This window comes from Ceratotherium simum, chromosome 27 (assembly GCF_057802395.1).
Source record: "Ceratotherium simum simum isolate JZ-2026a chromosome 27, ASM5780239v1, whole genome shotgun sequence".
In the NCBI taxonomy this organism is placed as follows: Eukaryota; Metazoa; Chordata; class Mammalia; order Perissodactyla; family Rhinocerotidae; genus Ceratotherium; species Ceratotherium simum.
In genome coordinates, this window is record NC_141926.1 from 29,358,884 (window position 1) to 29,480,779 (window position 121,896).

The 121,896-nt window shown below is 37.6% G+C and overlaps 1 protein-coding gene across 1 annotated transcript; it reads left to right on the forward strand.

Moving 5' to 3' along the window:
* The first annotated feature begins 62,699 nt into the window (after positions 1–62,699).
* LOC101398566 (uncharacterized) lies at positions 62,700–116,726 on the forward strand. Its single transcript, XM_087418196.1, has 7 exons — positions 62,700–63,311; positions 88,442–88,479; positions 91,200–91,237; positions 93,536–93,622; positions 99,974–100,056; positions 115,035–115,161; positions 116,362–116,726. Exons 1-7 carry the CDS (start codon positions 63,195–63,197, stop codon positions 116,724–116,726), a joined length of 855 nt encoding a protein of 284 aa, XP_087274322.1. The 5' UTR covers positions 62,700–63,194.
* The last annotated feature ends 5,170 nt before the right edge of the window (positions 116,727–121,896 follow it).

Consider the following 121,896-nt stretch of genomic DNA (forward strand, 5'->3'; position numbering starts at 1 on the left):
TGCCTATGTTTTCTTCTAGATGTTTCATAGTTTCAGGTCTTACCTTCAAGTCTTTAATCCATTTGGAGTTAAGTTTTGTGTATGGTGTAAGGTAAGGGTCTACTTTCATTTTTTTGCATGTGGCTATCCAGTTTTCCCAACACCATTTGTTGAAGAGACTTTCTTTTCTCCATTGTATGTTCTTGGCTCCTTTGTCAAAGATTAACTGTCCATAGAAGTGTGGGTTTATTTCTGGGCTTTCGATTCTATTCCATTGATCTGTGTGTCTGTTTTTGTGCCAGTACCATGCTGTTTTGGTTACTATAGCTTTGTAGTATATTTTGAAATCAGGGAGTGTGATACCTCCAGCTTTGTTCTTTTTTCTCAGGATTCCTTTACCTATTCGGGGTCTTTTGTTGTTCCGTATAAATTTTAGGATTCTTTGTTCTATATCTGTGAAAAATGTTGTTGGAACTTTGATAGGGATTGCATTGAATCTATAGATGGCTTTAGGAAGGATGGACATCTTAACTATGTTAATTTTTACAATCCAATAGCACGGAATATCTTTCCATTTCTTTGTGTCTTCTTCAATTTCTTTCAGCAATGTTTTATAATTTTCCATGGACAGCTCTTTCACCTCTTTGGTTAAGTTTATTCCTAGGTATTTTATTAGTTTTGTTGCAGTTGTAAATGGGATGGTATTCTTAATTTCTCTTTCTGCTACTTCGTTGTTAGTGTATAGAAATGCAACTAATTTTTGTATGTTGATTTTGTATCCTGCAACTTTACCATATTCGTTTATTACTTCTAAAAGTTTTCTGGTGGATTCTTTAGGGTTTTCTATATATAAAATCATGTCATCTGCAAATAGTGACAGTTTCACTTCTTCCTTTCCAATTTGGATCCCTTTTATTCTTTCTCTTGCCTGATTGCTCTGGCTAGGACTTCCAGTACTACATTAAATAGGAGTGGTGAGAGTGGGCATCCTTGTCTGGTTCCCGTTCTTAGAGGGATAGCTTTCAGTTTTTCACCATTGAGGATGATATTAGCTGTGGGTTTCTCATATAGGGTCTTTATTATGTTGAGCTACTTTCCTTCTATACCCATTTTATTCAGAGTTTTTATCATAAATGGATGCTGTATCTTGTCAAATACTTTCTCTGCATCTATTGAGATGATCATGTGATTTTTATTCTTCATTTTATTAATGTGGTGTATCACGTTGATTGATTTGCTAATGTTAAACCATCCCTGCATACCTGGAATAAATTCCACTGGATCATGGTGTATAATCTTTTTAACGTATTGTTGTATGCGATTTGCTAGTATTTTGTTGAGGATTTTTGCATTGATGTTCATCAGTGATATTGGCCTGTAATTTTCTTTTTTTGTGTTGTCCTAGTCTGGTTTTGGTATCAGGGTAATGTTGGCTTCATAGAGTGAGTTAGGGAGCTTCCCCCCCTCCTCAATTTGTTGGAAGAGTTTGAGAAGGATAGGTATTAAGTCTTCTTTGAATGTTTGGTAGAATTCACCAGGGAAGCCGTCTGGTCCTGGACTTTTATTTTTGGGGAGGTTTTTGATTACTGTTTCGATCTCCTTACTGGGGATTGGTCTATTCAAATTTTCTACTTCTTCTTGATCCAGTTTTGCAAGGTTGTGTGATTCTAAGAATTTATCCATTTCTTCCAGATTGTCGAATTGGTTGGCATATAGCTTTTCATAGTATTCTCTTATAATCTTTTGTATTTCTGAGGTGTCTGTTGTAACCTCTCCTCTTTCATTTCTGATTTTACTTATTTGTACCTTCTCTCTTTTTTTCTTGGTGAGTCTAGCTAAAGGTTTGTCAATTTTGTTTATCTTTTCAAAGAACCAGCTCTTTGTTTTATTAATTTTTCTATTTTTTTGGTCTCTGTTTCATTTATTTCTCTTCTGATTTTTATTATTTCCCTTCTTCTTCTGATTTGGGGCTTTGTTTGTTCTTCTTTTTCCAGTTCCTTTAGGTGCATTGTTAGATTATTTATTTGAGATTTTTCTTGTTTGTTGATATAGGCCTGTATTGCTATAAACTTCCCTCTTAGAACCTCTTTTGCTGTATCCCATAAATTCTGGCATGTCGTATTTTCATTTTCATTTGTCTCCAGGTATTTTTTGATTTTTCTTTGATTTCTTCATTGACCCAGTCATTGTTCAGTAGCATTTTGTTTAATCTCCATGTATTTGTGGCTTTTCTGATTTTCTTCCTATAGTTGATTTCTAGTTTCATACCATTGTGGTCAGAAAAGATGCTTGGTATTATTTCAATGTTCTTAAATTTATGGAGACTTGTTTTGTGGCCTAATATGTGATCAATCCTGGAGAATCTTCCATGTGCATTTGAAAAGAACATGTATTCTTCGGTTTTTGGATGGAATGCTCTGTATATATCTACTAGGTCCATCTGTTCTAGTGTGTCATTTAAGGCCAATGTTTCCTTATTGATCTTCTGTTTGGATGATCTGTCTGTTGGTGTAAGTGGAGTGTGAAAGTCACCTACTATTTTTGTGTTACTGACTATTTCTGTTTTTATGTCTGTTAATAATTGCTTTACATATTTAGGTGCACCTACATTGGGTGCGTAGATATTTACAAGTGTTATATCCTCTTTTTGGATTGTCCCCTTGATCATTATGTAATGCCCTTCTTTGTCTCTTTTTACAGTTTTTGTTTTAAAGTCTATTTTGTCTGATATGAGTACTGCTACCCCAGCTTTCTTTTCATTGCCATTTGCGTGGAGTATCTTTTTTCCATCCCTTCACTTTCAGTTTGTGAATGTCTTTAGGTCTGAAGTGTGTCTCTTGTATGCAGCATATATATGGGTCTTGTTTTTTTATCCATTCAGCCACCCTATGCCTTTTAATTGGAGCATTTAGTCCATTGACGTTTCAAGTAGCTATTGATAAGTATGTACTTACTGCCATTTTTTAACTTTTTTTTTTCTCAGTGTTTTAGTAGTCCTTCTCTGTTCCTTTCTTCTTCTATACAGAATGGTTGGTCTCTTTAGTTTGACCTCTCTCTGAAAGCTCTACACTTTAACTCCTCTCCTCCCTCCTTTTATGTTTTTGATATCATATCTAACCTCTTTTTTGTGCATTTGTATCCATTACCCTCTTATCATGGAAATTTTTTCTATTTGTGGTCTTCTCTTTTCCCCTTAAATCAGTCCTTTTAACATTTCTTGTAGCACTGGTTTCTTGGTGACAAACTCCTTTATTTTTGCTTGTCTGGGAAATTTTTGATCTCTCCTTCCATTTTGAATGATAACCTTGCTGGGTAGAGTATTCTTGGCTGTAAGTTTTTTCCTTTTAGCACTTTAAATATATCATACCACTCTCTTCTAGCCTGTAAGGTTTCTGCTGAGAAGTCAGCTGATAGCCTTATGGGGTTTCCTTTGTATGTAACTTGACTTTCTTTTGCGGCTTTTAGGATTCTCTCTTTATCTTTAATTCTGGACATTTTGATTATGATGTGTCTTGGTGTGGGCCTCTTTGGGTTTATCTTGTTTGGGGCTCTCTCTGCTTTCTGTACCTGGATGTCTGTTTCCTTCCTTAGGTTAGGGAAGCTTTCATCTATTATTTCTTGAAATAGATTCTCTGCCCCTTTGTCTCGCTCTTCTCCTTCCGGGACACCTATAACACGGATGTTAGTGCGCTTGATGTTGTCCCAGAGGTCCCTTAGACTGTCCTCACTCTTTTTAATTCTTTTCTCTTTTACCTGTTCAGCTTGGGTAATTTCTTCTAGTCTTTCATCCAGCTCGCAGATCCGTTCTTCTGTATCCTCTACTCTGCTTTTGAGTCCCTCTAGTGAATTTTTCATTTCCAGTATTGAATTCTTCATTTCTGATTGGTTCTTTTTTATATCTTCTATTTCTTTGTTGACATTCTCACTGAGTTCATCTATTCTTCTCCCCAGATCAGTGAGCATCCTTAACACTCTTTGTTTGAACTCTCTGTCAGGTAGGTTGCTCATTTCTGTTTCACTTAGTTACTTTTCTGGGGTTTTGTCCTGTTTCCTTACTTGGAATGTATTCCTTTGCCTCCTCATTTTGCCTCTTTCCCTGTGCTTGTGTCTACGTATTAGTTAGGTCAGCCACGTCTTCTGCACTTGGATAGGTGACCTCATGTAAGTGATGGCTTAGGAGGCCTGCAGTGTGCTTCCCTCAGTTCTCAATGTTTCAGGGGTGACACCTATGTGGGCTACGTGTGTCCTTCTGTTGTGGCCTGTTTGCTCTCCCTGTAGGCACCCAGGGAGGCTGAGTTATGCTCCTGGCCAGCTGTTGTAATGCTTAGCTGCTTGTAGTTGTTGTGGGCCCTTCAGCTCTTTATCAGGTGTGGGGAGCCCCAGCACAGTTGGCTGCAAGTTCTAATACCACATTCGTCTTGCAGTATTTCTTTTAAGTGAGTAGGCCCCCAGTGTGTCAGGTTGTTAGGCTCAGGGCCTTACAATTGCTATAAGCCTCCAGCCTTTAGGTCTCTTGTCAGCTCTCTGAGGATTGCAGCTGGGTGGGGCCGGCCTCAGGCACAGGAGCACCCAATTGTTTCAGGCTTTGGAAGGTGGGCCAGACCCCCAATGTGGGTCTTTGGGAAGCACAAATCTTCTGCAGCTGACAAGCCCTGCCGCCCACAGGTCCACACACACAGTCAACACAGTCCTGCCCCGTGTGCTCGCCCCGACCTCCCGAAGCGGATGCAGTCTCTCCACGGCGGGAGCCCCACACACTCCACCTCTGCCCCACACTCTCCACCTGCTCCTTGTGCACGCCTTGTCCCACTGAAGTCTGCTCAGTTGCCAGGCTGCAGAGAGTCCAGTCACCAATCTGTGCAGGCCCACAAGTTGCCTGAGGGCTTGTTGTTGGGTGGGGCCAGTCTCTAGGGTGGGCTGCCTTCCCTGGCTGAGCTGGATTAAATCGTAGCTCTAGCGGGCGGGGCAGACCTGGGTTAGCAGGCCCCAGGGGGAATTCTAATGGCGTCTGTGTCAGCTCGCCTACACCAGGCCACAACAATGGCCGCCGCCAATGTCCCAGTCCCTGGAAAGGTCTCATCTCTCACCGAGATGCACACATGGCCTATTAAGTGAGTCTCTTTTCACCAAAGCACCGTGAACCTTTCTTTTCTGGTGATCTTAGGTTGCTTTCCGAAATGGGTGAGTTTGCGCGTGGGCCCTTTAAGAGCTGGTTTTAATTTCTTTGTGAACCAGCTTTTCTGGGGGTACTCCCCAATGTTTTAGTTGCAGGCAAAGTCAGATATTATGCCACTCGTCTCGATTGGGCTAGGTCCACAAAATGCCCCCAGCGGGGGCGCTCCCCAGCTCTGGGCCCCACTCCTCCAGTGAAGCTGCGTACCTGTGGGCTGCTCCCGGGAGGCCGTGAGGCGCTGTGGCTTGTGAAGGCAGCGTTTTTCCTCTCCAGAAGGGAGTTTCTGCCTCTTCTACCTCAGTTAGGATTGTCCGTTGTTGCAGGAGTTCCTCTTATCCAGTTTTCAGTTCTGTCTCAGGGGTAATTTTTCCACGAGTAGTTGTAAATTGGCTGTGTCCGCGGGAGGAGGTGAGTTCAGAGTCTGCCTTTCACCGCCATCTTGACTTCCTCTCCTCTGGATGATGTATCCATTGGTGTAAGTGGAGTGTTAAAGTCCCCTACTATTATTGTGTTACTGTCTATTTCTCCTTTTATGTCTGTTAATAATTGCTTTATATATTTAGGTTCTCCTATGTTGGGTGCATAGATATTTACAAGTGTTATATTTTCTTGTTGGATTGTTCTCTTGATCATTATGTACTGCTCGTCTTTGTCTCTTGTTACATTTTTTGTTTTAGTCTATTTTGTCTAATATAAGTAGTGCTAGCCCAGCTTTCTTTTCATTGCTATTTGCATGGAGTATCTTTTTCCATCCCTTTACTTTCAGTTTGTGAGGGTCTTTAGGTCTAAAGTGTGTCTCTTGTATGCAGCATATATATGGGTCTTGTTTTTTTGTCCAGTCAGCCACCCTATGCCTTTCTGTTGGAGCATTTAGTCCATTGACATTTAAAGTAGCTATTGATAAGTATCTATTTATTGCCATTTTTTTTACTTTTTGTTACTTATTGCCATTTTCTTACTTTTCTGGGTGTTTTAGTAGTTCTTCTCTGTTCCTTTCTTCTTCTCTTGCTCACTCCCCTTGTGGTTTGGTGGCATTCTTTAGTATTATGTTTGGGCTCCTTTTTCTTAATTTTTTTGTGTATTTATTATAGGTTTCTGGTTTTTGATTACCATGAGGTTCATATCTAATAACCTATGTGTATAGCAATCTATATTAAGTTGATGGTCTCTTTAGTTCTACCTCTTTCTAGAAGCTCTACTCTTTTCCTCCTTCCTCCCACATTTTATGTTTTTAATATCATATATAACCTCTTTTTGTGTGTGTGTATATCCATTACCCTCTTATCATGAAAATAGTAATTCTAATACTTTTGTCTTTTGACCTTCATATTATCTTCATAGGTGGTTGATCTGCTACCTTTACTGTATTTTTGCCTTTACTTGTTATTACTTTTTTTCCTGACAATTTTCTTATTCCTATTTGTGGTCTTCTCTTTCCACTTATATAAGTCCATTTAGCATTTCTTGTAAGACTGGTTTCTTGGTGATAAACTCCTTTAATGTTTGCTTGTCTGGGAAACTCTTTATCTCTCCTTCCATTCTGAATGATAACCTTGCTGGGTAGAGTATTCTTGGCTGTACGTTTTTTCCTTTCAGCACTTTAAATATATCATGCTACTCCCTCCCAGCCTGTAAGGTGTCTGCTGAAAGTCAGCTGATAGCCTTGTGGGGTTTCATTTGTAGGTAACTTGTTGCCTTTCTCTTGGGGCTTTTAGGATTCTCTCTTTATCTTTAATACTTGACATTTTACTTATAGTGTGTCTTGGTATGGGCCTCTATCTTGTTTGGTGCTTTCTGTGCTTCCTGTACATGGATGTCTGTTTCCTTCCTTAGGTTAGGAAAGTTGACTGCTGTCATTTCTTCAAATAGATTCTCTGCCCCTTTGTCTCTCTCTTCTCCTTCTTGGACACCTATAATATGAACGTTAGTGCACTTGATGTTGTCCCAGAGGTCCCTTAGACCGTTCTCATTCTTTTTTGTTGTTGTTGAGGAAGATCAGCCCTGAGCTAACATCCCTTGCCAATCTTCCTCTTTTTTGCTGAGGAAGATTAGCCCTGAGCTAATATCTGTGCCTATCTATTTTGTGTATGGGATGCCACCACATCATGGCTTGATGAGCAGTGCATAGGTCCGCACCCAGGATTCAAACCTGCGAACCCTGGCCCACCAAATCAGAGCACACAAACTTAACCAATACGCCACCAGGCCGGCCCCTGTTCTCATTCTTTTTAATTCTTTTTTCCTTTATCTGTTCAGCTTGGGTGATTTCCTCTAGTCTTTCGTCAAGCTCATTCATCTGTTCTTCTGTATCATCTAATCTGGTATTGAGTCCCTCTAGTGAATTTTTCATTTCCAGTATTGTATTCTTCATTTCTGATTGGCTCTTTTTTATATTTTCCAATTCTTTGTTGAAGTTCTTACTGAGTTCGTCCATTCTTCTCCCAAGATTGGTGAGCATCCTTATGACTTTTTGTTTGAACTCTTTGTGAGGTAGATCTTTTATTTCTGTTTTGTTTAGTTCTTTTTCTGCTGTTTTTTCCTGTTCCTTCTTTGGAATGTATTCCTTTGTCTCCTCATTTTGCCTTTTTCTCTTTGTTTATATCTATGTATTAAGTAGGTCAACTACGTCTCCTGATCTTGGAGAGGTGGCCTTATGTAAGAGATGCCTTATGAGGTCCAGCAGTGTGCTTCCCTCTCATCACCAGTTCCAAACACTCCAGGAGTGTCACTTGTGTGGGCTATATGTGTCGTCCTGCTGTGGCAGGGTTGCTGTTGCTGCAGGTGCTCAGGGAGCTCAGCTGTTCCCCTGGCTGGCTGGTTGTAATGCTCAGCTGCATGTGGCTGCTGTGGACCCTTCAGTCACTTTATTAGGCATGAGGAGCCCCAGCACAGTTGGCTACAAGGTCTAATAGCACATTCCTATTGCAGTTTTTCTGTTAAGTGAGTAGGCCCCCAATGTGGCTGGTTGCTAGTCTCAGGGGCTTACAATTGCTATAGGCCTCTGGCCTACCAGGCTCTTATCAGCTCTCTCAGGATTGCAGCTGAGTAGGGCTGGCCCTAGGCACGGGAGCAACCAGTTTTTCAGGCTTTGGAATGTGGGGCCAATCCCCTATGTGGCTGTTTGAGAAGCACAAGTCTTCTGCAGCTGACAAGGCCCACTGCCGCAGGGCCACACACATTGTCAACACAGTCCTGCCCCATGTGCGTGCCCCAACCCCCTGAAGAGGACCCAGTGGCCCCACGGCAGAGGCCCCACACACTCCACCTGCTCATCGTGCATGCCCTGCCCCGCAGAGGTAGACCCACTTGCCCAGCTGCCGAGGATCCAGGCACCCAGCCTATGCATGTGCAAAAGTTACCTGAGGGCTTACTGTTGGGTGGGGCCAGCCCCTAGGGTGGCTGGCTGCCCTGGCTGAGCTGGATTAAATAGATGTTCTAGTGGGTGGGGCAGACCCTGGGATAACAGGCCAGGGGAAGAACTCCAATGGCGTCTGCCAGTGTCTGTGTCACCACACCTGTACTAGGTCACAACAGGGGGTGCCACCAATGTCTCAGTCCCTGGAGAGGTCTCCCTCTCACTGAGATGCACCCAGAGCCTAACAGATGAGTCTGTTTTAGCCAAAGGACTGTGCACCTCTCTTTCAGGTGATTTTAGGTTGCTTTCCAAAATGGGTGAATTTGTGCATGGACCGTTTAAGAGCCAGCTTTAATTTCCTTACGTCCCAGCTTTTCTGGGGGTATTCCCCATTGTAGTTAATAGCCAGCAAAGCCAGATATTATGACACTCGTCTCTCGATTGTGCTGAGTCCAAAGGATGTTTATAGTGGTAATGCTTCCCCGCTCAGGTTCCCTACTCCTCCACGGAATGCTTCGTACCTTAGGATTGTGCCCGACCAGCCGTGAAGCACCGTGGCTCGTGAAGGTGGCTTTTTTTCTGTCCACAAAGGGATTTCTGCCTCTTCCACCTCAGTTAGGACTATCCCTTGTTGTGGGGGTTCTTTTTATACAATTTTCAGTTGTGTCTCAGGGGTAATTGTTCCAAGAGTAGTTGTAAATTTGTTGTGTCCATGGGAGGAGGTGAGTTTAGAATCTGCCTATCCTGCCATCTTGACACTAACCTCTACTTGACTATCTTTAAGGATACTATTTTGATTTATTTTTAATGTTTTTGAGCATGTGTCTTTATATAGTTTTCTTAGTGGTTGCTCTAGATATTATAATATACATATATAACTTACCATAGTATACTAGTTTTGATGTTTACCACTTCCAGTGAAGTGTAGAAACCTTACTTACATTTAGGTCTCTTTATCCTCCTACTGTGAAAATATAATTATCTTGAATATTTTCTCTACATGTATTGAACATATAGTCTTACAATTTTGCTTCAATATTAAAATGTGATTTTTAAAAAATCATGAGAAGAATAGTCTACTTACCGTTATTTTTGCCCATTGCATTGTTTGTCTTTTTTTATGGAATTCCAAGTCTTATCTTGCTGTCATTTTCTTTCTGTTTGGAGAACTCTCCTCAACCATTCTTTTAGAGTAAGTCTGCTGGTGACAAATTCTCTTACATTTCCTTTGTCTGAAAATGTCTTTATTTTCCCCTTCATTCCTGAAGGATAATTGGGGTTGACAATTATCAGTACTTGAAAAATGTCATACCACTTCTTTCTGGTCTCCATGATTTGAGATGAGAAGTATATCATTTGTTGTTACCCTATAGGTAATATGTTGTTTGGCTGCTTTCTCTTCGGCTGCTTTCAAAATTTTGTCCTTGCTTTTAAAACTTTAATTTTAACGTGTCTTGGTGTGGATTCCTTTGAGTTTATTGTATTTGAGATTTGCTCAACTTTTTGAATCTGTTATGTGCATGTCTTTCACCAGATTTAGGAAATTTTCAGCCCTTATTTCTTCAAATATTTTTTTTCATTTCTTGTACTGGGACTGATGACATGAACATTGGATCTTTTATCATTGTCCCACAGATTTCTGAGGCTCTGTGTATGTTTGTGTGTGTGTTTAGTCTGTTTTCTCTTTGTTGTTCAGATTGAGTAATTTGTATTCTATCTTCAAGTTTACTGATCATTTCCTCTGTCATATTCATTCTTCTGTTGAGCCCCTCCACTGAATATTTTAATTTCAGTTATTGTAATTTTTAGTTTTATACTTCCATTTGGTCTCTTTTATTTTTGGTGAGACTTTCTATTTTTTTCAAAGGTATTCATAATTTCTTGTTGAAGCATTTTTATGATAGCTATGATAAAATCCTTGTCAGACAATTCCAATATCCTGTTTATCCTAGTGTTGGGATCTGTTGTCTTTTCTCATTCAAGTTGTGATTTTCCTGTTTCTTCTTATGGCAAGTGATTTTCAATTGTATCCTGGAAATTTTGATTATTATTTTGGGATACTCTGGATCCTATTTAAGTTTTCTGCTTTATCAGACCTTCTTCATGTCTTCTATATCTTCTTTCTTACGTTCATGTCTAACATGTAGGTCCTGGCCTACATTTTGTGGACTACAGTTGCACTGACAGTTTAGCTTTCTGAGCCTTTGTAATCTATTTTGGTCTCTTTGGTTTGCCTGATGCCACTTGATCTCCTGATGATTCTTTTTGGTCCCAGCCACTAAGCCAGGCTACCTAGAGTCTTTGGGTGAGAGAAAGGAGACTCTTGCTCATGGAGTTGAGATAGTTCCATGGGCCTTCTATTTTTGCAGAGCTCCCACTCAGTCCCTGCCTGAGAAGGCTGCCTCGTGTCTCTGAGTTTAAGAGTTAGGAAGAGTCTTTGCCATGGTGGCAGAGAACAATTCCCCAGACTAATTGTTGTTGTTGGTACTCTTATTCAATCTGGGAGAGTAACCTACTTACCTGGACCACATTCTGCCATTAGATTGGGGATCAGAAGATGTTGGGCCTGGTTCTTCTTCTGCTGGTGCAATTGGAGTCAGGGGGAGGTCAGAAGATGTCAAGCCACTGTGTCATTTCTCCATTCCTTGGGTCTCTAGCCAGTCTACTTTCCTCTTTTCAGCTTTCAGTGTTGCCTCTTGGGTTGTTTTCAGAATTTATAGCTGTACTTAGTAGAGGAGGAACAGAGAAAGATGAGTCTGCACCATCTTGTTTCGCTGCTGCATTTTTAAGTGTTCTTGAATGCATATTTGGTAAATTAAAAGTCATCTTCTATGTTTTCATTATAAATCCCTGTGTTTTTATGTACTTAGTAACTTTGAATTAAATATTAAGAATGAACTTGTTAGAAAAATGAATGAGAAAAAAACTCATCGAAAATTTTTAGTGATTTTCTTTTGAGTGGTGAGATTATAAGTGATTCTTATTTGATGCTTTATTATTTTCTGTATGTTCTAATTTTTTAAAATCAATGAGCAGTATTACTTATCTTACTAGGCAAAATGTTATTTATCAAAGAGAAAAAGAATCGTTGGAAAGAAACATATATCAAGCATAGCTAGACTATAAAGCACTGAGAACTAGTAGAAATAATAGCATCGGTGTTTTTTATTTCCAGGATCTGGGTTCGTGGCTTTCTGTGCGTCAGTACTTACCAGATAACATCTTCAGAACTCTAGTTAGCCAGCTAAAAGAGAAAAAAAGAAAACACCTTCAAAATCACAACAAAGGAAGCACTAGAAAACATTGGGGAGAGGATGGTCATTTTAATAAAATGGTGCTGGGTCAACTGGATAGCCATAGGGGAAAAAATATATCTCTCTCAACCTATATCTCTCAGTACACACAAAAGTCAATTCTAGATGAAGTACAGATCTGCATGTAAAAGGTAAAAAAAAATTCTTTTAGAAACAGCATAGAAGAATATCTTTAAGATCTTAGAGTAGAGAAATATTTTTTTAAATATGACCTCAGAATGAATAACCATAAAAGAAAAATTGGTAAATTTGACTCTTTTAAGAATGTCTGTTCATCAAACAGCACCATTTAGAGAATGAACATAAACCCACAGATTGGGAGAAAATATTTGAAAACCAATGAAAAAAAAGACTGACAATCCAAACAAAAAAATGAGCAGGTATCCCAAAAAGAGGACATAAAAATGACCAGTAAACATATGATAAGGTGTTCAACTTTGTTAGTCATTAGAGAAATGCAAATTAAAACCACAATTTGACATAACTGCATGCCCACAAGAATGACTAAAATGAAAAACAGACAATACCAAATATCAGTGAGGCTATAGAGCAACTAAACTCTCATAAATTGCTGAAAGGAATGTACATTAGTACAGCTACTCTTGAAAATATTTGGCAGTACTTACTAAAAATTGAACATAGGTATATCCTATACAACGGTTTCAATCTTAGTTATATATTCAAGAGAAGTGTATTTAAATATATTCAGCAAAAGATATATACAAAAATATTCACAGCAGCACTACACATAATAGCCCCAATTGGAAACTACCCAAATATCTATCAATTGTAGAACTGATAAATACGTTATGGTATAATCACACAGTGGAATCCTATACTGCAATACAAATGAGCAAACTACAACTACAGCCACAATATGGATGTATGGGCATTACGTGAAAGAAGCCAGACACAAAAAAGTACACACTACATGGTTATTTCACAGAATATCTGGAAACAGATAAAACTTATATACAGTGTTAAAGACAGCAGATAGTTGGATTTTTTTTTTTTATCCATCTGCCAGTCTACTTTTTGATTGGAGTGCTTAATCCATCTAAATTTAGTGTAATTACATGTAAGGTAGCATTTACATCTTACCTTTTGATATTGGTTTTCTATGTCTTAAGTCTTTTTTGCTTCTCTATTCTTCCATTACTGCTTCTTTTTTGTTAAATAAATATTTTCTAGTGTACCATTTTAATTCCCTTGACATTTCTTTTACTATATATTTTTGAATTATTTTCTTAGTGGTTGCCCTAGGGATTGAAATGAACAACTTAGTTTATAACACTTTGGTTCAGATTATATTAATTTCAGTAGTATAAAAAACTTTGCTCCTATATAGCTTTGTTCCCTAACCTTACTTTGTGATATTATTGTCATATAACTTACGTCTTTGTACGTTATAAGCCCATCAACACAGTATAATATTATTGTTTTATGCAGTTGTCTTCTAAATCAGATAGGAAAAGAAAAGAGTTAAAACCAAAAATACATGCTTTTATATTTATCTATATAGTTACCTTAACCAGTGCTCTTTACTTCTTCATGTGGATTCAAGTTATTGTTCAGCGTCCTTTCATTGCAATCTGAAAGACTCCCTTTAGTATTTATTGTAGTAGCAGTGATGAATTATCTGTTTTTATTTATCTGGGAATGTCTTAATCTCTTCCTTATTTTTTGAGGGGTAGTTTTGTTGGATATAGAATTCTTGATTGACAGGCCTTTTCTTTTGCACTTTGAATATGTCATCTCACTGCCTTCTGGCCTCAATGGTTTCTGATAAGAAGTCAGTTATTAATCTTAATCAGGATCTCTTGTACATAGTGAGTTATTTCTGTTGTTGCTTTCAAGATTCCCTTTGTGTTTCAACAATTTGATTGTAATATGTCTGGGTGTGGATGTCTAACATTGCCAATGATACTTGTGTTGACTTTACTGATTTTACTGTGGAGGTGAAGTCTGCTACCATCAAAGTCCCATCTCTTTTCATTAAGTTTTCCAAAGGGTAGCCTTACATTCCCTTAAGCCTAATATACATCTGTATCTTCCCATAATGGCATCTAAATAGTATCTTCTGATCTGACCATACCTGTTGCCCCAGGATGAAGGCCAATCCCTTTGGTTTTTCACCTACCACCTGGATTACTCTCCTCATAGGGTTAGGAGTACTTTTATCTCCTCTATTTTTTGAGTTTTCAGTAAGATGTTCTCCAAAATGTTCTTTACCATTCTTCTAAGGAGAATCAACTGTCCTTGGGGATAAAACTGATGGTGTCATATAAACGTTATGGAGGTAGGCCTGATGACTTGACTTTCCTTCCTCTCACTGACCACCTTTCTTCTAGTTCCTCCTTACTTGGAGGAAGATGGTAACTTCAAGAACTAAAGGTACTATTGAAGTGATTGAGATTACTGTGCCTCAGTAGCATATAATTACTCTGGGAAGAGATGAAAATGTATCACAGTAGTAAAGAGACATGAATTGGGGAGAAGAATAGGGTCATCTGTTATTGGTCTTCATTGACTGGATTCCTTTCCTCTCTTCTTACCAATGGCAAAGTTCAGTGATATTCAGAGGTCATATTTTGATGAACTATTTTTCAAAAATAACTGTGCTAAGTGATACATCTGACTTTGAAATTAACTCTCCCATTTGGAAAGAGATCGATTGTAAAGGATAATGGCATGGGACTTCGAGCATAACTGATTCTCAAAAATGGAAAAATAAACAGATTTTGATGAATTTCACACTAAGCCCTGATGTTAGGCATTGGTTTACAGAGCATATAATTCTTTTTCACTTTCCTTAGGAAGACAGGATATGTTCAGATGACTAGTATTCCCTCTCTTTCAAGAAATTGCTAGTACAAGGGAGAGCAAACAACAACCAGGCAACTGAATGAGGAAGTGTATCATGATATTTCTCTCTTGCATTTGATCCTTTTGTATTTTGCTTAAGTTTGTTTTAACTGCAATAATGGCTATTTCCAGGAACACTAATTGGCCAAATTATTGACAAACTTAATAAAAATGGGAGAGTAAGAAGTACCAAGCAGACGATACCACACTAACACTGAGGAATAAATCATGGGGCCAGCGCGGTGGTGCAAGCAGTTAAGTGTGCGCGCTCTACTTCAGTGGCCCAGGGTTCGTGGGTTCGGATCCCAGGCACACACCGACGCACTGCTTGTCACGCCATGCTGTGGCAGCATCCAATATAAAGCAGAGGAAGATGGGCACAGATGTTAGCTCAGGGCCAATCTTCCTCAGCAAAAAAGAAGAGGATCGGCATTGGATGTTAGCTCAGGGCTGATCTTCCTCACACACACATACACAAAACACATGTAAAAAATAAAATGTAAGACCCATAGTTTAAAAAAAAAGACTTAAAAAAGAAAAAGAATAAATCACAGCGATTTGTGTTCTTTTATTAGATTCAAGATTCTCCCACAGATACATGCGATTACTGATGGAGAAGCCTGATATGGCTGGACACACATAGTTGTTCTCAGACCTGGAAGACTTGTATTTATGTTTTTATAGTAGGTCATCTAATATTACTGCATGAATCTCCTTACCTTCCTTTGACTAGCAAAATGCTTTTTTGTCAAAATTATTATCTTTAAACAGAGCCTGGTTCATAAGCTTGGTACATAAACCAGAGATGTTTTAGGTACTATTGTAACTGGCTAGAATGTCTACCCATGATTGCAATCGGTTATTACAAAAGCTACGGATCTGCCATTCATAAAGTCGGTGTTTGTCATGAGATTAAGGTAATATTTAAAAATATAGGCAAGAAGGGGCACTTCTTACAATATATTCTAGTCCTTCATCAGATTAATATTATGGGTCATGACATTGATAAAGATGTAGATAAACTGAAGAGAACATTGAAAAGAGCAGTGAAGGCAAAGGGATGAAAACATGAAAACAGATCTTATGTGTAACGATCAAACGAATAGGGAATATTTCGTTTAGAGGTGAGAAACCCAAGGAAAGTCTTGATCACTGCTTTAAAATTTATTAAAGATTTTTCTGAGGAGCACACCTAGCAGTTATTCTTTCTGTCCATAGAGGACAGAATGAGAAAACAGATTTAACTCCTTATTTTTTTATTATTATTATTTTACTTGCTGATTAACTACTTAGCTAGATATTAATGGAATTTATTTCCTGTTACCTAAATCACTCCCTGGCAGTAATTTGGACCCTTAGGATTATACATTAATTTTTTCAGAGCCCAGGGGCACCATTTAGTACTCTTGAGCAATAGTACAATGTACTAAATAGTACAGGGCGACTGGAAGCTGGCTCACTGATCATTTAGTTATAGATCAAAAAATGACTTTAAGAGATCATCTGGCAGACTCCTGAGGGGAATAGTGCATCATACAAAACATAGGTTTTATTCATTTCTTGAAGCTCTCCAGGGATGGACATTCTATACCCTTTATCAATAATGGGAAGGAAACACACACATACACTAACACACACACACAAATTCATTACTGAACATATGAAAGCAGTGTGTTAGATGCCGATGGTGAGACAATGGGGAGTGGAAGGAGTTGAGTAAAAGAAGACTCCATTGCTTCTTTTACAGAATGGACACATTAATAAATAGGGAATGCAGAGAAAATGATTTATGAAGCTCATAAGTCTAATTTTTAGTTCTTTTCACATGATCCAAATTTAGGTAAATGCTTTAAGAAACTTTAATTCATAATTAGTTAAAAATCAAAGTAACATGCTATGCCTATATATCTCCTCAGACTGGTTAAAAGGGCAGATTAAAGCTCAAATAGCAAAAATAATTAGTGTTATTAATATTAGTAGTAGAGCTTTAAAGAAACTGGTAGATCCTCCTTCTGAAGAGAGTTGAGCCACTATGTTTCATTTTATAAATCATTAATATTTCTGTTTTTTCCAGTAAGACAAATGTAACATTAATTTACAGTGCAAGAGGGAAATGAGTCCTCATGAATTTTGATATCTTCAGTCATAAATCAATTTTTCTAAATTAAAATACTATTTAGAATCTTTTGCACCATGACTTGAAAATCACTGTTCTGTACTATCATTATTTCTTCTATTTATGAATGAATGTAGGTGGTATCTATAATTCCAGCTTTCTGCTTTGGGAGTTACACCTCCAGGCTGATACGCCATCTCAGTATGTCAGAGAACTAGTTCCCATCTTGCTGCACTCAATTTCTTTCTGACAGCTAAGAAATTTGATTTTTATAATGAGATGTAAATCATAGAAATGGGTTGTCTATAAAAGACTCCCATAGATAGAAGAGCAAGACTATAACAGTTTATGTCAATGGTGCTGTAGGTTAAAAAAGAACGCCAGAATTAAGGACTTCATGGGAGATAAAGGGGACTTTAGCCTACATGTGCATTCTGGATCTGTGTTGAATATACAGTGAAGGTGAAAATTAGCAGTGGTATATTTCATGTTTTGATCAATTTTTCCTGTGATGGTAGTCAAGTGAGCTAATGGATAGAGGCATGGCATAATACATGTGATAATCTTGGACATCCTCTGTGACTTCCCACAGGCAAAGAGAAGGCAATGGGGGAATATCCACCCTTCCTACTCACCCACACTTGAGCTTAATCATAGTGTGACATCACTGTAAAGACCCCAGGCATGTAGATTGAAAAAGCAGAATTTCGGATTGTGGCATAAAGAGAGTAATCTTCTTTATATAGTGAAAATGTTGCTTGTATCCTAACAGGTAGAGAAAGGTTTTATTTCAGAATTTAAATGTGGTATTGGTACATTTGGTATTTAGTCAGCTTCTTCTATTATTATCCTTGCATACTTTTTTTATTCGTAAAAATAAATGTGACATGGTCATGGGTATCTAACGTTATAGCTCTGTAATCCCAGAAAGCCAGATAAAATATTGGTCTAAAATACATATTCAAGTATTGTATACAGACTATAAAACACTCAACATAAGAACAATAAACTCTAGTTAACTATCTGGATATATTACCTCTAAAACATAAACATCTGGATATTTAAGATATATCCAGCTAACTGATTGGATGTTTCTATATTCAACGCAGATATTTGGCCTTTTTTGGATATATTTGCTCATGTAACAATTACATGGAAATATGCAATTCTTTATCGTCTGAGATAAGTTTGGTTAGCAAGAGGGACATAGATCGTAGGAAATTACATGCATTTTCTCTTTCCATGAGATGTCTCACATGTTTCCAGTTATTCTTCTACCATGGTCAAGTTTTCAGATTAATGTTCTATAGTCAAGACTAAGTCTAGGTGCAGGAAGTGGAGGTGGATCATGGTTATAAAAGCATCTTCTATCTTATATCAGGCTTATATCACCACCTGCATGAATTTCAAGCCCATTGGCTCAGATGCTCTATCTATAGATTTATTTGACTCTTAAATAACAGTTTAAGAAACTCTAATGGTGCTGAGAAGGCTTACAATGATGATTCACAAGAAAAACCTATTTGTTTCTCTATATTTGCTTGTTTGCACATCATTCCTCCTATTGGATTAGTGAGCAGAAGGAATTGTAAAACCACAGGGGAACGGTTTAAATGGGATAATGCAGACATTAGAGAATGATTAACAGTAATTTCACAAAGGTGGAAGGTAAGCTGCTCATTTTTATGGAATGGAACAAATGTGTTTGGAATGATTAACAAAATAAGACATGAAAAAACAGAAAAAGGTAGCCACGCAATTCTATTTGGGTAACAAACCATATGAGATATAAATGCAAATTCTCCCCCAAATTCACATAATTAACATTATTTAATGTTAAACTTCAGCTAGACTGTGGCAGACAACCAGCACGGAACATAAAAACCACAGTGCTTAAATGCCAGCCATCCCACTCAGTTAAAAGGCAGTTTATGTGATGTGTACTTTTCTTGAATTTTTTTATCCTATGTAAGCTAGCATAACTCAGTGTTTAACAATAGCATTTCAATAAAGCCTTTAGGTTTACCATCTTCCATAACTAATAGGTCAGACAAGTCACTTAAATGCTGAAAGCTTCCAATTATCTTGTAAAATAAAGAACATTCATTCATTCATTCGTTCATTCCACGTATATTTAACCTCTATTCTATGCAGAGCACTGTCTTGATGTTGTAAGGAATGCAAAGGAATTTATATCAAGTTTCGTCCTACAAGAAGCTGAGCAAGGACATGTCTATTTAAAATAAGCGCATTACTAGGGGCTAGCCCGGTGACACAAGCGGTTAAGTGCGTGCGCTCCGCTGTGGCGGCCCTGGGTTCGCCAGTTTGGATCCCGGGCGTGCACTGACGCACCGCTTGTCAAGCCATGCTGTGGCGGTGTCCCATATAAAGTAGAGGAAGATGGGCATGCATGTTAGCTCAGGGCCAGTCTTCCTCAGCAAAAAGAGAGGAGGGTTGGCAGATGTTAGCTCAGGGCCGATCTTCCTCACTAAAAAGTGAAAAATAAAAATAAAATAAAATAAGTGTGTTACTGTTCAGGGGTACCTGGTTCTCCATCACTTAAGCTAGTTTGGGACCAGCCTTAATTTCGAGAGAGCTGCTACTGCAACTTTCTGAAACAACTTCCAATATCATCCAGCTATCTTTTCCTCTTTAGTTACTTGCCCCTGTTCAGGGGTAGATGGGCCCTAAGAACTTCTTTGAAAACACTGTCTCTAGACCTCCCTGGCATAGCACCCCACATGGTTAGCTTTGTTCCATCTTTACCCCACTCTGATCCATGGATCTGAAGAACATGATGAGGGTGCTCTGGAGCTTTGGTAATATGAGGGAGGTTCATTCCTAGGAAGGTTCAGGATTGTTCTTGAACCATAAACCCTTGCTAAAAAAATGTGGCCGTGGACCAATAGTGTGGGCATCACTTGAGAGCTTCTTAGAAAAGCAGGATGTCAGGTTGCACATCAGACCTAATGAATCATAATCTGCATTCATATGCACACTGAGATTTGAGAAGCACCATAATGAACTACTGAAAGATGAATGAATTGGAGGAGCCCTCCTGTATATTCTTAATTTGAGTTTAGATTAATTAAGGCCATTGTTCAGAGTATAGTTTAATGAAGTCTTGTGTTCAATACCATGCAGACAATTTAAGGTAGGGATTATATCTCTCAGTGATGTTTCCCAAACGCCCAGAACAGTGCTGACATGCACTAAATAGAGACATGTTGAATGAGTTATATGTCCTGTCCAGCATCTCTGTGCACAGTATATGCTTGTTGACTACAGATTTGCAGATAGAAATTTGGAATTTCAACCCTCATTTTCCAGGGCCTAAAAATCCATTACTTTCAATCTGATGAATTCTTATATAAATGTATCCCATTCAGTCAATCTGTAATATTTACTGAGCTCTACAACTATTCCCTTAGCCAGGAGGTTGGAATTAAAGAATGAAAGGAGATTTTCCTTGCCCTCAGGGTGTTTGTATTCTAGTTCATTGGCAGTTATAAAAAATATATGCTATAATATAGAAATATATAAAGTACAATAGAAATGAAGGAAGATAATTTAATTTTCCTGGAGTACACCAAGAATGGCTCCACAGAAGCAATGTTTGAATTGAGACTTGATGGTTGATTAGTATTTAAAGTCAGAAAAGTTTGAGAGCATTTTAGGCAAAGGAATTGAGGTAAAAGAAAGCTTATAAAGTGACTTATTTCTGGTGTTTATGCAGAAAGGGTCAAGAAGGAGACATAAGACTGTACAGAAAGGCAATGGCCTGACCAAGCAAACCCTTGCATGGCTACCGATGGGTCTGTATATCATTGAGATGACAGTATGGGAGCCATTGAAAATTTTTGAACAGAATGTGACATGGTCAGACATATATTTTAGAAAGTGTGGGGAGTGAAGAGCAAGGATTGCAACCAGAGTCAGAGAGACTAATTAGGAGACTATTGCAATAGTCTACATTAGAAATTATAGGAACTCAGACGATGACAGTGACAATGGGAATAGAGAGGAGGGAAAGAGAGGAAATATTCTCAGGAGCTATAAGGATGAAGAGGACCGCAGAGTTGCGTATATTCATTTACCTTGGGCAAAGTGAGAGTGAATTGCTGTTGGCAGAAGTATTTTCACTGCTGTAATGATTAATTAATTGTCATTTTCATAAAGTAAAAAGAACCAATGGCCTTCTGAGGATCAAAGTTATGTTTGGTCTAAGAACCTAGAAGATAATTCTATCAAGATTTCAGAATCAACACCAAATGGAGAGATCCAGGCTACTCTTCATAAAAATCTAGGCAGAGAAATTATCTTCAAATGTGCTGTTGAGACTAGCCTATAAGATAAGAGAATTGGCTATGAGTTATGATTGACTGATTTCCTTTAGAAGGAAAGTAAATATGAACAATACTTTCCTAGCATGCTGATAGGTTCGATTATTGTTTACATGCCGTGATTTAAAGAACAGCTTAAAAAGCCTTCCCTGCCCCAGTCCTTTACTGGTGTCCAAAATTCTCATCATTGTAGAAGAGCTGTGCATTAGAGGTGAGAAGTTGTCCATGTCAGGTGAAGACACTGAAAATATTCCTGGGCTCTTGAGACACAATAGAGAGTCAAGAAAGGTGAGGTCAGATCTCATGTGGGATTACAGAATTGCACATGAGTATGAGGAGGCTTCTCTGTATTTCCAATTAGAGTGTGGTTTAATGAGAGGATAGCTAGTCAGATTATGGCTTAATGAGGTCTAACTCAGAGCTTCTCAAATGTTAATGTCCTTACGAAAGTCTGAGGATCTTACTAAAATGCCGATTCTGATTCAGTAGGTTTGAGATGGGACCCATTCAACAAGAGATGTGTTTCTAACAAGTTCCAGGTGATGTTACGCTGCAAACACTGATTTAAAATAAAATATCAGGGAGTGGGGAGTAAGGTGACCGGAAGTTAACAATTGAATTATCTCCCAGGGCTCTGAAGGAATGAGACACAGAGCAGATAATTTGGGGCGGGGTTGGGGGTGGTATACATAGAAAGATTTATTTGCCTTGATATTTCTTTCACATAAAGGATGCCTCTGAATGCCATTCATTTGTATGGCAAAGAGAAGCTGGTTCTTTGAGCAATGCTTTATTTCTGTGAATATTGCCAACATTACCAACAGGTTATGTAGGGCATATTTGTCACCAAGCACTCATAGAAATCTTTACTTTTCTGAGAGTAGAATCTAAAGGCACAGATAACCTAGCCATGAATGAATAGTTTGTAAACAAAATGCCTGAAGATGATTAAAAAGGATCTGCACCGAGATTCACAAATCCACATATTATAAGAAAATAAAAATGAAGAGAAACTATTTACAAAAGTAAGAGAACTGGAGGTGAACTTAATAGGATTCCCATCTCAAAAATACGTCATTCTACATGACTTACTTGCGTATTTTCAGCTGAACTTGCTTTTATTTTTTTGAACAATCTAAATAATTGCTCACATTTTCCACTTCATATAGACACATCCTGATTGTAATTAGAAGAAGAAATGCACCTGGTTGAATATAATCCAAAGCATAACGCTCAAATGAAGACATTAGATATAGGTGACAGAGCACTTTTAGGTACAGTTAAAAGATTGGCACTGGCTATTTTTATCATTGTCCCTTCTTGCATAAAAAATAGTGGTTTACTTTTAATGAAAGATTAAAATTTTACTAAACCTTGACACTTTCGACAGCAACAATGCTAACAAATGGAAATTTCATCTGGCCCGAATTCAGCCTACAAAAACTTTTATTCATTTTTTAACAGTTACTTTATCTAGGTCAGTTATTTATTTATTTTATATTTTAAATAGATTAAAAATATGTGACCACATACTATTACCTGGCTTTGAAAATTAAGCCTGTAGCTCTACTCCTTCTGTATAGCAGTTCTCTGAACTTGTTCCACAGACAGACAGGCATAGTATAAAAAGAGGATTAAAACTGCTTTCCAGGGCCGGCCCTGTGGCTTACTGGTTAAGTGCTTGCTCTCTGATGCTGGCGGCCCGGGTTCGGATCCCGGGCGCACACCGACGCACCGCTTCTCTGGCTACGCTGAGGCCGCGTCCCACATACGGCAACTAGAAAGCTGTGCAACTATGACATACAACTATCTACTGGGGCTTTGGGGTGAAAATAAATAAATAAATCTTTAAAAAAAAAAAAAACTGCTTTCCATATCCTCAACTTTATCAGGAATAACACAGAAATCTCCATCATTCATACAGCGTAGAGAGTTCTAAAGCATTAACAATTTATCTGGCTTATACGATATAAAAGCTAGAAAGTATATGTTTTTAAACCAATCTCCAAATCCAACCATAATGCAAAAAGTTGTATTTCAAGTTTGGTTGGTACAGTTCCTGCAGAATGAATGAAATAGGGCATGCTCCTGGAAAAGCTGGTGTCCAATAAACTTGACAATAAAAATCTCATCCAAAGGGGTTAAAAAAGGTATTTGGGGAAACGTGCTGCTTTGCAAGAAGGGAACTATCTTTGATGTGTAAATATTTTCTCTTTTTTTTTGAATGTGTCAGGATGAACAACATAAGGCATTGGCTTTTGCAAGAAAAAAGTTGTTAACAGCTGCTTTAGTCATATGTATAAGACTTTGATTGTGATGTTCCTGGAGTTATTTCACCATCCCTTATCATCTGTCCAGAAGAACTGCTTTTAAGAGCTGAGTTCAAACAGAGCTCGCAGGGCTTCCCTGAGGCAAACTGGCAAGAAAGAAAGTTTGTTGTTCAGTAACCTGCAATCCCTCCCCACCTTTTTCCTTCTCTTCACTCTCTTTCTAGCCCTCAGTTGTATGTCTGGGGTAGGGAATTTATTTTTTTTTTTATTTTTTATGCAAAGTCAAAGGTTCATTATGGGAAAGGAAAAGCTATTTCTGACAACAAGCACATAATAAGATAGTTAACAGAAAGCATCTCCTAAAATCAAATTAATACTTGACAAGTACTACTATATTTTCTTCAAGGATCATTATGCATATTGCATAACAAATGATTATAATTCATGTTTTATGTATTATCAGTAAATTAATATTGCTAGAAATACTATATTTTTAAGGAAGTGTCTCCCAAAAGCCTGGTTAAAACATGTTTTCAATACAAATACAAAAAGTCAATATATAAGATGAAAATAAATCATCAGTTGTAAAATACATAAAATGTAGTAACAGAAAAATAAAATTAGGTAAGATGAATCTCTCTCTCTCTCTCCCCCTCCCTCCCTCCGTTCTTTTTGAAATCCTTAAAGTATCAAAAAGATGAAAAAGAAAAGGACAACCAAATGAATAAAAAAATAGTCAAAAGGAAGTTGAAATTTAGATGAAATGGGTTTTGAGGGAATTGACCTGTGGTAGAAGTGGTTTTAGGTGACTAGACTTTAGATACTGTCCTGGATTCTAAGAGTATGGTCAGAGATCCTCTTGCCTTAGAATCACTTGCCAACTTATTTGATATGTAGATACCCGAGCCCTGCCTCAGACCTCTGAATCAGCGTCTCCAGAAGCTGGCCCTTTATCAGCCTTTTAAACAAGCTCCTCTGAAATTCTTACATACATCATTGTTTGAAATGTCTACATGATTGGACTCTAAAATCAACTGGCCTTGTGTACTTGACAGTGACACTGTCTAACGCTAATGATTTTCTTTTCCTTGCATCGTAGGTGTGCAAAAATGTCATGTTGCTTTACAAAGTACTAGTCAGTTATTCACCTGTTCTCAAGTTATCTGTCCCTAAAAATTCTTCAAGAACTGGGAAAGTGCACCTAAGCTCTCACCAAAGGGTTCTCAATTTCACGAATTTGTTCCTCATTTTTTGTGCTATTTCTTACATCAGCTATCAACTCTAAAAAACCAACACAAAATATGTTGACAAAAAAAGCTAAGTTTATTAACCTACTAGAGTAAGAGAGAACACTACCTTATTGAGTCTTAGTAGCATCTCAAGAAGGCAAATGTCAGGAGAGGATATTTATAGGGTTTGGAGTCTGGGTTTAAGTGGGTCTTAGGGTGAGTGGTTCAAGGTGGGGAACTGGTTGGACCTGGGCAACATTTATGACATAAAATTTTAGTATTGGTGGACTTAAGAGGGCAGGGTCTTGAAGGGAATCTTGATAAGTAAATTGAAGTTTTATAAGTGAGTTGTTTGCCCAGTGAGCAATCTCTTGTCCTGATAGGAGAGCAAATTATTTGCCTAGACAAGTTGGTTTGCAGGAATTTTTCTAAAGCAAACAGCAAAGTTATTTTTTGATTTATAGCCTTATCTTCTTGGCTTGTTGCAGCATTTTCTGCAACAGATAGTTAAGTCATGTTAATGCAGATGGCTTCAGTTATTACTAACAATTGCTAGGCTCTGTAGACAGAGGTGGTCTTACTTCTCAAACCAAGGAGGATCAAAGAGGCCTTTCTTGGGACCTCTTCATTCTAAATTCTTGGAGAACTTCATTCAACAAATATTAATTGAATATGCACTAAAAGATGGAGAGTGCCAGGCACAGATACTGTTATTGTCCCCTCTACATACTGTCGGGGGAAGAGGTGGAATCTCCCTCTGCCCTTTTCCTTAAGGTTCTTATGGCTGGCCAAATAATTAACAAGACAGGTTAGCAGGAGAAAATAATACCAAGTTTAATAACATATATACATGGGAGAAAGCAGGGACACTGCGTTTCTCAACACAATAGCAGAAATTCTCTTCTTAAATACCATGTTCAACCAAAGACAAGGAGGATGTTGGGGGTGGGGGTGTCAGTTACAGGAGATTATCACTAAAGCACAGTAAACAAGAGTAAGGTTATTATGCAGATTTAAGGCCTCACCTTTTATATTTATAAGCCTCTAGAAATGAGGCCATCCCCCCCCTTCCCAAAACAGAGACGGAGATACCTTTACAAATGGAGATTTCCCTTATAAATGTAAATTATTGTCTGGCAACTCCTCGCAGGGCCATCCAGAGAATGTGGCCAGAGAGACAGAACTTTCGATAAGATGGGCTTGTTGGTGCCTTTTCTATTGTAACCTCTATCTTACATTATCTTTACAGCCATCATGATAGATCTGTTCCAGGAAGGAGCCACTATGTCAAATTTTTTAGGCAGTTAGTGGGGGAGGTCAAATGTCCTCAGAGAAAACAACCAAGGTAAAGAGATAGATTTCAGGGTGGCCAAATCTTGATCTCCCACAATACACACTGCCCACGACAGACATTAATAATCAATGACAACATTTCCTTCCCACTCATCCTGAACTTGGCCTCATGGTCTTTTCCAAAGTAGCATTTAAGGTGGTCATTTTCAGTTCATCAGAGTAGTCACTCAAATTGCAACCTAAGTGACTAGGTTAAGCATTTGGGGACTATGAAGGTGAATCAGACATACACTGTGTTCTCAAGGAGTCTGGGATTAAGAAATCATAGGGAGTACCCTGGGAACATTGCTGTGTGTTTGGTTAGAGCAAAGTATACATGAATGTGAGTAGTATAAAGTAAGTGCAGATAGAGAGCTGGTGGCCATTATAAGTGACCTTTAAGGTGGGAACAAAGTGTGTGACACTTACATGATAGGGATTGGGGAATGACTGAATCAGGAAAAGCTGGGAATGAAAGAATCACAACTGTGTTTCAAGAAGAGTGTTAATCTGAAAGTAGACGAGATTCTGTAAATGCAGAAAACATACAGGAGGCTATGGCAGGAATTTTGGAAGAACATAATTTAAAAACAGATTAGGTCAGTTATCGGTAGATGGAAAAGAAGAGATGGATGGGAAAAATGTATTACAGACATAGAATTGACAAGTTTTGATCACAGTGGTTAGTTGTAAGGAAGCAATCAGAGGAGAAGAAAGAAATGACTTTTAAAAATACAAATTTTGTATTTTGAACAACAAAAATTGTTAAGTTTTGAGCAACAACAAATAGAAAGTCAATACTCATGAGTATTGAATACTTCAATCAAAATCCAATACTCAGGAGGAGAAAGAGGTTTGAGAGAGCTTTGATCGTTGTAGTGGATGTCTCTTGTTTCTCTCTGCTTAGTTTCTCTTCCTTTGGGAAATTACTTGTTCTCTTCTCCATATGACTTTTCTGGAATATAAAACTCCAGAGCCTGTCCCTCTCAACCACAGGCCGGGCACATATCCCACACTAGACCAATTATTGGCACTCTATTGGGAATTTGATGCTTAAGGTGAAACACTCAAGAATGAAAGGTGGTAGGAGCTGAGTCTCCAGATGACAATGCCCTAAAAAGACTTTTTGTGTGTTAATACCATTGAGTTCCCTAAGATGGTCTAGTTCTTATCTTTCTGGAGATCTGGTTGTTCAGTTCTTCTTTGAGTCTATGAACTATTCAATGAGAGCTGAAGTCAGCATAATTCCCTGTCCCTGTGTTAGGCAATACTGAGATCCAACAAGCATTGCTTAGCTACCTGCTCCAGGATATACTTGTTCCCATAATATAAGATTGTGAACCAATTAAAATCAAGGCTAACAGCTTGCTCATCAAGACTCATTTCAAGGCCCTTGCCTCACTATGCTCACGTCATCTAAAACTATTGTATTATAAATTCTGCCCAAATAGTTCCATGCCTTGCTGACTTGCTTTAACAACCACTATAGCCGGGCCCTAAAACCCTATAAATGTTGACCTTCTTTAGTGCAATAGGTCTAATAAACTCAGCGTTGCTTGATCAACAAGTTTTTCTGATGGTCTCTTGGAGAGCCAAAAGTCAACACTAGTAAACAACCAATAAATCCTTTTTTATTTTCTGGATAAATTAGATTAAATTCTGTTACCTGCAAGCAAAAGTTGCTAGTTATAGTGTGGATTGTCATACATGCTCACAGAATCTCATTTTGTGTGCAACTTATCCTGTAAAATTAGACTACCAATTTCTGAAAGGCAAAAATTTTGTCATATTGGGGGCTAGCATTACATAATGTAGAATACAAAGAAATAGACAAACTTACTACTTAGTGTCATCCCTTGTCTCTCAGTTACTAGCATATTGCCTTAATAAAAGTAGATTTCCAATGTTTGTTGTTTGACAATAGCTATATCTATTGTGCTGATTATGTAAGGCCCATAACTTTTAGATAAAACACTGCAGTAGACAATGTTGGAGTGTCACCCATTTCCTCTTGGATCCTCTTTTCATTTCAGTAGAAGACAGCCTATGATTCCTAAATAACACCATTAACATCCTTTTTTGCAAGGCTGCCCTTGTGAATTTGTCGTAAAGGCGGCCCTTAACTAATAACTGATGAGCATGTAGGGATTGGCCAGGGTAACTCTCAGGTTCTCAGGGGGTTAAATTTCAGTCATCCAATGTGGTAACTGGCTTAATAACGCACCCTTTATTGTTGCCTTCTCTCTATCGCCTTTCCACTCCCCACTTGCATGGGGCAAGTTTTACACAGAAATGATGTTCCTCAAGCATGCACAGTAACTACTATGATTTAGTTACAACCTTTTGTTTGCAGATAATAGAAATTAATTTTGCCTAAGGTATCTAAATAAGAGGGATTTAGTGGTGGGTTACTGGTATTGACTCTCCATATTGCCAGCAGAGATACCTGTTTATCAAGCACAGCTAAATTTGCACATAACCCTTGCCTCAGGGTCTGCTTCTGGAGAGAATTCAATTAAAACATAGACTTCTTAGGAAAGCATGTTATCTTCATCCTTTCATGGTAAAAAAGTTTCTAGAATTGCACCAGGGATAACTTTTGGTGAAGAATCAGCTAGACTGTACACTCCTTGGAAAGATTGGTGTCTGATTTCTCTTTGTCTATTGAGTACCTAGGACAGCACATATCACAGAGTAGGTAATCAACAAACATCTGCTGAAGGCATCACCATGGTCTAAGCAGCCTGGCTGCAGGCCTGATAATTCCAGGGATATGACAATCACAGCAGACTAGAGTTGAACTATGCTAAGGGATGAAAGAGGCATTCATTCAATAAGCGTTTTAGCCAGTCCATACCTCACAACTAGGACTGATGCTCAGGCAACATGCATCAGGGTGGCTGGACCAGTTGTCCATAGTTGTTGTCCATTCTAATGCTTGCTTTGGCTTTCTCATTGGTACATGCCCATGCTCTCCTACTTATTAAATATTTTCATATTATCCCTGTTCATAACCATTTTTATCAGCTGCTTTATTTCAGATGTGCTTGAATCTTGCTTTTGAAATCTGAAGAGAATGCTCTCATATCTTGCATGTTCCTTATCTTAATGTCTCTTCTCACCAGTTCTTTAGCATTTCAAAGAGGGACAGTGTCTTGGCCAAAGTCATTGCTTATTTCTAAACCATATGTACCTGACCATGCATCTGTGCAAGTATTTGCTTTCCTTCTCAGGAATTATATTTCTTATCATCACTGATTGCACTGTCCTAGTGGCAGTCTACTTTGCCCTGTTAGACAGCATCTAATGTTAGTTTTGGTTGATGCTGTAGAACGTTACTTATGATAACCTGGACAGTTTTAAGTCAGTGCTTAAAACAAATCAATCAGAAAATAATGTTTTAGTATCTAATGTAAGTAAAGCACCATAAAAGTGGCCAAGGGTATATACAAAAATTTCAACAATGATCTTTGCTTTCTAAATATATGAGATTCCAGTCCAGGTCCGTATTATACACCGTATTATACACGTATAAATACACCGTATTTATATAGTCCCAGGCAAGTAATTTAACCCTTGTGCCTCATTTACTCATATGTATAATGAGGGTAATAACTAATGTGTGGGTTTGATGTAAAATTTTAAACATATAAATGCTCCTTATCACCTAATAGGCACTCCAAGATGGCAACTGTGATAATCATCAGTCTAATTGTGAAGTTGAGGTGTAAAACACATGCAACAGTATAAAATTTCACCTGATAGATATCAAAGGCAGGGTAAATTTTTCACATGCTCAGAATCTATAGTACTGTGAATTCAGCAGAGGCAGCCATTCTGGGCTGGAGAAATCTGGGGAAGCTTTTTGGAGTAAGCGGAATTAGAATTGGGTCTTGAAGATGGGCTAGACTTTGAACAAGCGTGCTCACTGACTTAAGATGAGACAGTGCAAATATGCTAGGGTGCCTGGGATGGGTTCCCCAACCACACTGTATTAGGCTTTGGGGCTGAGGGAGTGGGATCAAGGGCAAAAAAGAGCCTATAACTCCTGCCCCTGACCATGAAAAGATCAGATTGAGGAGGTTAAAATTTGGTTGTAATAATAGTGTAATGAAGGTGAAAAATGAGATTGTAATTTTGAGAGGCTAAATTTGAGAGGAAACAGGCAGGGTAAGGGCAAAGACTAGGAAGTTTGCTGATGAGGTCATGGCTGATTCAAAGATGAGATGAGTAGGTCAACATTGACTTTTTGAGAATCAACATTTTTCTCATTCTACTCATTCTCCCTGGGATGAGCATATAGAGAGTGGTCAAAATGAATGTTAAAAATCACTTGCTTCCTTATTATTAAATTTATTTTAAAACAAGGTATTATATCGCACCTATTATACAGATGAAGAATGATTTTCCAACTCTTTTGCCCCTTTCATGCTGGACTTGCTTTTTTTTTTTTTGTGAGGAATCAGCCCAAAGCTAACATCCATGCTAATCCTCCTCTTTTGGCTGAGGAAGACTGGCTCTGAGCTAACATCTATTGCCAATCCTCCTCCTTTTTTTCCCCCAAAGCCCCAGTAGATAGTTGTATGTCATAGTTGCACATCCTGCTAGTTGCTGTATGTGGGACGCGGCCTCAGCATGGCTGGAGAAGCGGTGCGTCGGTGCGCGCCCGGGATCCGAACCCGGGCCGCCAGCAGCGGAGCGCGCACACTTAACCGCTAAGCCATGGGGCCGGCCCTGGACTTGCATTTTTTCCTGCCTTGATGGAATTTATTAGTAAGAGTGGTATTATAAGTTATTCCTTAATGGAATAGAGAAAATATTTCATATTTTTTATTTTTCGTTTGTCTTAAAATTGGCCATATTTTAAAGAAAATATGTGGAGTCTACTCCTTAAAAGAAAATTTTAGAAATGAGGGTAATGTAAAAGAATAAATATGTTCTAGAGTTATTCTTAAAATCATCATGTGCTGTGTAGAGATGAAGGTGTTAACTTCAGTCCTCAGATCCATTTTTATGTTACCAGGCAAAACCGATGCCTCCACTGAATTATAGGTATGAGAGCCATTATCTCCCAGGAGCACCTTGAAAAAGAGATGTCTAATCTCAATAATGTGACTTTCCACATTAAATAAATCCCCCATGTTCAGTAGTTCTTCGTTCTTAAGGAGAAAATGTCTTATCCCTCCCCCGTTCACCTCCACTAATCTTAAAAAGAAAAAAATCTCAAAGAAATTTGAATTTTGCTAACCAAAATTGATTTCGTTTCTTTCTACTTAATATTCTTCATCACACTGTGTGTGTGTGTGTGTGTGTGTGTGTGTTATGTAATGGATGAATAAACCCAGGAGAATCAGTTTGCTTGCCAAATATTTACCATAGAAACTATTTTTCTTCATACTGACTTCATTCTCCATTTTTTTACTAAAGTATATGCTTATAAAAAAAGGCAATTAGCCTAATAAGCCTAGTTTAATCAACACACGTCTGAGGCAGTACTTGGACAATGCCTGAGAAAGTATTTAACTAGGATTTTGAAAGACTCACGGACACTGTTCCACTTCTGCTTTGCAGATGAGACATACCAGAGGAGCCTCCTGCAGAGGCTTTATTCTCTTTCTAAAAAATCTGCTCTACATACTTTCAACTAATTCTACGCTAGTAACAATGTGTGGCTTGGCATTTGCGGGAAAGTTTCTGACCAAAGTCTGTTCAATTTTGGCATCAATGAGGCCTCTTCTCCCTTATAAATGCATGAGATATGATTAGTGGATTATATAGAATGATCATTTGAGCAATAGAAAGTAAAGAGAGAATTCTTTTTTCTGTAAATTTGACTTTAGGTGACTTCTTTCTCTCTCTTCACCCAACCCAGTGTGTCCAACCCTCCCCAGCCCCAAGTACACAGCCGCTTCTATGAAGCAAATAAATATTGCTTAAAAAAAAGAAGAAAGGTAAAATTATATGTTCACGTTAGTGCCCCCCAAAAATGTCTTGGTTTACTGAGGGACAATAAGTTTTTGTTTTTATTTTACTTATTCTTATCTTTACTGTTATGGACAGGCAAACGGTTCACACATGTATACATATAGCAGTAATGCAAAAAGTTAAATATTACTAAATATCTAAAATTCAGGGTTTTTTAGACACAAGTCTTGTATGAATGGCATATACTTTATTTCAAATTTATTTTAGATATGAAATTATTCAGTTTGAGAAATCCAGAGACAGGTTCTCTGGAGTCAGAATTTTAGAGCTAGAAGTGATCTGTATTATTTAGTCCGACTCTCTGTATCGGAACAAAGAACTACAGAGATAACTAGCACTTGCCTCTAATTACAGGTAGAAATAAGACTAAGAAGTCTAGAATCCATATCCTCAGTAAACTATAAAGTGATCATTCTTTCTCTTTAACCAGTATCAAAATAATATCCTCCTGTAACATTAACTGTTCTCGTAAACACAGCATTACAAAATCTTAAATATTTGGCACTGAAGGGCCTTGACCAGTTGGCATGATTGCTTTTGCCTCTATGCCACTCTGGTGCTTACTAGCTAAATATCAGCTCTGCTTGGTGACTATTAATGAAGATTCTTCATGTTTCCTGACACGCTGTTCTTCTATTAATACAGCTAAGAACTGTGCTTCTCTTAGTTACAGGGCCACGTTATTATGCCAGATTTCAAGTGGGGTCAGCTCTGACCTCAAATGCCTCGTCAGTCTAGCTCTCTCTGGATATTTTCTTTTTTTTTTTTTTTTACCTAATTGACATGAGCTGCACCTGGCACTATATTATTACTTCATCCTATTTAGACCCACAGGCTATTTCAGCTTATAAAGGTCATGTCTTATTTTAGCTGGTTTCAGCTAATTCATAGCCATCAGAAAATGAATTAGAGAGCAGATTCACTGAAGACCGTATCTATACTATGACCAAATTTCCAGTTGATTCGGTCAAATTGGTGAAAAATTAGTCTAGTCAGTTGTTTGGCTTTTTTGATTTAAACAACTGATTAATTTATTGTGTCACTATTCAATAATTGTGCTAGATTTTTAATGAAAAAATTAATATTGTATAAAGGTCTAACATAGATGGAATGCCACCAAAATTTTGACTGCTAGGATCTGAAATACCCATTAGTAAAACTCCTCCTTGGGAATGACCCCTAGCAGTTTTACAGTCACCTGCTGGTAATTTGATTTAAATCACATTTCCTCAATCTGTTGGTGAGTACCATATGCCATTTAGGCTGGGATGAAGAGATGTATTTTGGTGAGACATCTTGTGTCTATTTCCTCCTCCAACCTAGTAAGTTTGTCAGCTTAATAGAAAAAGAATATTTTTATAGCATTTAGAACTTGGTGTTTGAAAGCTTTTCTTAATTGGGTTCAATCATTTTTAATAGAAGCCCCATGGTCGACAGAAAACTGTGGTGACTTACTTGAGCATGATAGACAGTAACGTTCCTGTAAATAATTAATAGCTGCTGAAAGGTCCCATGCATTATGGAGGGGAGAGGGAGAAGACCAGATTTAATCAGAGGATTCAGGAAGGAGGGTTGATGAAAGAGATTAATCAAACTAGAGCATGGTCATATAAGGGACAGGATCAGAGGATTCACTCACAAAAATGAGTAAGAGCAAAGGAAGCAGAGATGGGGGGAGGGTGACATGGTGGAGAAAGTCACATATGCGGTGGCAGTCAGATGTCAAAGCTCATTAAAGAAGTTGTCCAAAACACCTCTAATGAGCTGGAAACCATGTGCGACTCACCTGCTTAGAGGCTTTTTTGCACAAATTCAAACTCAGGCCAGGTTGCTCAATGGGTCTTCAGAGAAATTACATACACTGGAGTGAATCCTAGCCAAGGAGAGCTGTGTTAGACTTTCCCCAAACACATAACTTTGGCAATTGAGACAAAGATAAAAATCGCTCACCTCGTTGAGGTAATATTGAATTGGCTTCACCTATATATTGCTGCTAATAATTGCTACAGAAGATAGCAGGATTAGAGAAACCAAAATAAGAACAACAAACCAAGCAACACAGTTTTTCTAAAGTGTCAGGATCAGGCAAGGCTGGGGGCCAGATATCAGTGAGCAGGGGAAGGATTTGATGGAAATCTGTGTTCCTCTGCCAAAAGAGTTAACTGCACTGAGCCACCTAAGCCATCTGTATATGCAGAATGACCTTGGCAGGAGTGGAACACATTATCTGTTTCCATGCAAGAAGGGTTTTTTTTTTTTTTTTCCTTTTTTTAAATCAGGCAACATGGTCTAGTGCAGAGGTGTCCTGACTTTTCCTGCCAAGAACTCCTGGGCATCTGGTGAAATGTTGTGAACTTCTTTCAAGTTTTTGATCTAAGTTTGTCCTCCATGTATGCTTTAAAATTAATGGATTAAAAAAGTCATCAGACCTCAACTCGTTTCTTTTCCTTTTCTTTCTCCAATTATAAGTACTAGAAGGAATGATCTTCTGCAATCATCCTTCTGATTATGTCACTCTCTTTAAATAACTTGAAAAGAACTCCTAGTTTTAATTTACATCAAAATAAAATGTTCTGAGTCTCTTCCTTTGTCCGTCCTGTACCTGACTGTTCTTATTTTATTGTGCATGCTGCTTTCTCCTCCGTTCTGCAGCTGGACGTCAACTCTTTGCCATCCTGCTTCCCTCATTTTCCTCCTTTAAGATCTGCTATTGTCCTCACTTAAAACATCACCTATATCCCTTTCTGTTAAACTGGGTCACTTATTTCTGTCCAAACTTTAATTTTTAGAACTTTATTGCAACTGTCTTCTGTTGTGTGTGTATTCCTGTTTCTGATACTGTTTTTAATTCGTATGCGTTTATGTTGTTCTCTTCTCCACCAACAGTTTTTAAGTTCCTTAAGGACAGGAGCACTATACTCTTCTTTTTTGTCATTATCTTAATGCAAGGCTTGTCAATCTCAGTTGATAATCGGTCCCATTCTATCAGTAAATACCATGCTCCTTTGCTCTCCACTGAAGCTTGGGCAGACTGTATTGCTTTCTTTTCTCAGATTAATCTTTTCCCTTTTCTATTTTTTCAGGTTTCTGTCTCAAGTTTTAACAAGTTTTCCTTGAAATAACGAGTGGTCTCTCTGAGCACCCAGTGGATGGATTCAAGTATTGGGTCATGCTTTGGAAAGCCTAGAGAGTGTAAGATAAGTAGCAACCCGACACTCTCTTGTCTTCCATCCACCCAGTAGTTACTTGACACTGTGTTTATGTACGTAATGTTAGGTTCTTATGTATTCACAAACCTGTCAGTAGCCAGTGTGTCTGTTATTTTGTTTATTGTATGAGCTTCCAGAAGTATCATTTTCTTTTGATTAATTTATATTGTATAATTTGGTGCTATGTTCCCAGTCTCTCTTAATTACTTATTGATGATAATTAAACCACCAAACACATTTTCTTTAATAAATATTTCCAAAGAAAAAACAAAACAAAAAACCACAGTGTAAATGATGGCAGTTTCCACATAAGCCTCACTTGAGTCTCAGCCATGATCTCGTTACTTGCTGTGAGAGCCAGATCTGCTGGCAAAAAAGCCTGTGAGCAGTGCACTGGGACCATGTAGACCTTTAAATGTGAAGAATTTAGGCCTAAACCTGTATTTGTGGGCATGTGCGATATCCACTTCTTTTCAGAAGGTCTCAGACTGACCCCAAGCAACCTTTTTGTGGAAGCCTGCCCTCAAGGCTGGGATTAGTCATGCAATTGCTCTGCTATCACCCTATCTCTCAGGGTGTGAGCCCAACTCTGAGATCATTGTACTAATTTAAAATATTTGGAAACCAGCAAAAAGACAGACTTGAGGATATATTAACTAAGTTCCTATTTCAGGAGGCCAAAAATTTTCCATTGTGCTGAAAATGTCAAATTTAGCCCTTCAACATTTCTTTAAACAACTCTCTCCAGTCAAGTCTCAATAGTAAAAATAAGCAATAATTGAGAGAGAGAGTTAAGATGGCATGATGAGAATACTGCTTTTAAGTTTTATTACAGTTCTGGCTAGGAACAAAAATATAGTGCTGATGAGAGCTCTGTGGCTTGTGAATTAGAGAGCACCTGTAAGAGAGCTTTGTGAGGTATGCATAGCTAGGGGAAAGTTTGGGCAAAATAATGAAGAAGGGTGACAAATTGATCTGGACTATTATTTATAGCTTTAATTTGAACCTTATGTAAGGCTGCCTCCCGCAGAATCAGGAGGAGCTTGTTACAAATGCCTCACAGGCCTGCTGGGTCAACCTCCTCTGGGGGTTGTCTTCAGGGAACCCACCTTCTTAACAAGCCAACCTAAGTGATGCTCATGTTCAGTAAAGTTTAATGGCCACTGATGTACACTCAAATGCTAAATAAAAAATATTCACTGAGTGCTGTGTGCTGTGCTGGATGCTGAAATACAAGAGTAAATAAAACAGACCTGCTTCAAGAATTCCCAGAGGCAAATTGTAACACCAAAGGAAGTGAACAAGTTTTGTATTCCTGTAGCGTTTCTTCAAGCTGGAAAACTTGAGGACTGACTTTTTAAGTAGGTTACTTTTAGCTTCTTGAAACGGAAATGAATTTTCTTATCAGTTAAATTAATCTAAATAATTTAATTTATTTAAAAGGTTCTTAAAATGTTCTAGCTGGTGCGATCAGCAAGTTTTGAAGTTATTTCCCTGAGCCAATCTAGGATATTTCAGCAGCACTGGTGGGCAAAATCGTGTCTTTGGGGCTCCAGCTTCTCCTTTCTTTGTCTCTAGCATCTCCCTGATGTTTCTACGAGGTTCCCTGGCCTTGTGGCCCTTCCTCTACATTCCTGTCAAAACTGCTCTAATAATATGGATATAATGGAGAGTGCTAAGCTGGTAGTCAGGAGAAATGAATTTGCACCATGGCTCTAATACTAAATAAATTTTATGGCTTTGAGCAAGTTCCTCAAACTCTTTTTGAGTTTCCTTATCTGAAAAAGATAAAGGGCAAGGTTTTAGGACCTCTGATATTTTTTCCCATCCTCTTTGTGTGATTCATTGAGTTTTCTGTGCATTGCACTTCAAGATGGGAATTAAAGTCTTCATCTGGCAGAAAGAGAGACGGTATGAGGAGGAGTCTTGGGTGAGTTGCTCATGAATGTTGGAGTAGGGATCTGAGCAGGTCCCCTTGGAGCTAATGAGGAGTCAGAGCATCGGGTTTGAGTGAGCCCAGCTCTACCTCTGACTTGCTGTGTGAGATGTGAATACATCCTCTGGCTTCTCTGTGATTTATTTTCCTTATTTTTGGGGTGGAGACATTAATGGTAACTGTTCTCATAGTGTCATCGTTGACATTACCAGTGGGTACGAGCAGATGTGTTTAAGGCGCATGGTGGGCATTCCATAAATGTTTCTTTTATTCACTATGAAGGTGCAGTTTATTCAATTCCTTACTTTATCTTCCCAAAGTTGGGCTATTTATTTATTTATTTAACAAGCACATGCAGGGCTTGTGATGTTGCAGGAACTGATCTAAGAGCTTCACTTTAATAGTAACTCTGTTAATCTTTATAACAAGCCTGCAGGGAACTATCATTACCCCCATCAGACAGTTGAGGAACCTAAGGCACATAAACCTGCCCGTGGTTGCCCAGATAGCAAGCCAGGCAGTCTGGGTCCACAGTCTGTGCTCTCAGTCATTGTTCCAGTAGTCTATACGGAATATCAGAGGACAAGAAATGGAGTGGAATATGGGCAAGTCAACTATATTCTTTGTCAAAGACTGCATAAATTTGGTGTAGCAGAAATAGATCATTATAACTCAGAAAACATCTAAAATTATATATAATAACCTACAAAATGTCCAACCATTAGGTGCTACTTTTGAAGAGCTACTTTTAAAGAGACATTAGTTTGGTATCAGGAACATTTACAAAGCATTTTAAATCTATATGGCAGTCCCTCACAGAAAAACCAAAGGGTGAGAACATTCGGAATCTTGAAATAGGAGTTGCAACTCTTCTTAAACATCCTCTTTCCCACATGTCTCTCTTATCACACATCTCAGAGGAATGGTAACTCATGCAGAGGATCTCCCCTGCTCTACTTACAGCTCCTAAAACTCCCCAGCTCAGCAGAAACACATCCCATCTGCAGCCTCTGGATGCTAGCCATAACTTCTCTCTCTTCATTATTTAGATCATTATACATTACCTTTTTTTCTTTCTTTCTTAAATCTCTTTTACGTGGTCTAAGAGGGTACAAATATCACATGCAGGGATGGGTCTTGTTATAGAAATAATCACTAAGGCTTGTTGCTTACCTGGTTTCCCTCCTTTGGGCTCTAGAATCTTGGTTGTGATAGTGAGTTAGGTTTTCTTTAAGCTGGAGATTTTATAAAACAACAAAATGATTAGTTAAGAATAACTATTGATTAGGAACTACTGTATCTACTACTAAATATATAATAAAATCCACCACAATTATTTACAATAAACTGAATGATAGTATTTCTAATATTAATTTCCAATCTTGCCTTGTGAGTTAATGGTCATATTTAGCCAATGAGACTAAGAAAAGTATTTTGCTCAGGGTTGCTTTCCACTGTTAAATTTTTCGACTGCTCAAATTCTGCCAACCTTCTTAGGTAATATGAGATTCCATCTGGGATGCAACTTCCTTATTTCAAGTTCCTTTTGCTATAAGCAGACAGTTCTCAGCCTCTGCTTATGTAATTGATCAGAGCGTGCTTTAAGTAAAAACTTTGTATCATTCATATTTCTAAAGGAGTTCACTCCCAGCGACGTGCTCTGCCAAATGCCTGCTATTAATTACTCCTTGCCGGGAGGATGATTTCCCTTAACTGAAATATGGTCCTGAAGCTTTCTGTCTCCATCTGAGTTCTCTATCTTTTTGCTCAGCTGATTTCATGTTCTTTCACTCATCAAACTTTGACTGAGTACCTACTCATGCTAGATACTGCTGGGCACTGAGATGACCAACACAAGTAAAATACAACCCCTGTGTTCTGGAAGCTTACCCTTCAGAGTGGGACAGCTGCATAGACAGACATCTACAATATTATTTGATAAGTGCCATGATGGAGATTTGCCCAGGTACCTGCAACCTTAAAGAAAGATATCAATTGCACACTAGCAAGATGGGGGCAGAGAAGGCTTCACAGAAAAAGTGACCTCTAAGTCAAGTTTTGAAAAGCGAGTTGAAGTTAGGTAATGAATGATGTTGGAGAGGCCAGAGTACTGTAGAAGGAGAAGCAGCATGTGCAAAGACATGGAAAAGTTAGAGTTAGTGTATTCAGGAAACCAAAAGAAGTTTGTTATGACTGGGCATAAAGTGTGCAGGACAGATGGTGACCCTGGGATGCCAGAGGCCATCTGGGGCTAGGTCATGAAGGATCTTGGACTCCATGCTAAGGTCTTCAGCTTTGTCCTGAAGGTATTAACCTTGACTGGATTCCAGGCCTGTTTCAAAATCTGAAGGAAACAGAGCACCTCCTCCCAAGAAAAATGAACATTTACATAGAAAAACCCAAATTCATACAGATTTCAGAAAGCATTCAAGTCCCCAGATTAACATTCGTACTTTAGATGAAGAAGACTTAGGTAGGGAAGTGGTGTGTCCAGGTCTTTCAGCAAGGGAAGAGGTTTGCTGGTGCTGTAGAGAGTGGTGTGCACAAGGGTACCTGCACACAGCCTCTCAGTTAAGAGATGGTTGCAGGGAGCCTGGGGAACAGTTATGGAGGGATGCACTAAGACATTGATGATGGTGGCCTCAGATTTGAGGCTTATTATGGATGTTGTATTGCTGGGAAGTATTATTTAATTGGATATAGGGGAGAGTAAAGTGGCCCAGAAAAGAGAAAGGGTGGAATTAACTGACTTGAAGCGTCCACAAGAAGTCAGTTCAGTGTAGCCTAGGCTGAGGCCTCGGGTGGGTCAGAAGCGCAAAGCTCCGCTCGCTAGTCAGCATTTTGCCCTTTTGTGTTTTAATTGGATTTCTGCCCTTGCCGAATTTAAGGAATAGATTCCTTCCCCGCTTTGTTCCTTGGTTCCTTCCTTCGTTTGTTCCTTCGCTCCCTCCCTCCCTTCTATCTTTTTATTTTCTTCCTTCCTTCCTCCCTCCCTCCCTCTCTCTTTCTTTCGTCTTTCTGTCTTCGTCTGTTTGTCTGTCTATCTCTGTCTCTCTTTCTGCTTGTTTTTTCTTCTCTTTAACACGAGAAGTAACTTATAGGTTAGTTAGGCAGAAATTTTATCTCTGTCATTAGATGAAATTATGGACAGACAATTTAATTGGCTTAAAAAGTTTTAATAATAATTTTATACCCAGTATTAGTAATTCTCAGGATTCAGAGACACTCCAGTATTATATATTTACTATATTATTGTCTTGTCATATGTTTTTTTCCGTACTTGATCCACATTCCATAAGTTTCTACTTTCAGGGCAAATTCAAGGAACCAAGGATATTTGTGTCTGTTTTCCACAGAAAATTTCTATAGAAACTTTTTGTCTGAACTTCATTTCTTAATTCTGTGGTACAATTACATATTACTCTCTTTAAACTATCTATCCAATTTGGCCAATGATTCAATGGTATCTATATAACTGCTTTTAGGTATAGACACATTAGAAACACTGAGTGATCTAGATTATAAAACAAAAGGCTTTTTTAGGTTTTTCATTTATAATATGACACTTTTTTAAAATGGCAGAATTTTATCCTAGTTTTAAAGGCTTGGTAACAAGTAGACATGGTGGTGCACGATTACCCTTTTATCTAGCAATCTCTAATTTCCTGTGTCACTACACAGAATTCTGGCTTAGAGCTAACACAGCTGTGAAACAGGTGATGTTAAAATCATATAAACCCCACCTGTATTATGACAAAATAATTAATAGCGTGAAAGTTCTAAACTATCTTCTCCCATATCCTTTATGAGAAAATAGAATTTTCCATGTGCCACAAAATATGCATCCAACTTGCATATACCACGGTAGAGAGTTTTCAGAAAGGATGGGTGGAGAATTACTCCTGTGAAAATATGGGCAGAGAATCACAACTCATCAGGTCCGCATTAGACAATGGTACACAGGAATGTTCTTTGCAGAAGAACCAACCAGGCTTATCATCTGAAATAAGGGAACCAGGATGACCACAACCATCTTGCATTCTCAGACTAGTCCCTAGTTTGCTACTGACTAGGAGATTATTTTAATGGGAGATTCATTCTAAAAAGTATTAAATTATCTGTACTTTCCCCTGATTTAAAGAGTAAGACATACTGGTTCATTAAAAATTAGAAAATACAGCAATCATAAAGTAGAAAGTTAAATTCAGAATTCCATCATTCAGAGGGAGAAACATGGAAACATGTATATCTTCAAATATACATGCACACATAAACAATACTGTCTACAGAGTTGTACATACTATTCATAAAATAACAATGTATATTTTTAAGGAAGAAGCATAAAGAGACTGATTTTTGATACCTGCTGATTATCACTGTGAAATATAGTGGGTTGGTAGAAATGATTTTTTTAACACAGGGCTCGTTACTATTTCCCACTAAAGAAGGACCACTGAAAGTTAGTTTTCCAGCAAGACAATTTACTCTGGAATGACTGTTATGAAACTGACTCAAAGAATGCCATGAGATACATATGGTGATGGACTTAGTGGTTCTTGGTTTTCTAAGGCAGCAAAATCAATCATTTCTTCATTTCTAATTTAAAATAATATATAGATTTGTTTTCAAACAAATGTTAAAGCTCAGGAGCTAAATTATATAGTAAACAAGTACATGTAATATGAGAAAATAATTAAATTCAAAGTTGCCACTAATTTATGGTTTGGTGCCCAACTCTGAGCTTCTTGTTAACTAACGTCAATTGGGAAAAAAAATCAGTCACCGAATCTTTCATTGACCAATAGAAGTTAGTATAAGTAAGATGTTTCCTGGTCCTAAACCCTAAGAACAACTTTTTATTGACAAAGCGTTTTCTGTCTTTCTTTCTTTCTTTTGTTTTTTAAATTTTGCAGAAAGATTCTTTTTTTTTTTTCTTTCCATAAGCAGTAACCATTATCCTGATTTTTATAGGGCGCAATGATTTCATTTTTAATGGCCAGTCTGTGATCTGGGGGGCGGCAAGTGGCAGAGGGCGGTTCTCCTCTGGGAAGCTTCTCCTGCCATTGGGGGCCAGTTCCCTCCCTTGACACCACAACCCACTGCAGCTTGAGCAAGACCCGCCCAGGACCCTCGGACCCTTAGGTCCTGTGCAGAAAGATTCTTTATAAGAGCCAGTCTTTACTGAGTGCTACTATATGTGAGATACTACTGTACACTAGAGCTTTACATTGGTATCCTAGTTTTACCCTCCCAACAACCCAATGTGGTAAATACTACTATTACTTACATTTAAAGTTGAGGACACTGAAACTTGGAGAATTTAAGTGCATGCTCAACGTCAGGTCTCTAGTAAGTGGGCAAAGCTGGTTTGGAATCTCTGTCTGAATTCTAAATCCATGTACTTCAAAAAGAGCTTTCCCTTCCCTTTTCATTGGTGGTTCCTATACTGAACTTCAGTAAAAGCATAATGTTATGAGTAACATTTATGTGAAGTTATTTCTGTGGGAAGCTAGAGTCCAGGTTAAAAAAAATCTGCAGGGCGGGCCCCATGGCTTAGCGGTTAAGCGCGCGCGCTCCGCTGCTGGCGGCCTGGGTTCAGCTCCCGGGCACACACCGACGCACCGCTTCTCCGGCCATGCTGAGGCCATGTCCCACGTGCAGCAGCTAGAAGGATGTGCAGCTGTGACATACAACTATCTACTGGGGCTTTGGGGGGAAAAAATAAATAAAATCTTAAAAAAAAACATCTGCAGATCATGAATCATTAGAAATGAACGGTGGGGCCGGCCGGTGCCGTAGCGGTTAAGTGCACCGCTCCGTGGCGGTGGCCTGGTGCTTGGATCCCGGGCGCGCACGGATGCACCGTTTGTCAATCCATGCTGCGGCGGCGTCCCATATACAGTGAAGGAAGATGGGCACAGATGTTAACTCAGGGCCAGTCTTCCTCAGCAAAAAGAGGAGGATTAGCGATAGATGTTAGCTTATCTAACATCTTCCTCACAAAAAAAAAAAAAAAAGAAATGAATGGTAAGTCCAGTGGTCCTCAATTTTCAGCCTGCATTAGAATCATTTGGAGGGTCTGTTGAAACACAAATTTTTGGACTCAGCCCACAAAATTTCTCTTTTGTTAAGTCTGGGATGGTGTCTGAGAATTTGCATTTCTACTAAGTTCTCAATGATGCCAACATTGCTGGTCAATGGTTTTCAAACCCAGAGGCACATTGGAATCACCAAGAAGTTTTAAACTTCTTGGACTTTGTCTAATTAGTCTTGGATGGGTCCAGTATATCCTCAGGCTTTAAAATTTCCCCCAGTGATTTGAATGCACAGTAATGGTTGCGTAGCACTGCTTTATACTCTCCTTATTCAATATCAGTATTCTCCCTATTCAATATTCAATATTCAATTTGGTTGGGCTTGAGACAGGAGACTGATAAAAGACAACTTAAAATTAAGATCCTTGGCCAGTTCCTAAAACAGCAGGTATTATGCTCTCTGTTGAAAGGAGATGCCAGGCAAGTAGGTACCAAAGTTTTCTACTTCAAGTTTTGTGTGCTATTTTATCTTGAATGGCCTGAGACTCCATGAGATTAGCTCAAAATATGCCCTCCCAACACATAAATGAGGTAATTCAATGACAAAATTTGTTTCTACTTTATTGCCCAGTTTTTCTCAAATTGATGATTTTTATTTTGGCTTCAAGAGGTTATGTTGATCTATTTGCTCTGATAGTAATAAGTTGACAAGCTTATCACTTCCAGAGACTCCTCCTTAATATGATCCAAGTGCTCCTTGCTAGTGCAACATTCAATTTTCATACAACCTGCATTTTCATACATTTTACCAGGATGCCCCCAATCCATCTTTCATATGACAAATACAGACTGCTGCCATTGTCTAACTAAGGGATATTGCCAGGCCCTGTTAGGTGAAGCTACCTGAGTCATGAGTTCCTCTGGGGCTGCACTACCATTTTGATCTACTTAGTGTGGGTGTGTGTGGATGCAGATGGGGGCTGGCCAGTTATCTCAACATTTTCTATTGTTGCAGTTTTCTTATTATTTCATAAAAGTGAGTCTTTCCAAAAGGCAAGGCAGAATTAGAAATTTTAGGAAATGGTTTAACTCTTGGAATGGAACTCTTCTTATAATGTCCAAGCCTATCAGTTGATTTTCATACCTTTGAATTTTATGCACATATTCAGGAGTTTACTTTGTCCAACAAAGTAAAACTGTAGGGTAGGCAACATCATTACAAATAGTTATGGAAGTAAGTACTCACCTAAAATAAATCATTGTAGTTTACATTTATAGTTTTGTGACCTGAATTCATAGCTCTGGTTCAAACAGCTTATTTAGTAGTGTAGACGAACATATAACCTGCAGGGAAGTGTTCAATGTTGTAGGATTGAGAAGTGTACAGTCAGTGGGGATTTAAGAGAAGCATTGGTTAGTTGCTGTGGGAGTCTCAGGCCAGGCTTAGTGACAGGGGTAAGAATTGAGGTGGTTGTTAAACTATCAGGTGTCAGTTAGTAAGCAAAGAGGAGGCATTCTAGAGGAGCATAGACCAGAACAAGCAATACATCACACAAGATCAAAGTCTTTCTTGATAGTGTGAGCATTGCGTACAAGAAGAAGGTGAGGCAGGGTGCCACAAGAGATAAGGTAACAAATGTGCTATAAAGAATGCAAACTACATTTACAAGCCATTTGTAGCAGATGCTGTTAGAGTCTCACCCATATCCGTTGTACCTTAACCAGTTCACTGTGTTCCATGCTAACTTCAAGCTGTGCCTGAGGGCTCTGTGGAGTCCATAGAGGGTCATTCTGGTCACTCATTGCATGCCATAAGTCCCAAGGGAAGTGAGACCCCTCTCCCAGGAGCAGACGGACTAGAGCTGATGTGTATATACCCAGCAAACTTGTCCCTCCAGTGGGACAACTGTGGCACATGAGTCTAACAGCATTTCCCTGAGTATTCCAGCAGGGTTAAGCTCCAGTCACGTCACCTTCCTGTCCCTGTATCAGTTCCCCCCTCCCTTAGTGGTATTCCTTGTACTTCTATATAAACTATCGGCACGTGAACCCTCATGTCAGGATCTGCGTCTGGGGAAATTTAAGCTAAGGCAATGTGATAAGGAGTGCTAGGAAGGAGTTCAAAGGTTTTAGATAAAAGTAATTTTGAAAGATCACATTGACAGCAAGGGGATAGATGAAGTGGAGGTGGGAGAGAGTAGAGGCAGCAAGACCAGTGAGGAGAGAATTTCTAGAGTCTAAGGAAAGATTATAAAGACTGAGCTAGAGCACTAGGGAGTTGGAGGGTTGACGATGTTGTGGAAGCACTGGGCAGATGGTATGGCAGTAGATGGGGAGGTGGTAGGATTGAGCCTTAGGGAAGACTGAGAGGGAAGGTCAAAGGAATAGAGAAGACCGGGAGAAGGGGTTATCCATTCTGAGAGGGAAGGAGCAGTCAACTGTGCCAAGAGCTACAGAGAGATGACATCGCAATGACTATGGAATTGGGAAACTTGGAATCATTAATAACCTTTTGCAAATCATTTTTCATAGAATGATGGAGACAGAATTCTGATTATAGCAGGTTGAAGAATAAATGAGGTGACCAAGTGATTATAAACCAGTATTTGGAAGAACTTGGCTGTGAGAGGAGGGAGAAAGAGGGTGATGGTTAATGGAAGGAGGCTTATGGTCAGAGAGGGTGTTTTTAAAGGCAGGGATGGCTTGAGCCAATGTATAGACTGCAGTGAGAGAACAAGCACAGGTGAAAAGGCGGAAAATACATCAGTATTTGTTCTGGAAGAGATGGTGGGCAGGGGATGAAATCATAAACATATCAAGGAGTTGCACCTCATATTGTCAGCTAAAGAGAAATTGTTGACATGCCAGACACAGGAGGGGATGAAGGAAGTCAGGAACTGGGTCTAAGAGGGATGCCATGTTTGAAATCTCTTCTCTGTTTTGATAGGCATTCCTGAAAACTCATATTCAGGAAGAAAGTCAGAGTATTTGTTGCAGGTGCAACTCTGGGTCTTCAGCTGTGTGCTACAGAAATGGAAGGTGATAAATATAACCAAGGATTGGGAGTAGGGAAAGAAGGGAGCCAATTTGGGAAATGGGACTGTAAAGTTTATGGTGCTAATGATTTTCAAACATTTTCAGAAGCAATGGAAAAAAGAATGCCAAGAAAATGAGTTTATTTTCTAAAATTATTATTTTGTTTTGCAATTTCCCCTTGCTAACGTCATCTAAATTGTGTGGGTTTCTCTTTTGAAAATATAAAGATCTGCGTCATGTGTGTGGGTTACTACTCATCACTCCGGCAGTAAACAAGTCAATGCACGCTCTAGGTTTTCATGAAGCAGGTGACTACTTCTTCATACCAAATTACTTCTCTAAATTCTACCCAAGATATGGACACTGATCACTCTAACATCCTCCTCTTGCTGCAAAAAACCAAAAACAAAAAAACCCCAGAGCTCTCTATATTCATCCTAAATATACCTCTTCCTGACCTCTGTCTACTGTGTACAGACTTAGCAGGTTTCAGTTTCTCAGATCTTCTTTCTGATGTCTAATTTCCTAATGTACAGGAGACAGCTGTCTGGGGACCTGAGAGCTAAGACGATGAACACGCAGATATCAAGGAAATGGTTTTCTTACAGCAACAGCTCCATTTAGGTCTGAGCATTTCCTCATTCTGGCCTAAGTGTAGAGCTTCGTAAGTTGCGATTTGTGCTAAATTCAGACATGTTTTTTCTTACTGTTCGAGGTGGTTAGAGTTAACTTCTTTAGCCTGCTTTAAGCAAGGCAAAGTCTAATCAGAGTAACCGGATTCCATTAGTTTGACATTTCAGCTGTGTTTCCTGTAGAAAAACAACGCATACAGATATTTGTAGATGAAAACAATGGAAAATAAAAATCTCCCCCCCCCCTTTTTTTTAGCTTTCTAAGAAGACTTGCTTTTATTTCTGGGCAGTAACGCTTTCTGTCTTAGCCACTGTTGCTCATCAGTCTGAGAAAAGTAAAGCATTTTGTCTTCTCTTGCAGTTGGGGTTTCTAATAAGAGTATGCTGCTTCTCTGCATGTTAAAACAGGAAGCACGGTTGACCGGTTGACTGACTTCTTTCTCTTAGGATCTACCTTGCTAAAGTTTGGGCTTCATAAAATCAGTTGAATCTTTATGGTCCAAGTGAAATAGAACATGAAGCAATTAACCACTTAATTTGAGCTATGTTAACTGTCAATCCAAGTAATTCTAACATTGGGCACTTTCACACCCTGAATTATTGATGAAGACAACTCTGTAAAGTAGAGTATTGGGGATGAACCCGTGCCAAGCTGGGTCAGTTAGGACTTGAAGTGGACAGTTCAGTTTCTAACATGGAGTATTGTAATCCCTCAGAATGACTGACCTTAGTGTTGTCAAATGGCTTAACTAGCAATTTTCAGTTGTTTCCAACTTATAATACTATAATGTCATTTGATTTTATGACATCCTCTTTCACTTCTATATTCTATATAGCATTTTTACATTTAAATAAGTGACTTTATACTTAGCTAAGCAACTACATGCCACTTTGCTTATAGATTTTTTTTTTCTTCGAGTTACCTAAAAACCCTTTAATTTTCCATAAGGGCAGTTTTGGAAATCATTGCATTAGGAATAGAGAACTGTAAGGAATCATAGGGAGCATCTGGTCCTCTACCTTATTTTAGAGATAATGAAACTGTGGCCAAGAGAGGCAAAGTGAGCTGCCTTACATCGAGAGCAAGTTACTGGCTGTGGTAGACTGATTACAAAATGATTGTAATTGTTCTCACCACTTGTGTCCACATCCACTGCAAGGTGACTTTGCAGCTTCTTCCATTAAAAGGAGGCATCTACTTCCCCACACCTTGAATCTGGGGTTGCATTGTGACTTCCTTTGGCTGATAGAATGCAGAAGAAATAAGGGTGCCAGTTCTGCAGCAATAGATAACTAATACATAACTTATTTTATTTTACTTATTTTTTAACTCCCAGAATATTCTAGAAAATCAGCAGGACTCAGAGAGATTTTTTTTTCCCTCAACTCCTGCTTCCAGCTACTTGGAAAATTTTCAAATATTTGCTTTCCTTGCTTGTATATTGTGTAATTTATTTTACATCTTCTACCTCATCAAGCTTTCTAACTGTGTTCTTTCCTTTTCTGTTTTTGAGTTTTTAGGAACATCTTCGGCTGAGGTGGAATTTTTAACTATGCTGTTGGGCATTACTTGTGGCACAAAGTTTTAATCCACTTAACAGCTTCCAGCACGTTTATTTTTTTGGCAGGTAGGTGATGCTGTCATCTATGTCCATACTAGCAGGCAAATTGCAGCAAGTAACTCTTGGAATGAATGAAAAATATTTTTAACCAAGGGAGAGGTCAACTTGCTGTATTTGATAAATTTCAGTTCTTTGCCATCTGAAGCTGTGCACATTTGCATAAGACATTATCATATTTGTGGCCTGAATGGAATCATATTATCTGAAATCCTCTACTTATTTTGGATGATTTACTCAGTCTTATCTGAAGGGCAGTATGATGTAATAAAATGACCACTGAACTTGATGATTGGAAACCTGAGTTCGAATTCTAGATCATCCACCCATTAGCTGTGTCACTTTGGGCAAGTCACGTAACTTCTCTTAAATCCAATTTCTTTATTACATGTATTTAGTGTTTTTGGAGGATAAGATGAAGCTTGTAAGACATTTTGTTAAGTGGCGTACTCCAATCTCTTCTTCTCTCCTGAGCTCTACACATTTTCACTGGCCTACTGGACAGTCTCTGCTGGATGCCCCATATCCAAATCCATCTCGACATACACTACTCAAGCTTTCATTTTTCTCCTGACTTCCCTAATTCTATTAAATAATACTCACATTTAAAATCTCCAAATAGATTACTGGTGCTTTTTTCTCATTTATCCCTTTTAAAGCATTCATTTTATTTATTAATTTATGCATCCAGCAAAAGTTTATTAAATACCTTCTCTCTTTTCTGTTGCTGCACATCCTCCCTTTTCAGCCCTATCCCTATGTTTCAAACCAGACTTTGCTTCATTTTATCTCTCTATTTCAAGCTATGCTCTTCTGGACTTGGTGTTCATCTTGGATCTCTCAGCCTAGGCCTTGCCCAGACTTTATCTCTTCTCTCTTAGTCTTCTCTCCAGCCCCAGTGTCTCTTGTCTCTAGTAAGAACACCCTGTTCCTAGTCTGTGCCCTTTAAGACCCTTACCCCTCAATAGCCGGCTGTGCCACTAAGCCAATTTGTTCCCATCTCCATCTCCCTGATGGAAGAAGAGACTCAGACGCTATAAGTGACACTGAGGATGTCACCTAATTGTAGTAAACGTTATTTCCTCATTTATAAAATGAGAGAGATACTGACTACCTCCCAGGCGGGTACCATTTCACAGCACCTGTGCCATTAGATAACACACATGACCGGCACAGAGGAGGCTCTCACAACCTAAGAGTTCTTCCCAAAGACCTGGATGTGATCACATACCACTAAACACAATACTCCTCCTCTGACAATTCAGAATCAAAGCAGCTTAGAATCTAATTAGGGAGAGGAGAATGAGATGTTTAGTACAATTTGTGGATATAAATAAAATATGAAATGCAGTGCAGGTGGATGCATACAAAGTGAAAAGGTGGGAAGTATGAAGTAGGGTTATGCAAGAAGGACAGGCAGGTACTGACTTTTAAAGAAACTCGTAGGTATGAATTGGTGAAAAGAGAGCAAGAGAATATTTTTGATGTGGAGAATTACATAGGAAAATGCTCAAGAACAAAACAAAGTGTGACATTGCAGTGCTAGCCTGATACAGTGGAGAAGAGGGGTCTTAGAGGTGAGTGATGCTAGTTACTGCAGACTTAAATTCTTGTCCTCGTAACAGAGAAATATATCTGAGGCAATGTTTCTAATATTATCCAACATTCATTTCCAATAAAAGCTCTGCATTTTGTTGTGTCATTCTTAAAGAGGCAATTTAGGAACTTAATGAATTTGTAAGTACTTTGATATTATATTGAATAAGTGGTCTCTAAACCCACTTTTAAATGTGTTATTTTAAATGTGAAATAATATTTGTGGAGAGAAAATTTGACTGCATTTAAGCAATCATCCTTCCAAGAGAGATGTCGTATGTTTTATTTGTGAACAATAATTGCCTTCCCTTTCTGTGTGAATTGGGCTAGAAAAATCACAAATACAAAAGTCTTTGGGTTTGTCTAATCTAAGCCCTGCACGTTTCACGAATGGGGAAACAGAGAGGGAGGTTCAGCGTGTTCACATGGTCACAGCTCATCAGTGGCCAAGATGAAACTTAAACTTCTCTTTAGATTTTTAATCTAATGCTTAAAAAATATACTGAAGGACCTAGGATAGCCAAGCCAGTATTAAAGACAAAGAGCAAGGCTGGAGTCCATCCACTACCCGATAGCAAGACTTGCTCTGAAGCTATAGCAATTAAGAAAGTATAGATAGATCAGTGCACTGTGGTAAAGATTCTAGAAACATATCCACACTAATATGTTGCCTTGATATGATAAGGGTGCCACTGCACTTCAATAGAGAATCAATGGAGTTCTCAATAAATAATGCTACGTCAGATGGATATACCAATGAAAACCAAAAAAAGAACCTTGACACCTACCTCACACCAAACAGAAATTGATTTGACATGGATCGCAGACATTACATACGAAAGCTAAATCAATCAAGCTTCTAGAATAAAACATGGAGAATATCCTTATGACTTTGAAATAGGTAAAATTTCCTAAGACACAAAAGCCACTAACCAAAAAGAAAAAGATTAATAAATTGAATTATATTAAAATTAAAAACTACTGTTCATTAAGTGATAGCATTAAGAGGATGAAAAGTCAAGCCACAGGCTGGGAAAAGATTTATGTCATAGATACATGACACTGACACGTTAGACCGCCAGAGAGACAACTCTGGGATCTCTAGCCCCTCTAGGCCCTGCCTGGTGGCCTGGAGGCATATCAGTATTTTGGTTTGGCTAAGTCTATGAAAATATAGAGTGTTTTAGCATTATCAAACAAAGCATTAGCATAAAGGTAGATACAGTCTAAGGTTGTTCTGGATAACTTGTTACATAAAGGCTACATAAGCAAAAAGACAAGTTCAACAAGTAGACACTGATGGCCCTTTCATGGCACGTATATTCCTTGGTACTAAATTTGCACTGTGCCTAATGCAAAGAGATATTACAGTAAACAGTCACGTGTACTTCCTAGTGTCATGAGATCTTATCAGGGATAAGTATTTCAATTTAGGTGGGAAAATGCAGTATTCCAGAGTCATCAGTATTGTGAAGCTAATATGAAGTGCTTTCTGGCGCTAGTAATTAGACCTTCTCTTGAAATCTGTTGAGTAGAAGGCACCAGTTACGCTTGCTATTATCTCTCTGTATCTTTTCCATTAAATTAAAACTTTAAAGGACTATTAATGAAAAATGACAGTTTTATTTGTAGTCATGCAGAATTCTTTTAAATTAAATACTTTTTTTTGTTTAGTTTAGTTTTGTGAGATACTTTAAACATCTGATTTATTCCAGTTTGCTTACAAAGTTGAAAGCCATCTTTCATTCATTGCAGTTTTCTACAGGAATTTGGAAAAAGATGCGAGAACCTTGAGATTATCCAATCCCATGCCATATGCTATACAGATGAAATTGAGGCACAGAAGTATCATTTATGGACTCTTCCTCCACTGGAATACCCTTTAGAAAACATTTTTCTTCACTACCATATCGCAAATCACTACTTTCTAAAACAAATCTCTTAAACTTCCTGAAAGCTTATTCTTTGTCAAATTCTACTTTGGTTGCAAGAAACATTGAAAACCTTTACCAGATAAAGCTTGAAACTTCACCATTTCTAAAACAACACATTTCTGTAAACCTTTAATCTAACAAACATGGCTCTCCCTAGCTTTTCTTCAAAATCAGTCTCTGAAAAGTTAAGATACTTATTGTCTGTCATAAAAATGTACGTATTGTTAGAGTTCTCTCTCTCTCTCTCAGTCTCTTTGATACTGGAGGTTTAAAAGTTGGAAAAAAATGTTATCTGGGTTCACTAACTAATAGATATGATGATAATCCTTTCTATGAATTATTTCCAAAATGACAGGTATTTTCGTGTTTCAGTATTCTAATTATACTTCTTCAAAATTCATGACTTTACATCTGTTCTTTGTTTATGAAATTTCGGAAATGGACTTGAGACAATAAGTGATTTGTCATTAAGCTAAGATATTCCTTTGCCATGAAGAGAATTATATGATTTATAATTATTTCAATCTAATTTAAGGAAGTGCCACCTGGGGATATGGTGGGGTCTCAGAATTGTCTGTACTGTAATTTCATGCAGCAGTCCCTAAGATTTGAATATAAAGATTAGATTTACCTCTATCTAGCGTGAAAGGTTTTTCCTCTCCCTCACTCTGATTTTACCATTTTTCCTGCTCTGAAATTTCCATTACAAGTATCATGAGCTGGAGGGACTTTAGATCCTCCAGACCAGAGCTTCCTTAGTTCTAGGGCGACGTATAGAATCCAGATCTCGTGGGTTTTGCTCTGATGCACTTGGGCCATGACACACTTCCTTCCTTCTCTTTGAATGAGACAGTAAAATTTAGTGGCTGCTCTTGGTATGCACTTTAATTGGAAGAAGTGACCAAACTAATTCATAACAACAGTTTGCTGAATTCTTCTTTGAATTCACTTTACATACATTGATATGAATTTATATAAAAAAAACTTTAAGACAGATTCTATCATCACCTTTTTGTAGAAGTGGAAATTGGCATTCAGAGAAGTTAAATGACTGTCAAAGATTTCATAGTAAGTTATTGAATTCAAATGCAGGTCTGTCTGGCTCCAAAGCTTGTACTTTGCACAGTATCATGATAACTTTCTGTTGGAATGAAAAGTAATTGTCATCTTACACTGTACAGAAATTCTGTCTGCAGAGGAAATAAATAAAAGATAGTTCATTTTCACTATATGAGAAGAGAGGAATGAGGGAAGGCAATAGGGGCATGTGCTGTGCCTACCAGGACCTACTCTCCTCTTTGAATTAGCAATGACTTTTGGGGAGTGGGTATCCTGGTGTAATTTAAAACAACTCTGAAACCTTTTGCAAAAAGGATCTTAGGGTATTTTATTGTTTTTATTGCTTCTACCAGGCACAAGAGTCAGGAAAATTTCAAGTTGTAGAATAAGTACAGAGAGACAAATTTTTACAAAGATTTGAAAATTAAATACTACAGTATGATCTTTCTAGTCTCCCAGTAGCCACTTCCTCCTTAAAGACAGGAGTGCATGTAACAAAAGGATTACAAGGGATGATCTTTGACCCTAACTTGTACCAACAGTAGGTGGTTTCAGGAAATAAGTTTTCTAATCATTGCACATACACAGGGCTGGATATGTGGAAAATAACTGGTATCTTGAAACAAGTAAATGAGAATCAGAGAAATAAAAAAGAACAGAAAAATACCCTGGCACGTAGATTTGGGCTTTCAGAAACTATGAAAAGACTTTGGGCTTTCCTTGGATGAATGGCTAACTCTAGATCTGAGGAAGAAAATATTCAAAATGAGCCTGGGACATCCTGTTGTGCTAGAATGCAAAAAACTCAAAGAATAATAAGCTGTTCTTTGCTAGAACACATTTACTGAAAGGCTTTCAATGCCAAATATAGGACAAAACTGGGCATTAAGAAGAATACAGAAGTGTTAATTGAAGCAGATTGTATATATAAAAGTCCATAAGCTCATAATGTCGTGAGGAAGAGAGAGGAAGAAGAAGGGGGGAGGAGGGGAGAAAAATAATAAACAATTCATTGGATACTATTGAAAAGGTAACTAGAGTACTAATTCCTTACTCTGAAATTGTCAGGTGTCTTGCCTTTTCCTCTATGTACTATATTTTAGGTTTAACCATAGCACTAGTTGATGAAATTTACACTTTACAAAATTTTCCAGCTAACTAATGTGGGGTGACTTATATAATTTTTAAAAAACCCATTATTTTGTAGCTCCTAATGAAATAATATATTTAAGTTTGGGTAATCAATAGATGACACTAACACTATCTTAGTATCAGCAAAAGTGGGAAGTATTGAGTGCCTTCTGATATGCCACTATGTACAGCATCCAGCACCACCTATGAAATGTTCTTGCAAAAAGTTGATTCAGAATCTAACCAATTTCCATTTGTACGAAAGAGCTGATTTCCATTTATAGGAAATACCAGAGATAGAAGTATAAGTTAAGTGATACATAAAGAAACAAACAAAATTCTGAATGTGATACGTTTTACAGGACTAATTTCTGCACCAATTTAGTGGCAAGGAAGAGAGAGAGAGAGAGATTGAAAGAGAGAGAGAGAGAGAGAGAGAGATTGAAAGAGAGAGACAGAGAGAGAAAGAAGTTCTAGATTAAAGAGACTTGAGAGACATCATAATCAAATGTGACGTGGTCCTTTCTTGTTTGGATCTTGATTCAAATGGAACAAATGAAAAGATACTTTTTTGGTGGTTGTTAAGATCATTGAGGAATTTAATTATGGAAAGTCCTTTGGCTATCTTGTCACATAACAAACCACCCCAGAATAGAGTGGCTTAAAACAACAATAATTTATTTTCTCACAATTTTACTATTAGGTCAGGCCTCTTGGGGACAAGTCTCTGATCCATTGGCATAACTAGGGCGGCTCGTCTGAGACTTGAGGATTTACTTTCAAGATGGCCTCATTCACAGGGCTGGCATTCTGCTGCTGGTTGTCAACTTGGAGAGCCCCTGGGGCTGGCGCTGGAGCCCTTGATGTTACTTCATGTAGGTCTCTTCACGTGCTGCTCAGGCTTCCTCACAACAGGAGGTGGCAGTCCTCTTAAAGGGTAGGCTTAGATCTGGCACAATGATACATCTGCCACATTCCATTGATCAGTGTAGTCACAGCTTCAGCCCACATTCCAGGGACTGGAGAAATAGACCCCATCTCTCTGTGGGGAGAGTGATACAGGGAGATATTTGAACTTATCAAGGAATAATTTTTAAATGTAGCAATGGCACTCTGATTATTGAAAGAAATGTCAAAAAATTTTTAGGATACAAAGTGAAGTGTGTAGGAGTGTAAAATGACATGATGTCTGGGGTTTAAAATACATCAGCAGCAAAGAAAGAAGATAAGGATAGAGTGGAATAGATGAAGCAACTGTAGTAAGATCTTGATAATTTCTCAATATAGGTGATAGGAATGCAGAGGGATTACTGAACCTACTTTTGAGTGTGTGTGAAAATTTCATCATCAATTTTTTTAAAATATTGGGACTTGAAATAATATTATAGCTCCTAAAAGAGACTATAAGGAAGAGACTCAAAAGTTCTAGTTTCATCTGGTTTTGATTTTGATTAAATTTTAATATTATGTCTTCTCAAAATATGCCTTAAATAATACTCCCCAAAAGTACTAACTTGGGAAAGTATGCAGAAATAGAGAAACTTACAGGGGTGCTAAGGCTGTTGGGAGGAATAATAGAAAGGCAGCCAAACATGAGGGCTGCTTGACATTGGAGCAGATGATGTGTTTCTTTCCTCTGAAAGCAACTGTGTGAGCTCTTAATGCTCTGAGCTTCTGCATCTATCTTCAGAGCATGAAGGGAAGGGCAAGGGAACTGCAGACGGTGACCGTGACTCTGACCTCACTGACCTTCTGCATCGATGCCAACAATCATCAATCCACAGAACAATTCTTATGTGAGAAGCATAACTCTTCCTGAGTAAGCACTCTAAATCTTGTAGTCTGTTATTTGGAACTCAAAGGATTCTTAACTGATAAGACTTGAAAGCAGAAGGTGCCAATGCAACTCTTTAGGTATTCCTAATTAAAGAACAAGGGACCACTGTTGATGCCTTTTCCAAGGGTATTAGAAATAAATGTTATTTACAGGAAAAATAAGTCCAGGGCTAGCTGAAGAAGAAATGTATTTGCAAGATGTAAATTTAACTTTCCAGCAATTCCACTTCTGGGTATATATCCACAAGAACTGAAAGCAGGGACACAAATAGATATTTGTACACCCATGTTCATAGCAGCAGTATTCACAACAGCCAAAAGAAGGAAGCAGCCCAAGTGTCCATAAACATATGAATAGATAAACAAAATGTAGTATATACATACAATGAATATTATTCAGCCTTAAAAAAGGAGAATTCTGACACATAGTAACAATGTGGATGAGCCTTGAAGACATTATGCTAAGTGAAGTGAGCCAGTCACCAAAGGACAAATATTGTATGAGTCCACTTATATGAAGTATCTAGAGTAGTGAAATTCATGGAGACAGAGAGTAGAACGGTGGTTGTCAGGGGCTGGGGGGAGGAAGGAATGGGGAGTTAGTGTTTAGTGGGTGCAGAGTTTCAGTTCTGCAAGATGAAGAAGTTCTGGAGATGGATAGTGGTGATAGTTGCACAACGGTGTGAATATACTTAATGCCACAAAACTGTACACTTAAAATTGATTAAAATGGTAAATTTTATGTTCTGTATATTTTACCAGCATAAAAAAGTGCTTATCTCAGTAACTTGTTGTATTAGAGATCCAACATTTTTTTTTAATTAATGTAAGAGAAAAGAGAGATGTGGGATGTGGAGGCACATGGGACAGAGCCTTGACCTACAACCTTTGAAGAGAAAGGGTTACTTTTATATTGAAGGATGATATTTTCGTCAGGATTTGATACATATTTTCAATTTGGTTAGCTAGGCCTATGGTGGTTTTCACTGTGTTTTCCTCCAGATTTGAGAAATATTATTGCCACCTTTGAAATCGGTGTATACAGATCATGGTAAGTCTCATTCTCTCCTTTTATTAGTCAGAGTTCCTCATTAATTTAGAAAATTGTTTGTTCAGTAAAGACCTATCTCATTTGATAATGGTCTCTGAATCCCCTGGATTATGGCAGGGATTTTACTTTGTAATAATCTCCCATGAGAACTGTCTAAACAACTGTGAAGGCAAGAGAGAGCTGCGAGGGGCCATCATATTCTTTAAAGCATAGCAACAACGGACTGAAGCTGACCATAATGAATCTTTTCTGCTTTTCGCTGGTAAGTTTCTTTACATGCACCATTTATATCCTCATTTTTATTTTATTGTATCAACTAAAAGGAATGGAATTAGAGCATACCCTAAACTTCCTGTGTGGTGATATTAATACATTTAGAGTCTCATTGGAGAGTCCACATCAGAAAGAAGAGAAAGGATGTTTTCATTAAAGCACTTAAGCCAACTCTATTCAGAGGCAAGTAATTTACAAAAATATATATATCCATTTATCTACAACAATTGCTAGTTATTTAACAATTTGACGCTGAATTTCTAAGTATGCTATATAAATAGTATTTTTGAGGAATTGTTTTCTTCTATTTATTAGGAGTATGAGAAATATTTTTGCAAAGTGTGCTGCATCGAGGTTGCTTGCTTTGCTTTGAGACATCCTAGGAATCAAATTTTTTTCTTTATTGTTTGAGTAATGAATTCCGTTCAATGTTGGCTTGGTTAAACTACCATGGAAGCAGCTTTCTGAGTTACACAGCGCGATGAATGCAAGGTACAATAGATTAATCCAGTCTCCTGCAGATGTGCTCATTCAAGGGTATAAGCACCTCTCAAATTCTTCTTTCTTACATTATTACTTTTTTTTTTTCTGTAGTCTGAATTGGATCAGTGAAAGTTAGCAGGTAGTCGTAGATCTGGAAATACTTTATAATGCTAACCTGCAATTGTGACCATCTGCCAGTGCTAAAAATGGATTTCAAAAATAATTTTATTCATTTCTATCTGTCTTTGCAGCAGGGCATTCTTCCTATTTATTGGTTTTTCAAGATGTCGATGGGAGGTCCCTGTCATTTGGGGAAATAAAATGGTTTACTTTGATGTTTGTTTTCTTTCCAAATTGCAAATAAGATTAACATAAGTGCTAGAGATGGTGCTGACATAGGTTGTAATACCTAAACAGGAGACATTTTAAGCCAAGATAAGGGATTTAATCTTAGAGCATTTTGAAAAATAAAATGCAATTGTGAGTTGTGGCAGGCTGAATCATCGAGTTCGAGTTGCCTATGTAGTCCCAATTTACAAAATAACTGCCGGTGCTCAACTTTGTTTTGTGCCATAAAAATCTGACTGGAGAAATCCCATTTCAGGTGACTTAAATGGTATTGTGCATTCTTTTCTAGTTGATCTAAAAAAGCTATATGTGGTTTATATGAATATACTTCCCGTGGAAATAGGCAGTGTGGCAGTAGAGACGATAGCAATCTGAAATCACTCTGAACGGTACTATAATCAGTATGCTAATGGTTTTATAACATAGCATGGCTTGGCATAGTGTGGCATCCGTTTGTAATCTTGCTACTAAAGACCTATAACTGTATAATGAGCATGATTGTCTTTCTCTGTAATGTGAGGACAGGAGCACATACTCAAAAAGAATTGCTTCAAAGCCATGTCTCATGGACTCAATTTGACTGCAACTCTTTTCCATCTTTTAAAGTTGTCCTTAAAAAGTTACTTGCTCAGAAACATATTTAATTAGACTGAATCATCGTGAACACTTTCTTATTTTGTTCAAGCAGTGCAAAGTTTATATATATAGTTATCAAAATTAATTGCTTTAGTAAGAAAATGTCCACAAGGTACTTGGAAAAAAAATTAAAACTATTTTGGGTGTTTTATATTCTTTCTTCTGGAGTAAATAAATAAAATTATTTAGCGTGTGGGCGCTCAACCAGGGTGTTGTGACACCCTACTGTACTGTTATGAAATGTGAAAAAGGGGTGAGGTTACAGCTTTTGCCAGAAATTTGTGCATAATTCAAAACATGTTTTATCTGTGCCTGTAGAAATGTGAGCATATGGGACACTGCATTTAAAAAAGAGATTAAAAACCACTGATTTGGTGGAAAGAAAGATTGCAGAATTAAAAATCTCTAGGAAGGAGGTGATTTTAAATATTAAGCATCACATAGAGATTACCACTAAGCAAAGCCAGTGAAAGAGTTAAATGTTCTCTTGTTTAAGTGTAGGGAGAAATTGTAAATCTTTTAGTAAATGGGGTTTTTAGGAGAAATATAAAGGCAAACTTAATGAACTACCCATTCTGAACCAAGGATACTATAAATAATGCATTAAAGGTGATTGCTATTATTTTGGATCTATAAACTCGAAATGGGGTCTGTCTTTCAAAAGGGAGCCAGGAGTGTCCTTTTATGTATGCCACTCTGACTCCAGAATTTTTCTTAGTTTTACACTGTGATCAGGCTTTTAGAAAGCTTGCTCATTAGAAGCAAGATGATTTTCTTGTTGAGCTCATCATATAGTTATTGAGTTTAACATGACTTTGTAACCCAATAAGGTTACAAATCAGTTATCCTTGCACCATTTCTTCAGTGATTTGAAATGCTGCCTCTGTCTTTATTTGGACTCTATTCTATCCCACTGGTTTATCTCTATTCCTTTCTTTATACCTACTCCTTTACATACCTAGTGAGATAATTCTAATGCCAAGTGGATACCTTTCTCAGAAGAATACCCTCTCCTTGTCCTTCTTCAAAATTTGGACTTTGTGCGTCTATGTAAATTTAAGATCATCTTGTCAAGTTATGTGAAAATCTTTGATGGGATTTTGATTAAAATGGATTTGAATTTTACATCATTTTTAGGGGAAATTGGCTTCATTGTGGGATTGAGGCCTCCCAGTCACAAATGTGTATAGCTCTTCATTTATTCTAATCTTCTTTCCTGGCTTTTAATGATGTTTTATAATTTTCTTTATAAAATTCTTGCACATCTTTTGCTAAATTTATTGCTAAGGGTCTAAGAATTTGGTCTGCTATTGTGATTATTTTTTCCTAATTTGTTTTTGCTGATTTATAGATACATTATTTTTTTTTTTTTGGTGAGGAAGATCAGCACTGAGCTAACATCTGATGCCAATCGTCCTCTTTTTGCTGAGGAAGATTGGCCCTGAGCTAACATCCGTGCCCATCTTCCTCTACTTTATATGGGATGCCGCCACAGCATGGCTTGACGAGTGGTGCATCAGTGCGCACCCGGGATCCGAACCTGAGAACCCCGGGCTGCCAGCAGCAGAGTGCACACACTTAACCACTTGCGCCACCAGGCCGGCCCCTATAGATACATTATTGATTTTCAGATATTGATATTACAAATAAATAATTTTGCTGAGTTTTTAAAATTCTAGTAGTCTGTTTTTTCTCATATTTTTGTATACAGATAATCTGTAAGTTTTCCTCTTCTTTAGCAATTATACAGATCTCAACCTCTGTCTCTTCTATAACATTGAGAGGTAAGAATGCTATGACATCAGGCATACTAGTCTTGTTTCTAACATTCATGTGATTACTTCCAATTAAGTCTTCCCAAGATTTTTGGTAAATAATCCTAATGAGGTTAAGGAAAGTCCTCTCTTTTCCCAGTTTGCTAAGATTTTATACATGGATGAGTAATAAATTTTTCAAATGCCTTAGAATGTTTGTTGAAATAATAAACTTTCTTTTTAATATTTTTACGTATGTTTAAATGTTGAAACATCCTTATATTCCTATGTTAAATACTGATTGACCATGGTGTATTTTTATATACACTATTAAATTTAATTTTGTTAATATTACATTTAGGCTTTTTAAAAACTATGTTATAAGTAAAATTGGTCTATAGTTTTCTTGAATTGACAAGAAAATTCTGTCATTTTATCTTTCTGGAATTCCTATTAATCCTATGTGGTAGTATCTCAATATACCCTCCACATTTTTACCTGAATGATTCATGTGTTTTTTATTTATACTTCTATGCTGCACCCTGGGTGAACTCTTGAGCATTTTCTCATTCTTTTGAGAGATCTAGAGTTCATCTCAATTTTTGATTATTTAATATAAATTTCTATGATTATATTATTAATTTTCAAGACGTTTTAATTGTTTATTTTTTTTGCTATTGAATGGGGGTTGTTTCATTTCTTCCTATTTTGGTTTCATCATAGATGATTTTTAACTGGATATTACTTTTTCATTTAGCTCTATGAATATCATAAATATTCTTTCTTAAATTATTTCTTCATCCATTTTATGATTTTAATTTCATCTGGATTGAAATGGTTTTATTTTCAGATTGTCAATTCAGTTGGCTCTCTTTCTCAGCATTTGATCCCTCCATGTGTTTTGGCTAATGTTGAATGATAACTCTTTTTTTTTCTCTCTCTCTCTCTCTCTCTCCCCCTCCGTCTGTCTCTCTCTCTCTGTGTCTCTGTCTCTGTCTCTTCATCAGCCTCTCCTCCCCCAACTCCCATCCTCCTTGCTCTCTCTTTTTGTCTCCTTCCTGGCCTCTTCACCTCACATCTAGTTGTGAGGCGTACATCTCAAGTCTCTCTGAGGCCCCAGTTTAGAACCAAGGCTTACATTGCTGGTCCAGGGATCACATCCCACAGGGATATTTGGTGTTTTACTGATCCAGTCACTGAACCAGCTGGCGGCTTGTTTCAGATCCCACTTTGCTGGCTGTGTAGTTGAATTTTGCTTTCTGGCCTACAGTTTCCTAGAAGCAAGAGCCCTGGCAGCTGTTGAAAGGAGCTTTTTTCAGCCTCCTTTCATAGCTTTGAATGCTGCTGTAGCCCCTGGATTTCAGCATGGAGTTTGCTTTATGTAGAGGACGTCTATTGCACGTTACCCAACAAGGCCCAAAATCTGGTCAATGCTACCTGTTTGTAGATGGGTGCTTAACAGATCCAAAGCCTTCCGTTCACTCACCACTTAGTGTTTCTGTTACAAGGTTACAGTTTCTGTTACATGTTTGGTTTCCCTACATGTTTATGTATTTTAGAGCACACATGACTTAGGTCTTTTTAATTTTCCCAGTAATTTGCCATGTGTTTGGAGCAGAGGTTACTTAAAATATGAAACTGTAGAGCATATGGGTTGAAAGTTCTAAAGGTAGACAATGGGAATACAATTCAATCTTTATTTTGCTTATATCTTAATAAAATACATTAAAAGATGAGAACATTTTCAATGCAACACTATAGATTTTACTCATTGTTTCAAGCAAGAAACCTTTTTCATAATCCAACAGACCTTTATATTGATGACACCATTATCAGCAGCACCAGTTACTACACCTAGAAATTTTCAGTATACTGTTTACCTCTCTCCCTTAAGAATGTTTCCAGATGGTGCCATAACTAGGCCAGTTCTGTCTCAAAAGGAAAAAATATAACAAGTCAATTCAGTTAATAAGTTTGCTTCCCAAATACAAGGAAGATTTATAATAGAGTTCACAATGATTTTAAGTGCAAACTCATACACTTTAAAATTCATTCTTCCATAAAAGGATAAAAACAAATAAACAAGATTATTTATTAATATAAACACTGTAAACATTAATATTAATGCCTTTATTGTACCTGTGAAATACTTTTGCTGTTTCAAAGCATACACTGTGTTCATTTTATCCTGACAGTTCCTCTGTGAGGTGAATGAAATTGCTGCTTTACAGTTGAGGAAGCTGAAGTACAACAGGTTGTGTTTCTTATACAAGGACATAGTACCGATTAGAGGGATATGTATAGCTAAAACCTGTGACCTGACACCCAGCACAGTTTACTGGTGTCCAAATAGGCCTTTATTGAACACCTTGAACTTGATGTATTCATCATGCTTCTTGAGAAATTGCCCCTTTTGTGCATGGCTCCCCGACATTTAAGAGTCTGGTTTGAATTCTGGGCTCTGTAATAAGTGGTGAGAATTTCTTTCTTCACTGTCTTGTTCACTGTTGAAAACTGGCATACCGTAAACTCTTAATTCCAATGCCCAGGATCATTTAGATAAGGTACTGTATAATGGTGGGTAGATAGGTTAGAAGACTTTTCAAGGAAAATTGTTATTTTGTTATTCCTTGGCTCATAAATCTCTTTATTGCAGGAGGGCTCTATGGACAGCTTATATGAGCCAGTCCCAGAGCAACAAGCTACCCAGGAAAGCACCTCTGGTAGAACTGTTCTCTCACCCTTTGAGAGGAGTGGAAGAGCCCACAACAATCTCTTCATGGTGAGTGAAACCTTGAGTTGAGTGGATTGCTTCTCTGTTATGTATTTAGAATCACTTGCTTAATGATACTTGTTAATACAGCAAAAATCCACCATACTCAGTTCTTTCTTTACTTTTATTTTTGATTTTCTATTTATTCTTGTCTCTTTCATGATATTGGCTTATTAATGTGAACTACCATTTATAGAGTATGTTTTAGGTGATTACATAAGTTAACTCACTTAATCCTCAAAGCTACCTTATGACAAAGAAGTAATTATATGGTTTTCTAGATGAGGAAATTGCAGGAGAGAAAGACAAAATAACTTGCTAAAGGCTGTAAACCAATAAGTGTTCAAGTTGGCCATTAAATATATATGTCTGCATCAGTAGTTTATCAGTAGTTTACTGGTAAACTAGGTTTTCAGCGTGGGTGGGGGAACCCTGGATTTGTAGCATTTGCCAATTGCCATGGTGTAAATGCTCCTACCATGGTTAATTTCAAGCTACCAGTGGTTTAATAACAGGCTTACAATACCTGAATTTTTAATTATTCATTATCTCCATTGCTGACTCCAGCACACCACTGGCTGCTTTAAAGTCTGTGCTAACCACTTTACTAAGCTGCTTCGTAAATGTATGGACACACACCATCAACTTACAAAACATGAGTATTACTAGAATGCAGATAGTTTTTGTGAGTTATCTTTATAATTACCAGAGGCATAGAGTTCTCTGCACTGTGCAAAATTGGCCCTGTTCCTGTTTAACAACCCTGGCTGTTCTCTTAGTCAATTATGCTGTATTCAAGTTAATCCCATATTAATAAACTTATTTTGCTTCTGTTGTGACTTGGGACAATACAAAACATTCTATATCTGCTGCAAGTAAAGAACTTCCCTATGCTAATAGATTTAGATGTCACCTCCTACCCGTATAATTGCACTTTTCCCCAATAACAACACAAAAATTAATATTAACTATCATTTATTCAGTGCTTCCTTTTTGTAAGATACTGTGCGGGGTGATGTTTTATATGAAACTATTTGTGTTGATCCTCACAATAACTTTAGAGAGGTTTAGAAATTTTGAGAAAGGTAAAATAACTTTCCCAGTTAAAAAGGGGATGACCCAGGATTCAAACCCAGGTCTTTTTTGCTCTGAAGAAAGGATTACAGTAAAGTACCTTTGAATTTTATACCTACCTTCACACCTACCTGTTTTATTCACTGGGGACATTGAAAACTTCTTATTTACATAGCTTACGGAACGTTTCTGTTTCCCAGCAACTTAGATCAACTAAAAAGCTGTGTAATGTTAGTTAGTAAACAAGTTCAATAATAACTCTAAGTATGTAAAAATAATCCAAAAAAAATTTTAGTTCAGTGGAAACTGTTCCTTCAACTCTGTACCCTTTGCAGTATCCATAAGATGTTGATGTTGTCAGATATGCGTAAAAGGAAGCAACAATACATTTTACATATTAATGTGTGAGGGAGAGACATTGTTTATATGGAGATTGTCAGTTGACATTGCGAAATGTTTGTAAGCATTTTTACTCTAAAATTAAAAAGAAAAATTGAATAGGCTGAAGAGCCTGAAGATATTTCCTTAAATGTGTGAGTTTAATAAGTATGCATGAAAAAGAGAGGTTCAAGGCTACCCAGTCTACTAGAATTTTTATCAAACTTCACTTACACTGCAAAAGTAGATGAGAATAATAAAAATATGATTTAAATTTCTGCAGCTCTCTCTCTCCGTATATGTATACATATGCGTATATCATGTTGTTGGGGAAGAGGGAGAATGCCCCTCCGCCCTTTCCCTTAAGGTTCTTATGGCTGGCCAAATAATTCAAAGACAGGTTAGCAGCTGAAAATAATACCAAGTTTAATAACACGTATACACGGGAGAAACCAGGGAAACTGAGTTTCTCAACAAAATGGCAGAGATTCTCATCTTAAATACTATCTTCAGCTAAAGACAAAGGAGGATGCTTGGGGGGTAGTGGTTTGGGATTTCAGAGGAGAGGAAGACAATTCACATGGAGAGGGAAATGTAAATGTTTGTTAGACAATTCTTTGCAGGGCCACCTATAGAGAATGTGGCTGGAGGGACAGAAATTATAGTTATCAAGAGTACGTAGATTTAAGTCCTCTCCTTCCGTACTGGTAAGAGTTTCTATAGATAAGGCCATCCCCCCGTCTTCCCAGTACACAGAGGGAGATACCTTTACAAATGTAAATATTTGGTAACAGAACTTTGAAAAGAATGGGCTTAGCGAGGACCCTGCCAGTCTGTCACTTTTAGGCGTAAATTGGGGAAGGTTAAAGTTCCTTTCAGAGAAAATAATCAAGGTAAAGAGATATATTTCAGGGTGGCCAATTTTGATCTCCCGCAATGTATATGGAATGTATGTCTCAGTATTTAATTTAAAAATATATGCACATATGCAAACATAAATGTGTGTGTGTATATGTATATATATATACACACACTGAAAGGCAACTAGTTCAACCATTGATTCCACTATTTAATTGTTGAATTATGCAGATCCTATCAAATTATCATTGATACTTATTTTATTCCTAATGAAAGTGATTCCACAGCTTGGCTCAACTAAAGTTAGTCTTTTAATAATGAAATTTAGTGGTTTAGAACTTTCCTGACTTCCTCTAAGCCTCTGAAGAATGAATGCTTTTTCCCTCCTAGTAGTCTCACTTCCTTTTTTTAAAATTTTTTCCTAATTCAAGGAAAAAAATTTTTGGACCTGTCTTAACAGTATCAGAAAAAGATTAGTCTTTTTGGATTCATGTTCCATAAATCCTATAAAAATACCCCTAAAGTTAATGGAGTTATGCCTCAAGCTCTCAGTCCTCGATCCAAATGTATTTGTAACTTTCCCAGAGAGGAGAGGTTGCTCCCAAACTCAGACTCATTAGAACCAACCTGACAGCATCTCTAGTTGTTGCAGTGGTAATTATAGCCCATACTAAAAATAATGTCGTTTGCCACATGAATTGAAAAGAAAAATCAAAATGAGAGAAGAATCCTAGGCTTCTTGGTTTCCCTTAAAGATATTTTATTTATGCATATTTATTAGGATTTTTACTCTGTGGAAAACACTGTTTTAAGCGAGGTGAAGAGTTACATAGATGAACATAAGATGGTCCAGAGAACCCAAAGGAGATGATTCAGTGTAGACCAACTGCACAATTAAGGGTACAAGAGGTGTTGAAGGGAAAGAAATTTATTTTGGTATTTTAAATGAGGTTTAAATATTTTGGTATTTTAAATCAGAAATATCCAGCTTGCATTTTTTTTTTTTTTTTGGTGAGGAAGATTAGCCCTCAGCTAACATCTGTTGCCAGTCCTCCTCTTTTTACCAAGGAAGATTGGCCATGAGCTAACATCTGTGCCCATCTTCCTCCAGTTTATGTGGGACGCCGCCACAGCACGGCTCGACAAGCGGTGTGTAGGTCTGCGCCCGGAATCTGAACCTGCGAACCCCGGGCTGCCAAAGTGGTGCTCAAGTACTTAACCACTACACCACCGGGCACGCCCTCCAGCTTGCATTTTAATAGCAATTCCGATAGGGGTTGGTAATGGAGAGCTGGTCCAAAGAGAAATTGGTTTAAAGTATGAGACTTTATTAAGTTTTGTAAAAAAGGATCCACTTGTATTATATTAGCAAAGCCAGAGAGTTTTGGAGGGCTACTGCCAGAAAATAGTGGGTAAAAGTTTTACAGAGTGATTCATTATGTAACTAAGTAAATATGCAGAAAGAAAATGTACTAACATACTAGCTTAAGCAGTGACTACTTCCTTATTATATTAGCTAAAATGTAGGCTGTTACTGCTTGATTCTGTACCTATTTTAGTACCTCTTTATTATGTCTGAAGCTAATAAAAAATCTTGAATTAGAAATAGAGTGAGAACATAAAATGTTTGTACCTCTGCCAGTTTGGGGTTAACGGGATCAATCCTGAATGATCTGGTTTACCATCTATATTGATTAAAGTAAGCAAATAATTGTCAATTTTCCACTTCATTTTGTATCTCATAAATTAAATTGATAAGAAATTTGAGCTTTTCAAAAACGAGCTTAAATGTGGGGCAGGGGCAATGTTCCTATTATTTATAGTTTGCACATATTATTTATATGTTGTGCAAATATTGTCAATAAATATTTGTTAGCTAAATGAGTAGATCAGTGAAGATTCATTAAACAAGCTAAAAGAAGTCTTAATAATGTAGACTATATGATACAGTGTTTAAAAGCATGAGCTTTAGAGTTGGGCAGGTATGAATTCTCATTCTAGCTCCGCCACTTACCGGCTATTTGACCTGGGAAAGTTGCTCAGATTCTCTAGACCTCAGTGCTTCCTCTATAGAATGAGGAGAACAATCCTCTGTATAGGTTCAGGCGAATTCGACTGCAGAGAAGAGAATCTCCTCTTCCTACCACAGGCAGGAAGGATTTCGACAGAAGTTAGAGAACCATGAGAGGGCTAATGTGTCACACCAGAGCTGAGGTGGCAAACTACACCCTGTGGTGGCCTGTATTTGTATGGCCCATGAGCTGAGAACAACTTTTACATTTTAAAAAAAATTTGTTTAAAAACAAAAGCAAAAAATAAAGAAGACTATGCCACAGAAACTGTATGTGGCCCATAGATCCTAAAATATTTCTATCTAGCTTTTCACAGAGTAAGTTTGCTGACCCCCACCCTAGAGCTGCACCGTACAGACACAGGTGGCGATTGAGTGCTTGAGAAGTGGCTAGTCCGAATGCAGATGGCCATAAGGGTAAAATATATACCATATTTTAAAGACTGTGTGTGAAAAAAAGAGTATGAAACAGCTTATTAATAATTTTTATATTGATTAGTTGTTGAAATGGGTATATTTTAGATATATTAGGTTAACTGGAATTTCACTCATCTCTTTTAACGTGGCTACTAGATTGTGATTTCCCACATCCAACCTTTCAAATGTCATGTGGATGCTTACATTTTGCCAAACCTAAATTCTGTTATCTAGACTACAAGGAACTTGTGGAAAGTGGTTTTTAGCCTTCCGGCCTCTGATAGAGGAAGGCACACCAGAAGGAAGGTGAGGAGTTGTTAAGTGGTAATCTGCTATGTGCACCACCCTTCCCTCCCAGAGGCTTTTCATCCTTATTATAATTGGGATCACCATCCTCAAAAAAAAAAAAAAAGAAACACACAACACAACAAAAAAATTAAAAGCAGTGCCTTCTTATCTATGGATCTCTTCTGCAGTGGGCAGGCAGGATGGCTGGCTTTCTGAAGGTGGCTCTCTTATCTCTATAGAAAATAATTTGTATCATCCTTACTCTAGGCTCACAGTTTTAGGCTAACATTTTTTTTTTAATTTTTTATTTATTGCAGTAACATTGGTTTATAACATTGTATAAATTTCAGGTGTACATCGTTATACTTCTATTTCTGCATAGATTACATCATGTTCACCACCCAAATACTAATTACAACCCATCACCACACACATGTGCCGAATTATCCCTTTCGCCATTGGTAACCACCAATCCAATCTCTGTCTCTGTGTGTTTATTGTTGTTATTATCTACTACTTAATGAGGGAAATCATACGGTATTTGACCTTCTCCCTCTACTTATTTCGCTTTGCATAATACCCGAAATGTCCATCCATGTTGTCACAAATGGCTGGATTTCATCATTTCTTATGGCTGAGTAGTATTCCATTGTGTATATATACCACATCTTCTTTATCCATTCATCCCTTGATGGGCACTTAGGTTGCTTCCAAGTCTTGGCTATTGTGAATAACGCTGCAATGAACACAGGGGTGCATGTATCTTTATGCATTGGTGTTTTCACATTCTTTGGATAAATGCCCAGCAGTGGAATAGCTGGATCATATGGTAGTTCTATCCTTGATTTTTTGAGGAATCTCCATACTGTTTTCCATAGTGGCTGCACCAGTTTGCACTTCCACCAGCAGTGTATGAGAGTTCCCTTCTCTCCACATCCTCTCCAACACATGTTGTTTCCTGTCTTGTTAATTATAGCCATTCTGACGGGAGTGAGGTGATATCTCATTGTAGTTTTGATTTGCATTTCCCTGATAGTTAATAATTTTGAACATCTTTTCATGTGCCTGTTGGCCATCTGTATATCTTCTTTGGAGAAATGTCTGTTCAGATCTTTTGCCCGTTTTTAAATTGGGTTGGTAGTTTTTTTGTTGTTGAGATGCATCAGTTCTTTGTATAGTTTGGAGATTAAGCCCTTATCAGATGTATGGTTTGCAAATATCTTCTCCCAATTGTTAGGTTGTCTTTTCATTTTGTTGATGGTTTCCTTTGCTGTGCAGAAGCTTTTTAGTTTGATGTAGTCCCATTTGTTTATTTTTTCTATTGTTTCTCTTGTCTGGTCAGACATGGTGCTTGAAAATATGTTGCTAAGACCGATGTCGAAGAGTGTAATGCCTATGTTTTCTTCTAGAAGTTTCATAGTTTCAGTTCTTACATTCAAGTCTTTAATCCATTTGGAGTTAATTTTTGTGTATAGTGTAAGGTAAGGGTCTACCTTCATTTTTTTGCATGTGGCTGTCCAGTTTTCCCAACACCATTTGTTGAAGAGGCTTTCTTTTCTCCATTGTATGTTCTTGGCTCCTTTGTCAAAGATTAGCTGTCCATAGATGTGTGGGTTTGTTTCTGGGCTTTCATTCTATTCCATTGATCTGTGTGTCTGTTTTTGTGCCAGTACCATGCTGTTTTGGTTACTATAGCTTTGTAGTATATTTTGAAATCAGGGAGTGTGATACCTCCAGCTTTGTTCTTTTTTCTCAGGATTCCTTTAGCTATTCGGGGTCTTTTGTTGTTCCAGATAAATTTTAGGATTCTTTGTTCTATTTCTGTGAAAAATGTTGTTGGAACTTTGATAGGGATGGCATTGAATCTATAGATGGCTTTAGGAAGTATGGACATCTTAACTATGTTAATTCTTCCAATCCAAGAGCACAGAATATCTTTCCATTTCTTTGTGTCTTCTTCAATTTCTTTCAGAAATGTTTTACAGTTTTCGGTGTACAGCTCTTTCACCTCTTTGGTTAAGTTTACTCCTAAGTATTTTATTCGTTTTGTTGCAATTGTAAATGGGATGGTATTCTTAATTTCTCTTTCTGCTACTTCATTGTTAGTGTATAGAAATGCAACTGATTTTTGTATGTTGATTTTGTATCTTGCAACTTTACCATATTCATTTATTACTTCTAAAAGTTTTCTGGTGGATTCTTTAGGGTTTTCTGTATATATATATATATATATATATAAAATCATGTCATCTGCAAATAGTGACAGTTTCACTTCTTCCTGTCCAATTTGGATCCCTTTTATTTCTTTCTCTTGCCTGATTGCTCTGGCTAGGACTTCCAGTACTATGTTAAATAGGAGTGGTGACAGTGGGCATCCTTGTCTGGTTCCTGTTCTTAGAGGGATAGCTTTCAGTTTTTCACCATTGAGGATGATATTAGCTGTGGGTTTCTCATATATGGTGTTTATTATGTTGAAGTACTTTCCTTCTATACCCATTTTATTCAGAGTTTTTATCATAAATGGATGCTGTATCTTGTCAAATACTTTCTCTGCATCTATTGAGATGATCATGTGATTTTTATTCTTCATTTTATTAATGTGGTGTATCACGTTGATTGATTTGCGAATGTTAAACCATCCCTGCATACCTGGAATAAATCCCACTTGATCATGGTATATAATCTTTTTAATGTATTGTTGTTTGCGATTTGCTAGTATTTTGTTGAGGATTTTTGCATCGATGTTCATCAGTGATATTGGCCTGTAATTTTCTTTTTTTGTGTTGTCCTTGTCTGGTTTTGGTATCAGGGTAATGTTTGCTTCGTAGAATGAGTTAGGGAGCTTCCCCCCTCCTCAATTTTTTGGAAGAGTTTGAGAAGGATAGGTATTAAGTCTTCTTTGAATGTTTGGTAGAATTCACCAGGGAAGCCGTCTGGTCCTGGACTTTTATTTTTGGGGAGGTTTTTGATTACTGTTTTGATCTCCTTACAGGTGATTGGTCTATTCAAATTCTCTACTTCTTCTTGATCCAGTTTTGGAAGGTTGTATGATTCTAAGAATTTATCCATTTCTTCCACATTGTCAAATTGGTTGGCATATAGCTTTTCATAGTATTCTCTTATAATCTTTTGTATTTCTGAGGTGTCTGTTGTAATTTCTCCTCTTTCATCTGATTTTACTTATTTGTGCCTTCTCTCTTTTTTTCTTGGTGAGTCTAGCTAAAGTTTTGTCAATTTTGTTTATCTTTTCAAAGAACCAGCTCTTGGTTTTATTAATTTTTCTATTGTTTTTTTGGTCTCTATTTCATTTATTTCTGCTCTGATTTTTATGATTTCCCTTCTTCTACTGATTTGGGGCTTTGTTTGTTCTTCTTTTTCCAGTTCCTTTAGGTGCATTGTTAGATTGTTTATTTGAGATTTTTCTTGTTTGTTGAGATAGGCATGTATTGCTATAAACTTCCCTCTCAGAACCGCTTTTGCTGTATCCCATAAATTCTGGCATGTCGTATTTTCATTTTCATTTGTCTCCAGGTATTTTTTGATTTTTCTTTGATTTCTTCATTGACCCAGTCATTGTTCAGTAGCATTTTGTTTAATCTCCATGTATTTGTGGCTTTTCCGATTTTCTTCCTATAGTTGATTTCCAGTTTCATACCGTTGTGGTCAGAAAAGATGCTTGGTATTATTTCAATCTTCTGCAATTTATGGAGACTTGTTTTGTGGCCTAATATGTGATAAATCCTGGAGAATGTTCCATGTGCATTTGAAAAGAACGTGTATTCTTCAGTTTTTGGATGGAATGCTCTGTATATATCTACTAGGTCCATCTGTTCTAGTGTATCATTTAAGGCCAATGTTTCCTTATTGATCTTCTGTTTGGATGATCTATCTGTTGGTGTAAGTGGAGTGTTAAAGTCCCCTACTATTATTGTGTTACTGTCTATTTCTGTTGTTATGTCTGTTAATAATTGCTTGATATATTTAGGTGCACCTACAGTGGGTGCGTAGATATTTACAAGTGTTATATCCTCTTGTTGGATTGTTCCCTTGATCATTATGTAATGCCCTTCTTTGTCTCTTTTTACAGTTTTTGTTTTAAAGTCTATTTTGTCTGATATGAGTACTGCTACCCGAGCTTTCTTTTCATTGCCATTTGCGTGGAGTATCTTTTTCCATCCCTTCACTTTCAGTTTGTGAATGTCTTTAGGTCTGAAGTGTGTCTCTTGTATGCAGTATATATATGGGTCTTGTTTTTTTATCCATTCAGCCACCCTATGCCTTTTAATTGGAGCATTTAGTCCATTGATGTTTAAAGTAGCTATTGATAAGTATGTACTTACTGTCGTTTTTTAACTTTTTTTTTTTCTCAGTGTTTTAGTAGTCCTTCTCTGTTCCTTTCTTCTTCTATACAGAATTGATGGTCTCTTTAGTTTGACCTCTCTCTGAAAGCTCTACACTTTAACTCCCCTCCTCCCTCCTTTTATGTTTTTGATATCATATCTAACCTCTTTTTTGTGTATTTGTATCCATTACATTCTTATCATGGAAATAGATAATTTTTCCTATTTGTGGTCTTCTCTTTTTCCCTTAAATCAGTCCCTTTAACATTTCTTATAGCACTGGTTTCTTGTTGATGAACTCCTTTATTTTTTGCTTGTCTGGGAAATTTTTGATCTCTCCTTCCATTTTGAATGATAACCTTGCTGGGTAGAGTATTCTTGGCTGTAAGTTTTTTCCTTTTAGCACTTTAAATATATCATGCCACTCTCTTCTAGCCTGTAAGGTTTCTGCTGAGAAGTCAGCTGATAGCCTTATGGGGTTTCCTTTGTATGTAACTTGACTTTCTCTTGCGGCTTTTAGGATTCTCTCTTTAATTCTGGACATTTTGATTATGATGTGTCTTGGTGTGGGCCTCTTTGGGTTTATCTTGTTTGGGGCTCTCTGTGCTTCTTGTACCTGGATGTCTGTTTCCTTCTTTAGGTTAGGGAAGTTTTCATCTATTATTTCTTGAAATAGATTCTCTGCCCCTTTGTCTCGCTCTTCTCCTTCCGGGACACCTATAACACGGATGTTAGTGGACTTGATGTTGTCCCAGAGGTCCCTTAGACTGTCCTCACTCTTTTTAATTCTTTTCTCTTTTACCTGTTCAGCTTGGGTAATTTCTTCTAGTCTTTCATCCAGCTCACAGATCCGTTCTTCTGTATCCTCTACTCTGCTTTTGAGTCTCTCTAGTGAATTTTTCATTTCCAGTATTGTATTCTTCATTTCTGATTGTTTCTTTTTTCTATCTTCCATTTCTTTGTTGACATTCTCACTGAGTTCATCTATTCTTCTCCCCAGATCAGTGAGCATCCTTAACACTCCTTGTTTGAACTCTCTTTCAGGCAGGTTGCTCATTTCTGTTTCACTTAGTTACTTTTCTGGGGTTTTGTCCTGTTCCCTTACTTGGAATGTATTTCTTTGCCTCCTCATTTTGCCTCTTTCCCTGTGCTTGTGTCTATGTATTAGGTAGGTCAGGTACGTCTCCTGCTCTTGGATAGGTGACCTTATGCAAGTGATGGCTTAGGAGGCCTGCAGTGTGCTTCCCTCAGTTCTCAATGTTCCAGGGGTGACCCTTATGTGTGCTATGTGTGTCCTTCTGTTGTGGCCTGTTTGCTCTCCCTGTAGGCGCCCAGGGAGGCCGAGTTATGCTCCTGGCCAGCTGTTGTAATGCTCAGCTGCTTGTAGTTGTTGTGGGCCCTTCAGTCTCTTTATCAGGTGTGGGGAGCCCCAGCACAGTTGGCTGCAAGTTCTGATACCACATTTGTGTTGCAGTATTTCTTTTAAGTGAGTAGGACCCCATTGTGGCAGGTTGTTAGGCTCAGGGCCTTACAATTGCTATAAGCCTCCAGCTTTATGTCTCTTGTCAGCTCTCTGAGGATTGCAGCTGGGTGGGGCTGGCCTCAGGCACAGGAGCACCCAACTGTTTCAGGCTTTGGAAGGTGGGGCAAACCCCCTATGTGGGTCCTTGAGAAGCACAAGTCTTCTGCAGCTGACAAGCCCTGCCGCCCACAGGTCCACACACACAGTCAACACAGTCCTGCCCCATGTGCGTGCCCTGACCTCCCGAAGCGGATGCAGTCTCTCCACGGCGGGAGCCCCACACACTCCACCACCGCCCCACACTCTCCACCTGCTCCTTGTGCACGTCCTGCCCTGCTGAAGTGGGCTCAGTTGCCAGGCTGCAGAGAATCCAGTCACCAATCTATGCAGGCCCACAAGTTGCCTGAGGGCTTGTTGTTGGGTGGGGCCAGTCTCTAGGGTGGGCTGCCTTCCCTGGCTGAGCTGGATTAAATCGGTGCTCTAGCAGGTGGGGCAGATCCTGGGCTAGCAGGCCTCAGGGACAACTCCAATGACATCTGTGTCAGCACGCCCACACCGGGCCACAACAATGGCCGCTGCCAATGTCCCCGTCCCTGGAGAGGTCTCGCCTCTCACCGAGATGCACTCGGGGCCTATTAGGTGAGTCTCTTTTCACCCCAGCACTGTGCACCTTTCTTTCTGGTGATTTTAGGTTGCTTTCTGAAACGGGTGAGTTTGTGCGTGGGCCCTTTAAGAGCCTGTTTTAATTTCTTTGTGAACCGGGTTTTCTGGGGGTTCTCCCCATGTTTTAGTAGCAGGCACAGTCAGATGTTATGCCACTTGTCTGGATTGTGCTGGATCCACAAAATGCCCACAGCAGGGGCGCTCCCCGGCTCTGGGCCCCGGGCCTCCAGGGAGGCTGCGTACCTGTGGGCTGCTCCCGGCGGCCGTGAGGCGCTGAGGCTTGTGAAGGCGGCGTTTTTCCTCTCCAGAAGGGAGTCTCTGCCTCTTCTACCTCAGTTAGGATTGTCCGTTGTTGCAGGAGTTCCTCTCATCCACTTTTCAGTTCTGTCTCAGGGGTAATTTTTCCACGAGTAGTTGTAAATTGGCTGCGTCCGCGGGAGGAGGTGAGTTCAGAGTCTGCCTACGCCGCCATCTTGACCTCCTCCTCCTATGCTAACATTTAAAGCGAGTTAGATATAACAACTCTTCTGTAATATTTGGATCTTATAAAGTGATGATAAATTAAGACGATTTTTTCCAGTTGAGATGGAGAGAAATGACAAAAAAAAAAAAAAAAGCCCACAAATTGCAAGACTATCTAATATTATTATATTAGAAAATAAATCACAAGCTAGAGTTGCTGTAAAAAGACTTTGCTACAACTTCCAGCAGTCATTCTCAACAGCAACTGCACTCGAGATCACCTGAAAACACAGGTATCCAGTCTGGACCTATGACATCAGTAAGAAGGGGTTAGAGTAGCCCTGACCAGTAGAAATAGAAGGCAATCCACAGGTGTAATCTGAGATTTTCTAGTAGTCACAATAACATTATTTATTTATTTATTTATTTTTTTTTTGTGAGGAAGATCAGCCCTGAGCTAACATCCATGACAATCCTCCTCTTTTTTTTTTCCTTTGCTGTGGAAGACCGGCCCTGAGCTAACATCCGTGCTGATCTTCCTCCACTTTGTGTGGGACGCTGCCACAGCATGGCCTGACATGCAGTGCATCGGTGCGCGCCCGGGATGTGAACCCGGGCCGCCAGCAGCAGAGCACGCACACTTAACTGCTACGCCACGGGGCCAGCCCACAATAACAATTTTTAAAGAGAAACAGGTGAAATTAATTTTAATGATATATTGTATTTAAGCCAATGCATCCAAATATTATCATATCAACATATAGTTAATATAAAAAATGAGTTATATTATATTCTTTTTAAACTAAAACTTTGAAACTTTTTGGTGTGTATTTCAAACATCTCAATTCAGATGCTAAATTTTCAATGGTTAGGGTGAAATCCAGTCCTAGTGAAACAATAAAAATTGTGTATTTTTTACCCAGTTTTAAAATTAAATTTAATTTCAGTTTTTAAATTAAACTCAAGTAAAATTTAGTTCCTTAGTCACACTAGCCGTATATCAATTGCTCAATAGCCACATGAGGCTAGTAATGGCTTCCATATTGGACAGTATAGGATGAGAGGCTTGAAATTGCTGGTGGTATTGAGGCATGCAAGTAAGCAGATAATATCATACCCCACTTCACTCAGGGAAGTACAAACATTAAAGTACAAAAATACGTGATGATAAACACTTAGTTTTGTTCTTTTAGAAAGAGATGAGACCATAGGGAATAGGTGTGTTAACCAGTGTGGAAGCTGCGATGCGTGACTGGTCTGAAGAGACAGGTGGAATCAAGGCTAGAGTTCTGGCTTCTCAAATACTAATCTTATTTTTTGGCCTCTCTGCCGCAAGTGTGTGTGTGTGTGTGTGGTAGGCATGTGTGTGTGTACACAAGAGTTACAGAGAGGAGGAGAGGGGTGACTGGGAGAGTGTGCTTTGGGAGATGAGAAGCGAAGAGGAGGGGAAGATAGGAGGATAAAGAATCTAACCTCACAACTATATATGCTAAATATAATCTGATGTAGGGGACATAGCAGAGAGAACTTGAGGGGGGCAATACAGTTAATGGACTTGAGTTTTATTCCTGCTCCCCAGGCAGCTAAGAACTATGTGTCCTTGAGAATGTTCTTGAATGTCTCTGACCCTAAGTTTTCTGAGCAATAGAATACGGATAAAAATAGCTGTCTTCTGCTTTGTGGTGAGGATCAAATGTTATAACACACGTTAAGCACCTGGCATAATGCATGTTAATGTTCATTTTCCTTCCTTCTGCAACCCATCACACCAGAGCAGAATGATCCTTTAGTTTAATATCCTTGATGAAATGACTTTAAGTGAAACTCTCCCTCAAGCTTGGATGTCGTTTTAAAACTGCTCAAAATAATTTGTAATCAACACTTCTTACCTAAAAGTGTTGATTTTTACCAGGCTGGATAAGAAGAAGCAACAGGATTTATTGTTGATGTGCATTAGAAAACCCAACATTTTAATCTCCACAAATTGCCTCGAATCATGAACACCCAAGTTGAGTGCAATGTTTGACGATTCAGCCCTAGATTTCCCACCATGTGCAGACAGCAGTAAACAAGAAAATCTATCACAGGGGCTCTTGTTTGCCTCATTCATATTTCAGAGTGGGTTTTTTTGTCTATTGTAACAAATATTTTTTAAAATGCAAGTTTAATTTTTTTATACACTCACTTATCAACATTCTGCATTGATAAAAAGCACTGGAGAAATCAATTAAATTGTTCCCAGCTACCCAATGTTAATGAGAGAATAATATAGCAGATTCAAACATAGTTTTAAAGACAAGTGATACGATGCATGTCTAATGGTTGGTTAGAGCTCAGCACTAATGAGGCCAAGGGCAGGGGTTTAATCCCCTTATGGCCAGTTATTTTTTCTGTGTTCCATAGCCACTGGCAGCACCCATGACCCCAGCCTGCCGTCTTGGCTATGCGCACCATTGATCATTAAGGAATGTGGGTTGGAGGCTGAGGAGGCACCAGCACAAAATCATTACCCACCATAGGAAGAGCAACTCAGGAGAAGAGCAACCTTGCTGACCAGTAGGTCATTTGCCCATGAAGATTTTCCTTCACTATAGTCAGTCTTCAAGCCACCAGTGCGACTCTCACCTTTCAACTTAAGATCATTCAAGAGGCAATGGTAAGATTATTAAGAGAGAAAACCGAGTTCTTACCCTGGCTTTGTTCCTAAATAGTGCTAAGTCATTGCACTATCTGGATCTCAGTTTCCACTTCTGTAAGATAACAAGGTTAGACTAGATGGACTCTAAGGCCTCTTGCTGCTCTAAAATGGTTCCATGAATACGATTTAAGTTATTTTGGAATGAAGAGTGTTGTCTAACATAACACATTATTATTTTCCTTTTGGAACTGTAGAAGACAGACTTCCAAGATGGCCTCTAATGAACCCAGCTGTATTAGTTAGGGTTTCTCTAGAGAAACAGAACTAATAGGATGTGGATATATAGAGAGATAAATTTATTTTAAGGAATTGGCTCATGCGATTATGAAGGCTGGCAAGTCTGAAATTTGGAGGGCAGGCCAGCAGGCTGGAGACCCAGGGAAGAGTTGATGTTGTAGATAGGGTCCAAAGGTAGTCTAGAGACAGAATTCCCTCTTCTTTGGGGCTACAGTCTTTTTGTCTTAAGACCTTCAACTGATTAAAATAGGCCCACCCATATTGTGGAGGGTAATCTGCTTTACTGAAAGTCTACTGATTTAAACGTTAATCTCATCTAAAAAATACACTTCACGGTGACCTCTAAACTAGTGTTTGACCAAATATTTGGGTACTGTGACCTAGCCAAGTTGACACATAAAATTAACCATCACATTTGCCTTTTGGTATTTATGTCCTTGTGCAATCCTCACCTTTGTGTGTGACTTGATTACAATAGAATTTGGCAAAGGTGATGGGAAGTTAATTCCATGATTAGATTACAAAAGACTATGACTTCTGTCTTGCCAGCAGATTCTCTCCATTGCCTTCTTGGTTTGCATATTATGATGAAACAAGATCCCATCCAGAAGAGGCTCATGTGGCAAGGAACTAAGAGCTGCATTTAGCCTACAGCCAGCAAGGAACTGAGGCCTTCATTTCAATAGCCCTCAGAAAAACTGAATGCTGCCTTATTCACAATAGCCAAGACTAGGAAGCAACCTAAGTGCCCATCAACAGATGAATGGATAAAGAAGATGTGGTATAGATATTCAATGGAATACTACTCAGCCATAAAAAAGACAAAATCATGCTATTTGTGACAACATGGATGGACCTTGATGGTGTTATGCTAAATGAGCAAAGTTCAGATGGAGAAAAACAATTACAGCATGACTTCACTCATAAGTGGAAGATAAACAAAAAAACACATAGATACAGAGAATAGATTGCTGGTTACCAGAGGGGAAAGGGGCACGGGGAGGGTGAAACAGGTAAAGGGGCATATGTGTATGGCAACAGATGGAAACTAAACTTTTGGTGGTGAACACGATACAGTCCATACAGAAGTCAAAATATAATGATGTACACCTGAAATTTGTATAATGTTATAGACCAATGTGACCTCAAAAAAACCCACACAATACAGAAAGATAGACGCCAGAAACAAAAGAGGTATATACACTTAGTTGTATAAATATATTTAAAGGAAAAAAAACAACTGAATGCTGCCAGCAATCACTGAATGAGCTTGGAAAAGGATCCTTTCCCCAGCTAAGCCTTTGGATGAGACCTCAGAACTTTGGGCAACAACTTGACTGCAACCCTGTGAGAGACCATGAAACAGAGGACCCATCTAAGTCATGCCTGCATTCTTGACCCACAGAAACTGTGAGATAACAAATGTGTATTGTTTAAGCCATTACATTTAAATGGCTATTTATTTATGGTAATTTATCACACAACAGTAGATAACTAATATAGGAACTAAAATTTATCTTGCAAGCTATTAATCAGGGTTATTAGCAGATAACCAAATCCGTGCTAGCTAATTTCAGCAGAAAGGAATATATTACAGGTTAAAGAGAGCTCAGAATTGTTGGAAGGCTGAAGACTCCAGCTGAGTTTGCAGGAATTACTCTGAGAAGCACACTACAAAACTTGCCACCCAAGAGAGCTGCTGCCTCTGCCACAATCAGGAAGTGGCCAAATCAAGAAGCCATCATCACAGTGGCAGGCTCCAGAACCACACTGTCTCTGCTGAGATTTGTTGAATTAAAAATGGATGCCCACACCTTGTCTTCTCCCCCATGTAAGTCAGTTGTGTATCAATGTCTTAAGTTGGTGCATGTGATGGATAGGATAGAACCTAAACCACACATCCTATTCTAGTAACAAGGGATATCTCCTTTCTTTCCTCCCTCCCTCCCTCCCTTCTCTCCTTCCTTTCTCCTTCTCTTTCTCCCTTCTTCCTCTTCCTGCTTCTTCTACACATTGATTTTAGGGTCAGTGAATGACAGATGTCAACTACAGCAAGAACTATATATACCCAGAATATCAAGAGAGTCACATCGGTAACTATGGACTTAAATGCTGTATTTTAAGGATCAAGCCCAATTGCTATAAGAATTCTCAGAAATAATTTCAAAAAGTAATATAATCTAGTAGTTGGGAGCACAAAATTTGGGGGTCAAATAAACATCATAGAAATTCCAGCTTTGAGATTTACCAGCTCTGGGATCTTGGACAAGTTCCTTAAACTCTTCAAGCCCTGTTTCTTCTCCTATAAAATGAGGAAAATGTTTGTTATTCTTATTCATCATTTGAGAATAAGAAGTGACAATGTAATTAACATTATTAGCACAGTGGCTGGCACAAAGTGGATGATCAATAATAGGTGTTATCTCTAAGAGTATAACTGTGGTTTGTGGTTTAATGGTACAAGTTCCATGGAGAAGGTGAGATTTAAGCTGGGCTTGAAAAGGAAGAACTAGAGTTAAAAATGGTGAAAAGGGGGTGGTTAAGACATTGTCATTGCACCCTGTCCTAGAATCTTTCACAAAAGGCCTTAAAAAGCTGTTAGAGCCACGTGTCTTGTAAATGGATAAATGGACACATTGAAACGTGACATGTCATCTTAGAATAGGTGAGTAATGGAAAAGTCAAGGTAGGTGACTCCCGGGTTGGTATTCTAACCACTCAACTGCATTTCTTACTTGCCTCCAAACTCGTAAAATTGGGAGTTTTTTGTTCTGTCTCCATATTAGCATCAGCATTGACATAGCTATTAATAACACAGACACTAAAGGAAGAAAATGAGATTAACAACAGCATCCCATCAGCTAGGTCTTCATCAAACTATGAACAAGAGGAGTCAGTGTCAAAACAGAGCATGTAATCCTTTTCTCAATTTCTAGATTGTAAAATGACTCATAACAAGCTGACATATAAAACATAGATTGCCTTCATTAAAATGACTGCACTTTCCTTTCATTTTTATTTTTTTACCCATTATATCTATGATCACATACAGCTGTTCTTCTGCCACCAATTCATATGTGAACACTTTCTGCTGGTTTTAATTAGTTTCCTCTCGTAAATAGAGACTTATGTTAAAATAAAACGGAATCAATAGATTAAGGTTAATTATGCCCTATTCTCTTTTTTATTTCCTAGGCTTATGAAACAATTACTAATTGAATCTAGTGAAAGCCATGGTTATCTCTTTAATCATGTTTTAAACAAAAAGCTGTAAAGCAAAAAGCCCATTCCCACTTTAATTTTCTCTTAAAAGCTTTTGTCATCCCTATTGACTTTGGATTGAAATATTGTAGGTAAGGACCCATGGATTGTTTCTACTGGAAGAGATTTTAAAGTTCTTGTTTCCCAATTTTCATTCTATAGATGTAGAGACTGAGGTTCCAAGAGGGTTCTTGGATCTTGCTCAGTTTAGTGGCAGACTTGGGAAAGCAAGCCAGGTTCTGGAGTGCCAGTTCAGTGTTTTTCCGTTGTAAGGATGGAGTTTGGTATTTTTACCCATGACACTTCTTTTCCCTATCCCACTTCTTGCAAGTTTGTTTGGCTCGCTCTTGTTCCATTTGTGGCTATGAGGATTATATAAGATAATGTTATACGTGGCAGGAAACAGGAAATTTAATAAACATTAGTTGTCCTTCCCGTTTGTAAAACCTTATGTAAATATAATTTCATAAATCACAACACATTTAAGGATACTTAAGAAAGCTCTCTATTTCAAGAAATCTGGAAGAGAATCTTTTTGAAAAGAAAGAATCTTTTATAATGCAAATAACCATCCCCTAGGTAACCTGTTTTGCTGCCCTGGATATTTATAGTGCTGTGAGAGGAGTTTGTTAGTTCAGGATTGATAGAAAGCTCACTTAGCCCACCAGTGGATGAATGGCAAAGTCCTACGCAATTCACCAGCTCTGTCCCTGACGGATTAGGTACGGTGCCTGTGCATTCTCCATGCACTACAAGCAGTATATTCTGCCCTGAGATGCCGGGCCATGTGGGGATGCCATACACCACCTGCTTCTCTTGGGGACATCAGAATTCATTAGCTGTATCGGGTCGTTACTCTTTGACAAGAGCTGGACAGGCTGGCAAGAATGTCTGCTTTTCCCATCAGGATGAGCTGACGCTGCTGCTGCTGCTTTGTTGCACTCTCAGGGGGGATGAAATCTGTTGTCCCTGAGAACCATAACATTATTACAGTAATGTACCAGGGGGCCTCCAATGTGCAGACTGTCCTCTAAATTCAGTGCTTCCTGAATGCCCACTTTTAATTAAATGTGCTGTCATAAAGTACTGGGCATTCTTTGATGATAATGATGGCATCCACAAAAATGATTCATGCCTTTAAAACACATCAGTGTGCTGTCTCTGCACTTGTCTTCAAATAATACTAAATTATTAGTATTAATGCTTTGATAAGGGCATGCTTTCTGAGTTGTTTGATTAGTAATGGCATATAGTAGTACATTTTCTTTGCATTTTTGAAGACACTCTCCCTTCTGGAAAATAGTACTCATTTGTAAGATCTCTGATCTAGATAACAGATGGATTCCATATCTGTGCAGTCAAGTATAGAAGTAGTATTGTGTACTAGTTAAGACATTAAGCATAAAATCTTTACCATAAAATCAGTTTTACCACTTACTAGTTAAGTGAACTTAGGCAAGAATATTGACTGCTCTGTGCCTCAGTGTACTTATCTGTAAATTGAGGATAATTGTAATAGTATCAACCTCACAGGATTGCTGTAAAGATTTAATGAATTACTACATAAAAGCATTTAGAACTGTGCTTGGTAGTACGTGAGTGTTCTGCCATTATTATTCTGCAAATGTGTTAAATCAAGAAATTAGAAAAGTAATAGGATTTAAAGGCTTACCATTCTCAGCAACTTGCTTTAACCATCTGGGCTCAGACTAGCTACATTTACTATTATTCCTCTTTGCTGTGTGATCTATTCAATAACTTAGGAGACTTCTCCTTCATAGGATTTTTCTCCCCACGGTTGCGATCAGGTGTAGAGGCAAGGTAGAATTGCTCCTGGGTGGTAGGACTCCTCTACATGGGTGATGGTTTGTTATCCAGTCATACAGACCTCCTCCTTGTTTTGAAAACAGGGCTCAATGGCTGGATTTATATATATTTTTTATTTCTCTGGTGGCTTTAGGATCACTGCAAAATTAGTCTACTTTATTAACTTCGAAGCATCATAACCATTCTGTTTGCCAGATGTCTATAAGAATTTTTTTAAAAGAAACTTTTATTAACTTTCATGTCTTTTTTAAACATCTGTGGGAACTTTATTGAAGCATAGGGACCTAAGAAATGCCCAGAAACAGGCTCATTCAATTTGAATGTGGCATTCTTGGCATCGTTGTATTTTAATATTAGTAAAACCATTTTACTTATGCTTGTGAATAATCTTCACTCTTGCAAGAGAATGAGTTAAAGAAATAGAAATTGGGTTAGCTTGTTTTAATGAGAAGTTATGTGTATGTATACATATGTGTTTGTGTTTGTATTTATGTTCAACTCTTGCCTCAGTATCAGAAGTCTATGTGACTATTAATGAATAATTAATCTAATGAGACATAACATCTGTATTTCCGTGTGTTTGTTATCACGTAAGAATTTTATAGAGGCTAGCTCATTTAATCTCCAAAGTTAAAAAAATCATGAAATCCAACAGGATTCTGAGATCAGCAGTCACTGATGGTGGATATTTAAGAGAAGGACCGCTTGTAATTCATCTTTGTATCTGAAACAGTGTCTGGTACATAATAGATGCTCAATAAGTTTTTGTTGCATAAACTGTGACTGTATGAATGAATGAATTATATAATTCCAAAGGAATATATTAGAATGAAAAAAAAAAAGACTTGCATTTAATTAAAGTAAAGCACTATATGCATGACGGTAGACAAGTCAGTTTACCATTTGGGACCTCAGTTTATTCATTGCAAATCAAAGGTGAGATCTCATCAGCTCTACAGTCTTAAGAGTTCACTATGGGATTTGCACACCATCATTTACTGCCAATCAATTTTCTCCAGTGCAGAAACACCTTTCGCATTTCCATTAGCTAGGCAACAACTCCTGACATATTCACTTCATTTTTCCTTTTGACTTTGTGATTTGAAAGTAAGATTTAAAAATCCAATAATGCAAGAAACAGCCACATATTAGATTCAACCCCAAAGGACAGTCAACTGCAGTCAAATGCCAGAAATATGGTATTTGGTATCCAAAATCTCTCTGTTTCTTTTAAGTGGCATCTTCTCTTTCCTCATTTCGAACTGTTTTTTTAATTGACCTTGTTTTATAGTTATGTGAAAATGCTTTGCTCCTAGAGCCTGCTCTCATCAAAACCCTACTTTTCATCACCACTTGAAAAATCACACAGGTGGGACATATTCTTTAGTTTCTACTGGCCCATTTGTAATAATTTGCCTGTGTTTCATTTTTTATTTTCCCAGCAATTGCCAGGGGTAAAAATTAAGTTAAGCCACAAACTCCCTAGTGAATGAAAGGCAAGACTAACGATTAGTACTTGACTTAGGAGATAATGAAATGAAGGCTAACAGGAGCAAGTTTTGCCTGGTATTTACGACAAGTGTCAAATTAATGGACTAGATAGAATTATTTCATTGACTCATTGAGATGGTATCTTCTTTTTGGAATTCAGATTAACACACACACACGCACACAGATGTAGTTCTGAAAATAAAGCTGTATATAGTCTTTCGTTGACTTGCCTCTCTACGAATAAAGAACTCAGGGTCTGAGCACCGAAGTACATTACAGTCTACAGTGTAAGCAGAAGTCAGAATTGAAAGCAGCTGCTTTGGGTCTGGTACAAGTACTAAAAATTGCTTAGCCAGTTCAGGAATAATCTACAACTAGGCAACACCTAGGGAACAGATGTATTATTCTAATTAAGTAGATGGTGCCCTGTTTGAGGAGTAATCCCATTCCCTCCTGTAATCACACTTCAGACACACATTTAATGTGCTTGACTCTCCCTACCCTCTCGTAGGAAGCAGATTGTCTAAGGAGAACTACATAAATTCTTTCATCTTAATAGGGATTAAAAAGCAGTTTTAGCTCAAAATCTTTTTTGAAGTATTCATTACAAGAAAACTCTTTAACAAAAGATCCCCAAACCTAAACTGATTCACTACAAGCAAAAATTGGATGATCTGGATTCCGGTAAAACAGAACAACATAGAGTCCCTAGAGAATGTTGAGACAACATATGTCTTAAGAATAACCAATCTCTAGCCATGGTCTTATGAAATTCCTTCACTCTTGGTCCAGATGGCCCCAAACCTCAGCCCCAAAGCTAATTGTGCCCCTTTCACCACATTGGCAGCCACACATATTTAACCAGTTTTGTGTGGGTCCAACACCAGATTGTATTAACTCAGCCAAGGCTTCTAAGTGAAGCAGGAGACTGTGCTTAAATAATGTGCCCCCCTGTCCCAATTCAAACACTTGGGGCTCAGTTGCACACAAGTTTTGTGAGTCATCTGCAATTAATCTCTTTGGTAGTGAAAACGATGAATTACTGATATAATAAGTTGATTCAGAAGCACTGTGATTCGAATGGTTAAAAATATAAAAGATATCTAGTATTTCCCATCTTTCTTATTGCACAGCCACCTTTTCTACTGGTTAACTCTAGAGTAGGCGTGTCTTCTATCTATACACAAAAGAGGTAGACTCTATTTTTTTTTTTTTCAGAGATTTTTTAAATTTTTTAATTTTTTTGTTTATTGTGGTAACATTGGTTTATAACATTGTATAAATTTCAGGTGTACATCATTATACTTCTATTTCTGCATGGATTACATCATGTTCTCATGTTCACCACCCAAATACTAATTACAATCCATCACCACACACATGTGCCTAATTATCCCTTTTGCCCTCCTCCCTCCCCCCCTTCCCCTCTGGTAACCACCAATCCAATCTCTGTCTCTATGTGTTTGTTTGTTGTTGTTATTATCTACTACTTAATGAGTGAGATCATACGGTATTTGACCTTCTCCTTCTGACTTATTTCACTTTTCATAATACCCTCAATGTCCATCCATGTTATCACAAATGGCTGGATTTCATCGTTTCTTATGGCTGAGTAGTATTCCATTGTGTATATATACCACGTCGTCGTCTTCTTTTTGTGTGTGTGTGTGTGTGTGTGTGAGGAGATCAGCCCTGTGCTAACATCTGCCAATCCTCCTCTTTTTTTGTCGAGGAAGACTGGCCCTGGGCTAACATCCATGCCCATCTTCCTCCACTTTATATGAGACGCTGCCACAGCATGGCTTGCCAAGCAGTGTGTCAGTGAGCGTCCAGGATCCGAACCAGCGAACCCCGGGCCGCTGCAGTGGAGCGCACACTTAACCACTTGCGCCACCTGGCCGGCCCCCTATACCACATCTTCTTTATCCGTTCAGTGGACTCTATTTTGAAGAGTGCAAAATTGGCAATCCAAAGAGATTTATCTAAACCCATATAACAAATTAATGAGACTCAGGACAATAGATTCTGATTATTGAGACATATTTGGCCCAGACTGCATAGATTATGTGAACATGGAGCTTTCTCCTTCCTAGCAAATCCCAAATGTATATGACAAGAAAATGTTACCTAAAGACGGATGGCTCTCTTTTTTCCTGAGGACCCCTCACAGAGCTGGTGTGGCTGCTGATTGTGGTGAAAGGGACACAGTTAGCTTCTGGACTGAGGTTTGGAGACATCTAGACCAAGACTGAAAGAATTTTATAAAAAGACCATGGATAGAGATTGATTATTTTTAGGACACATGATGACAAAGCATGGAGAATTGAAGGGGTGGTCAGTCTGACCATTAATTCCTAAAAGGTCTGTTGATATCCCAGCTCACCTCAGGGCTTGGTTCATGACTCCCACATCTTTACATCCACCTCCACCTGTCACCTACTAGACATTGTCCTCTGGGTGATCCACAGGCATTTTAACTTGACAAAACTTGTTCCTCAAGTTTGGGGGCTGATTGTTTTAGCATATGGGGTTTTTAGTGACACTCTACTCAGTGGCTTGAAATAGGTAAGGCAAATTGTCCTTGAGAGTTATATCTTGATAAAAACACAATAAGGGTTACAGACGTGGCCCCCTCAATTACTATGTGGGAGAAAGGTTATCCTGGATTTGACAGTGCTCAGACTGATGCTACCAACTATTGGAATAATAAAACCAACTTTCCTTTTTCCGATTTTTGTTTACCATCCTCCCAGCCTTTGCATTGGTATTTTTCGTTCTATGTGGAATATTGGTCTCAACGTTCTTTACTACACTAATTCCTACCACGCCGAACAAACCTCTTCAGAACTTGGTCTGTTCCCTATCGTATGATAGATATTCAAAAAGCACTTTGAACATCAAAAACATAAATGGTTTTTGAATGAAGGAGTAGATGAATAATAACGAGAGAATCCAAAATGTTCTTAAAGCAGTTTAAGCTCTTTCAAGGATGGTGAAAGATGTGGCAACATATTCTTCCCCCAAAAGTGTACGGGATTTTACACAACATTCAGTTATTCTGAAGAAAAAGGCCAGATGAATCACAGGTGTATTTCAACACACTCAGGCTATTGTGAGAGGCTACTTTTTCTCTTTCTCAAAGGAAGGTACTATCTAACGTAATTAATATGCTCTGATGTGTCTCTCTCCCGCTGGTCTTGGTGGGTTGATGGGGGATGGAAAATTGAGGTTATGAGAATTTAATTGCATATTTTTATTTAAAAGACTTGCTTTATTAACTGGCAAGAGCTTAGAATAAGGTATAAGCCCTAGTTAATAGAGGAAGCATTCTACATTTCTCAAAGTTACAAAGACAAAAGGAGAAAAAAAACCCTGAAAACTTGAACTAAGATTCTAAGACGTATTACTAAAATACAAGTGGGAAATACCAGTCATTTTACTAGGAAAAGGCAAAGTGAACTACATTTGGGTTATACTTGAAGATGAACTTGAATTCTCTTTCTGATTTCTTGGAGTAGTATTATTTATTTTAGTTTTTATTTTATTTTACAGGAAGTTTCTAATTTCGAGAATGCAAAACCAAAAAAGAAGTAAGTCAAATTTACTTTGAAAACTTTACATTCTCTTAATTTTATAATGTCAAATGGAATATTTTAGTGGGTTTTCTGTCAAAGTGCTTTTTAAAAAATTGTCATGTACAAATCTAGGTATGGTTTACTCCGCTACCATTTATCTATTTATGGTGATGCATAGAAAACCTGTGCTGTGACATTCCTGTAGACAGAGACGTGAAAATTAAATTTTTAGAAGAAGAAACGTTTTTAAACTAAGCTCAGATTAAAGTGGAAGCCTACTTGAAAATATGTTTCTATTGGTGACCTGGTAATATTCTGAAGAGTTCTTCTAATCCAAATAAAAATGTGTTTGCAAAGAGATTTGGGTTATTTAGGTCAGGCTTGGCTTTACATTCAGCACATCAAGCTGCCAGAGGACGTGACACACACATGTTGCATAAGGTAATGAGATTTTAACTAATAAGGAGGAAATACATGGGGGCAGGAAGTTGATTTATGGAGAAATTTCCAGATTGGTTGCTGATGATACAGAAGAATGTCTTCGTTGCTCTCTGGAATGGTGTGAGACCAAATTGTTAATATGTGAAATTCTTTCTGGGTTTGGTCTTTCTTGACAGCCTTTGCTCCACTCGCCCCTCCTCCCCCTCCACCAAACCACTCTGTACTTTCATATTCTTTCCTCCCTTTCCTACTCAAAGCTTTCTCCCAGTAAGGATATAAAACAAATCCATAGTAAGTAGGTAATTGCATGATTAACAGCTTAGAGCACCAGCCTGGCGAGGGTAGTTGTATTTCAGCTAGTTACCTACTTAAACTACAACAACAGTGGCATTTTAAGCATGAGCTGGAGTAAAGAAGAGGTTTTTATGGCAGAGCTCTTCTCAGTCTTAAAAATCGCCCCACCTATGTAGCTGTTTGTTCTATCCACGGATAAAGAACTCCTAATTCCAAATCAAATACTTAAACAAAATTACAATATTGGCTTATGACTGACGCTTCTACAGATTAGAGGATACCAAAACATGGTGGGGCAGAGGAGGGTGAATGAAAGGGAAAGTAACTAATGTTGACTGAATTGGGATTTTTCAAACATAAACCAAATCAATTCATGTGACAGACAAATCAGTTAATCTGAGGACAGATTCCAACTAGTTAAAATAAAATTGAAGACTCTTTTGAGTTCCTCAGTTCTTTTGTCACCACCCCCTAGAAGGGAATAACATCTCATTTGGTTACACACCTACCTCACTTACAGTATTATAAATAGCTTTTTTGGAACATGCATTATTTGCCAAGAGATATCCTAAGCATTTTGCGTTAAAAAATTTAAAATAAACCAAAATAAAATGGTTAAGAAAAAAGGGTACATTATATATGTAGGTTTTTGCTTACAACCTTGAACTTAAAAAAAAGGTGAACTTGGCTTTAATTTAACCACTACCAAGAATGTCAAAAGTGGAAAACTGTGTGTTCACTCAGTATATAAATTGATTAACATGGTCGAGTCCGCATAGTCCTGTCCTCTGTTTCTGTTTTAGACATTTTTTTAGGGAAATTTTCAATCATATGCAGAGGAAGAGATAATGATTTCACATTGCCATGCTTGAACAAGTATCAACCTATAGTCAATCTTATTTCATCCTAACCCATTTGACTCCCTACTCCCCCTCACCCCCACTAGGTTTCTTTTAAAGCAGATCCCAGACATATAATTTCATGTTTCAATATATATTGTTAAAAAACAAGAACTGTTTTTTTAAAAACATAACCATGATACCACTACTACACTAGAACAAAATAAGGAAAATGACATAATATCACCAAATATACAGTGAATGTTAAAATTTCTCTGATAACTTCAAGTGCTTTTTTATAGTTGGTTTATTTGAATCAGGATCCAAACAAGATCCATGCAATGCATTTGTTCATGTCTCTTAATGTATAAGTCTCTCTCTCTCTGTTTATTTGTTCAAGAAACTGGATTGTTTGTTCTGAGGAATTTCCCATATTTTTGCATTTTGCTGATTGGATTCTTGTGGTATTTTTTAAAAACATGTTCTTCTATCCTCTATGTTTCCTGTAAATTTTTAGTCAGATCTCGAGGCTTGATAAAATTCAAGTTTGATATATATGTATTTTAAAGTAGGTCGCAGTGACTGTATACTTCCTGTTGCATTACATTGGAAGCCCGTATATCTGGTCGTCTCTATTTTTATGATGGTGGTGTTGCTTAGTGGGTTCAGATGGTATCAGACTGACCCATGTACCACCAAGTTGCCCATCAGCTTTTCACTTAAATGCTTTAACAGCAGTTGGTGATTATTGCCCAGATTTGTTGTTTCATTGGGGATTGTACAGTGGTTATATTCAATTTGCATCATTCTTGCTGTGTTTATTGAATAGAATTATTTGAAAAAGAACTTTCCCATATTAACTATTTGATTATTTGAGATACATTCATGTAGAAATGGCCCACTCTTTTTTTTGTGGGTTTTATGAATGTTAGTTTCTCCATGTTGCATGGAAATTTCCAGGCCAAGATTATACTTGTATTAACTGTACTTTGCCATCTTGGGTCAGGAAAATTCAGGACCATATGTAGAACTTAGTTAGAGATAGAATTTATTTTTGCTCTCAAAGGCATTGCACATGTCTAAGTGATCTAATGTTGGTTTGATTAAAAGCATTATTTATTAAATCTAGACTTAAAATATCTGTTTCTTTTATTATTCTAGGTCAATCCGGAGATTTGTGTCTGAAAACAAAGTATTTGGTTAGTAATTCATAAGATTACTCATGGAAATGATATGTTCTGTTTCGCTAAAAGTTATTTTCTTCTGCTGCTGCCATAAAGCAACAATAAGTGATTAATGAAAGTCAAATTGAGTTGTATTTGAATTCTATGGAAGAAATAAAAATAAGAAATATGGTTCCATTCTAACTTCAAATGACCAAAACAAAGAAATGATTGACTTATTCAGAATAATTTCCTTTTTTAAAAAAAATTTTTGTGAGGAAGATCAGCCCTGAGCTAACATCCATGCCAATCCTCCTCTTTTTGCTGAGGAAGGCTGACCCTGAGCTAACATCCGTGCCCATCTTCCTCCACTTTATATGGGACACTGCCACAGCATGGCCTGACAAGCAGTGCGCCGGTGCATGCCCAGGATCCGAACCTGGCCGCCAGCAGCAGAGCGCGCACACTTAACCGCTATGCCATGGGGCCGGCCCCAGAGTAATTTCCTTTTATATTAAAAAAACGAATTCTCTTTGGTGGTTTACTGGCTGATTATGTTCTAGCTTCCCAACTTTAGCTTGGTGGGACCATGGTCAAGGTGACCTCCTAGATATCTTTTCAGATCTATGAATCTAGGAGTAAATAAAGAAGCAGTCGAAAATGGTTAGATTACAAAAGACTCTTCCACAGCATTTCAAACACCAGAACTTTTCTTTAATTTCTGTGATTACAGTGCCCATAGTAATAATAAAGGCAATTGGCTTGATTTGTATTTTAATTCTAAAGTAAATATCTAATTCTATTAATTACTTTTAGAAAGTTAATGGCCAATGTCTCTCTTTCCCTCACAGAATATAGGACATTCACAATGACAAAACAATTGGATCATTCAGTCAAGAATTCCTTTTTTTATGCAGTTTGTCAAACTTGTAGATACCCTTTCTTCTTTCTTTCTCCCCAGCAGAACCTAGGAGTCAGAGGAGTCAAACTCCTTCGCCCCTCCTTTCAAAACTAGTTTCCTGGGTAGGATATGAAAAGCTTATTCAGACCAAGATGATGATCATCAATGAATGCATCTTCCAAGTGTGTCTGCATTTTAATCGGGTCTAATATTCTTCTAGTGGTAGCATCCATAGACGCTGGGTCCTATCTCATTAGTCAAGCAAGGCCCTGTGAGCACTAGTTGCTAAGTATTTTGAATATCAGCCCTGATTTGAATAGTGCATAGTCTTAAATGAAAGGTAGTAAGGCAAAATTTTATTTTCCATCTAGATCCATTCTCATAGCACACTATTCACTTTGTACACAGAAGACCATGATGTTTCCCTTCTAACATAATTCTCGGTGATCAACTGCCTTCTCTGTAGTCAAATGTGAGAGCAAATAGTGACTTTAAAAATAGCACAGCATACTGAGTTTGTTTCCATGTGATGCTTTAGTTGCATTATTTAAAGTTTGCTTTATCAGTGTTATGATACAATATGTGGAATGATTAGTCTTTGGGAGGTAAATTAGAAGGGATTACAATTCTTCATTTTGTTGCAGTTCAGTTCTTTACCACATATCCAGGCCCTGCTCTAGGTGTTGGGAGGACAAGGCTAAGCAAATCTTGGTTCTTCCACACAGGGATCTTAGAGTTCCTTGAAACTCTCACAGCTTAGTGTTCTCTCTACGCACTTAATCATTTTGTTAAAAATAATGAGGAATGTGGAGGGTGGGGATACTTTAACTTACGCATAAAAAATAAATGGGACCAGCCCAGAGGCGTAGCGGTTAATCTTGCACGCTCCTCTTTGGCGGCCCAGGGTTCACTGGTTCGGATCCCCTGCGCACACCTACCCACTGCTCATCAAGCCATGCTGAGGCAGCGTCCCACGTAGAGCAACTAGAAGGATGTACAACTATGATATGCAACCATCTACTGGGGCTTTGGGGAGAAAAAAGGAAAAAGGGAGGAAGATTGGCAACAGATATTAGCTCAGGGCCAATCTTCCTCAAAAAACAACAACAACAACAACAAAAAAATGGTTATTAATTCAAGAAAAATACTGCAAAGGATAATGTAATCCTAAGCTACCAAGAGGTATTTCAGTAGAAGCATTCTACCATACATGCTTGGGTGCTTAAGTAGTTCATGGAAATAAATAGGAGCCCACAGGACATCTGGGTGTCCATCAGGGACTAGAACTCCCCACAGTGGACTACAGAGCTCTCTTAACATATCACTTACCAAGTTACCACCACATGCTGAACTTGTTTTGATTTCAAATTTCTTACACTTACGGGACAGATGTTACTGTGAATTCTGCTAACCAATTCTCTGGTTTACTTTAGAAGGAAAAGCTGTAAATGACACAATCTGGCAGGAACCCAGCAAGCCTGAGAATGATTCCCACATCAGAAGACTCTGTCAGCTAAAAGGTAATTGCTAAGTCTAGTTCAGCTGACTTTGCATTTTCCCAAAGTAGTTTAAAGGGCAGGTAAGAAAAATCTACATCTTTCTCAATTAAAAATAAGCAGGACATTGTGCTCTACTTAAAAAGGAAAAACTAATAGAATAGAATAGAATATATATATTATTAATAGAATATATACGTGTGTGTGTGAAGATACACATAGACATACAGAAAGGGCGTGGAATCTAAGTTGCCTGTTGAAGCAAAGAATCAATTGAAAATAATATTTGAAAGTCTTTAATATCTTAAAAGAATTTAAAAATGTATTAAAAGTCAGCACATAAAAAAACCCTCTAAAAATAACATCAATATATTAATACAAATATAAATATATGTTATATTTAGTTTTTCTTTAAATATTTAAGAGAAATAACCTTGATTATTAATGCAAAATTGTATCATTTTATAATTTAAAAACTCTCAAGAAGAGCAAATTAGCAGCCAGGTATAGAAAAATTTATTAATAATAAATGACTTCATAATCAAAATTACTTAACTTTCAGAAGGTAATGAATAAAACAAAAAGTCTTGAGAGTTTACAAGGATGAACAATAGCATAAAAAGTTGATCTGCTTGGTATTCTCCCTCTATTGTTGCTGAAACAAGAAATAATTGATTATATTAGTTATTGATTATTTGAGATTTTCTGATTTTTAACTAAAAATATTTTTTAATATCTTGGGACAAAGGGAATTAAAGTGTATTTTTCGTAGTCAGGAGGTTAGTGTTGGATTATACATTGTGTTCACAGTTTGTTTTTTTAACAAAGCTCTTAGATTTACAAAGTAATTATTTATAAAAATAATCATTTTCCTTTGAAATATTTCAGTTTTATCCAAGATTGTGTAACATTTTGGTAAATAATTTTAACTGAATTTTTAAATATTGACAGTTTTCTCTATTATAAATAAATAGATGAAACATTTTGGGATTATCTTAGATATTTTAATTATAACATAGGAAATGTTTTAATAATATTGTGTTTTGATTGGACTCTATCTTCACCTCATGGATGCCAGCTATCCTCATTCACACTCCCAGTGGGTTAGTCATTCATCCTCCATCCATTCATTCATTCATCTGTCCCTTTAATGAACACATGGTATTTTTATGTTATTCTATATTGATCTATGGATAAAGACAGTATAACTATTACAGGTTATTTTTAGTTATAAATTTGCCATAAATTTCTTCAAGTATTCTATTTTCTAAAACTTTCTATGAATTTTTTTTTTTCATGTAGGAGTAATAGGCAGGTAATTCTACAATAGCTACTCTGACAAAGCAGCAAAAAATCTTGGCCTTAGATGAGGTGCTTCTGATTAGTGATCTGTTCTTTGTCAAAGATGAAAAAAGGAAGGTTTTACAGAAACCTTCTCAGCTTTGGTATTTCTCAGATTCTTGAATGACCATGTGTTCTCTCTGTGTTTGTGTGTGTGTGTGTGTGTGTGTGTGTCTAAGAAGTTCAGCTGACATTTCAGCAGTAGCAGCTGAGTCACAGGACATTTCCCAGAGATTAGTGCTGTGCTAGGAAGAGTTGATGGCCTGAGACCAAGGCTGTCGGTGCCATTGTAAATTGAAGGGAGAAATTCAGTTGTGGGGGAGGGCCACAAGTTGTGGACTTGAATTTTATGGGCGTAGTAGCTTCATTTGGAAGGCTCAGAATATTTCTCAGCAATTAGTGCCCTACATATCAACCCATAATATTTCTTTTTCATTTTAAACACTACTTTTTAAGTGTTAATTGCATAATTACTTAAGAGTGGTTTACTGTGCCTGTGGATAGGTCATGTGTGAAGTTGAGTGAGATGAAGCTCGGAAGGTGCATCATTGCTGTCATCCACAGCCCATGATTTTATTGAACACTAATGATGAAATCGCAAAGACAGCCTCAATGAAACAGAAAAAAATATATAGGGAAACAAATGGTAGCAGTGACATTAACTCCTAAAGAATCTGTTACAAACTCAAGACCAAAAAAAAGAACATTTCTCTCAATTTCAATTTCAAAATGGTATTTCGACATGACCCATATTAACAGCATTTCAGTTCTTTATAAAAAGTACTGGGGACTGATGAAAGAAACTTCTACAGGCTATATTTAGCCAAGGATTTCTGCCTGGTGTTTTAATCCATAAAGATATTCCTATCGCTCTATAACATGACTGTGTTATGTCAGTTAAAACAAAATTTATCAGAATAAGTTGAGTGCCAGAAGCATAACATTTTTAGTTTATCTAGTCCATTTCCTTCTTCTAAGAAGAATTTTATGTAAACCTACATCTATGCTATTAAAAGAGACTACATCTGTAAAATAAACGTAGGATAAATTGAGTGCTCAGAACTTTACAACTGAAAAATTTCATAGTTAGGTATATGGTTTTGATGAGATTCATTATCAAAAACACCCCATTGGTAGAGGAGAAATGTTGTGAGGGCCTTCCAGTTTAACATTTGAATTGCCATTGGTTTGAAACCTTCTTTCTTGATTCTAGTCAATATTATTTGGCCAGCTTCCTCAGAGTAAGCATATAAATATTTTGGCTTAATTTTTCCAGCCCTTATTAATTCTTTTTCTTTATTGGCTTGATACTCTCATTTTCAAGATGGCAAATATATAAAGTCACAAATGTATTTACTATTTAATTTTCAGGGATCACAATTTAATTTAAAAATTGTTTCCCAAGAGCATATAATTTAACTCTGGTTAGACTGGACTACATGAGGAGTGACAGAGAGAAGTCCTGTGTCACACCTGAACATCTGCTTATGATGCGGGAATAAACTCCCTGAGCAGAGGCTGCCTGTTGAGTGGGCCTCTTTTGTTTGTGAGGAAGGCTTTCTGAATTGAGTGATGAGAACACTCAGAGTTCTAGTCTTCTGTACAAATGAATCTTGGGGTCCCTTCAAGTTTTAGGGGAGTTCTTCCTAGGATTATAGTTATCTAAATATGGTCAGAACTATCTCCATTAGAATCACCTAGAAGCTGATTAGAAATATTGCTTTTTTTACTTAATCCCATTATTTCCCTGCATCTGCATTTGCGGGGCAGTTGCAGTCTGAATATTTACATTGGATTGTGCATTCTTATGTACACTGTTGTTTGTGATCCACTTACGTAGTTTATGCATGTTCTGAAAATCTGTCGCTGCAAACAAACCGCCTCAAAACTTAATGGCATCAAACAACATTTTCTTAGGCTTATGGATTTTTGTGGGTCAGGAATTCAGTCTGAACAGTGCTTCATGATGTCTGAGGCTTCCTCTGAGAAGACTAGAATGACTAGGGAGGACTTAGATGTCTGGTGGCTAGAATCATCTAAAGGCTTCTTCACTTAACAGTTACATCTGGTACCTGTTCTGGGATAACTTGAAAGCTGGGACTGTCAACTGGAAAACCAATATGTGGCCTCTCCGTGTGACTTAAGCTTCTTCCAGGCTAAGGGCTGGGTTTCAAGAGGGAGGGACATGAGAGGGAGCTTCACACATCACATGAGGAAGTGTCTGGAGAGTGAGCATCCCAAAAGATCAAGGTAGAAACTGCAAGGCTTCTTCTGACCTGGTCTTGGAGGTCACAAAACATCACTTACACTGCATTTTACTGTGACGAATGAGTCACTAAGGCCAGCTCATTCAACAAGAGAATTGAACTCCATTTCTTTGTGGAAGAGTGCCAAGGTCACATTGCAAAACTTGTGGTATGAGAGATACTTTTGTGGCCATCTTTGGAAAATACAACTCCATGTTGCCTAATTCAGATATTGTGACTTTGTTCCTATTTAGGACCAAATTGCTTCTGTCTTTATCGATGTTCTATTATAGGGTAATACTTGGGAGATTACAAATAAATAAAAATGTATAAGACCACAAAACAAATGGCTAATCCTCTGTCCAGAGAGGAAAAATCAACTACAATTTAAACAGCAGATATTTATTTGGACAATTAGAATTGCAATTCTGGAGACACAGATTTGGGTAGAAACCCAGAACGTGTTCCAATTATAGGAGAGGGGTTCAAAGGTTTTATGGGAAGAAGGGAGGATGAGGTGAGTTGTATTGAAGAAGAGTTCATTGGTGCTAGATGAGGTCAGGCTAGGTTTGTGCTTCATTGATTGGTTAGCGATTTGGTCATCAGCACAGTCCAGTTTTACCAGTTCTTACAAACAGGATATTCTTGTCCTTACTGACTTCTTGGAATGTTGGCAGTTTGGTCCAGTTTGGAAGATAAAGAAAACAAGCTGTACAGAGCAATTCCTCTGAAATGGCTGCTCCAGCTCTATTTTAATATGGGTCTACCCATGTTATCTTTCACACTTCATAAAATGCCGTTTTCCTGGTGTCCCTTTGTTAGTCCAAAGCCCTTAAAGGTCCTCCATTTTCTACAGCAGAGGCCACAAACTGGTAGCTATATAAATGGATTTATTCTGAGGAAAAGCTTGTTTGAGCCATACAGTATTTTAAAAATCAGGAAATTTTATATTAAAATCCATATATTTATAGTCTCTTGAAAAACATGAGGGAAACGGACAATCCTGGGCTCAAAGTCTGAGAGAGCTGAAAGCAATGGCTGCCCTTTAGCAATGGCAGCCCTTGAACTTACCACCGACCTCCCATTGTCTCCTTGAGAAAATTCACTTCATTTAGTTAAGTTACTTGTTTGACTCCTGTAGATATTTTTATTTGCAACGTTGATCTATGGGTATGTCCAAATTCCTCTGCCTGGCGCTCAAGGCCCATTAAAATTGGCCTCACTTACCCTTCCAGTCCTACCTCCTCCTATGATATATTCAGAATTGCCTGTTGCTTGGCTAATCTCAGTCTCTACACTTAAGGAAACATGTTCCACTCATTCCACACTATAGGCTAGTGTTCATAGCATTGCCAGCATATTTGTAACTTTTCCTTTCCTTCTACCTTTCAAACTATCCCCATTCTTCAAGCTTCCATTGGGGCCCCGCTTCTTCCATAAGTACTCTGGGTCATGGTGGTCTCTCCCCACACGAGTGTCTGCATCACGCATTTACTGCCTGACATTATGACGTAAGTGATGTAAACGCCTTGTGCACAGTCCCCAGCTGCTTCCAGATTCTAGAGTACAGGTGACCACTTTGCTGTTCTCTTCTTGTACTCAGAAGAATAATTATAGAGGGAGCTCTCCAAAGTTCATGTTAAAGGGATCAAACAAGGGAAGAGATGGAAAGAAAGAAACAAACGAAGGAAAGAAATTTTTTTTTCTAAATACAGGAACTGAAAAAAAAAAGCTTCAAAATTCTACTGCTAGCATCCTGACCCTGTAATGGAAGATCTTACTTCAAACAGCCAATGACAAAACCAGTTCATTTTAAGATTTAAGTATTTTCTAGAATCCTATAGTGTAGTTACTGTGATTTTAAATATTGTTATTGATGTAAATAACTCTGAGACTGAGCTGTGAATTTAACATATCTTTTCACAATAGCTATGACGGGAGTTTGGAGAAAAACCTGCACCTATTTTTTACTGTGGGTGGAGGGTAGGCCTTGCCAACCCCTTCCTCCCTGCAGAAAATGAGATTAAGAAATAGCGGAAAATTAAAGCAATGATTGCAGGTAAAAAGGAGTGAAGGTGAAGGGAAAAGTCACTTCCCACGGCTGCACCTGGTGGCCAGGTGACTTCTGCGGCTCTCAGTATCCTCGTCTGTAAACCAGGGGCTTGGATCAGGTGATCCATAAAGTCCTGCCCTCTTTTAGCTCACTGTGCATTTCAGATTTAAATAAATGGAGCCCCTTTTACAGGGCCTGAAAGGGAAATGCTACTGCCTTTTGAAAAGGTTTCATTTAGCTACAAGCAAATGGATGCCACATTCCAAAGCTTTTACTAAAGCATGCAGAGAACAATTTCAACATAAATAATTCATGTGGAGAAGACATGAGCTAATGAAGCTCAAAATTCAGGGGGTGGAAAGCTTAGTTTAACAGAAATAGGTGAGGTGATAACTTCATGGAATCATAGCATTTTGGAGTTAGAAGTGGCTTTAGTATCTACATGCTACTCTTTTATTACCAACAGGGAAACTGAGTCCCAGAGAGGTTCTATGGCTTGTGCAGGTATACAACTGGTTAGTGGCATTCTTTGTTTTTATTTTGTTTAATTTCTATTTTAGTTTGATCTGTTTCTTGTAAGAATAACATATCTTTAAGAAAATAAACATTTATGATCTAGTCAATGTTATATCTTAATAGACTAAAGAAAAATATAATGAGTACTAAATTGTACATAAACTTTTAAAATTTTGTAATTTCTGATAATCTATATATAATGTTTATCTCTTTTCATAGACCTAAATGAAGATGATGATTTTCTTCTGAGTAATAACATACATACTCTTCAAGGAAAAAAACTGCAAGGCATTTCCTATCAGGTAAGGTGAATAATCAACATTTATGTGGTGTTTTCTGAAAATCATCTTGTTACTGAGCTCTGTAATATGCTAGGTGTAGTGTACAGTACTTAGACAGCCTTGTAGCTATTTTGTAGTTAGTTATTGTAGGTTGTTTTGTAATTGATATGCTTATGCCCCTGTGAATTGGAATATAAATGAAAAAAATAAAATGATGACTTGAGTTAATAAACCATTTTGATTATGCAAAACATCATGCTCCTCAGCCTTTTGATAAGTAATTCTGAGCCTGTTAAATTAATATACTGGGGTTTTCTCTGACAAGACCTATGCTAAGTGCTTAGAACTATCTGGCAACCTTCAGCGTGGGGCACGTGCCTGGTGTTTTTACATTTGATATAAAAGCATATAGTATGATTCCTGATATATCCCTTTTAAAATTGCATTAATTAGCCCAGGAGTTCGAGCAATTAGGAATATCTGAACCTTGGGCCTCCCTAATAATAATAACATAGTAACAGCCAAATAGTTGCTATTCACCCTGTAACAAAAAATAATGTATGTGTCAATAGGGCCAACTCAGGCATCATACTGAATTTTGATATTTTTCTGACAGTTATGGGGTTCTCTTTACTCATTCTGATAGTTTTATTAGAAAACTTAGAACTGACCTTCCTCAGTGCAGTAGATTGATCAATAGGCAGAGAGAATATAGCATATGAATTGTGACAGGCTGATTTGGTGAGGAAAGGGAGCTCGCATTCTTAAATCCAGCCTGATTTCTGAGGCTGTCGGAGGCCCTCCGATGAATTAGACAGTGGGCCATAACTTTTGATCAACTGCAGTTCTGCTGGCTGTTCTGATGCTGCTGGAGTGATAGAACTGTGCTCCCGAGGCTAGCTGCACACGGCTGCACATTGTCTGAGCCCCTGTCTCCCAGTGGGGTCTCAAAGTGCATGGTTGAAAGCTCTGAAATCAGTCAGAGCTCCCTTTGAATCTTCGTTCGGCCTTTAGTAGCTATGTGACTTTGGGCAATTGAATTAATCTCTCTCTGCCTCAGTTTTCATCATCTGTAGAATCAATCTATAAAGAACCTGTATCTCATGGCTGTCATAAGTGTGATACTTCGTGAAAGCACTTAGCTTCATAGCTGGCATTTAGGAGATGCTTAAAAAAATTCAATTGTTGTTGTCATTGAGGCTCCTCTCTTCTCTTCTCCCTCCCCTTCCTCCTTCTCTTACTCTTTGCCAGGGCTTAATGACACTTTCACAAGCACAGCTGGCAGATTATCTCTGAAATGTGCAGTCTCACTCTCCTAAATTTAGATGAGGCCTCAGATATAGTATCTAAGTGAAACATTGTCTGATAGCCAGGAAAAAAATAACGGCTGGTTTACAGTAAGAGCTCCCCAGACATGTATTGTGCCAAGAGAAATCCTTCTTTAGGTTTTTAGTAGAAAAATAGAACCATCCCTTAGAAAGAAGAAAATGATGGAGGAATTTCTTAGAAGAAAAGCATTAAAGATAATATCTTCACTTTCACACCAATCTTTCTGGACATTTTAATTGGCCAAGAAGTGATCCTTCTAAAATGGTAACCATTCAATTGTACTATATAATTTATCACTAAAGATGAGTTGAGGGAGTTCATACCCAGTGACAGAAAAGCAGGGGCCATCTAATCTAGAAATCTTCATTTGGCAGTAAGAGGTGGTCTTATCTATCTTTAATATCTCTCTTCTTGTTCGTAGTAGGCATTCAACTGAACTTAACTAATTAAGAAACACTTTTCCTGTATGACAGAATACTTCAATGTAACGAAGTATTATTAAGTATTAAGAAATGTTATGCAACTTATTAATCTATTAACTTCTTGCAACTGAGGAAAAGTAGAAGCAGTTTACCCTTTGAAAGATGGGACAGAGAGGGAACTGTTCTCCGGTGTGAAGAGGGAGACTGGCCTGTCGCTGGAGTCCATGAGAAAGGACTTTGGCACAGACTGTGGCCTCTCATCAAATGAGCAAATGACTTATCAGAGCAATGTTTCTTCAGGTGTGGCCTGGGGACTCGCCTGTATCAGAATCACTTGGAGTATTTGTTAAAAATGCAGACTTCTGAGCCACATCCCTGTCCAACTGAATTATAGGTATTTTTATATGATTTCCAGAGGATGCTCAGTACGTGAACCATGAGACTTTCTGGGATCTGGACAGTTGGTGGGTCTACAGACACAATGCCCCATGCATTTTCCCTTCACAAGCCCAAACTTGACTCAGGTCTAGTCTGGGAAGACAACAGCCTCCTGGAAAAACTGAAGTTGAATTCTGTTCCATACTATAGGAATGATATACACTCATTGTAGAGCTTTTTAAAACTATGTAAAAGTAGAAAGGGTTAAAGTAGTGAATTATATCTTAACAGAGTAAATATTTTCCTCTGGCTGGCCATTTTACTGAATATCATTAACATGGGGTAAACTTTATAGGACGTAAAACATATTAGTAGTTATATTTTATCATATAACCATGCCTCAAAAATATATTCTGGACAATAAAAACATTCAGAATAAAAGATTTCAACATTAACTGAATTTCCAATCAGAAGACACTCAAGCAGACATGTTTTCTTCATGTTCTCAAAATGAGAGGAACAATCTCAGGCATAGAAGAAGGTACGAGGAACTCAGTGGCAGGGGTGGGGGGAGATGGTTATGGAATGCTTTCTCCAATTCCAACTGCTCCATGAATATTTCTGACTACTTGGCCTGGGATAAACTTGCTGGAGAACAAGGCTTACAGGAGAAGTGCTGATGGAGAGAGTTTGAAGCAAAGCAGACTGCCTGGTACTGCGATCATTATACCAACCATACAGAACGTTTGGGGGGAACTTGACTCCCAGCGTTTATTTTTGTATCCTTGTTCTTGTTTGTTCTTTTCTGGCAGCATTCAGTTGATGGCTCAGACCTTTTGTAGCATATTGAAAAGGGTATAAAACATGCAGTAATACAGACTTTGGGCTAATATATTTTCAAAAATGTTTCATGCCTCATTTCTCACGTAAATTCTTAGGTTGCATTCAGCCTTCAGAGCATCATTCATATTCATGATAGAAAAGAGGGATAACATTTATTACTTTCAGTGCTGGTGATATTAAGCACTGTCAAGCACCCCCACCCAGGACTGCACCAAAGCATTTTCTCCCTGAACTCCTTTAGTGGAAAAAGTGATGCTGAGTAAATTAATTAAAAAAAAAATGTGTGTATATACATGTACATATACAAATATATAAACCTTAGGCTTCCTTCTGTGGCACATTACATTACTAACGGTTAGATGACTCCACCCTCATTTCAACCAGTTTCTTTCTTGATGTCCTTTTCTGTGGAGACTGTAAGGTTAAGTATTTGAATTCTCAGCCTCCCTGGTAGTTGAGGGTGGTCATGAGATCCAATTCTGTCCAACTACATGTAGCCAGAAATGCCTGAGGAGGGCTTTCTTTTCGGGGTGAGGGGGGGAGCAAAGCTTTGTCCTTAGCCCTTCTTCCTGCTTGGAGCTGGGACATGATATCTGGTGAGTTAGCAGCTGTCTTCCAGCCACAAGGGCAAAAGGCACACATTAAGGATGGCAAAGCAGGCAGATGAATGGAACCTGATTCATCAATGACATTCTTTTTGTTTCCATTTTGCTGAGGAAGATTTGCCCTGAGCTAACATCTGTGCCAGTCTTCCTCTATTCTGTATATGGGTCACCGCCACAGCGTGGCTGACGAGTGGTGTAGGTCTGCACCTGAGATCTGAACCTGCGAACCCAGGCTGCTGAAGTGGAGCATGCCGAACTTAACCACTAGGCCACGGAGCTGGCCCCCATCCAGTGACATTCTTGAGTAACTGCACCGGTATTGGACTTCTTATTGTATGGAAACATAAGCCCCATACTTATTTAAGCCACTGTTTTTGGGTTTTCTGTTCCACAAAGCTGAATATGTTCCTAACTGATACACTTTATTTTTAAAACTGTCACTTTTGCTAATGCTGAACTCTAATTGCTGTAAGATACTAGACCAAACTATGCCCTATGTGGTGTGAAATCCACATCTCTGTCTCTGGTGAAATAAAATTAAAATCAGACAAGATTTTCTCATTTCAGTTTATACCCTGTATCTCTCTCTCTATTCCCTTTTAAAACAAAGAAAAGAGGTTAAGCAACCTTCCATTTTGCTTTTAGTTTATTCACAGAAAGGGAAATGCCTGATTCTCACAAATGAATTTTATGAATGAACTATATTCTCTAACCAAATTATAACTCCAAATACAAGTGGGTATTTTCCCCTGTTGATCACCTTAAAAGGTTGAGAGGAATTATTTGGATATTTCTTAGCATTATTCTCATTTTTAAAAGGAATTGCATAATTCAAAATATGGCTAGTAAGCACATTCTGGTAAGTTATACTGTGCCAAGCACCAGGTACTAATTGGCATCTTTAAAATGTAGCACGAGCCTGAAAATGTGGAGCTAGTCCTTTAAAAATCCACATGCTAGGGGCTGCCCGGTGGCTTAGTGGTTAAGTTTGTGCGCTCTGTTTCCGTGGCCTGGGGTTCACAGGTTTGGATCCTGGGTGCAGACCTGCGCACCACTCATCAAGCCGTGCTGTGGCGGCATCTCATATACACAATAGAGGAGGATGGGCACGGATGTTAGCTCAGGGCCAATCTTCCTCACCAAAAAAAAAAAAAAATCCACATGCTACACCCAGTAGGAGACATAAAACCCAATCATTCAGGACTAGCTTCAGTCACTTCAGCTACTTTGATCGTTGGCTAGAACTTGTGGGACTTCTCCTTGGCTTTGAACTTTGTAGTAACCAAACTTACTTTACCTTTATGTAAGTCATAACTCTTGACTTCGAACTTGTTTAAACTCTCTGTGCTTCAATTTCCTTCTGTGTAAAATGGTGATAAGAAAAACTTCTTATGATTGTTATAAATATTAAATGAAGCAGCATATTATACTACTCCCAGAAGATGTACGATAAACATTCATGTCCTCTCTCTGAACTCCTGTTAATCCCATTGTAGGCTTTCCCCTCAAAATAAAATTTGAAATTCTCCTCTATTCTCTGTTGTAAACTCCATCAAATGCCCTTTGCTGCAGTGTTGAAGTACCCTAGGTAGAAACTCTGTTTGATACCAGATACACGGGTTTTTCAAAAGAAGTGGAAGTTGACAGTAAGGAGCTTACATTCACAGGTACCAAACATAATAAAAAATATCCCGTGTTATGACTCCAGATGTTAACCAACTCCAAATGTTTATTTGGTTTGAGTTTAAACTCTATCGGTGTTTCAAAAATGGATGACCATTATGTACCCAATAATGAAAAGCACTAAGGGAATGAGGAATAGACTGCTTCATAAACCATTTTCTGGACCCTAACTCTCTCCACCAACCTTCTTCGGGGTTTTGGACCATGTATTGGGATTGAAGTAAGTGAGAAGATGAGGGGTGAGCCCACTATATATAATGTATCTACACTATATACATATGCCTGCACACACATATTCATCTTTGATGTGTGTGAAAATGAAGCCACTGATGAAACACTAATCGGTGTACTTTGATAACATGATAATTGTTATAATTGAGAAAATGGATCCTTTCCCAATTATTTTGGTAGCTTTGTGGAGTTTTGTTTTGTTTTTTTTTTTTAAGAATGTTAACATTGATCTTCTCCTTTTCCTTCTCTAATACTAAAGAGGATGACTTTTGAATGTTGGAGTCCATCTCACTGTCAAGGACATGTTAAGCCTACTGCCAACGACATGGTAGGAAATTTCTCGCCAGATAACCCTATATTTAAGTGGTTTTTCCGTCTCTTTCCCAATAATTGTAATGCCATAGCATTGTTTCCTATAGTTCTTTTTCACATTTGTTTTCAGCTGCCACGTGAAAGTATTTCTAGAGAACATAAAAAGACTTGTCCTTATGGAGAAGTTTCCTGACCTAAGAGAAGCATAAAGCGTTTCCTTCAAAGAAGGAGGAATTTTTATATAAAATTTTTTCCCTAAAATTTAGCAGTTTCTCCTGAGATAAGGAAAATTTTACGGTGTTAAAAAGTATATTTTCTTTGTGTGCCAACTCTCTCTTACGATATTAAAATCCTCAGATCACATCAACCACCTTTCCTTGTTGAGCTGTTGCTGAACAGAGGTTCATGGAAAGGACATGTTTTAGAAGGTCTGGAAAATTTCCAGGACAATCGTGTACATCAGCAAGTCTTACAGTATTATGGACTTAAATAAACTATAAGCCTTCTTTGCAGTTCTTTTTCCAGACTGGCTTTTGGGAACAGTGCAAGCTAAAATTACACAACTCTATTTGATGATTGTTTCCCAAAATGTAATATAAATTTGCAGATTCTGTGGCAAATAATTACCTTCAAAATCATGTTTCTTTATGTAGGAATGAATATAATAGTTTCAGGATATCTCTACTCACAGCCATTTTTTCCCAAAGATAATTAACATGTTAACATCTAACTTTCTATGATAGTTTTCTTCTCAACAGTAGTTTTTTGCCTAAGGGATGATAGCTATGCTAGGTCGGAAGAGGTGATGGAAAGGTACTACTTAAATATTACTTCTGTTCTCTGAAAAATTACTGCACTCTGCCCTTGCTGTTTCCCATGCCTTCTCAGTTTTTAATAACTAGTTAAATATCAAAGAGCTGTGGGAAAAAACAACTGAATCTCAATGAATACCAAAAGGACGTCCAGATGAAAATAAAGCTATGCATTTGGAGGACTAGCAAATGATGTAATTAGAAACTGAATCAAGAGAATTGGATCAAGAGACCTGGAGCTACCGCTGACCATGCTCTTAGGCCACTAAATTCACATTTCTGTACCTCAGTTTCTTTATTTTTCAAGTAAGATATCAGACTAGATGATTACAAAGACTTCTTCAAACTCTAATAATCTGTGATTAACAGTAGCTTATTCCCACTTTTTCCTTGGTACTCTTTTGAGGTCCAAAAGTTTATGTAAAGTAACAAAAGGAGATACTTACCTAGTCTAATGTCCCCAAACTTAATTAAGGAATAATGAATTCCTATGATCCAACTCTTCATTTTAGAGAAGTGTGGAGAAGTTAAGTGGCTTGCTCAGGTTCACATGGCTAGTCACACACAGCAGAGCGGTCACTTATCTGCAGACCAGGGCTGGTTTTTAAACCAGTGTTTTCTAGCATTTTTCTTTTATTTCTCATTTATATTAAATTCTAACTCTTAGATACAAGGGTTTTATTTTTTTCCATGTAATTTCCTATTCCCATAGCTCCTTGTATTGCTAGGAATCTTATAGGTGCTTAATAAATATTAATTAAACTGTATACTGGCTCTTAAATTTCTTAATGTCCACCTTTTTTGGTCAGCTAGGAAGTGTACCCAAAAAGAGAAATGGTCTCATGAATGGTCTAGAAACTTCTTCAAAATTTCAGAACAGAGGATATTACACAGGAAGTAAGAAAGATGTCGCTTCTGCGGCCTTTCCACTTAAACCAATACAATGTCAACTGCATCTCTGACTTGCGTAATCTTGGCAACTTCCAGCTGGCTTGGCAGTGTCTCCACATTAAAAGACTGACTCCCACCTATATGGTTCAGTGAACAAAGAGCAGCCTTGGCTTCCCATACAGAAGTGGGAGGAGATGGTCTTGAAGTTGCAACTTCCTCGTGCCATGGAAATAGAGCCTGTGTGACACATTATTCCAAAACCAGGACTGTGTACCCCACAATCTGCTTGAGAGGAAGGAGAAGGAGCTAGAAACCTGTATTAGGAGTTGAGTGGGTGATTTGTGTTTGTATAGCGGGATAAGACTGTTGCATAAAGGGCTTTGTTAGACATGCTAAATTACATTGCCTGCTAATCCTCTAGGATTTCCCTTCCCCACCTTACCTAATGCAGTCTTTCTCTCCTGTGAATAACCATCACGTTTTATTTTTTATTTATATGACACACATTAACCTTTTCCTCCAGACGTATTTTTGACCAACTATTCAGTTCACGTATATTTATTGAGCATATGAGACCAGGTTGGAGATGTGTAAAACAGCTCTGAACCCCAAAGAGCTCACCTTCTAGTGGAGAGGACAGACCCAGAAACAGAGGACTGTTTTTTCAATCACTTGTATTAAGCAATGAGCATCACAAGGCAGACAAAATGTCTTATTCTCCTTTGCATCTCCCACAGACTAGGTGCTTGGTAAATGTGTGTTGAATGAATAAATATCTTATATGTCTTCTAGGAGAATGTATTCTATTTCATTAATTCATTCATTCAGTTGCCTTTTCATTCAATGTGTGCAGCCCTATTTTAAGTGCAGGTCCAGTCTTAGTTTAATTTCAGTTTCTATCACTGAAAAAAAAAAAACTTTGCAATTATAATATATAAGAATATCTAACATCTACACGGCAATTTTTCCACCAATTATTTCTTCAATCAATATTTCATTTGTGTAAATGAATTATTTTCAAATTGTCTTTTTAGTTAGTTGTAGTTCCAAGAAAGCAGTAAAATAAACCTCTAAAATGAAACTTGTTTGTTTTCATGTGTTTGCATTGATTGATTCTAGTTCATAATCCTCTTGGTTTTATTACTGTCTATTGAGTAACTAAATGTTAATTGATCATTGTGACCTTACAAATTATCTTTTTAAAGTATGTTTTAGGTTATAAATATAGAGTAGTCACTTATTAGCTTTGGGGTTTTAATAATCTCACCATTTAAAGCTAATTCTTTATTTTTATTTTTACCATGAGAATAACTTTTTCCATTCTATCCAGTCCCTAGGTACCTTTCTTTTCAAATGTCTAGGAACAAATTCATGGTATAAAAACTGGGTACTTCTGTCCTGCTTGGCAGAAATAGATTTGATTGTAAAAACCTGTGTTCTAAATACATTTTTTTAAATTATAGAATTTCTCCCAATTACAGAAGTAATATATCTTCAGTGTAGAAAACTTGGAAAATTCAGAGTATATAAAAAAGGAAAAAAAGTCACTTAAAGTAGTGTTTATACTTTTCACACAAATTTACATTCTGATTTTTCACTTCATAGTGTATTGTGAGCATTAAAAAAAATCATTTCTAAAGCCCTAAGAATTGGTAAATTTTTAGTAACCAAGCAAAAAGTCGTAAGGCTAGGAAGCTAAGAAACTGTCAAGGCAAAACACATGAAACTACCTGAAGTTCCCCTTCAGGGTGTTCATTACAGCTTTTTAAAAAAGTAAACTAAAAATTAATTTAAAAATTTTCCATTTCCCCTGCTGAAGAAATTATGTGAGATACACATCAGATGATCAGGCTTTCTCTATTTAAATTCTTGTTAAAAAGATCACTAGAGAGGAAAATGTTTCCAAATCAGAAATTAACAACAAAAAAAGAACAAAAGGAAGTTATTTTACTTCCTTCAGGGTCTATCATGTTACTTTCCAACTTCCTTTTCCTTAGTGGGGTCAAGAAATCACCATTCAGACAGTTAGGTGATCAGGATTTAGTTAGTTTCCATAAGCCTAAGTTTCTCCTTTGTAAAAGGAAGGGATAAATTGGAAGAGATTTAAATTCCCTTCTAGAAAAATATATGTATATATATAAAAGAAAATATATATAAAAAAATATATAGGGTATTTTATTTATATATATATATATGTATATATATAAATAAAAGAGGAGAGGCCTATAAATCTGAGTTTCTATCTGATGCTTATCCTCTATAATGGAGATCCACGTTTAACTTACAAATCAAAACCCTGAATTTGGTTGGTCTTAATTTGGCTGTCAATACTAGATATCTAGTAATTATGCTGGCTTTGAAAAATCTTGTAAGAAAGGACATTGGGTTAAAAGTCAGAATATTTGATTCTCATCCTAGCTCTGTTATTAATGAATTATCTTTCCTTGCATAAGCCACTTAGCTTCTCTGGGTTTCCTCATTTTTTAAATAGGCTGGTAGACTAGATGTCCAATAAGTTCTACTCCAGCTCATAAAATAGGATTGTAAGACTAATCTAGTTCAATAATTCATTGATGCTATTTTCTAAAAATTAATCTGTCATCCTAATAGTTAAGCAAAGTGTCAGAAAGTGAGGTGTATTTAATCCAACACTTCTAACAAAATTTTTACATTGTTTAAGGAATGTGACAAAGATGAACTAAAAGATATGCACATTTACATATGAAAGATATAGTATATACATACTAAAATATATATGAAAAGTGTTTAATTTATATTTACATATAATTACCATCTTGATCGAGAAAAATAAGTAAACTAAATACAATAATTTTCTCATTTCTCAATTTCTGATCACATTTTTTGCATCATTACATTTCAAAGAAATAGATTTTACCAAATCAAGTCCTCATCCGTTTATTCATGAATTCATTTCATATTATTATTTCAACTAATTCATATAGAGTACCATCAACAATTAGTTGTAGGTACTAAGGATATTGTATGGTAACAGTACAGATGGGTATGGTTCCTGCCTTGCTTCAGCTTAGAGTCTATTGGGGAAGAAAGATATTTAACCAATGATGACATAAAAATATAAAATTTTTGAAATTGTGGTGACAGCCAAGAAGGTAAAAGAATGGGGACCTAATTTGGACTTGGGAGTCAGGAAAGATCTCTCTGAAAAAATGACATTTAGGCTGATGCTCCAGGAGTCAGTAGGAATTCACCAGGTCAGGAGAATGAGAATAAGCATTCCCAGCAGAGGGAGCAGCACACACACAGACACTGAGAAAGGAAAGAGCTCCAGAGACTGGGAACCCAAAAGTCTGCACCTGTGAGCCCAAGTGGAGCCTGGAGATGAAGGCCCTATAGACCCAGTTAAGTATTTTGGATTTTATTTAAAGAACGTTGGAAAATTTTTCAGTAATTTGAGCAAGATAATAATATCATGAGATTTACATCTTTCAAAGAGAACTCTAACACTATATTGTGAATCAACTGAAGACGTGCAAAAGTGAAAAGAACACCAATTAGAGACTTGGCAATAGTTTCAATGAGAGAAAACTGAACTAGGGTGGTAAGAATGGAAATGGAGAAAAATAAAGGATTCAAGATACATTTTGGAGAACAGACCAAACTCAGTAATAGAATAAATGTAAGTAAACAAAGGAGAGGTAATTGCACAGGTGGTAATCTGCTTTATGGAATGTGCAGAAGGGTGGATGAAGATGGCATTCATTGACTTGAAGAAGACCAGATGAGAATCATGTTTGGGCATCTAGAGGTCAGTCTTGATCATGCTTATAAGTCATTTTAAATAGACAGTTGGATGTGTGAATCTGAAGCTCTCAAGAAAGCCCTGGAGAAATAAATTGGGAATCATCAGCATACAAGTGATATTAAAAGGTGTGTGTGTGTGTGTGTGTGTGTGTGTGTGTGTGTGTGTGTGTGTGTGTGTGTGTGTGTGTGTGTGTGTGTGTGTGATGAGAAAAGAATGACGGTGATATTAGATGAGGGCCCAGAGCTAGTTTTAAAGGAATTTAAGCATTTAATTTTGAGAGAAAAGGAGGTGTCAGCATATAGGAGTTAGAGAAGAACAGCCAAAAAAGGTGAAAGGAAAAACGAGGGAACATGGTGTCACAGAAGCCAAGAAAAGAAGGTGTTTCCTGAAGGTCATCATGGTCAATATTGCTGAATATCAAGTAGTAATGGAGTTTGAGAATGGTTCATTGGACCACAAACGCAATTTAAATGGAATAGTGGAGACAAAAGCTGATTGATGAGTACATGAGGTGGGTTGAAAGGATGAGAAATTAAAGGAATTAAAGGAAGCACATACAGTTAACTTTTTTAAGAAGCATGCCTGGGAAAGGGAGTAGAAAGAGTGGTAAATAAAAGATGGTGAATTAAAGATGAGTGAGATCAAAGCATGTTTGAGTGCTGTTGGGAAAACTCCTTTAAAAAGGAAGATGATCAAAATTCAATAGAGAGGGAAGATGAATAAAATGCGGACCAAGTTGTGTCACTCCCATGATTAGAATGAAATACATATTCCTCAAGCTGCTGTACAAAAGCGTCCTTGAAGGCTCCTAGTTAAATCCGGCCTCATCTCATGATACCCTTCCCTCCTTTCTCTTCCTTGGGCACACTAAGAATTCTTCCAGGAATTCCAGCTTTAGAACCTTTGCACAAGCTAGATCCTCTTCCAGGAATTCTCTCCCTTCTGCTGTTTGCCTGGCTGACTCTTTTCTCTCATTCAAGTCTCAGTTGAAATGTCCTTCCTGACCATCCACTGAATCCAAAGCCATCTCCCAATGTCTGGTTCCTTCTTGTCATCCAGGTCTCAGTTTCAGTATCCTCAGTGAAACCCCTCCTGATCACCCAATCTAAGTTAGTAACCCCACCCCCATCCCCACTCAATCACTCTGTTAATTTTAGCACAGCACTTCTTATGTCACATTCTCTTGTGTATGTACTTGCTTATATGTTTTTGGTATGTCACTTCCCTCTAGAATGTAGACTCCATTAAAGCAAGGATCTCATCTTACTTGCTCTATGCCATACCCTCAGAATGTGCGACAGAGTATGGCATATAGTAGGTGCTCAATAAAAGTTTGTTGATTGGTCGAATGGTAAGTTTAATTTATGAGTCAGTCTTCTGAGAAGACATCTAGAAATTAAAAGCATATTATTATAAATTTTAATCAAATTCTGCACAAATATACAGGTAACAGATGAGGAGATTATAGTAGATAACATTATTTTGAAAATATTCTAGAGGATTTCTTTTTAGTAGATAATCTTAATGATTGTATATCTTATAATAATATTAACTTTAACTTTCATCCCTCAGGTATATACTACCTAAATAGCAAGAGAAGTTTTTCCAGAAGTACTTTGCTGTTAGAAAGTTGCCAGTCTGGTATAAAAAAGTTACTATAGATAATCCATTTGATAGATAGAACATTGTATGAAATCAAGAGCGTATTCATTCAACAAACATTTATTAAGTCATGCACTATCCTAGGCATATGGGATTCAAAAATGAATAAAATACAGTAGACTGATCTCTTTTAACTCAAAGGTGAGTGAGTGAATAAAGATACAATACTTAAAGATACTGTGCTTTAAAAAGGCTATAATAGAGTTTGAACAAAATAATAAGGGGTCAGTTTGTTTTAACCCTTCTGGGCCAGGAGATCTCACTCATCTGAATTTAGACACTATACAAATGCTTCCATTCTTTCTAGGGGAAATCATAAATATGAAGTTCAGTTACCCTGATATATAACACCTTGCTTCAAATCAAGTGAAAGCTTTTTTCATAAAGAAGGAAGAGAGGGAAGGCTATTTTTCACGCCAGTGTTTCAGTGGAGCAATTAAGCTCTGACTGTAACAGGAGGAGGCTGCCGTAAGAAAAGAAGCACACCTAAGAAAAATGTTGTGCTCAGTGGTTGTGCACTAAGTGGTCAGCTTATTATTTCTGGAAGGGGCTAAAGATTAGAAAATGACTCTTCCTGAGTTGTAAGGGGCCTGTAAAATTGAGTAATTCAGAAAGTACTTCAAGGGAATACTGGAGAAAATAATACAAAAATAAGTAGCAATAGAAATTGTGTTGAGCTGAGCATGACCTTTGGAAAGAGAGAGAAGATTTGCATATCTAAAAAAATCTCATCACAGTCCTCTCTGAAAGATTAAAATGATTTCAATATTTTCCCATTTATTTAATGCAAACAGGTATGGCTAGCTCTGACAAAACGTCACATTTCCTACTTAGGTGATATTATGCAGAGACAGAACATCAAGTTTATATTGGTTGCTCAAAGTCATTCTTAAAGAAGAAGAAGAGCTGAATATAATGATTGGAAACGTTTGCATGCCAGAGATCCTTTTCTTCCAGACATTTCTTTGGGCTTATAGCCTCTCTCAGAGGATTGGAAAGCACTATTATAAATATGCCTCATTCAAACATTAATGAGGATGCAAATCATTCACCTTTTGAAAATTGCAGTATCTATTTAGGTGTCATTTATCAGCTGTTCAATGGAAAGAATGAGGCAGAAACAGAGGGAGAAATATTTCTAAGTAAGTCCAGAACTTTCTGGGTGAAAATGAAGTATTTGTCTATGTATTACTTCATGTTTAGTTATTACAACAGAATTCAACTATTTTACCAATTAGTATAAAATTTAGCACATAAGGTAATTTCCAACATATTTTGAAATCCTTAAGAGTAAAATATCCTAAAACTAATAAGTAAAAGCAGCATAAATAAAAATTCACCAACGTTAAACTAGTGGGAAATATTTCTGTATCTTCCAAAGAAAGCTTAAGAATCATTAATGCAATTTTAATTCTTTTATCGATATTTTTTTGCCATAATAAAGCAGTGACACTTACATACTAAAACATAATATAGAATGCTGTGGCTGCATTTTATTTTGCTCAGTGTGTAACATCTAGAAAGCAAGAGGCTATTTAAAGAAAAGTATATTATTTGAAAACATCTCACACTTGAAATAAAATGCTGTTTTACCAGAAATTTCCAAATAGAAAATGAAAAGAATTTGAATTCTGCTTTTTTTTCGCTTACCATCAGTCTATTCCAACACTTGCAAGTGTCAACTTTAAACTTCTTGTCCCATCTATGTTATGCAGCAAAGGCCTTGTTCCTTTCCCCTATTTCACATTGAGCAGGAGCAAGTCATTTCTAGATGACTCTGAATTCAGTCCATTTTGCTGCATTTTTAAGTAAAAAAAAAAAAAAGGTAAAAAATGCCCTGCTTTAGTATGACTGACCAATTGTAATATATTTTACAAGTTTGAACCCCAAAAATGTGATGTGCTTTCAAGTTATTGCTTAAATTGTCTCAGGCTACAGGTTTTAAGGTCACATTATTAATTTTCCCACATTTGTAATCTTGACACATTTTATATTTAATCTTTTGTGAAGAATAATTTGTCTTTACCTTGAGCTGTGTTTGTGCTAGGCCATAAAATCAGGTGGTGACCCAGTGGAATCAATGAGGACATTAAAGAGACTACAGAAACTGGTTCGGACCAAGAAAGCCAGGGTGCCAAGTCTGGATGAGACGAAACCCACGTTAATAAATCTCCGTAAGTAAGAACTCAATGAGCTGCTAAAAATTCTTTGAGGAGGAATTGATGTAGCCTATATTAATGGAGGCCATTTTGATAAGGCCTTAAAGTAATCATTAAACATTAAGTTCTTTTATTTTTTTGTTGCCAAGTTATTTGTAAAACAGTATCTTCATCCTATTCCTGAATTTCACCTTGTTCCTATGCTCCACTCTATTTCTCCTTCCCTTCAGGACCAGGCGCATGGAGACAGTGAGAGAAAGCTGTGCGTGAAGCTCAGCAAGAGAATAAGGATCAGCAGTGTCCCCTGTTCCCGTTCCTCGGCCATAGAAAACAGTATTCTTTAATTTTGGTGTGAGGGCAGCAGATTGGCATGTCGTGACATGCGACTTTTATTTTCATTTATTTACTTACAATAATGCCCTATTAATCATAATCTTTTGTTTACACCAGTTAAACATTTGAACTTAAAGAGATTCAGTGATATGGTACAATTTACTATGGGTGATATATATTTCTATTTTCTGTAACTGTTTTATATATTGCTAGTAATTTCATTAGATCCTTCACCACATGTAAATATAGGTCTCACTAATCAACTTTATAGTATTAAAGATATACCTTTTACTTTTTTCTCAGTTGTCTTCTTGCTCTTCTAAAATATCCCCTATGAGATACACTGCATGCATAAATCTCTTTGCAGATTGATATTAAATAGAAAATTTTAGAAGACCAATAGGATTTTAGCGCATATCCACTGAGATTTCATTCTTTTAAGTAAGGCAAAGATTCCATTTTCTTCCTTATGATGCTTTCTTATACACATGGCCTCAAAAAATTAAAAATATGTAAAAATAGAAGCATACCATACTATGCTTATAAGATGTGGGGAATTTTTTCTAATTTGTAATTTTTTTCAAATATCTTTCAGTATACTACTTGCATGTGGCTTCCAGTTATTCCAGTCAAAGTGACTTTATCATTATATATGTCTTCAAAAAAATCTGGGTAAATCTGTTTTTACAAAACAAATCATTAATTTACAAAAGACTCTTTAAAGAAATGCAGCTGTAAATTATTTTGTGAAATTAAATGACTTCCTGGTTTAGCCTGTGGTGTTCATTCATTTCTATTATATAAAGGGAAGTATAATATAATTTCTACATGTGCCAAATTATTAGACACTTATTTCTTAACTTATTTTTCTTTATCTTTCAGAAGATGAAGATGAAACATTGATTTCCTGTGTGAAATTAGCCAAATCTCAAGAAAAGAAAGTTAGTAATGTTAGCACGAGGAGGAAGGAAGAAATGGAGATGAGATTGGATTCTATTTCTCCATCACTGGTTAGATCCAGCACTTCAACTGCATGCAGCTTGGCAGAAATGTTGTCCCACAATGAAGGTGAAGTTCAGATGTGGAACAGCTGGAAGCCTTTCCCGGAAAACCCCCTCTGGCCATGTGTTGATTTCCCAATCGCCCAAGCTGAACCCTGGGACAACTGTTCCCGCTGCGCTCACCACCTGCCTCTCAAGTCTTCTAGTACAGATATGGGTCTCCCACATTCTTGGGTAAGTTTGTAAACTACGGAAATGTACTGTCTTATCTGGATATTTGTACTGGCAGGAAATAAACAGATAATGAAAGTGCTAAGTAGTCAATTTTATCAGTGTCAGGAAAGTTACCAGAGCTAGAGTTGTCTTGCCAAAAAGTAGTGCAGCTGTTGTGACTTCTGCTATCATGTTACTACTGCATATATTCCTTTGTGTTCAAATAAACTACTGTGTAATATTTTCCAGGGATTTCTTTTTAATTGAAGGACGACTTTGGATGTTGATTCAGATCAAGAAAATGTGCGTTGAATAGTCTAAATTATTGCTGTCGTCATGAAATTTCACTGACAAATAATAGCTAATTTAAATGAGTATTTTCTTTGGGCCTGCCATTCTCCTAAGGACTTTACATGTATTATTTCATTTAAATCTCACAACAACCCTATAAGGTAGGGAGTGTTATTCTAAAACTAACTCCCCCCTGTTTTACAATTGAAAAAAATAAGGCACAAAAAAGTTAGTGGAAAAGAAGTGGAGCCAAGATCTGAACCTACACAGTCCTCTGCTGGGGATCCTGTTTTTAGCTTATACTTTATAGTGCTTCCATATACTAAGCTAAGCCCTAAGGCTGTACTGGTGCAAGGGAAGGAGTATGGACTCTGAAGTTAGACAAATTGGGGTTTAGATCCAAGCTCTGCTACTTGTTGAGCTTGGGCAAACTAATGAAACCTTTTAATCTTAATTTCTCAATTGTAAAATGGAAATAGTAGTATTAAACCACATGAGGTAATTGAGAAACTAAAATTAATAACAAATATTCTAGGACTTGAGTGACTATTATTTCAACTTGATTGTAAGTTAGTTAAGGCACATATTGTGGCTTTATTTCTCTACATCTCATGGTCGTTTGTGTTCGTAGTGAATGAATGGGACAACTCTATGTATCCAGGAACTCTACTCTATACCATTTTGTTCTAAGAATCAGTCTCTCATTAGACATAGGCTATATTTCATGGTGTATTAGTCATCTCTGAAGAGGCTTCTTCTCTCTTGGAGTCCTTTTCACCTTTGAAGATTTGTGTATTAAGTTAGGTCTTTGCAGACTAGAGCTCAAGTAATCTGTGTTCAGAGTAGCACATTAAATATTACAGGTGTCTAGTGGCAGACATGGAACTGATGAAACTGTCCAACATTAATTATTCTTAGGAGTGTCTTTCCCACTTCTTTAGTCTTCATCTTCTCTTCTGGGGCTTTTGAACTTTGCAGGCTTCTTCTTGGAGCAGTTTCTTAGAGAGTAGCTGGTAATATAACTAAGAACTACTTCTGAAGACTCTTCCTGACAGCTTCAGAGTCAGGATCAAGAATAATGACTACTTGGCAAGTGGCAAAGCTGGTATATAAGAATCTAAACACACATCTTCAGAGCTTCCTTTGAGAATTAGATCTGGGCGCCTTAACTTGGCATTTCTGGATTTCAGCAGTCTGGCTGCAATCTAACATTTCAGCTTTGTCCACTATTTCTTCCTTATGCTGGACTGCCAAACTGAATGATTTGATATTCCTAACGACTATCTGACACTTTCCTGCCTCTCTATCTTTGTGTTTATGTATTGGCCTCTGCCTAGTATGTTATTCTCTCCTTTAAAACCATTATCCCATCCCTTAAGATTCAGATCAAATACTTTGTCCTACAGAAAACCTTCCTGGGTCGTGCCAGATAAAAGTAATATCTCCTTCCTTTGAACTTCTAGATCACTTAAGGGCATTATTCTTTCATTATACATTCATCAAACGCGTATTGGCATCTACTGTGTGCCACTCACAATATTAGACCCTGAGGATACAAAGCTAAGCAATGTGTACACTGTGCCATCTTCGTGGAGCTTACCGTACTCCACCCTGTAGTGGAATTAGTGGGGAATTTGTTTATTTGCTGTAAGTAATTTACCTTTGTATCCTCTACAGCCCCTATAATGTTATGGGTACTCAATAAATATTTCAGTAACATTTGCTGACCAAATGAATGGAGTTTTAGAAATCAATGGACTTTGTTACCATAGATCTAAATAAAACATTTCTTTTCATTCTTCTAACTGTTCTTATATGAATCCAGTTATACATAAACTCAGTTAATGTGTGTATATGAGAGTTTGTGAATATGTGTGTAGGCTTGGGTATATATACAGTAATAATGTTTTTCTTTTTTACTTAGGTGGTTTTATCTATTTTAGTACATAACTAAATGATTAAGTAAGTGAGTTTTTCCTGCAGAAAGTCAAACATATCTGCAGAATGCTCCCAATTTCAGATGATAATGTTCAGCATTAGTGACGGGAAAACCTCAGTGGATTTGGAGAGAGGTTTCAAGAACATGTTAGAGTTAAATTGGTTTGGTCAACTTAATGAGACCACTTACACTCAGGGATTTGAGACATAGAGTGAAAGAAGCTGGATGAGTGCAAATTATTATTTTTATATTCTACACATATATTCTATAATAATAACAAGTGAGGAATATCCAGTTTCATTTTAGCATAGCTGATATTTTTTTCTGTAGTAATTGCAGGGTTATTATTTGGGTTATACTTTAACTTTCATTCTGTAGAAGGTAAAAAAGGCAGATAGTGTTGAGGGAAAAGACGTGCTTCTGAAATGAGTGTTACTTACTATCAATGACCGGTAGTCAGAGGTGACATTTTTGCAATTTTAAAGGGTAAAAGTGTGACTGGATTTTTTTTAATCTACCAATATATGCAGATATGCTGGAGCTGGGCCTAAAGTCCACATGTCAGGGGAAATGAAACCAATTCACAAAGACACTAGTTTCTCCTTGACTTTAGAAATTTCAGCAATAGTAGATTCCATTGTCTTTGATCCCATTATCAAATCAGAGTTCTGAAGTAGTCTAAACCTGACTTGTCTTCCAGCAAGTCCTTATTCACCCAGTTCCAACTCCCTGCTAAGCCCACTGTAGGCTCGCACTCTCAAGGCTGGTGCTGATAGAGCTGGGTTTAGTGCCAGCTCTGACATCACGGGCAGAATGAGCTTCAACAAACTCTTCACTCTCTTTAACCCACTAATTCCAGTTCTGCACCTTGGTTTCAGACCCTACTCATCCCCTTTCCTCTGAGTGACTTTTTACATACTGAAAACACCCCATTTGTAAAACAAGGTATTGATATCTACCATGCTGCACTGTTGGGAAGATTAAATAAAATGGTGTCAGGACTCAGTCAATAGTAGGTAATATTTATACCAAAATCAAAGAATATAGAGGCTCCTGCTAGGATCAGAAAGAAGCAACATTGTATTCAGTTGAGATACTATAAACAAACTGAATCCAGACAGGGAAATGTATTATTTGTGAAGGGCTCTTCACAGAAGTCAACAGGAGGAGAACGAGACACACATAGATGTTTAACGTGCAGTTTAGTTATTTTTAAGATCTATGGGATCTGGGGAGTGGGGAAAGTTATATGATTATGGAATCGATATAAAGTGAGAAAGGTAAGAGATCAGATTTATGAAAGTGTATATGCTACAAGAGAAATGTGAAAGAAAAAACTACTTAAGGATATAGCTCTTTTCTAATATCTGAGGTGAGTGGTGTTGAGAGGGGATTTTAGATGCATCTTAAGAAAGGTAATAGTGGAGGTAACCAAAAATAATATTTGAAGCCAAGTGTTTAGAATCAATTTACAAGAAGAGTGATTGAAGGGTACTTATGAAGCTCTGCATGCTAAGAGCTTGAAACATCTTAACAAAAAGAGGACAGTGAACCACTGGCTTGGTTGGGAATAAAGGCAAGAAAGAATAAAGTTTGTGTGTTGCAAAGGAGATGAGGCCATCTTTTAATATAATATTACGATAAGAGCAAACATATTTTTCTTTGGGATAATTTTTCAGATTTATAAGAAGGATAATTATAATTATTTTTATAATATTAAGAAATAGAAGTAATCTTGATATGAAAAAGGGGCGCACATATCCATTTGTCCCTTCAAATGTCTAAAATATTTTGAAATCTATTTTATAAAAATAGTGTGATGTGTTTAAAAAGTGATAATAATAAAAGCTCTTTCAGGAAGAAGGAAAATCAAAGCCCTGAAAGAACAAAACAGAGATTCAAGTATAGAAGAATTCAAAGGCAGTATAGATTAAAAAATGATAATAATGACAAAACCAAATTACATAAAAATCATAGAAGAACGAAGTTTCTATACAGAATTGCAAGGTGAGAAAATAAACAAAGCTCTACTTAAAGCATCTTAAAGTGCATAAGAAGAGGATCTCATCCTCTGAAAATTGAAGGTCTTGTTGGAATATTACATGAATACGCCAAAAGAGAAAGTGTGGATAATGGAAAATTTCTTTACAGAACTGTTTCAGTAAGAGGAACAGGATGTGTGGTAATGCTAACCAAGAAGTAAAGGAACAAATGATTTTATAATTAATCTTTCAATTCAAATGAGGAGTAGCGGGTGCTCTAATTATTGACGTGGGAAAATGGTCTTGGGACACGTGGCCCCACTGCTAAGTGCTGTGAGAGTTTTAATACTGCCCAAGAAAACGACTGTCTATGGGAGAGAGATGACAAAACCAGGATAAGCTATTTGTGCCTGTCTTCTACTTTGTCTCTCTATTCTCAACCATGGCAATCTCTCCCAGGCTCTGACCCTAGTCTACCTCCTTCAATCAATATTATATGTCATTATCAGATTAATCTACCAGATTAATTTGCTTTACTAATCTGCCTGATTAATGATTCTAGAGCTCAAACCTAATAATGTTACTGCTCCTCTCACAAAACTTCAAATGCCTCCCTAACACCTACAGGGTCAAATGCAAACTCATTCATTCACCTAACCTGCCTACTAACTAGATCCTCACAAGTCTCTTTCACACACACACTCAGCTATAGGCAAAGTGATACCATCCTTTTGCCAAACACAATGATTCTTTTCCCATCTTCATAGCTTTGTTTAGACTGTTTCCTCATTTTGGCCTTCCTTTCTTCTCTACCTATTTGATGAATAGTATGGAAGTTTAAAAGTGTAGATGGATGAGTAAGAATCCATGGTATACACTTTAAAGAAAGAAACTATACATATGAAAAGGAATAAGGATTGAGAGGACCAGTAAAAGGAGAAGGAGGCGCATGGTTAAGAGAAAGGGCAGAATTAATTTCTTAGATTCTATT

Bases quoted from the DNA above. Each gene is read 5' to 3' on its own strand.
- LOC101398566 (XM_087418196.1), top strand. From the start codon at position 63,195: ATGGACAGCTTATATGAGCCAGTCCCAGAGCAACAAGCTACCCAGGAA. The intron at 88,480-91,199 runs GTAAGTCAAATT...TTATTATTCTAG, and splicing joins AATGCAAAACCAAAAAAGAA to GTCAATCCGGAGATTTGTGT. The intron at 115,162-116,361 runs GTAAGTAAGAAC...TTTATCTTTCAG, and splicing joins ACCCACGTTAATAAATCTCC to AAGATGAAGATGAAACATTG.